A 144,179-nucleotide genomic window follows, 5' to 3' on the forward strand; every position below is an offset into this window, starting at 1 on the left:
CCAGCCTGGGGAAGACAATGGGGAGATTGGGAAATACCAAGAGTAAATGATGTAACCATGGATTAGAATTAGGAGCACGTAGCCCTAGGACCCAGCTGGAGATGAGAAAATGCTTGGGGGACAGGAGCTGGAGGTTCCATTTTTCCATGGTTTCTGATATAACAGACTAATTACTTATCTGTGCCATCTTGGGGTTATGTTGTTAATGTATCCAAATCATCTCAAAGTTGTTGGTAAAGCTTTTAAGTTAGCTTACCCATGGCATCTCAAAGTTATCAGCACCATTTGGTTTTACTGAAGAAGTCGGAACTTATCTGAGACTCGGGTATCATAGGACCAAAAGGTTCTGACAGTGAAGCCTAGATGAAGCACTTATTACCAGGATTCAATTTTTGGTTAATAGATGGTACAGTTTGCAAATTATGCTCCTTTGATCATTAGGACAAATATGTGCATGACTTCTAGATTCCCCTTTACAATCTTACTTTCTATGACTGTTGCTTTATGATGGATATTAATAAACATGCTCACTTTATTGACTACATGGCCAAGTAGATAGAGCACAGGGCCTGGAGACAGGAAGACTCTTCTTCCCAAGTTCAAATCTGGCCTCAGACACTTACTAGCTGTGTGACCCTTGACAAGTCACTTTACCCAGTTTGCTTTAGTTTCCTCATCTATAAAATGAACTGGAGAAGGAAATACCAAAACTATTCCAGTATATTTGCCAAGAATACCCCAAATTGGGTCATAAAGAGTCAGACAGAACTGAAATGATTTAACAATAATACTAACTACAATGTGGTGGATTGTCCGGGAGAACCAAAACAGATACAATTCTAACACAGCAGAAGATCTAAAGAGACCTAAAATCAACAGTTAAATGTTCTCTCAGTCAATCAATCAGCCAACTAGTATTTATTAAGAACTGAAATATGTTCCAGCAACACTCCTCTTGGGTTTCAGTTGCTTCCCCATGGTCCCTCTTTCCTTTTCAGTATGAAGCTCAGTGTCCTTGGAAGAGATTTTTTTCTTCAATTGTTTCATACTCTTCATGACCCCATTTTGGGGTTTTCTTGGAAGAGATACTGGAGTGATTTGCCATTTCTTTCTCCAATTCATTTTAAAGTGAGAAAATGAGGCGAACAGGGTTAAGTGACTTTCTCAGGGTCACACAACTAGTAAATGACTGAGGCCAGATTTGAACTCAGGAATATGGGTCTTTCTGATTCCCAAGCCAGTGCTCTATCTACTGGTGCTCTTAGAAGAGAAGATAGAAATAAAGAAATAGAAGTCTCGCCAATCGACTTTCTCTCAGTTGCCTCTTAACATTACTCAATTAGCCCCAAACAATGAGCATGTTTCTCCTTTCTTCTGACTTCATAAATAGGTTCAGAAAGTCTTTTTCTGTTGTTGTTCTTAAGATTTTTTCTCAAACTCAAGCCTGTTCCAAACTTTAGCCTTACAGACATTATTCTTAAGGACTTCTGCTACTTTTCCTTATTTGCTTATCTTTATTGGCCCACCTTCCATTTTTGCGTATATCTAGGGTTCAATAGAGATCTCCCTGTGTAGCCTATCAGTCTGTTCCTATGTTTCCCAATTTTATTCCTCACCAAGATTATTCATGATTATAGAATCAGAATTGCATTGGTTTGCCTAAAATACCTGACTATTCTCAGTAATATCCTCCTTGGTGATAGACTCTGGGACCAAAGCCAGCCCCTTGGCACCATCCCCTACAGAGAACAAAGCACCCCCACCCCCACCCCAGGACCTGTCCAAACTGTGAGACAAAGCCCCAGGAAAACCTGACAGAACATCAGGACTTTGCTGTCCAGGCTAGACAGATGACCTCCTGCCTCACTGGCCACCAAGCTTGAGAACTTCCCACTCCAGAGACCAAGGTTCTCAACCCCTTTAGGGCCATGCAATCAACTGAACCCAAATAAGCACAGTTTGACCAATAGAGGCAACACAGATTACCTCATCCCAGACCACCACCCTATAAAAGATTGCCCCCTTCTCCATTCATGTAGAGACCTCGAGCCATCCACAGGTTTCAGGCTCCCCCCTCTCTCTCCCTTTCTTCTTCCCCAGCCCCACTCCACTGCCACTTCTACTTCCATCAGTCTCCCATCCCCCTATATCCCCTCTTTTGCTCCAAATAAAGCTTTGCTGTATTACTCAACTCTCTGTCTCATTAGCCTTGGGTCGGACCCCTGCCAACCAGGTTTAACACTTGGTTATTACATACCCTAAGATGTCACGGTCACTTTCTCCCAGTGGGTCCTGTCATTCACAAACCAGTTTTTCCTAGTCACTCAGAATTAGGTTCAGTGAAGTAATTTCCCCCACATCCTCTACTTTCTAGAAAATGAAAGTCTTACAGAATCATAGAATCTCGATGAAGATAAGTCAAGAATTCCTAATTTTCTGCTTTAAATAGCATGAAACTTCCAATAAATATTTAGAGAGGTAAAGCCCCCCATCAATGCTGTATCTTGTTGTTCTTGCTATCTTTTCATTCATCTCTGACACTTCATGACCAAATTTGGATTTTGGGGGGGGGGCAAAGATACTAAAGTAGTTTGCCATTTCTTTCTCTAGCTCATCTTATGGATAAGGAAACTAAGGCAAACAGGATTAAGAGATTTTCCCAGGATCATACAACTAGTAAGTGTCTGAGACCAGATTTGAACTCAGGAAGATGAATATTCTTGACTCCAAGCCTGGCACTCTATCCACTGTGCCACCTACCTGTCTCTATATTAGTTTCCTATCTGGATCAGTGCCACCACTTCCATTTCTCTCTTCTTTTTTCCCTTCTTTCTTCATCTTGGATTGTTTGTAATTCCTTTCTTTTAGGAGGAGGGAAAAAGCAGAAACTTAAGAGAGAAACAGTATGAAGTAAAGCGCTCTTTTATTCATTGCTTATTCTCTTTAAGAGAGCTGTGACCTCATTTGCCAAACTTAAAATAACATTGAGATGTTCTTTTCTTGATGCTATTTTTGAATATGCATCTCATCACTTAAAATGTATGTTTTAATCAAATCAGGCAAAGATTCTTTGGGTGATTAGCCTGAGATTTTCATTCCTTGAAGTCTCTTGGCTGGTAATACTCAACTTTCCACCATTTTACATACTTCAGATACTGCTGATTTTCCACTAATATTCTTTCTGACATTCCTGTTTATTTTAGCTTGTTTGTGCGAAAGCTGACACCATACAATGACGAGAATAACATTGGAGCTTAAATGCTTAACAACTAATAGAGTGGCTAGCAAGAAGTCCTGATGCTGCCAACTTTAATATAATCAGTCATTTAGAAGATGCTTTGCCTTATTTGTTAGCACAAAAAGCCATAGTAAAAGGTCAGGTGAGCTACATGGTCTCTTTTTTAAAACAATGTTTTCAGTAAGTAGTGATCAGAAAAATAGAAGAGAAAAGATGAAAAATCTATCACTAAGGAAATAGAAAACAAATGTGTGTTTTTATCTGCACGTTTTATTGAATTCTTGGGTCAATTACATATTAAATATCACTCCTCAGCTCTAAACAGCATTGAAAGGGATAGAAAGATAGTGTTGATCATGGAGGGTATTAGCTACCCAAACATCTGCTGGAAGTTTCACAATGTTAAAAGCAGAAAAATTCTTAATTTATCCTCACAGAGTTTCTGTGACAACTTCATCTCCCAGAAGGTAGAGAACATAGAAGGAGGGTATTTCCCTGGACCTCATCCTCTCCAAAGAGGAGGAATTGTCTGGTGAGGTTGGGATGAAAGGACCCTTTGGAGAGAGAGTGGCCATGGTATTTTAGAGTTTGTGATATCCAAGGAAAGTTATTGAAGGAATGAAAATTGGAAATAATCTTGTTATTGCTGACAGAGCACCATATAGAGAACCTAACAGCTTTCTGATATTCCCAACAGGTGCAATGTACCTATAGACATAGAAAAGATGTTTTCTGTCAGCTTTCAAATCAAATTATTTTCCCTTCACCTCCAAAAGCTGTTGACTTTGATCTCAAAGCCATTTTGAAACTCTGCGAATGAAGTTTGCAAACAAAAGGCTGTATTCTTATCACTTCCTCATGGAGAGGGAATATTTCCTTTTAGTTTTGTTGTAATGGTACCAAAATACACTCCACAGTGCCATTTGTAGGCCAACATTGCACTTATAAAGTGGTTGTGGTGACTTCACTTTGTGTGAGATTTTCTTACAAAAATTCAAGGAAAGCAATGCTCTAGCCCCCCCCCCCAACACACACACACACTTTTCTTGAGTGTCCAATGACCCCAATGCATTAGACCTTGAGGACACTAAACTGTACCCTTAAAATACAAATCAGGTCTTTTCTGAGCTAACAGTTAATTTGGAAATAAACATCCCAACTTGCCACTTTCTGATTTTCTTTGTAAGTAACCACATATTTTGTTCAATGGGGGGAAGAGAAAGAGAGAGGGAGAGGGAGAGAAAGAAAGGAAATGGGAGAGAGAGAGAAAGGGAAAGGGAGAGAGAGAAGGAAAGGGAGAAGAAGTGAGAGAGAGAGAAAGAGAGAGAGAGAGAGAGAGAGAGAGAGAGAGAGAGAGAGAGAGAGAGAGAGAGAGAGAGAGAGAGAGAGAAGGAAAGAGAGGGAGAGAGAAAGAAGGCAAGTAGGCTATTGTGTGGTAACAGTTATCTCCAAGTGAATGGAAGGAATTGCTTCCAAATACAGTAACAGAATTACTGTAGATTAGTATAGCATTTGGGCTTTAGTGCAGAGGTAAAATTGTTTTCCTCTATTGCACGACCATGATCTTGAAAGTTTTCATTTTATTCCAATAATGGAGGTGCTTGATCACATACTGAGTCAGGTAAATCACAAAGCCAGCTCTTCAGCAGTCCTGGGTGGCCATAGCAAATGGCACAGTCAAAGACTGCATTAACTGAGAGATTGTTTTCAGGCAATTCCACTGAATAAAATCTAACACAAGCTCATTTGATTTGGATACAGTGGAAAAGGGTTTTTTGTTGTTTTTTTGTTAACTGTGATAAAGAATGCAAGAGCAGCAAAAGCACTTATCTTAGGAACCCAAAAAGAAATCCAGTTATTATTTCAGGTCATTGTCTTACATTATCAAAATGTGCTTACAAGTACCTTACATATTTTATATTACCTTACAACACTGAGGACTAAATGCCCAGGCCTTAAATACTGTGTATCAATTAAAGAAATGTGAACTCAAGGAATAAATTGTAATATTAAAGAATCCAGGTTGAAAAAATGAAAGGACAAACTTTGCAGGATCGGTTACAATGACCTGAGATGTGGCTGCTTATAACTTCTAGCATGAAACATGAAAGGGATAGCAATTTGAAATAGTACATTAAAAAAACAAACTTTTGGGTAAGGTTTTGAAATGAATCTCTTTCCCTTTGAAAGTACCCACTAAAATCTGGGAGCACCTTGTTTATGATGTCATCCAATTAGAGTTCAGTTAAGAGATCAGATAGAAGGTTGAATTCATATTATAATTTACCTCTTTAAGTGTTTGAATCAGACAGAGGTTGCCACTTTCATCTCAGGAAATAAGCTTAGAACCTTGGGTCAGGAGGAGTGGAGGCTAAAATTCCACTCCTAGAATACTGTTGGGCAGATGAGATTCAGTAGCCGCCTATAGATTGATTCCAAGTCTGAAATAATGCTAGAGCCAAGAGGAAAAACAGCAGGAATACTCCTGGAAACAATCCATCAGTGGAGAACCACTGCAAGTGGTTTAGATTTAGTTTTGATAAGAAAGTAGGAAGTAGAGATGGAGAGGGATGATCCATAGACTACAGGCCACCCCACCATCTTCTAACAAAGACAAATATAAGCCTTTCAACCCTTTAGTCAAGGGATCTCAAATCAAGGCTATCAGATTTGAAACTGTTTTACGGAGTGATGGTTGGTCTTTAAAATAATGATAGCCAACTTTTATATAGCACTTTTAGGTTTGGATTAGGCAGATAGATGGATGGATAGATAGATAGATAGATAGATAGATAGATAGATAGATAGATAGATAGATAGATGGATGGATGGATAGATGGATGGATAGATAGTTACATAGATACATAGATGGATTGATAGATAAATGGAGTGACAGATAGATAGATAGATAGATAGATAGATAGATAGATAGATAGATAGATAGATAGGCATTTGGATTATATATTTATAGGCATTTGGATAATATATGTAGGCATTTGGATATATATTTATATATAAATCTCATTTGATCTTTACAACAATTTCAGAAGAGGTTGAGAAGTTTAGATAGATATAATTTCTTTAATTTTACACATGAAGAAATAGAGACAAATAAAGATTCAATGACTTGCCCATAATCAAATACCTACTATGAGAGGGGAAAGAGAATAAACATTATTTCTTGCCTACTATGTTTCAGGCCCTGTGCTAAGTACTTTTAATAAATATTATCTCATTTGATCCCCATAATGATCCTATATTTAATAACTAGGGAAAAACTTGGCCTCAGGTCTTCCTGACTCTATGACCATTTCTCTATTTAAGATGCAATGCTAATCATGGTATTGGGACACTCTACTGCTATTCCTTCTCATCAATGGGTATAAGGTTTGAATGGTCTTTTCAAAGGTATAAATATATTTTCCTTCATGTATTCCCACAGTATTGCCCAGTCCCCCCCGCCTTGGAACTCATGGAAATGTGTGAGGTAGCTGATAGAGAGTATTGAGTCTATTTTCTGTGGAACAGAGCAAAGGCAAATGGACCATAAAGAGCTGAAGGCATTCCTACTTGACTTGACACCTAAAGAAACTGAGCTATACAGAATAAACATTTCAAAAAGTCAGCATTCTGTCTTTTTCTTTGACTATCAGGGAAGATTTGCATTACTGAATTTTATCTCCAAATTTCTCATCTGTAAAATGGGGTAGTGAAACGGAATTTTTTTTAAATGAATAATGATTTTTAAAAATGCATTTTCAAAAGATGCTTAGAAAGCTGCAAGGTCTAGTTAAAACAAAGCCTAATCATATCTGTCATCCTTTTTCCTTCCAGTAAGCAAAATAGTATCATTAGAAATTATGGGATTCCAATGGTTTTCATGATGGAGCCATATATATATCATCTAAACATACAAAGAGAAGCACTGTGCCAGAGTAGACAGAAAGTAGTCTTGAAGTCAGAAAAGCCTAAGTTTAAGTCCATTATCTGTCACATCCTGTCTCACATGAGTGTGTTAGTAAATGTTTAATAATCAGCTCTGAAGATGGGAGTGGGGAATATATATGCACAACACACAAGTTTAATCTATATCATGAACAATTTCTCACTTAATTAAGTGTAGACACATCTCACTTTAAGTATAAATAATCAAGAGAATGAAAAATTAAGCCTTGATTTGAAGAGCTCACTGATTTCTGAGCTGTAAATGCCCATGTAAAATAGTTAGAGAAGTACCTCACTAGTAACTCCCCACAACAATAAAATCAATGGTCTGATAAAACAACAGAATCTGTTTACATCTTATATGGATGAATATTTAGATCTAGACAGGGTATGGGACTAGAGTCTTACCCTACTAATGTTGATTTGTCTCAATGAAATTCTAATTCCTTCTTTTGCTATAGTCTGTGATCTCAGAAAGTCAAGCTGATGGTATCTTTGTGGGGTTTTCCAGGGCAAATGAAGGTGTTTCTTTTTGTTTTTGCCTGCATCAGAAGTCTTCCAGAAATAAATTATCTTAAATAATTTCAGTCATTGAAGCTGAAAACAAGGGGGCAATGGACTTCACAAGTAAAGCCAATCTCAACCATTCTGAAATTTTGGAATGACTGGGCTTGATTTAGAAACCATGGGCTTTACTTGTCAGTAGCACACAAGTATCTGCATGGTACAATGGCATTGTTTTTGTGAAAAGATACAGAATGTTAGTAGGCACATGGATAATATATCTGTAATAAAATGTTAATAGGTAACTCAGAGTAATGTGTATGCTTTAAAAGAAACACAGAAAAGACTTTTTTTGGAACCCAAGAATTTCCTAACTGAAAACAAGGGTATTTTAGCAATAGAGCAGTATCCAGCAAAAGCAGACCCCCAAACACATGAAAAATAGACATACAATTCAATTAATTCAAAAATTATTCATTAAATATACACATGATGTGTTAGATGAGAGGAAGTTTGGTGCAAGGAGTTAGAGTAGTGACCTTGGATACAGGAAGATTCGAATTCAAGTTCTATTTCTGACATCTAACATCTCAGTTCCTCAAGTGACCCTGTAAGACTATAAATTATAGAGAACTGCCAATATATATATATATATATATTAATGCAGAGAGCTTCTACACAGGAATTTCCCTAAAATAGCAAAAAGTCACTCATCCAGAGTGTGTGCAAGACACATTATGTTAGGAACGGAGTATACAAATGTGAAAAAAAATCATAAACACAACCCACAAGGGGTCATTTTGCTAGAAGGGATAACAGACCCTACCAAGCATGATAATGGTCCAAGAGTGAGCAGCACAAAGTAGAAATCTGGGGAAAAGTACCCCTAGCAAATTTGAGACGGAAAAGAATATTAAGTCAGTTGGGATGAGCAAAGGCTTCAAAGAGCAGGTGGAATGTGAATTTGATCTTAAAGGAAGAGAAGGAAATGAGAAAATAGAAATGAGGAGAGAATCATTCTGTTTGAATCACAGGATCACACATTTAGAACCAAGAGGGACCTTAGTAGTCATCTAGTCCATCCCTTTCATTTTATGGATCAAGCAGACAAGTGACAAGCATTTCTGAAGTACCAGTATTTGCCAGGCAATTGTTGGTGTTATCATTTGTCCTTTGTTTTCTAAGGGCCAAAGACATCTTAAGGTGATGTCTTGACTTCTGTGTTAATTGGATTTAAGTGAGGCAGAGTTGGGCAAAGTCATTAGTCTCACTTTCACTTCCAGAGTCATTAAAGATCAGTGACAGGACAAAACTCAGGATGAAAGGTGATGGCCCGGGATGCAGAGAATGACCTCAGCATCTTCTAGGTCTGGTCAAGCTCTAAGCACTTCACAGGGTCTGCATTTGCCTTCATGATCCTTAGGACAAGTTGTTCTTATTGCCCATTCCGCAGTGAGAGGATGGGGCAGTCTTATGCCTACAGTAGGCATCCCGTAACTCACCAAGAAGTTTGTGGTCCATTGATTACTGTCAACCTGGTTTAGCTCGTCTGCTCAGATGATTTAATAGGATGTGGCCACTGTACATACAACAGCTTTTTCTAGGCAAAAGAGCCCAGAAGGTTGAATTGTCCTTTCTGAGGCCACATAGGTGAGAAGTTGTAGTGGTAAGACTTGAACATAAGTCTTCTCATTCCAAATCTGGCATTGTGCCATACTGCCTCCCAACTCAATAATTCATAAAACATGTATTAATCATCTACTAAGTATAAGGCATAGTGCAGGACAATGATGCTTAGAGAGATTAAATGATTTATTCACTGTCAAGACAATAATAAATGAAAGAATTGAATCTTTATTTCAAGTCTTCTGCTAGCTTCATGTACTCTTTCCCTTGGCCCACAGTGCTTGTTCTCTTTGGAGGTTTAGGAATGGCTTACTGGAAAGAGTAATGTATTTTTGTTTAATATAACTGACAAGGGGGTAGCTAGGTGGCTCAGTGGATTGAGAACCAGATCTAGAGGCAGGAGATCCTGGGTTCAAATTTGACCTCAGATATTTTCTAGCTGTGTGACCTTGGACAAATCACTTAGCCCCCATTGCCTAGCCCTTTCTGGTTTTCTTCCTTGAAATGAATGTACGGTTTTGATTCTAAAACAAAAGGGTTTCAATAAATTTAAAAAAAAATTTTTTAAGTGGTAAATTTTCAGCCATTCTCAAGGGTCTTTTTTTTCAGCAGGTGAGTATCAGATGAAGCATGGAGTTGAGGTGTAACACTGAAACACACTCAAAAGAGAAACAAACAAATATCAATATTAGTTTCATTAATTACAAGGAAAATCTATTTGTAGGCACTATCATCTAATATTCTGACACAACCAGGGCCTTACCATCTGCCCCCCAGTTACACTCTTAGGATTCCTAGGTCTTTCTCTCAGTCCTGTCACGTAATTCTTATTATTTGTTTTTTCTATCTTTTTTTTAAGCTCTCGCTAGGGTTCATTTAGGGCTTCCTTTCCCATTTTCCTTTCAGGCTGCACACATTTTCATTTTTGTCTTGCTATGCTCTTCTGAACTTGCATTTTGGTCATCTTTCTTTTTGAAATATTTTTCTAGCAACAGGCGTTTTTGGTCTTTGGATCATTTGGGGGTTATTTTTTCCCTTGATTCTGCCTAAATGCTGAGGCTTAGCTCCATTCCTGGGGAGAGGGAATACTGCCTCATGCTTGTACTGTGCCTGGAATTGGCTCAAGCTGGCTTAGAGATTGAGCACTCTGCAGAGGTAGCCTGGATGGTGTGCCATGTGGAGGTTTGCAGCTGTTCAGTTCAGCTGATTCCAGGTGAGTTCTGCCCAATCTTACCAAGTCTGGACTTTGTTGGGCTGGTTCCTCCCACTGCTCCCTGCACTGAGTCATGCTTAGCTTCTCTTCTGATTGGGCTATTCAGGGCTGCTTTCCTCTCACTGCTTCTTGTTCTATATTGCTTTGGCTTTTGCTGAAGTTGGACTGGGCTGGACAGAGCCAGCTGTACTCTTTCCACTTCTGCTTGCACTGTATTATATCTGAGTTCTACTGAGGCTTGTTCAGTGATGTCTCCTCCTATCCCAGTGAAATGTCTTCGTTGTTATCTCTACATTGCTCTGCACAAGATCACTGCCTCACTCCTTCTTCTGGTGATTCTGCCACTCTAGCATGTGTTTTGAGGCACTTTTACTCTTCTGTGGTTGTTTGGAGGGTAGTTGGGAGAATCTGAGCATTTCTTACTTTATCTTGGCCTGAACTGCCACTACTACTGCTACTGCTGTTGCCATCACCACCAATCTGCACTTAATTCTTTGATATGTGTTATTACCCCAAGTTAAAGTATGAACTCCCTGAGATCAGGCCCTCTCTTTTTTTTCCAATTTTTATCCCAGTACACAGTGCAGAGCTAAATAAATGCTTTTGTATTCATTAAGTCATTCATTTAGTGTCACTTTTATAAAGGAAAAGACCATACTTCATTTCTTTAAATGGGAATGTTTCAGGTTTAAATTATCAAGATTTCTATTTAAGTAACAAAATCTTGATTAAATTTTCTATGATTTTTTTATCTTGAACAAATGAGTCTCATATGACTGAGCAAGATTTCTTCTCACGAGACACAACAAAATGGAGAATTGAAAACCTCCAAAGGAATTGGGAATTTAAAGGGAGATTCCAGACTTTGATTGTATGTGAATTCAAGGATGGTGGAGGTATTGGTTAATAGTGAGTGGGATAAATGGGTTGAGAAAGTGGGAGTAGGAGAACAGAACCCATGCCTGGAACATGGCTCAAGAAGTCTAAACATTATACAGAAGAACACAAGAGCTCAAAGGGCTGGTCATGTAACATTGTCTATTTGGGAGAAAGACTCCAGTGAGAATGTCCAAGATAGAAGCATTTCAATGAAAATTAGCACCAAGGGGAATAAGTGATATTTTCATCAAAGTATATGACAGATGATCAAGAGATAAAGAGGAAATAGATGGATGGTAGGACAATGAGAGAGGTCACAGACGTTCCATAGAGCAATAAAAGCCTACTAGCTGCACATCTACTATATCCTCTCTACCAAAAGTAGAATAGCTATAAATATGTATGCTAATGATAAATTCTTCCTTCAAACGATGATAATAGTTGTCCCAGTCATAATTCTCACCCACAAGAAAGGTCCAACTGTTGAAAGATAAAAGATGGGGAGCTGGAGAATTCCTACTCCAACTTCAAATTCATAAGAGAAGGAAGCTGGATATATTCAATGTGCATTTTCAGGATTGGGAGAACAGATTTCAAAGTGTTTAGAGAAAGGAGTTAGGATCCTACGGACTAAAATTCTACTGAGGAGGACAACCTTGGATAGTTAGGAAGCCCTAAAAATTGGGATTCTGAAGATAGGAACATATTGACTCTGAAAAAGACAAAACTAACAACAATATCATTGCATTGATATAGCAATTTAAGATTTATAAAGTGCTCTATAAATATTTTATTTTATGCTCACAACAAAGGAATTAATTGCATAGAGTCATAAAACTAATAAATATCTTAAGTAGGTTTATGAACTCAGGTGTTCTGGACTCCAAGTCCAGAGCTCTACACACTGTACTAACTAGCTACCTATATTGAGATTCATATTGTTCAGAATGTGGGAGACAATAGTCTTTGGCCTGCTCAAACCACACCTGGATAAATCTATTTGATGCACATTTAATAAGAAAATTGAGAACATTCAGAGGAATAATAGAAACATACAAAGGACCATAAGATTAGACCATATGTGAAATGGCTGAATAATCTAGATGTTTTTAACACAGAAAACATTAAGTTTAGGAGTGTAATAGCTATCTAAAAGCAGAGGTGTTCTTGTAAATGTTTAATGACTAGTTCCATGAAAAAATATTCATGCAAAATACATTTGAGTATAATCTGAATTTTTAACATTTTTCTCCATTATGTTCTTAAATCTAAACAACCAACAAAACAATCAATCACACCTTGATTTGTAGTTTTTGACAATTTTTGAGCTGTAAATGCATGCAGGGAAATTTTAACAATCACTTTTCAGGCATGGTTTTGAAGTGGCTCCAGCACACCATTTTTACTTCAAGTTTGAAATATTCTTGCATAGACTAGGGCTTAAACTTGTTTTGTTCATACCTAGAAGATAGACCGAGGAACAATGATTAGAAGCAATGAATAGAAATTGAAGAGACAAAGACTGAGATTTGAAATATGGAAAAGCTTCCTCCTAAATAGAACTAGCAGGCTACAGTCAAGAAGAATCATAATCATGAGTTCAATTCTGACACTAGTCATATGATCCTGGACAAGTCACTTAACACTGTTGGCCTCAGTTTCCTCATCTATAAAATGAGCTGGATAAAGAAATGACAAACCACTACAATACCTTTGCCAAGAAAACTCCAGATGGGGTCAGGAAGAGTTGGACACAACTGAATGACTAAACAACAACAAAAAGTAGATGGGCTTCCTCTCTTGAGTAGGGGCTTCCTCTTTACTGGAAATCCTAAAAACTGAAAAACATTTGTTGTGTAGGCTCTAAAGGAGATTCTATTTCAGGTAGAAGTTTTAAAGGGTTGCCTCTAAACTCACTGCCAGCTCAAATTTTGTGATTAAAAATGGAGACCAGAAACTTCTTGCATCAACTCTGTCTCCATCTCTGCAGAAAAGAAAAAATAATAACATTTGGTTGAAGGAGATTGTGATTATCTTCTTGTTTCAGTTATTTTGAGTTGAATTTGTCACCAAAAAAAAGATGATGACATCTCAACCTTCCCTAAAATACCAGTTTACCTAAAGAAATAACTTGATTTGCAATAATTAAAATTGCTCTGCTGGAAAGCAAGCACTTTAGTTTTTCTTTAATTTAGCACTAATATTTGAAATAGATGTCAACACAGCAATAGCAAAGGAGAAATCACACAGATAACTTATTTTAATAACTTACAGCTATGAAAATATATTTCATGTTCCAGAGAAAAATAAATAGAATTTTCTGAGCCACTGATAAACTTATTTTCCTCCAAGCAGAAAAAAATAAGATAAGTAGATGACTAAACTGTCTCCTGCTTAGAATAAGACAAACACATGAGAATTTTTAGGTGAACAGGTGATAGTTATTATTAGATGTGTTTCTTGTTTACAACTAGGCCACATATGGAGCCTGGGCATGTAGTTCTAGAGCTAACTTCACAAACAAGTTATATTGATGTGGTTAAGGATTTGGTACTCTGGGAAAACTTTTGGAACCTCATTAGAGATGGTCCAGGCAACATGAATTCATCCTCTTTCTCTATCATTAAATATATGCAGCCATTTCTCTGTGGACTACCAGATCCCAGCATGAATTTTTCCTTGCTGGTTGAGGTATTCCATGTAAGCTCAATTCTAAAGTTCATGGGCTTCCACTAGTGTATTTACCTTAAATTCTAATCACCTAGACACAAAGAAGACATAGTCAAAATATTAACTACAAACTTTACTTCCTCTCACCCCATGAACTTGGGCTACCCTCTCCCACATAGACACAGAGACAGTGGGGAAAGAGAGCAGAAATGTAAATCATGTGAGTAGTAAGACATACATGTAGTGAAAATATGTGGTCAAGGCAATCCAAACCTCTGTGATGGCAGAGCTCTCATGGTGTCCTTCAGCTTTTCCCTCTGAGCTCAGAATATCCAGTGCAAACATCACTAAGCTAGGCTCCCTCGATCTACTCCTCTTTGAAACTCTGTTCCCAAATGGGAAGGCTAGTTCTTCCTTAAATCTAAAATGATCTTTCTTCTCTGCAAAGAGGGGTCACACTCTGTAGTAGAGCCATCACTGCTAATTCCTCTTCCACTGTCTCTGCTCCCTATTGAGTGTACTGAATCCAATTCTGTGAGTAGATATTCTGCCCAATCTCATGGCTAGAGGGCAAGGAAAGAGGGAGGAGATTAGACATACTCTTCCTATTGTACCTTTTTTCTTCCCTTGCCCAGTAACATCCTACAAAAGCTACTTTCTTCCTCGGTTTCATGGATGTTGCCAAGGGCTGGGAAGTTTAACTTTTTAAAGGCTTCCAGGGGAATGATTGATCACTCACTTTCCAATCAATAGCAAGTTTCCTTTATGATTTCATGAGGGAAATGTCTTCATACTTTATCAACGGAGAACAGAATTTAGGAATAGACATCATGACACTTATTTAAAAAATCTCGTTAACATCGTGTTTTGTTTAGTTGTTTCAGTCATGTTTGACTTTTGGTGATCCCTTTTGGAGTTTTCTTGGCAAAGATCCTGGAGTGATTTGTCATTTCTTTCTCCAGTTCATTTTATATTTGAGAAAACTGAGGCTTGGGTTCAGACAGCTAATAAGTAGCTGGGACCAAGTTTTAACTCAGTTCTTCCTGATGCAAGGATTGGCTCTCTATCCATTATACCACCTAGCTGCTTTTATACCTTGTTATCTGCCCCCTTATTTTTTGTGATTACATCATTTGAAGGGAGTACTGTAGGGAGAATATGAGTTCTCCTCTCAGGCCTCCAATACATATGATATATATATATATATATATATATATATATATATATATATATATATATATATATATATATACCTTACACACAGGGCTATTTTAGAGCTAAGAGAGCTCTCCAAAACGAGGAAGGATCCTCATCTTCCCTATATGCCCCCAAATAAGTGGTTATCCAGACTCTTCTTGAATACCTCTATCACCACCTGAATCAGTTCAGTTTACTTCTAGAAAGCTTCATTAAAAAGTTTTTTTTTCTGACTGTAAAATTGAAATCAAATCTTAATAGGAAAATTATTACATTTTATGAGGTTTATTAAATGATGTGGTAGAGGCATGGAGAGAGAGAGAGAGAGAGGACTTGTAAGCCAAGATGCAAGAACAAAGGTTGGGGACCTGGCTGTCAATCAAGAAGAAGGTTCCAAACGGAATGTTTCCAGGACTGGCAATTGGGGGTTTCTTGCCACAGAGGAGAAGAAGCAGAAACTGGGCCATTCTCTATTTCAATGATCATTAGAAATCAAGGAATAAAGAGGACACAAAATAAGGACCACATGCTCATGGCTGATTAGCCATTTCAAAACCCCCACGCTTAGTTTACTACCTCCACCATGTTTGCTGCATCATGCCAAAAAGGACTGAGCAGGACTGCCCACTAAATATTTATTCCTTGTCTACAGGAAGTATGTAATGACAGGAAGTCAGTGGGCTCCCAGGAAATGTAGTTCTTTTTTAGGGTAGCAAATTTTCAATTATTCATGACACCAGCCAGGAATCTGTCTCTCTGACATTTCTGCTCATTGCTACAAGTCCTGGTTTCAGAAATCAAGCTAAGCAAGTCTAAACCATTATTCATTCAAATATTTTATTTATTAACTCATCCATTCAACAAACATTTACTAACTTCCTGCTTTGTGCAGTGTCACTATCTATGAACAATCCTTACAAAGGAGCTCACAGGAGGCAATATGAATACAATTTAGTGTACACAAGTATATATGGGATCCACTAGAGATAATCAATAAAGTCAGGGACAGATACTTAGAAGTGGCTAACATATTCCTCTTCTAAGTATTTTTTGAGAAAAATATCCACCATTCCTTCAGCTGATTCTTATAAATTTGATTTGAGATCCCTTTAAAGTCCCAATAACACTCTTCTGTACACACACAAGCTTTTCAAAATATCATGCCTGGGAATGGACACAGTACTCTTCATACAATCTAATCAAGGTATTATATAGTGAAAATAAGACCATTATCATTCTTTTTGCTTTAATTCCATTTTATTTTGCTTCCATTAATTCAATCAACATTCATATTTGCTTTTTTGGCAGCCCTGTCACACTATTCATTTATTCATATTAAGCATAATATGGCCACAATCCCAAGGTCATGTACTCACAAAATTTAGAGCTAAAAGAGAACTAAAAGTTCATAAAATCCAACTACTCTTTCTACAAATTCATGAGTTCCAGAAAGGTAAATGACTTGCCCAAGGTAACATAATAAATGGAAGAAACAGTATTTAGTACTCTTCCCACTACATTATATTTTATATATTATATTTTCACATGTACTGTTGCATGATTCTTCCAAGTTTCACTTGCACAAGTGATTTTTTTTCCAAATCCAGGTAGGACATTTTTCCCTAGTAATTTCATCTTTGGTGCTCCATCCTACTTACTCTTCTGTCCTATTAAGATAATTTGGGTCAATATTCCAACACCCAATATATTAGTTCTTTTTCACAATTTCTAGTCACCCACAGTTTTGAAATACACTTTTATTAGAGACTTTTCCTCAGTTTTTCTGTATGGGGTCAAGGAGGTCTGGATTACAATGCTACCTACCTCTAATACCTAAATGCCATATAACAGTGGATGAAATTTCATCTCTGTATACCTCACATGATTGTTGTCAGGCCCAAATAAGATCATTTGAAATGTTTTGCTAACTTCTAAACACCATATAAATATTTATCATCATTCATTCATTCAACACAGATTTATTAAACACTTTCTGTGTTGGGTACAAAGATACAGAGATAGAGATACAAAGTTTAGATAAAATATGACTGCTTTCCTCACTAAAATTACAATCAAATAAATACAGATATGTACTTTCATGGCAGGTAACTAAGATCTGTGAAAAAGAAATTGGCATATGATGTCAAAAAAGAGTCATTAATGATGGAAAGATCAGGGAAGGCTCCATAGTAAAGTAACATTTGAGTTAGGGATTTTATAGATGGATCAAAAGAGAACAATCTAGGCATAGAATATGCCACTTATATGGGGGCTGGAAAGCACTAGATATATGCAAAGGAAGTTGGAGCAATATCCCTAGAATGATGAAGCTAGAATATAAGGGAGGGTTAGGTAAAATGGTGCCAGATTGTTGTGAAAGTTGTGAATGTCAAGCAAAAAGAAGTTAAACTCAGTAGGCAATGGGAGCCAAGAACATTTTTGAACAGATGAGAGACATGAGCAGATCAATATGTAAGGATGATTATATATCTTCCCTCCCTCCCCCAATGCACCCAAATCTGTCTGATCCTCCTTTCTAATGTCTTTTATACTTATTCCTTCTCTTCCCACTGCCCTACCATCTGAGTCTAAGTCCTTATCACTTTTTATTTCAACTATTATAATACTTTCTAAGCTACCTCAAGTTTTAATCCACAAATGCATCCTATATGCCATTAACAAATTTATTTTCCTGAACTTTCATTATCCGTCTATCATTCCTCATCTAAGAACCTTCAGTAATGTCCCACTGCCTAAACAGAAAGTCTTAGAATCATAGAATCTCATCATTACAAGGAAACTTAGTGATCATCTGTTGTATCTTCTACTTCTCATTATTAATCTTTGCCTGAAGACCTCTGTTATTGGAAAATTCAGTATCTCCCGAGATAGCCCATTCCATTCTAATTGTTTAGAAGTTCTAATCTTAATTTGAAATCTACTTCCAAATAATCTTCCCTCCCCCAATTCTATTCTTTGTTGTCCTCAATATTGCCCTTTGGAGCACAGTAAAACAAGTCTAATCCTCATTATATATCCTAGTCTTTAGACCCAAATGTTACGACTCCTTATAGCACTTATATGCTGAATAAAATAATTTAATATTTTATCATGCTTTCTTATTCTCTTCTTTTTCCTATATGCATCCATCTTTTAATATCCAGAAATAATATAAGCTTTCTGAGGTCAGTCAAAATGCCTGATCTTTAAATTTATATTCTATCTTCCATATCCACTAGCACAGAATTCTGGGCATAAAAATGGCATTCAGTAAATATTTATTGATTTATTCAAAAGCACATTAGACTCAATCAATCAACATGCATACTTATCAAGCATGTGTTTGAACTAGGCATTGATCTAGGCTCTGTGGATCAAAGGATAATCATGAAAAAAGACCCTGCCATCAAAGAACTTACATTCTATGGGAATGGAGTATGAGGGGTGAGAAGTGAAAGGTTAAAGTCTTTCAAAGCTACTTTTCTATATGTCCAAGCTACAATCACTAAAACCTGTCCTGATCTAGCTGTACCACTGTGAGGCGTATACCAAAAGAGTTCCAAGAAGTAGGAAAAGGATCTATACATCGAAGAAATATGCACAGCAGCTTTCTATGATAGAAAAAAAGAAACTGAAGACCAAAAACCAAAATTCCAATCAATTGAGGAATGCATGAACAAATTGTAGTGTGTGAAAGTGACGGGCTACTATTGCTCTATAACAAATGAGGGAAAAGTTGATTTCAGAGCCATGGAAACAGTTGTATGGACTGTTATAGAGTGAGGTGAGCAGAAACAGAAGAACAATTTGTACCCTAATGTCAATGTTATAAATATGAACAGTTTTCAAGATTTTTGTAAGCTGATAAAGAATAAAATGAACTGAACTGGCAGAATGATTTGTAGGACACATACATGTGTAAATATGTATGGTCAGAGATGTGCAAGCACATGTGTGTTCCATGCCTATATATGCACATATTCATATATGTGTTTATGGGTTAACTGAAGGGGTGGTCCATCTAACTACATATCGTTATCTGGCCAGCATCTGCTCTTTATTCACTTGGTTTTTCCGGTTTCAGTTATTAGGCTATGGGGTAAAATTCTGATCCAGTTTGCAAAAATGCAAGAAATCCCACACGTGTAACTTATTGTCAACTTTTCAAGTTCAGAGTTTGTGCCTTTTCTGTGTGCTCCCTCCTCTCTGTTCTACATCACCCTATTCAGGGAAAGCTAAATGCATCCTTGATGGCAGATTAAATAAGAAAGCGATATTTTGTATGATGTCCAATTACACAGACAGACTCAGAATACCAGTCCGCTCCCTTATCTACACACCATCCCAAGGCTCTGCATGAGAAATCTATGAGAAAAGAGGGAGTATGGTTTAATCATTACAAGTTAATTTAGAAATCTGGTTAGGCTTTGAGAGTCATTGTTCATTACGGGATCTATCACCTCATAGGGTCCTCTACTACTCATCAATAACTTATGAGCTTAGAGACTTGCCTTGTTCAGTTAATAATTGTTTTTTTTTTTATTTAAACCCTTGCCTTTCATCTTAGAATCAATACTGTATATTGGTTCCAAGGTAGAAGAGTGGTAAAGGCTAGCCAGTGGGGCTTGTGTGATTTGCCCAGGATTATACATCTAGGTAGGAAGTATCTGAGGCCAGATTTGAACCCAGGACCTTCCATCTCTAAGTCTGGCTCTCAGTCCATTGAGCCACCTAGCTACCCCCTACAGCTAATAATTTTAGAATCAGTATCTCAACTCAGGTCTTTCTGACCCTATCTAACACTCTGTATACATTATGCAGCTTGCCATTAAAAATCACATCGTTATCTTAACTCTGTTTAATTCTTTAGAGAATATTGAACCCCAAGAAGGATTATTTTCTTCATGTCCCTATAGAATTTCTTTTACCCTTAGTTAACATATTTGTTTCATTCTACTTCATATTTGGGAGCAGCTGGGTGGCACAGTGGATAGAGTGCTGGGATTGGCATCAGAAAATCTCTTGTTCATGAGTTCAAATACCACCTACTCACTAGCTATGTGACCTGGGCAAATCAATTAACCCTATTTGCCTTGATTTCTTTATCTATAAAATGAATTGGAGAAGGAAATGGCTAACCACTCTAGGAATTTTACCAAGAAAACCCAAAAGGAGTCATGAAGAGTTGGACAAACTGAAAAAGAATTGAACATAACTTTATATTATAGTCATTTATCGTCTTGTCTTATGCCTTCTACTGGATTGCAAGCTACCTAAGGATAAAAAGCAGAATGATATTTATGTTTCTTTCTTCTTTGTATCATCCTAGCTTGAGGACAGACATTTTGTATCTTAGGGATGAAACTTCCTCCATGCATTATCCTTATTAAATTCTGACCTCCTTAAGAGGACCTGGTTCTTGAGGCAGCTAGGCAGTGCAGTGGAGAGAGTCCTAGACCTTGATTCAGAAAAAAAAAAAAAAAACCTGAGTTCAAATTCAACCTGGTCTAGTCATTGAACTTTTATCACCCAGTTTCCTTATCTGTGAAATGAAGATAATAGCATATACCCCCCAGATTCATTATGATGATAAAGAGATCATTTATAAACACTCACTACTATTATTATTAAAAGCACAAATTATCTCACTTTCCTATTAGTATCCCCATATAATTCTTAATACACACTAAGAGCTTAATAAATGCATTTTCACTCATTCATCCCAGAACCTAACAAAATACCTTGAGCTCAGTAGCCATTTAATGAACATTTTTTGCATTAATAATGGTTAGCATTTCCGAAACCCCTTAAACATTGGTACCAGCTTTAAGTAGAGTTGAGCATTTCTCTTTAGGCTCCTGCTCACCCCAGCCCCTTTTCCTCCCTCTTTTCTTTACTAATATTTAAGTCAAGTGTCTTTTCTTCTTGCCTGGAAGCAGGTGCACTCCCAGTTTTTAATTGGGTAGCAGGACTGCTTAGTATGAGCAGTACAGGCTGCTGGCAGCTTGAGATGTGCTAAATCCAATCAAGCCACCCCTGAGCAGCAGAAGAAGCAGGCATTTCTTCTACCCACTCATTACTTGTGAAACCTGAATTTTTCCCCCAGGTAACAAGTGCTTCAATTTTTAATTCAAAAAAAAAAATTACCAGGTGAAGTTGAAGGAGTTAGGTTGTTTTTAGATACTTTCTTTAGAAAGAAAACCATTATGAAGCTTCCTTCATTGGTTTGTCCCTGCTGTGAAATGCCATGACTCCTTATATGACTGATGTCCCTGGGTGGGGTGCTAGAAGGGATTTCTAGGGAGCTGAAAATTCTCTTCAAAATGACAAGGCGCCTGGTAAAAATATTTGGAATTTCCATTTTTTTCTTTTCAGTTTTCTGTCAACTACATTTATTAAACACCTACTATATGCCAGGTGCTATATTAAGCATGCAATAAACTCAGAACACTCTGATGATGGATTTCTTTTCCAAAAGTAAGAGATAGCCTATTTGAAATTTCAAAGGCTGGACCAGGAGTCTGAAGACATTGTCTTTTCTATTTTCCTCTGTAATTTAGACATCTAGTAATGATAGTTGGCATTTATGTAGCTCTTTAAGGTTTGCAAAATGCTTTAAATATTATCTCATTTGACTCTCATAAAAACCCTAGAAGAAAGGAAATCTTATTATCCTCTTTTTACAGATTATGGAACTGAAACAGAGGTTAATGACTTATCTAGGGTCATCTAAAAAAGGAGAAAACTTCTTTCAACTAAAATTCTACTTTCCACAGGAAGCTTTTCCTGATCTCCCTTAATCCTAGTACCTTTCCACAGCTGATTATTTCCAGTTTATCCTGTCACTAGTTATTTGCATACTATCTTCCACATTAGACTGTGAGGTCCCCTAGGCAAGGATTGTCTTTTACCTTTCTTTGCATCACCCCCTGGCATTTAGCATAATGCCTGGCACATAGTAGGTGCTTAATAAACGTTTCTTGACTAACTGACACATCTGAGCCCCAGGCAAGATTTGAATTTGAGTTTTTCTGACTCCAAGTTCAGCACTCTATTCATGGTAACACTTAGCTGCATTTGATTTAGAAATGTGAGGTCATGGATTTTTTGCTAGCCACCTTCTTCCAGGATAAATAGAAATGAGTTTCCTGTGAACTGCCATCTCAGACAAATATTAAAAAATAGTTCTAGCTCATATTTATATAAAGATTTACCATTTAAAAGTTCTTGTGGGATAAGTATTGCATGGATTTTTGCTTACTAAAAAACATCCCATATAAATTACTCTAATTTTAGGAAATAATACAATATATTGACTTGGAGTCAAGGAAACCTAGGTTTAAATCCCACCTAAGATACTTACTAGCTGCATGACCCTGGGCAAGTCACTTCACATATGTCTGCTTCAGTTTTCTCAGCCGTATAATGGGGGTAATAATACATAATAGCTACCTCTCAGTATTATTATAAAAATCAAAGGAGAGGATAATTGCAAAGTGTCTAGCACAATACCTGGTACATAGTTGGTGCTTATTTAAATGCTTGTTCCCTTCTCTCTTTCACTATCTCTGAAATGCTACCTATCTGATCACAGATCACAATTGCCCACTGACTCTAGGACCACTCTCAAACTGTGGGGACAAATGAATTATTCAGTTGCATCATAGAAGTGATATTTCCCATTGGGAATTCCTTACAATGATGAAATTATGAGTTGAGATGTACCTTTCAAACGGATTATCTTTCTTGAAAACCCCTTATTCAATGTCTATACCTCTGATTTTTCTTTTGAGTTGCAATTGCACATTTTTCACTACTCATTATACATTTCCATTTGAATTTCCTACTGTCACCTCAAAATTAACAAATTTACAACTAAATGTAACTTCTTTCTCAAAAAGGCTGCTTACATTTCCTTACTACTTTTTTCTGCCCTCCTAGTAATGAAGGAGCAAGACATTAAAATCATCTTTGCTTCCCTTGCTATCCATTCTCAATTAGTCACCAGGATTTGCCAATTCTTCCTTCTTAAATTCTCTGGCATATAACCCATCTTGTCCATTTCTCCTTCTATCTCACAAGTTCAAAATTATTATTGATTGTTACAATAGTCTCTGCCCCTAACTACTCCCTTTTCCATTTATCTTATAAAATACCACTTTCAGAATAGCCTTTCTTAAATATCACTTTAATAATGAAATTTCTCGCTACCAACATCCATGTGTATGCTTGCCATTTGTGTACTCAGTGCTTCTATTTCTCTTTCACCCAAGATTACAGAGAAAGGGAAGAAAAAACACATAGAGATATTTGTAACCTGAACTGCAAGGCAGTCAGAAAAAAAAAAGAAAAAGATACCTTTACTCACTCAAAAAATATTACTTGAAACATAAGAAAAACCTATGTAGTATATAGATATCACATATTTTATATCAAATATTTTATATAAAATGTATATATTATAGTATATATATAAATATAGCATATTTTTTATTAAAAATGAGTGCTAAGTCATTTAGTGGGTGATGTTTAACAATCAACTCTCTAGGGGAAAAGGTACATTCAAAACATTTTAAGTTTAATCTTTATTTTGTTATTAATAGTGTTATATATTTACATATAATGAAATTAAGCAAAATACTAAAATAGTATTAATATTTTCTCCATCATTTTCCTTAGTCTAAACAATCAATGAAACAATAAATCAAACCCTGTTTTGAAGCATTTTCTGATTTCCAAGATGTGAATGCTCATAGTCAAAATTTAACAATCAAATCTTGAAAGTCATTATGAACATACTCTAGCATACTATACTCCCTTGTCTACAGGATAATGTTTCAATATTTAGTCTGGCTTTCAAGACTCTAACTTCAACATATAGTCCAAATTTTATTTCCTTTATACCCCACCATGAACCTTCAACTGAGGCTAGGCTAGTCTCTTCAGCCTCCTGAGCTCACCTTGTCTCTAGGATTTATGCAGATGGTTCTTGTCTGGAATACCATCGCTCTCCATCCTACCCATACAAATCCTACTTTTTAATGTACTCAGTATTTAGATAAAATTAGGTGATAATGCTAATAGTAACTTTGAAACAAGAGTTGAAATGATTTTAATGCATCTTTCTAGGATTTTAAGTAAGACTTTAAACATCAGAAGGTCTGACCTTCCAGTTCTCTTAATGACTCATTTGTGGGCTGAAGGGCAAGTTACTAGCTATTTGTATCTCACATTGCAACGTATAGTACTGTTCATCTAGCATATGGCTGCTAAAATGAAATAATCTGAAGATTATGATGGACTTGCCCCAAGGTTCAATACAACTTTATACCTCAGTAAAGTCTGAAATCTCACAATTGGCCCCTTTTATTCCAGTAAAACCATCATTCCTTTATGTTGAGGAATTCTCTCGAACAGAACACTCGGTGTCAAGTCTGGAAGACCAATTTCAGTTCTTCTGCTAATTCTTAGCTGTCACCACAGGCAATTTACTGAGACCCTCTAAGCTTTAGCTTCCTCATTCAAAAAGCTTTTATTTAGACTAGCTGTGTTTAATTCACTGTGCTAAGGGCTGGGACTATAAAGACAAAAATGAAACAATTCTTCCCTTATGGTGTTTATATTCTACAGGGAATGAGGAAGAATCATCTTTATATGCAGAATAAGTAAATAATAAATAGATACAGTTATTTTTGGTGAAGGGTAAACCTGCTAACAATTACATAAATCAGGAAAAGCCTTGTGAGAAAGTGGCCCCTGATCAGAGCCTTGAAGGCAGAAAGGGATTTCAAGAATTAAGGAAGAGTGGGGACATTTCAGATATTAGGGATTTTGCCTAGGCACTTTGGGAAAGTGTGAACTATTAATGTCAGGTACAGAGAATAGCTAAGAGGGCCACATGGCTAAATGGAGAGTACATGAGGGGAATTACTAGGAAATACACCTGGAAAGGTACAGTAGTCCAAAACTAGATTGCCAGACTATAAGTGCCAATCCGAGGAGTTTGTATTTTATCTTATATGCAATTAGGAATCACTGGACCTTCCTAACGAATAAGATGGCCTGATCAGGCCCATACTCTGAATCTGCCTGAGTTATTGGCAATATCCAATGAAATAATATATTAAGTGTTTTGTAAATCATAAAACTCTATAAAGATGATGCCTATTTTTATTACAGAGCTTGAGAATAGATTCTCTCTCAGTGAAAGAAGTTAGAGAAGTTGGGTGGGATTTTTCATCTCTGATAAATCTTAATAATAGAATCAAAGGCTTTATTTCATTTTAAATGGGACATGGGGCTGACCAATGAGGGCCCAGTCTCTGAAACATGTATAAATAGTCTCTGCCTACTACTAGTCCAAATGAAGTTTTGGGAACTGGTTTCTGATCATAATGATTCAGGGTTGGAATTTTATGTTGATCAAAACTCTTCTAATTGATGTTGGAGTCAGAGGAAAAGCTGTGATCTATCCATCTCTATCTTTACCTTAGCTGTTTTTAGCAGAGGGATTATTTTGAGCTTCTGGGTGGGAGCAAACAACTTCTTCATCTCCCCTACCAGTCATGTGCTCCTTCTTAGAGCATCTCTATTTCTTCTTCTATGTTTATTCACTTTTGATCTTGGGTAAATGAATATTCTCAAATAGGAGTGTTCTCTGGCAATTGTGAGTTCTGCAGGTCATAAGATCCCAACAGAAGTCCTATTGTCAACCAGAGAATGGAAGTTTCCAGGGATGAAGGTACACAGGAAGCAGTCTTGTAGACATTGCATGTTCCACAAAGTTTGCATAGGGCAGTCTAGTGGTCAGAGCCAAAGAGGATCCAGTGCCACTGCTAAACAACCTCTTTGATCTAGCTCAGCAAAGGATTGATTCTTCCAGTGGAGATGTAGAAGCATCTAATGATCCAATCTAGCTAAACAAAGCAGCTACACTTCCATTGTCGAGGCATGTCCTGAAGTAGATTTAGAAACCAAGACCTATGAGTTTGTTGCTGTTGTTCAGTCATTTCTGTCATGTCCAAATCTTTATGACCCCATTTAGGGTTTTCTTGGCAAATATACCAAAGTGGTTTGCCATTTCCTTCTTTGACTCATTTCACAGATTAGGAAACTGAAGTGAACAGGATTAAGTTACTCCTTTTTATTATGTATTCTCTACATATATGCATATGTCATTAATTTTGTACTTCATGTTTGAACCTATTATTCCTAGGAAACTTGTGTGGGAAAGGGGAAGTGTGCACTCCAGATTTGGGAAGAATATTTTTTTTTATCAATTGCTCTTATTATATTTGTTCAGTGAATATTTTTTCTAACACCTAATGAAATCCATCTTGTTAATTGTTAAAGGGGAGCATACCAGTAGGAGCTACAACTCTAAAACCCTAGCCCCCTCAGGATTATCTCTGGAACTCTGAAAAGGGAATAGTGGTAATTTTCCTCTGGAATCCCCATCTGGCCAATACAAGTTGTAAGAGTGAACTCAGAAAGTGAGCTCTATATTCTCTTTTAGGATTATCAAAAATATAGATCATATGCTGAATCCAAAACACATTTCTACATCTGAACTAATTAGTAACAAAAATGGTGTTGCTCCTTCTTGAAACATCCTAAATTCCATAGAAAAACACCTTTTGAACTGTCACAGACAAAAGATTTCTCTCTCTAGCTTTCCTAGGGGAAGCCTAGTTAATATAAAGGAAGAAGGAAAATTAAAGTCACAAACCAACCTAGAACCCTTGGGGAAATATCAGTATTTGCCCTAACCACTAATATTATAATTCATTTCAGGGTTGAGACTTTTTATTCCAACTTTTATACAAACAGTCCAATAATAAACCCTTGATTAAGGAAACAGGATTCTAGTGAAAAGGCTGAAACAAGCTTAATTGCAGAGGTGTGATTAGTGCCACAGTGATAGACTCCCAGGTAATGATTTTCAAAATTTTATAGGAAATGTTTAACAAGATGATTGCCTGACTGTAAAATGTCTCTGTATCAGAAAATACTCTTTGAAAGCAGTGTAGGGCCTCGTTGCACTAATACGTCCATGAATGGTAACATTTCCTTTAGAGTTTTGACGAATGCTAAAGCAATAATGTTATTATAATGATTCCAGGACCCAGAACTGTGAAAATAGCTAACAGAATATGAACACTTTGCCAGATCAATCATTTTTTCATTTATAATTTCAACTATTATGTGTGATATCAAACTAAGAAAGGTACCATTTTTAAGCCGATTCCTGCTTTATCCAAATGATATGATTTGGTTTGGTTTTTTGGAAGAGAAAACAGGGAGCACATGAACAATCATAAAATATATGTATAATATACCTAAAGAAACACAGAGTACAAAGTTGTAATTGTCATAATACACACAATATTTTCCCCATAAAATTTTTATGGCTGTTAATTAGATGAATTCTCATAATGCCTCTGTGGGATAGATATTAGAAAATATTGATGATTATATTAAGCAAAACATGGAAAGCCTTGAAAGGCCTGCCCTTGCAGTTAGCCAGCTCCTAAGGAAGAGAATTAACTCCTTCAAACCATGAGGAAACCATTGGACCATCATTTCACAATAATATCGTGTGTTGCTATGACCCTTCTATATTTCAAAGGACTTTCACATCTGTTATCTGTTTTTTATTTCTACCATGTCATGGGTTAGTGTTTGCTTTCCTGGCCTTCAAGAATTAGTTACATGACTCAGATTGAAATGCACTGACCAACCTTGGTCTCAGAGAACACACCATGAAATAAACTTCTCTCCTTTCCATAGAGAACTTTGGTGTCTATGTTTACATCCCTTTGGGTGGGGAATGTGGCACACGCTGTCAGATGTGGTCATTTTGTTAGAAAATTTCACTTAGCTATGTTTCTAGATTACAAGAGAGTTTTCAATAGAGAGAAAGAGTGAGGAAATAGTTGTATTTTTTTTAATTGCTGAAACTTTAGAACAAAACTGAGCTTTTGGGACAACCTGTATGGGATCTGGAGGGGCAAACAAAAAAATAATTAGACATATGATTGGGGGGAAAAAATCCTGGCAAGGTCATTTAGTTCATCACTACTCCCTGTATACAAAACTTTACCTTAATCATTTTAGAAAGAGGAAAAAAAACATATACTCTTTTAATAGAAAGTATGATAATATCTCATGTTTATATTTCACTTTGAAATTTATAGAACATTTTCCTTTCCTGCAATTCAGTAAAACAGGTAGTGAAAGTAGTGTTTTTGGTCCATTTTAGAGATAGAAATATTGAGGTTTTCAGTCCCCTAGTCACATGACTACTACATGTGAAAGCTGGAACTTGGAACGGTGGATTTCACTTATGAAAAAAAGGAAATTTTCCCACTAAATCTTATGGACCATCACATTTGTGATGCATTATCCTTATATTAAGCAAAAATATCTCATGTTGAAATAAACTCATTTTGTCTGCCTTTTCCTCGGGGGGAGTTGGGGAACAGAATTCATGTACAGAGAGTACCCAATGTCTTAGTACAGCCTTACTAGTTTAAAGCCTCAATAGTTTTAAGCTTTTTTAAGACTTTGGAAACACCATCTACTTAAAGATAATTCTAATTATTAGCCACTTTGGCTTTTTCTGATTAAATAACCATCAGGTCATAGATTTGGAGCTTGAAGGGACCTTAGAGATCATCGAATATAATCCCCTCACTTTGTAAATAAGGACATTGAAGGGTAGAAAAATAAAGTCATATTCCCAATGAAGCAAAGAGGGCTTTGAACATACATCCTCTGATTTTATAAACACATCTCTTTTTTGCCATACAGCCTAAAGAAAATCATCTTTGTTTGTCCTCTCTAAAATATCTAAGCTATTTTCCATACCCAGTCCTTTGAAAATAATCAATTAAGATCTGAATTAGCCCTGATTATTTAGGGCCTAAAAGAAATCAGGGAAAACAGCAATAGTCTTATAGCAAACTTTATGATAGAAAGTTTAATAATAATGGAATAGTTGCTGGGCTTTTTGTTTTTTTTTTTAATAGAATTATATTTGTTATATTCCAAGGACTTCTTGGATTCTATCCAAGATGGCTGAAAGAAGGATGTCTCAAAATAGGGCTATTTCATAAAAAGAGCACTGGCCTGGAAATCAGGAGATCACAGTCCCAGTACCAGATATTCTGTCACTGTGAAACCTTGAATAAATCAACTAACTTCTCTGAAGTATACCTTTTTTGCCTGCAAAATGAGAGATCTGGATCAGAAAGTCTTTCCCACCTATGTGATTTTATCTCAATTTAACATAGCTTTTTGCAAAATGTGTTTTTATGGGATAGACTTCAAGAGAGTATTATGGCAAGGATCCAGGAGTACTTCACTTGTCTTCTATTTTTGTTTTGTTTTTTTGTAGTTGTGCAGAGACCCAGTCTTATAAATTCTCCTACCCTTGGGAAATGAAATAGATTTGACAGAGAGTTGGCCTTGGAATCTGAAAAACCTTGGTTTTATTCCTGCTCCTGAAATTTATTAGCAATGTGAACACATGCAATGACTTATCCTTTTTCTCGGCCTCAGTTTCCTCATTTTTAAAATGGGGATAATGATACATATAATCTCTATTCCATAGGGTTCTTGTGATGCTCACAAAAAGTCTTGAATAGACTAGAGATATTCTCACTGAAGACCAGGCATTTTTAATTAAGAAATGTGTTTTCCCTGCTATTCTATTATTGTTCTTTGCAACCAACATGTTTAAATTTAGTTTATATAAGAACCTCCCTATACTACTATATTTGCCTTGGAGAGAAAGAATTTATGAGAAAGAGTTGCCTTATACCTCTTATAAAGCAGTTTAGTTATGAAAGTAGTAAGCAAACTCATCCCATCTCCAAATTGAGTCCTAAACAAAGGGTGGCTTTATGCAATTTATGGGTCTCATCTCCTTTGAATTATTGCACCCTGTCCAATGACAGGTATATTCAATGGATATTTATATACTTTGGCTTTCTGAACTCTATCCATGCTAAAAAACAACAACTGAAACCTCTGAAGTTCATTCAAAGCCTCAATATTTATCCCCGTTTCATCTTCAGATCCTTCCCCTCCTTCCTTTCTAATAAGCCTCCCATTTTTCTAATAAATACAGGCAAGGATCATAAGATCTGAGTTTTGAAGCTAGAAAATCCTTCAAAGGTCATATTAGTCAATTAAAACCCGTCATTTTATCTATGAGAACATTATTATTAATTATTACAGTTTTGGCAGTCCAGTCAGGAGAGTCACTGAGACCAACTGTCATTCCCAGAAGCCCCTCCCCCACCAACTGTCATTCTTGTCAATATCTTCTATCCAACATTCCAACTGCTGTTTGTTCTACCTGAGTGGCAAAAAGTCCAAAACTTGTTTCAGTTTTCCTTTCCACACAGGGGAGGATAAATTGTTTGTCCAGGATCACAAGATGGTAAGAGGCAGATCCAGGATCTGAATCAGGTCCTTTGTTTTTAGAACGAGGTTTTGTTTTTTAGTTTTTGTTTCACTTATTTTTTGCTATCCACGAGTTGAGTGAAGAATCTTTGGTTCCTAGGAGCATGGAAACATCCTAAAGAGAAATAGGAATATGAGAAGAAATGGGAAAGAAAGAAAGAAAGAAAGAAAGAAAGAAAGAAAGAAAGAAAGAAAGAAAGAAAGAAAGAAAGAAAGAAAGAAAGAAAGAAAGAAAGAAAGAAAGAAAGAAAGAAAGAAAGAAAGAAAGAAAGAAAGAAAGAAAGAAAGAAAGAAAGAAAGAAAGAAAGAAAGAAAGAAAGAAAGAAAGAAAGAAAGAAAGAAAGAAAGAAAGAAAGAAAGAAGGAAGGAAGGAAGGAAGGAAGGAAGGAAGGAAGGAAGGAAGGAAGGAAGGAAGGAAGGAAGGAAGGAAGGAAGGAAGGAAGGAAGGAAGGAAGGAAGGAAGGAAGGAAGGAAGGAAGGAAGGAAAGAAGGAAGGAAGGAAGGAGGAAGGAAGGAAGGAAGGAAGGAGGAAGGAAGGAAGGAAGGAAGGAAGGAAGGAAGGAAGGAAGAAAGAAAGAAAGAAAGAAAGAAAGAAAGAAAGAAAGAAAGAAAGAAAGAAAGAAAGAAAGAAAGAAAGAAAGAAAGAAAGAAAGAAAGAAAGAAAGAAAGAAAGAAAGAAAGAAAGAAAGAAAAAAAGTACAATTTGGGGGCTTTATAAGTATTAGATTTATTGAGGGCATGCAAGTGAAAATGTCCCAAAGAAAGGTAGAAAATTGAGGCTGGATATTAGAAAAGAGCTTAAAGGAAGACTGTATATTTTGGAAACAACTCTATAGAGATAATAATTAAATTCATTTGAACTTAGGAGGTCATCAATAGAATTAAATTGATGGGAATAGGCAATATTACCAAAAAGGAAAATCTAGAAAGAGTTGAACTCAAATGCCTGGGAGATTCCAACAGACAGGGAAATCCATAGATTATGATCTTGCAGAAAAGACTGAGAAAAATTCGTATGATAGGAAGGAGGAAAACTGGGAGGGAGCATTGTCTCAATCACTGGGAAAGGAGGGACCAAAGAAAAAGCTAGAATTGTCAACATTGTAAAACATGATAGAGAGATCAAAAAGAATGACAATCACCTTTGCATATAGCAGCAAAGAAATTACTTGTAACCTTGGAGAAAGCTTCAGCACAGCAATGTAGATAAAAATGAGAATGCTGAGGGTAGAGTGGTAAGAGGAAGAGAAGAAATTAGAGGCAACAAGCATAGATCCTTTTTTCCAGATTGACTGTGACAAGGAAGCAATAGATTGAAGGGATGAAGGAGATTTGGAAATGTTTGTAGTCATTAGATAGGGAGAGGAGGAAAGGTTATGATGAAAGAGTCAAGTTCCTGAGGGAGACATGATGGGATGGGATCAAGGGCACAAATAGGTTGTCTTAGTTCTTTCTATATTTGTTTCCTTAATAATATTGATTTGTATACTTCTAAAGATGGAAAAGGATCTTAGAAATAACATAGTCCAACATTTCCATATTAAAGGAATAGAAATAGAGTCGAGGCACTGAAATGTTAAAATGTTATTTGTCCGAAGTCACAAAGGTAGTGGGTAGAAGAGCAGGAACTAGAACCCAGGTCTTTTCTCTCCAAGTCTAATTAGTGCTCTTTCCACTACCTCAAGTAATCACATTATTCAAATTAAAATATCAACTAATCTATTTGGACCTCGTCCTGTCATCTGTAAAATGAAGGAATTCTAGGTTTCAAATGTGCTTATTTCTAGGTGATCTTCAATTTTGACCCAAGTATAGTTTGCACCCAGTTTTCCCTCTACATGCTTCCTAAAAGATTATAGGAAGTCACTTAAACTTTCAATGTTTTAGTTAATAGTCTAAGATGCTAAGTTATAGAAGAGCTGTCTATCTCTATTGGTGAAGTAAACTTCCATAATGGACATTACTTCCACTGATAATATCATAGATCTAATTCATTGTTCTTCCTTGTGTTCTATGGGCACAGAAGCTATTATGTCTCTGAAAAATACTCCTGGTGAGAGTTCAATGAGTGAATGTATTCTTTTACCCACAACCACTTGAGATTAGGCATGAAAACATTCCTAATGGCCATGAAACCCCAGAAAGCACATGAACAAAAACATTTGATTTTACACTATATCCTGTCTCTGCTAGGATTCATTTTAAATATTGCATTCTTTTTAGAGTGCCACAACATAAGGACACTGATCAACTGGAAAGTATCCAGTGAAATACATCTAGGATGGAAAAGGACAATGAATCCATATCAAATAAGGATCAGTGGAAGAAGTATTTTAGCTGGGGAAAAGAATCAAATGGATGGGATATGTTGGTGGTCTCCAATTATTTGTTCTATGTAAGAGATACTGGACATGATCCATTTGGCCCCAAAGGGCAGATCCAAGAATAATGTGCAGGAGTTGCAAAAAGATCAATTTAGACTCAAATGTCAGAAGGTTCTTAATGATTAGAGTTAATCAAAAGTGGGATAGAGTTTATCAGATGGGAACAGCTAAGTAGTTCAGTAGATAACCAGGGCCAGAGAGGGGAGGTCCTGGGTTCAAATTTAGCTTCAGACACTTCCTAGCTATGTGACCATGAGTAAGTCACTTTATCCCCATTGCTCTTCTGCCTTGGAACCAATACACAGTATTGATTCTAAAACAGAAGGTAAGTTTTATTTTTTTAGTGGAATAGCATGCTTAAGAAGTGTTAAATTCCTACTTTGGAGTTCTAAAAACAAAATATGGAAAACCCCTTGTTGGATAATTAATAGTGGAGATTCCTTTGGTATATAGATAGTTGGGCTGGCCCCTGAGGCTCCTTTCAACTCTTTAATTGTGTTGTTCAATGATTCTATGATTCTTGGCTACCTAAACTTAAGCCCATCTGTTAAAATGGCAGGAGTCCCTCATCACAGGTTGATAGAACTTGACAAGGGAATTAATGGTCATTCTGAATGCCTCCAAAGGTCACATTTCTCCCAGGAGGAATTTCCTCTTCAATAACAAGCACTGACTTTTATAGTTCTTAATATTTTTAAAGCAGCTATTGACAGAATGCACAATAGATTCAATTAAGTTGAAAACTATAGGAAAGCAAGGGATCCACCTGTGTGGATCAACTCACAGGATAGGACTCTGGATGCAACTTTGAAAACAACAACAGAAAACGAAAGAGAGAAACTGACCACTCATTGGTCTGAAATGGGCCTCCAAAGCAATACTCATTTAAACTTTAGATGATTATTTAAGAAGATCGCATGAATCCATTGAAAATTGATTTTTACTAATAGCTAGCTCTTAAAAAGCAATGTAAAATTTATGAAACACTAAAATTATTAACTGATTTGATCATTACATCAATCTTAGGAAGTAGGGGCTATCATTTTTCAGATGAGGAAACCGAATCTCAAGGAGGTGAAGTGATTTTCCCAGGGTCATACAACTAGGAAGTGTTTGGAGCATAATTTGAATTCAGGCTTTCATAACTCCAAGTCCAGCACTCTATTCGGTACACCACTTTACTGTCTGTTGCAGAGATTAAATGGAGCAATTATGTGGTCAGAATTATTTTTGCCCAAATTAAGTATGGATGGGCAATTCTGGCCTGTTTCTGGTTCAACAAACATCTTGAACTGTTTTCAAACATTTGAGGTTTGGCAAAAAAAAAAAAAAGATTTTGCCTAGCAGTTTTCTGCTTAATTTTTAAATCCCTTGTGTATATTAAAGGAAATTTAATCTGTATGTTTGTGATTTATTTACAATAAACTCATTAAGCTGTTATTTTGTTAGTTATTTGATGTCTAATGAGTCTTTTAGGGAGCTCTTAGTCTGTCCTTTTTCTAAAAAAAATTAAAAGGAACCTCCATGCTTTCCAATGCAAAAAAATAAGAAGGAATCTAAGAAGAAGAATCTTGTTCTAGAGTGAACATTATATTATATAGCTTGGCTCCAGAATAAGGAAGGTGTTTATCTTACAATTTTAACTTGAAGGATGAAAGATTTTATGGACTCATCAAAGCCTAGGCATGAAGTGTTTATTCTCTTGAGCATACACATGTAGAGGAAACATCCTCAGCATGTTTTTTGGTTCAATTCCCTTTTTCATAAAGCATTCGTTTCTTGGCTCCCTGGTGCTTTCAAGCAAGAACATACGGGTCATGGAGAAAAGAGGGAGGAATAAATGCCAAAGAACGGATGATTCCAGTATGTGTCCACCTTGGTAAGAGAGCAGTTTTGATTCAGAGAAAGAGAAAGTAGAGAAAACAAATGGTTGAAGGAGAAGCACAGAAGAGGAAAGAAAAGAAAGACAGACCAAAAATCGTAAATATCACATGCCCTATTCCTTTTTCCCCCTCTATAGAAGATACATCATTTCTTACATTGTGCTCACAAAGTACTATCACACATTGCTACTAAAACCCATTTTTGAACTGAAACAAAATCTTCATGTGGAAAGCTAATATTCAATGTGTAGATTTGTCCTGAATCACCATTAGATTATATTTTCCCCAGTACTGATCCTGATATATATGATGTATGTCAAGCATATGTAGAGATACATGGATATGTAGGATGTCCCCAAAGTGCCACTTCAAGTTTTGATGGCCTAAAATTGCACTAAAACTTTTGGGACAACTTCTATATGAGATAACATACATAAAAGTACAATTTATAAATATATAATTTTTAAAATAACATATCAATGCTATCAACTACTGTAACTACTACTACTGATACTGCTACTACTGCTGCTGCTGCTACTACCACGACCACTACTGCTACTACTGCTACTACTACCACCATCACCACCACCACCACCACCACCACCACCACCACCACCACCACCACCACCACCACTACTACTACTACTACTACTACTACTACTACTACTACTACTACTACTACATGTCCTAAACCAAGAATAACCTTGTATTCTGCAATAGTAAACTTGCAATGCCAAGACAACTCAAAAAAGAGTCCCCAGTATGATACAAGAATTCCCCATGATTGGCTTATGGGAGGATGTGGGCTTGAGTAACATGGGATATACCGACATGGATGAGGTTGTCATATACTTTGTTGGGAAGAGTCCCCAAGGGGATGAGGTCACAGATCCCTTTTAGCCATGGAATGGACCACTTCCTTTTCCAATCACACATTTCCTCCCTCATATCCCTTACAATACTGCTTAAGCGTAGACCATATTGGAAATACATTGTGGCTTATAGAGTCTTCCACCTATCTACATTCTTATTGCTCTTTGGGTCATGGGAAACTTATTCTTTGCTGACTGTGATGATCCAAGATCACCACCATACAAGCATAGCTAAGAGAATTTATGCTGAAAAAGATAAATCTTTATGACAAGAAGCAACTTGGAATAATTAAAAGTACTTTACTATTTCCCAAATACAATCCAAGCAATTGTCTTTCTTTTATTTCTAGGCCAATCTGTAGTGCTTCTTTTAGACAGATTTATCTATAACTTTAGCTATAGCGGTCTATCTTTCTTTCTCCAATGATATACCAAAGCATGAGCTTATTGAAGTACTAAAATGTAAATATGTGGAAATTCACATAATATATACTTATGTGTATATCTGAATATAGCAACATTTGTGGGAAATACATACTATGCATTTTAAATCTTTTTCTACTTTTTAAGGGTTCAAATTCTCATTTTCTCATGCCACTTATATTTCTTTCCAATACCAAAAAATAATTGGAGAGAGATGATAGAGGAATAAAATTTCTTAGTTTGAATATTCATTATTTAATAATATACTCATTATATAACAATACTAGATATCTTTATATTTCTCTTTTGCTTCTACAACTACAATGATGGACTAATAATAATAATAACAATTACTTTGCTTCCTCAGAAGGTACCATATGAGAGCAATTATATAGTGTTTAAGGTTTGCAAAGCATTTTGAAAAAAAATTATTTCATTTTATCTTCACAACAACTCTGAGTTGTTAAGATTATTCCTATTTTGTGAGTAACGAATCAGCTGTACAGAGAAATTTATTAACTTTCCCAAAGGCACATGGTTTCTTAGAAGCTGGATTTCCACTCAGGTCTTCTTGACTCTAGATCTAGCCCTTTTCCCACTCCACTACCTTTTCTAGAGAAGAGGAAAGAAAAGGGAAAAAAAAAAATGTTCAATTAGAGCTCAAAGACAAAATCTGAAGATTTACTTGAAGAGGGGAATCTAGATACTCAGGGGAAGAAGGGGCTACTGTTTCTCCAAAGACTAGAATAATAGAGCTACAGAAGCCTTCAGGTAAGAGATCACTCAGGAAAAAGGTCAGAGGAAAAAGCAAAGCGTTGTGGTGATTAGTGATTTTCTGTTCAGACATATTGCAACAACTGTTTGTCATTCTAATGACAACAGAGAAGTTTGTTGTCTTTCTGAGAGTATCAATCTAAGATACAAAAAACTTCTATGGCTTAGTAAAATGGATGTTAATTACCCAAGTCTGAGAATTCATGTAGTCATAAAGTATAGCACTAGAAGAAATCTAAGAAGTTAAACCAAAGATTATGAAATCTTGGACAAGAAGGGAAAACGGTATCGGAACAGCCTATGCTTTTTCCTAGTTGCCTGTTGAAGGCAAGAGATGTATAAGAGTAAAAATAATTTGGGAAGTGAATATCTGGTTAAGTAGGAGATCTAAGAATCTAAGAAGAGGATTTGGACTTCTGAAACATAATAAAAATATAGAGATGACATTTCAAATCAAAGGTGAAGCATACCTAATAAACGAGGATAAGAATATATTTTATGGATATCTCCAGATCTAATCTGAATGGCTTTAAAGTAAAAGGATAAGGGAGCAAGAAGATTTATGTATATTCCCTAAGTTATAAATCATGGCTATAAAGAAGGAAGAATAATAACATTAATACCCAGAAGACAAAACACTATCAAAGCAGCCAGGAATATAACATGTAGCCTCAATTGTACATATGCAAATAGAAAAAAATGTAGGCAACAAGATAAGAAATAACAAATGTCCTAGTAAATAAAAAAGAAATTTAACTTTATAGTGATCACTGAGACAATGAGAAATCCATGACTGAATGATGGCCCTGAATATCCATATCTTATTCAAAAGAAACAGGATGAAGAAGTGGAATGAAAATAGCATAATATAGCCGAGTATACTACCAAAGTATAGAAAGTAAGGAAATCAAGGAACAAGAGGGAGGAAGCATGATGGAGTGTGTTTAGATAAATGTCAACTGAGGAAAAACAAGTTGTTTGTCATTAGAACTACAGACTATGTGCCCATTCTCTCAGAAAGAACTAGTCTGGGAAATGGATCAGTGCCTAGCACAGAGGCATTATTCATTTTCCAGATATCAGTTATAGATTTCTCTGCCAAAAGCAGAGTAGCTATTAACTTCTTAAACTGACCTGGGGATAGTTTTGTCCTTTGGTGGAAGAAGCAACAAAAGGTAAGACCTGATACAATGGGGTTGCTGTTCAATCACTATCAAGAGACATTGGAAAGATTAGGAAAAGTACTAGGGTGTTATAGAAGGGGAAATGTCCTAACTTTTGACAAAAGAAGAAAACAAAAACTGCAAATAATAGCCTTTTTTGCAAGAAAAAGAAAGGGAAAAGAATAGGTTTCATTCTTCACTCAGAATTCATTAGTCCTCTCTCTCTGAAAGTGGATTAACTTTTTCATCATGGGTCCTTTGAAATTGTCTTGTAATATTTTCTTGACTTGGGGAACTTTTCGCAGTTGATCATCCTTACACTAGTGATGTTACTTGATACAGTGTTCTCCTGGTTCTGCTCATTTCATATTGCATAAATTCATATGTGTCTTCCCTTTCTTAAACCATACTGCTCTTCATTTCTTATATAGTATGCTATTGCAGTCAACTACTACAACACATTTGGCCATTTATCAATTGACAGATATCCCCTCAATTTCCAATTCTTTGCCACCACCAAAAGAGTTGCTATGAATATTTTGGTCTAAATAGGTCCTCTCCCCTTTTCCTTGATCTCTTTTGGACACAGACCTAGCAGTGAAATGCTGGGTCAAAAAGGTATGCACAGTCTTATAGCCCTTTGGGCATAGTCGCAAATTGTTCTCCAGAAGGGTTGGACCACAAACTACAGCTGTGTTGGTGAAGCTATGGCAAGTGTGGTGGAACATGCCACAGAGGGCTGCTCCCTTCCCCCTCTCCATGCACAACTGAAGATATTTTTTCTTGTGACCCACCCCTCTGCCCAGCAGCCCAGTGGGAGCTCATCCTCCCTTCCCTATCTATGGTAAGGTTGGGGGCTCACATGTTGCATGAGGGTTGCAGTTTGGGCACATCATCTCTAAAAGGTTTGCCATCACTGAACTATAGACTTGGACCATATTGCTAAAATAGTAGTTGAAGAGAATACTGTGGATATAGTTCAGCTTGATTTATAGCAAAGTTTTTGATAAATTCTCATTATGCTATTCTTAAAGAAAAGATGGGAAAATGTGCACAAGATGATAACAAGTATATAGATTCAGAACTATTTGCATGATTGAATTCAAAGAGTGCTTGTTAATGGTGCCACATCAAAATATCAAGAGCCCTAATGTGTAATTCATAGAAATCTATGCTTCACTGCGGACTGCTTAACATTTTTAACAATGATTTGGATAAAGGCATAGGTAGCTTGCTCATCAAATTTATAGATGACATAAAGCTGAGTGAAATAGTCAACACACTGAACAATAGAATCAGGATCCAAAAATACCACTAGAGATAGCACTAGCCTTAATTTATTAAGGTGAAATCCAATAGGGATAAATATAAAGCCATGTACTTGGATAAATGAATGAATGAATGTATGAATAAATAAATGAACAAATAAACAGACAGACAAATAAATAAATACCAACACAAGTTTGAAGAAACATGGTTATAGTAGTTGTACTTAAAAAGTTCAATATTAATCAGTAGTGTGATGTGGCAAGCTGAAAAAAGTAATGCAATCTTATTCTTCATTAAGAGAGCCATGGTCTTCCAGAAAAATAAAAGTGATTACATTCTATCCTCATCAAACTTCAGATCTGGGCATCAGAGTTAGGAAGGTCATTGTTAAGTAGGAGGAGCACAATCAGGATGGTGAAGGTCCATGAATCTTTTGTTATATGAGGACCAGAGAAGTGGGGAGGCAAAGCATTGTCTTCAAGTATTTAAAGGACTGTCTTATTAAAAAGGAAGAAGACTTCTTTTGTTTAGCCCTGGTGTTCACAACAAAGACCTCTAGCACAGAACTTGCAAAGAAAAATTTTGGCTGGATTTAAGGAAGTATTTCCTAATAATTTTAGCTATTTCAAAGTAAGATGTGTTGCCTTATGAAATGTTGGGCTCTTCTTACTTGGAGATCTTCAACAGAGGTCAGGTGTGATGAACTTTAAGAAGAGACTTCATGGTCATACACATGTTGATTATGTTATAGGAGGGATTATTTTAATATATAGTTTGGAATTGAAAACCAATGAAGTCTCTTCAAAATTCTCAGATATACCAGTGGAAGTTAGGGATTCCCTTGGTCATGATACTGGATGTACATAGTGGCTCTACATAGCTATGAAAAATAGGACTGGCAGCTGGACTGTGATTCTGCACTAGCCTAAATTTTCACAGCTTTGTGAAGACCAGAGAACCCCAAAGTATTTCCATAACTGAAAATCACTAAATAATCTTCACCAGATACAAAAAAAAGTACCCAGATTATCTTTCACTTGAACCCATCCTTCTTTGATTAATATGAATTATAGATTCAAAAGCATATATGATTCAAAGATGTAATGCATGATTTGGGGCATCTAGGGGATGCAGTGGATAGCCTTGACATCCCGAAGACATCTTCCTAAGTTCAAATCTAGCCTTAGACACTTGCTGTGCGACCCTGGAAAAATTATAAAACCTTGTTTGCCTCATTTTCCTCATCTGTAAAATGAGTTGATAAAGGAAATTTCAAATCACTCCAGTATATCTTTGCCAACACAACCCTAAATGGGGTCACAATGAGTGGGAAATGACTGAAAACAACTGAAAAACAATAATACATGATTTACTTCCCCTACAGAACATTCCCTTTTACTTCTAAGTAACTCTACATGGATATGTCTACTATTTTAAAGGATTTTCTAAAGAGGGAGATCCTTCATCTTTAAATTCTTCTATCACTTTGAGAAAGCATGTTCTAATATCCCAAATTACATGACATAGAGTTTTCATGATTAATAGAAAATCTCTCATTTTGAAAAGACTCATCATGAAATTGACAAGTGTCCCTAATGGATTTAAAATATTAGTAATTTCACAAATCTTTTATTTTTAGCTAACTTATAAGGATCATATCTGTTTGTAAAGTGAAATAAATCTTTTTAGAGAATTTTATACTATTTTTGGAACAATCTTAGACATATATTTCCTGTTATATTTGAACTCTTGTGGAGAACAGGAATAGAATCCTTTCTCTCAATCACTGGTATGTTACAGAAAAGGTGAGAAACACTGATGAAAGAAAACCATGATCAGTCTTCCATCTCCTTAGGTGGCTGTTTCATGATGGAAAGTGGAGCCTTGAAAGTACAGTTGAAACATTTAATACTATCTGCACTCTTTTCTTTCTGAATTATTCTGGACATTTTTTGTGGAAGGGAAACATGTAAATTTTTTTTCAAGGGATAGTGACTGCACTGGTAAAAATTTCAGTTTTATTGGTTACATTAAGTGCTGTGAAATATGATTTGATTCATTTCAATCTGGGAGTGATGAATAAGAAGGAGTGGCTATATGTTCTGTTATGTGTTTTTGGGCTATACCAGGAAACATCTGGTTCTTCTAGCTTTTCCTTAAAGGCAAATGCTTCAGAAACTAAGAAATCTTCATTTTCTCTCCCCCAAGTTGTCAAGAACTATATTTGTTACAACTTTAGTAATCAATTGGGATTATAGAGTTAAACCTAAAAGAGACTTCAATGGTTATTTAGTCTAACCTCCTCATTTTGATGAGGAAATTGAGGCCCAGAGAGTTTAATGAAAGATTCAAGTTTCCTCAAGTAATAGAAAAGGGTTTCACACCCAAGTTTTCTGACTCCACAGACAATGCATTTTTTCACTGATTTGGAAAACACTGTACTTTTAATAATATTGTGTGAGTCTAGACTATTAAGAGATTTCCTAGGCCATCTATTTCTAGTCAAAGGTAGCTTTGGAACTCTGGTCCTCTGACTAGAGAATTAAGGCTCTTTCCACTGCACTGACTTGACATTCATAAGCATCCTTTTGTCCTCTTTGGTACATGATGACTGAATCAAAGTGCCTCCAATGAAACCCCATTTTATTATATAGAGAGACTGAAATGATTGGAGGGGTTTTTGCTTCTATCCCTTTCTCTAGCTTATTGGCCACTTAATGATTTGATCTAAACTTGTGTCTCTTCAATAGGGGGGAATTCTGCCATTTTGGTGTGTGGCTTACCTAGGGTATATGAGAAAAACAATTATCAGGTATAAAGAGGGAGCAACTTTCAAGCAGATCAAGCAGGTAAGATGTTTTATAGACTGTCAGGCCATACTGCTGGTTTAGATTTGAGGAATTACTCTGAAAGAACAAGGCAGGTTCTATTTTTGACAGTTCAGCAATGAGACCACTTGTACATTATGACCCGATTTGATTTACTGTAAGAAAATAAGAGTGCTGTAATTTGTAAAAGACATTTATTACATGAGTCCAAGAGGAAAAAAAATGCTTAGCGTCTCTGTCCATCCCCATCTGGTTTTATTTTAATCTCACTCTAGTCACATATGAAATTTTGCTTAGCTGTCTTCATTTTCTTAGTCAATCTTGATTAATGGCCTTCAAAGTAAAAATAATTGGCCTGCATCAGGCTTGTTTTATAACTCTTGTTCACAAAGAATGTGAAAGGCTGGAAAATGAGCCGAAACAGAAGGAATGCATTACGTTAGCCTTTGAGAAAGAGCAGTCCTCCAGTTGTGTTTCTCTGTGTATTTTTATAACAGGCGCCTCCTTGACCGTCAATGATATTGCAGCTATATGGTGCCAAAAGCTTATGTATACTTCATCAAACTGGCCATGTCACAGCCATGGCTCCAAGTGGCCGCACATGTGAGGGCAGCTCTCACCCGGGCAAACATATAGGCCAGAGAGCTTCAAAAGTAAATTATCGGGGAGGCTGAGGATATGAAACCAAGAACTTAAAATGGGGAAAAAGAGGAAGAAAATTGTCTCAGAAGTACAAAGCATTTGTTTATAAGAAGGTGCTTCAGTATTGCATTTTCCCCTTCTTTTAAAATCCTTTGCAACCAAAAAGGAGTCGGGGAGGCATTTGGGAAAATGTGGGCCCCATCTGATCATAGCAATTTTGAAACTATGCTTCCTCTCAGAATATCTACTTCTGGGACAGTCAGGCAGTTAAGAAGGGTCAAAACATGAATTTTTAAAAATTTCTTTCCATAAGAAGGTATTTACTTAAGTGATGATTTTATAGATGTAGTTTCTTCATCGACAGGTCTTTTAGTGCATTAAATAACATTTTAATGTCAAAAACTTTACAAAAAATATAGGATCTCAACATTATCTCCTAATGGCTTTCCCCCCAGTATTATTAGATGTTCTGATGTCAGATTTTTTTAAACCTTTAAAATGCTATATGAATATCAAATTCAAAACACATTATTTTGCTATTGAGGGCTAGGAAGGTTAAGTAACTTTAAAAAGGTTATATAGTTAACAAGTAAGAGAGTTTCGCTTAGACTCAGATTCTCCACCTTCAGTAAATTTTCCACTATACCTTGCTGTCTTCTGGGAGAAACAAACTGAATTTCAAGATACTTTGGCTATCGTATTGGGGATAAGTCCTTAAAGTTCAGGTCTGAAATTGTGGTCTGTGGTGACAGACTAGGCAACAGAGGTCCCCACACCTGCCGCTCGGCCCCTTTCAAGCTGTCATAACTGAATGAATGAAATAAAGGATTTACTAACCCCTTATATTCCAAGCACTGTGTTAAGGGCTAAGAAATAAAAATAGGATACACATAGTCATGCAAAATACATTTTCCCATGGAAACAAAGTTAAGAGCAACAATCCAATTCAATTCAAAAAGTATTAAGTACTTCCTATTTTTTAGAAACTCTGACATATATGTTTATATATATATATATATATATATATATATATATATATAAAGAGAGGGAGGGAGGGAGAGAGAGAGAAAGAGAAAGAGAGAGAGAGAGAGAGAGAGAGAGAGAGAGAGAGAGAGAGAGAGAGAGAGAGAGAGAGAGAGAGAGAGAGAGAGAGAGAGAGAGAGAGAGAGAGAGTCTTTTGGAATCCTTAGATCAATGCTTGGAACAGAAGAGACCCTTAATAAATATTTATTGACTGATAAGAAATTTTGAGGAGAAAGGGAAATTAAGGCATAGACAAATGGAGGCAGGAAGAATTCAGGATAAGATCAAGACCTAGTGAATAGTTCAATTTGGTTGGAATATATCATAAAGCAAAGAAGGAGAATAAATAGAGTGAAATGACCCAGGAAAAATAGGTTCGAGTACAATTTTAGAGAGCCTTGAACACCAGATTCACAAATCTATAGATGTTTTTGTTTCCATAGAAGAATCAGTGGAGAGGGAGATAAAAGTTATATATCTCAATGTTTGATTATGCCTTTTATTTCCCTTTACTTTTGAAAACACAGGTCTTTTTCAACTCAGGATTTTGTTTCTTTTCTCCCCCAATATATGCTTTTAGGCTGAATGTAAGCATGTATTGATAATTAAATGATTTCTGAAATGTTTATTCACTTAACTTTGCCTAAGTAAACCTTGTGTCATAGTAATATTTTTTAAATATTGAAAGTTAGGTTGTAAACAATACAACACCATGGAAATGTCTTCTATTCTCATGAAACATCTTATACACATATTATATAAGTACCTGTATCAAAGGTTCTTATTCCCAAGAACACGAAAGGTTCCCTGACTACCTCAGGATTCTAATAGCTAGAGCTTATAAATAAGCAAATGAATATGATTCAATTCATTGTACAAATTTTAAGCCTCTGGCATATTTAAGACTGTTAGGTACTAGGTATTTAAAAAAATCCCCCCAAAACCCAACAACAAACAATAAATAGTCCCTGCCTTCAAGGACATTACATTCTACTCTGATAATAAAATGTAAAAACAGAATAATAAATGTAAACTATTTACAAGGTTATTTCAATAGGCAAAAAAACCCAATACTATCAAAAAACAATACTATCAGGAGACTACATCTCAGAAAAGGACTAATTTTCAAGGTGAAGTGAAGCTATGAATTCTACCAGGCAAAAGAGAGGACATGGTGTATCAGCAGCATAGTGTAGTTTGAAAAAGTATAATTCATCTGGAATCCTAGGTCGTATGTTCAAATCCCAGCTATGGTCATTACCTCTCTGACCTTGGGTAAGTAACTTAAACTCAGTGGGCTTCAATTTCCTAATCTGGAAACCAAGTGATTTGGACTAGCAGGCCTCTGAGAAAGTTGTTTTCAACTCTAGATCTCTGCAAAGGTATAGAAAGGAAAAATGGAATGCCATTTACGGGGAATAAGTAATCATTTATGCAAATTTTGTAATATTTTCAAATAAAATCTGCAGTTCCCGTAAAACACAGAAATAACACTCTATTTTTGTTAGTATTAGAGCATTAATCTCATCTAGTTTAAAATGTATCATTTCATTTTATAACATTGTCAACATAAAACATCATCTTGTGGCACTCAAATGAAGTCACAAGATGGCTATTCATCTCAAAGGCTGTTCACTGCTGGGTTGGAATCGTACAATGTGAAACCATATTAGTCTGTTTGTTTAGAAGACTTAGCTTTGCACATCACATGCATAGGTAGTAAACATTGTATTATATACAGTTGACTAATTCTTCTTGATCTGAAATGTTTATACAGCCTCAGTGGTATAATGTGAATTATACCTTAAATTGCATCATATATTCCGAAAGGAAAAATGGGCTTTGCAAAGAACAATATCATCTTAGTATAATGATAACACACCTATTTACATAATGATAATGTACATATTTATTGCCAAGTATGTTTGTATTGCATTAGTGTATGGAGCAGGGCAGACAGAATTAAAGAATTACAAAAGGGAGTTTTCATGTTCGATATGGCTTTGGTAGAGTGTTTATTGGCAGTGAAACAAGAAATGGGGGTGGTGGTGTATATTTTAACTAGCAAAAAAAATGAGTAATGTTACTCATTAAGTCCAGGTTGTTTATAAGTACAAACATGCACATGCCCAAGTACTTAGCTTTCTCCCTAATGTGGAGACACTGGTTCCCTCAAAGCAAGTGAAAATCCTTCTTGAGTTTCCTGGCAGAGGGCAGACCAAACTCCAAGAACTCCAAGTCTCTGTGAGTTGCATGCATTCTTCACAGACACATTTTTTAAGGGACGCCACTGTTAGACTCATTTAATCCACGAGATGAAAACTTACATTTTTGGTTTTGCTTCAAAAACTAGAAATCTTTTTTATACTTCTAAGGAAGCCTGAAACCTTGTACTTAAGGAAAAAAAAAGTCAGGAGATGCTATTTTGTGAGCTGTCATATGTTTTCTGAACTTTTTGTAATGGAAAGAAGTCACTAAAGAGCCCTTTTCCTCACGCCTCTAACAAAGGCATGTCCCAGTTTATTAAAAAATCATACACAACAATACTGCTTGCCAGGTTTTATAGTCCTAATGAAAATTTGGTCCAGAGCACAGAAATTATCTGGAAAAATGCCTGAAATTTCCCTGTCGCAGATGTTTCAACAGAAGGTGCTTGCATGCCATTCGTTAATACAACGCCATACGGGGCTCAGTATGACCACTGCAATAACCAGTAAGTAACACACGCAGCGTGCGCATCACTGCGCCAAATTTCCCGTCTGTTGTGTGGGATTCATATCCCATGGATTGAGACGTACCTTGATGAAACTGCATTGTCATGGAATGATAATATTTGTGGATCACTGTGCATGGAAAACATCCTTTCGAGAATGTGGGAGGTCCGTTTAAAGATTCCGTGCATGTCTTGGCATTGTGGTTAGAATAGATGTGAATATAAGCATTTAGTGCCTTCTTTGGGGTTCACTTTCACATGCCAACTTATAGAAATGCCTCTGGGAATAGCAAAGTCATCCTCAGGGGGGCAAAAGCTATTGTATTTTTACTTGGACCATGGTGATATATTGCTGAAAAATGAATGAACAATGGGATTTGGGTTGGTTTTTGTTTTAAAATGTGTATGAGAGAAAGGAGGGAAAACCTGAGAGAAGCAATGTGATATAGTGGATAGAGATTTGGCATTGGAATAAGGAAAATATGGGTTTAAGGCCTGCCTCTGACACATACTGGCTACAATGTCCTAGGGCAAATCAAAGAATCACAGCATCTCAGTTGAGATGCTAAATAATTTGACCTGATTGTCAGTTAAGAAAAAAGGGGAAGGAGTTCCTTCTCACCAATGAAATCAATGAAAAAGGAAGGAAAGAAGGAAGGAAGGAAGGAAGGAAGGAAGGAAGGAAGGAAGGAAGGAAGGAAGGAAGGAAGGAAGGAAGGAACGAACGAACGAAAGGAGGGAGGGAGGAAGGAAAGAAGGAAAGAAAGAAGGAAGGAAGAAGAAAAGGAAGGAAGAAAGGAAGCAAAGAAGGAAGAATGGAAGCAAGGAAGGAAAAGGGAGGGAGAAGGAATGAAGGAGAAAAGGAATGAAAAAGGGAGGGAGAGAGGGGAAAAGGAAGCTAGGAAGTAAGGAAGCAAGAAAGGAAGGAAGAAAATCAAAGTAATCTATGAATTAAAGGAGATGATTTTATAAATGTGATGCTTCCTACATGACTTGGCATAAAGGGCAGCCTATATGGCCAAATGAATACATATTTGTCTACTTGCCCTAAGTTAATTTCCTTCGGTCAGGGTCATCCAAGAAATACCCTTTTGAAAGCAAGGAAAATTGTAGTATTCTAGGACATATTCCATGATCACTTTAAAAAAAAACTGGTATATAATAAAAACCAAAAGATGCTCTTTATCTTCCAAATGCTATGACTCACATTCTCCTTTTTAGGATGATGGAATCTGTGGACAAATGGAAAGAGATATTGATTTGGCATCAGAGGACCTGGCCCTAAATCCCAGGTCCACCATTTACTTCCTGTGTAATTTTGGTCAAGCTTTTCTTAACTTTTCATTGTTTTAGTTTCCTCATATAAAAATGGTCGTTGGATTCCTTGCCTTACTTCACAGGGCTCTTTGAAGGAAAATGCCTTGTAACTTTTTAAAACATTGTAAAAATCTAAGTGTTCATTAATATTACTCTCTCTAAATAGGTAGTTTCTGTTGAATTTTTTTTCTTTGTGGAAGAGCAATCTAAAGGATAGTATCATAGACACATATGACTGGAAAAAAAGAAAAAGATAAAAGGGTCAGTTTCATTGAGAATGAGGAATAACCAGTGTAAAACCTGATTATTCCATTGTTATCTTTCGTTAGGAGAACTCAAAATGCTGCCTTGGATGGCCCCTGTGTAGAATTGATAACCCCCCCCCAAAAAAAGTGTGTTTATGGGGCTAGAGGGGGCTTATTTGCACCATTGGAAGGAATATGTATATTCATATTTTATCATAAATAAAATCTCAGCTCCATTGAAATATGCATAGTGAGGGGTAAGGCCTAGAAGGTAATTTTAAAATACCACATTCTGCTGATAACATTATAGTATCCAAATATAAGGCATTAGCTTATTGCAAATTCAAGCTAACATCTTGAACGACATGTTGGGGTTGTATCTTAGCTATAATTAATTGAAAATGTGCCTCTAGTTCCTTCTTTCTGTTTTGAAAGGTTTTGTCATAGATTTCAGGCACCTTTGCAATTGAGTGGGAGGAAATAAGTTTTTTGACCATTCCCTTTGCTCAAATTACATTAGCACCTGAAATAGTCATTTTACTGGATTACTGACGGCCCATAGACGTCCTTCATGCAATCTAACCTAATAACAATCATGACACTTTCCATTTTGGAGAGAACAAAATAGTTTTCAAAGCATTCTCATTTACAATATCTCATTTGATGTCTGTGATAATCCATTGAGATAGGCAGGTCTGGCAATATAAATTGCATGTCCTATTTAGGGGAAACCAAGGCTCTCTGTAGTTATATGAGTAATCTAAAGTCATAGGATCATAGATCTATACCTGGAAGGAATCAAAAGGGCCATCAAATCCAATCTGTCTAACTTTAGGAATGAAAAAATTGACCCAGAGAAGTTGTGATTTTCCTAATGGCACTAAGAAGAAGAGAAAGAATATGAACTTTGATCCAATGACTCTACAATTATCAGGAAAGTCTGGCATTCGTTCCATTGTGTCATGTCAGCCAGTCAGACAATCGACAGTGTCTTTAGAGGAGTGGTCAATGAGGGTCCAGTCCCAAGAATGCGTACAATATGGTTTACCTGTTGCCAATCCAAGTGGAGGCTTGGTGAGCCCAATTCCATAAATACGTGATGGAGAGGCCATTTACTCCCTGATTCGGAGCAGGTGCGAGTACCCTGCATTTCCTGTTGGCTCACCACATAGTGACAGAAAGCCTTTTATTAGGATGCTTGGCAAAACTGCATTGCATACAAAAGGCTCAGGCAGACAAGATTTCTCTCCTTCCCTGTTGGCAAGCAAGATAATCCATGGCTCCAGGTGGGAGACAAGTGGTCATGAACACATGGCTGTCTCTGTGTCTTATGGCTCAGTTGTGTTTATTCTTCCCTGATATGAGGTGAATGAATATCAGACAGAGTGGCGGAATAGACAAGATTACAACCTTGTGAGCCTCAGAAGATTGGAAAAACCATCAAAGGATTTTTGTTGTTGTTGTTGTTGCCCTCAGCAACAAGAACCAGTGAGGAGACTACCCTTAGGAGTGTGACCTACTTAACCCAGTCCAACAGTGACTTGGCCTACACATGATGCATGAATTAGGGACTTATTGGCTAGTTTTCTCCCTTCCTCCTTCCTATCTGTCACAAGCCCAAACCCTACTAAACTGTGATCAGGGAAAAGAAAAGATTTTAGGCAAAGTGTTATGTATGAACTATGTTAAATCTATTTCGGCTGGTGAATTCAAGCATGGGGGAGGGGAGAGGGCACAAATATTTATTAAATACCTGCTATTTGGCATGCACTATGCTAGGCATTTTTCAGATGATCTCATTTGAACCTTCTAGCAACCCTGGGATGTAGGTGCTTTTATTATCTCCCTTTTACAGTTGAGGAAACTGAGGCAAACAGAGGTTAAGTGGTTTTCCAAGATCACACAGCTAGTAAATACCTAATGTAAGATTTGAACTCAAGTTTTCTTGATTCCAGTCCCAGGGTTCTATCTACTGCACCCACCAGCTGCTTAGGTACACAGACGGATGGAAGAATGAAAGATGAGATTGTTGAACAACCCATGATATATAAGTGGAAGAACTAGGTCATCAAACTAGGTCTACTAGTTTCCAGTCTGTATACCTTCATTGTGTTAGGTAATCAGTTTTGGTGGGATGATCTCATGGAGCATTACAATTTGTAACCTTAAAACATCCATAGCAATACAACAGAAATCCATTCAAGCAGAAGACACATGCTCATTCATGTCTCATCAAAGCAGTTCTTCATTGCAACCCAAGAAGACCATCTATCCCAGGATGAAGGTGCTGCTTTGTAGGGAAAAGTACTCAATGAAAATAGGAACCTAGGAAGTAGTAAAGTAAGGGATGTCTCATCAAAAGTTCTACTACTTTCCAATTATTCCAGTGGAAATTTTTGCCGATACAGACAGACAGACAGAGAAACTGTGCAGCCTTTTCCCGCATGGAAGTGGTTCAAAGACCCAAATAATCTAATCATTTTGTCTGAATGCCAGTGATAACACATGATCCAATGAGGTTTCTATTTTTTTTTTGTCAAATCCTTACCTTCTGTCTTAGAATTGATATAAAATATCAACTGATATAAATTGAAAGAACTGATATGAAGTTCCAAGGCAGAACAGTATTAAAGGCTAGGCAATTGGGATTTAGTGACTTGCCAGGGATCATACAGCAAGGAAGTGTCTGAGACCAAATTTTAATCCGGGACCTCCCATGTCCAGGCCTGGTTCTCTATGCAATGAAACACGTAGCTGCTCCTTCAATGAGGTTTCTCATGGGTATGCATGAAGAAGTATCCATATATGAACCTGAATTATCTGCATTTTAAGAGGAATAGTAAATAAAATGAAAAAAATTAAGTCCACTTATATTAGGAAAAAAATGCCACTTTGGATCAGAAACGCAAATGCTTAACTTAACAGCAGAGCTGGACATGCATCATTTTTTAGTATTTCAGGAAAGTCAAGCACTCGGAGGAACCCTTCACTCAATGAAATTCAAATGAATATATCACTTTATTAGTTGCCTGTTATGTGTCGAGCACTGTGCTGGATATTGGGAATCCTAAGATAAAAAATAGAGTCCCTGACCTTGGAGAACTTACATTTCTACTGAGAAGAAACAGCATGTATATAAATGATGAATACAAAATACATGCAAAGTAATTTGTGGGTGCGGGGAGGAACACCCAGAAAGAATTCAATTCCATCTTGTTCAATCACATTCCTTTGAAAATGGTATGTAGACATGTCTTGAGAGTGCTGTCCTCTCTCACAATATGCTTTTGATTTCATAACATTATGAGGGCTCATGGTCGGGATTAGCAAATCAGTCTTTGCAGATCCTCACTGGGACCAACTTGAAAATTCCTCATTCCAGATCCACATTGTACATCCATGCTAATTAGCACAGTGGCTTCCTGAGAATGAGGGATGGGGGACTTCTCAGCTTGCAAGTGAACCCAAACTAAGCAGTTGCTACACCGTTAGATTGCCTTCCAGACACTGATCATGTTAATTTTTCATCATCCAATATGGTGCATTCCTTTGAAGTTATGCCTCTGATTACTTGATATTATTCTAATATGCATTTATAAACCTGAAACATTCAGCTCATTTTGTTTTGGTGGGCTTCTTATCTTTAAGGGATTAAATAGCTCCTAGATGACATCTCCTTGGAAGATGACTTAAGTATACTAAGCCTTCCTGGAAGCTCCTGGTCACTGTTAAACAATGCTGGATGACTACAATAAGCTGTCCCTGGAAGGTGTATTGAAATAAGCTCTACAGTGAGAGATGCTGCTAGTTGTGTTGATAGTCTGAGAGGTACTCCATGCTTTAATTCCTAAGCAGAAGTTCATCACTATTTTAGAAAATGCTTTTGTGCCCTACCTCTTGAAGAGAACAGTTTTTCTATCTCCCTTTCTTTCTCCTTCTCTCCCTTGCCCTCTTCTTCATTTCTTCCCTCTCTCTTGCCCTCTTCCTTTCCTTTCCTTCCTCCTCCTTTCTTCTGTCACTTCTCTCCCATCTCTTCCTCTCCTTTGTTCTTCTCTCTCATCTCTACCCTTTCTCTTACCATTTCTCCTCTCCTTTTCTTTCTCCTCTTTCCTTTCACCCTCCTCTCTTCTTCTTCTTCTTCTTCTTCTTCTTCTTCTTCTTCTTCTTCTTCTTCTTCTTCTTCTTCTTCTTCTTCTTCTTCTTCTTCTTCTTCTTCTTCTTCTTCTTCTTCTTCTTCTTCTTCTTCTTCTTCTTCTTCTTCTTCTTCTTCTTCTTCTTCTTCTTCTTCTTCTTCTTCTTCTTCTTCTTCTTCTTCTTCTTCCCTTTTTCTTCTTCTGCCAAGTCTCCTACCTATTGAACTGTTTATCTAGGCAAGGCACTCTTCTATTCCATCTATATTACTAAGAAAGAAAGGCAGCATAGTTTGTTCTTTTTGTTTGACCAATTTCAAAGCATCATCTACTTTTCAAAGCATGTCTTTAACTACCAGGGAACTACTCCATTAGCGCCTTCTTTTACTGGATGGAAGTGAGATTTAAAGACCTTGATGTTGGTCATTATAAACCAATGTCTAATACAAAATGGAATTAGAATAGAAATAGGAAAGTGTCATCAGACCAAAGATATGACTTGAAAAATTTTGTCCCAAACTTAAATAAAACAGGCTAATCATGTTTGTCTTTCAAAGCTCTTAACAACTTGGTCCTTAGGATGGTCCTGTTTTTTCCCACTTCTCATCTGGTTCTACTGTAGGACTTCACTGTCTTGTCTACCATGTTCCAGGAAGCTTATAACTGGGAAAACCTCATCATCCCCCAAGATACTATCAGCCTTGGGATTTCACTTCATTATCACTCTCTTTTTGGAGGATAAAGCCATGAACTTCAAAACCTGTATTTGAAGAGGGAACCAAGCTCAGAACATTTCATTTCTCAATTGGCTGTACTACTTTAGGACTTCTCTGACCTTCCTTAGATTCCTCCCTTTTCCCTTCTCCCACCCCAGCCCATGATGACTTCCAGAGTGTCTTTTTTACATCATTCCACATCATTTGATATGTTTATATCACACCATTCAGATTTTTGTTTCTGTTAATGCTGTTAAATGTCATTACCTTTCAGGTAACTCCATTTTCAATCAGCAGACTTGTTTGAATTCAACTCCAAGGAAAACTATGCCCTCAGGTAGGGTAACCCCTCACTCTTTTTGTGTATTACCTGTCCCCACTCCAGATTTTAAACTCTTTAAGGGAAGGAATATATATATATATATATATGTATATATATATATATATATATATATATATATATATATATATATATATATATATATAAAATCCCCATGGCTTAGCACAGTGCCTGGCATATTTTACTGACAGATTTCTTACACTTTATTGCTTTCTACAAATTTCACAATTCAGTGACACTTTTTCTTTCTGTTTCTTGCCCAAGGCACTCCATCTCCAAACTGTGCTCCTTATCACTGGATCTCCCCAATTCTTGAAATGTTCTATCTTCTTGTCACTACTTCCTGACTCCCTTGACTTTCTTCAGGTCACAGCTGATATAACTTTCTACAGAAGGTCTTTCTCTGTCCCTCTCAAGGCTGATGCTTTCCCTTTAAAATTTCCTTACATCTAATCTATGTAGATAGATAGGAGAGAGAGAGAGAGGGAGAGAGAGAAGAGAGAGAGAGAGAGAGAGAGAGAGAGAGAGAGAGAGAGAGAGAGAGAGAGAGAGAGAGAGAGAGAGAGAGAGAGAGAGAGAGAGATGTTATACAAGCATAGTTTTTTGCATGCTGTATCCCCCATTAGAATGTGAACTTTTTGAGGTCAGGGACTTTTTTGTATTTCTTTGGATCTCCAATGTCTAGAACAGCTCTTGGTCTATGTAAGTGCCTAATAAATTCTTTACTTCATGTCTGCCTACAACACATGGGATGATATAAGCAATAATACCTTTTTAACCAGGACTATTTCCATGTAATCATGTAAAGGAATAGCCTCATAGGATTTCAGAATGGAAAGTAACCTAGGCAGCCATCCAGTTCACACCCAAAACAATCTCCTTATAACATTCCAGACAAATGATCATTGAAGGAGGTCTTTTCGTGACTTTTTTGAACTCTCAAAAAAGAATAATTTGAACTCCTTTTTTGCAGACTCCTGATTTGGAATATATCATGAAATCAATCAAATAATTAAGGTTCCAGTGAGTCAGTTTCTCCTTCAGCAAATGAGGGATAAGAATACTGCACAATCACTTGAGTCTGTAAAAGTTAATTTAAGTCACTGATGAACTATTCTACTAGTCTCTTTGGAAATGTGTGCTGAAGTCTAAGATTCTATCAGACATGATATAAGTATGTTTTTTATACTGACTTAGAATTGAATTTCTAAGTCTTTAATATTTCTCTGTGATCTCCTCCCCAAATATAAACACATCACTGTAAAATTGTCTATCAAAAAAACACATGTGGTTTGGGTACTTTTTTTAAAAAGTAGAATAATTTCTTCATTCATTAATTCTGCTTTCAGTCATATCAGCATTGAGTTGAAATTAGTTGTACAAATAAATGGTTGCAGACACATAGTCTTGGTGGAGGTCTAGGAACCTGCTGATTCCAAAGAACTACAAAGTCATATCAGGTAGTCACTGAAATTGGCTAAGTTCTGGTCTTTCCATCTTATTCAAAAGGTGAATCAGTAAATTGTCTACTCTAATACTCTAGGGTCCTGCAGGCTCTCACAAAAACATGTCTCCAGTTTGTTTCCCTCTCTCAGAAATAGGTCCTGATGATATTAATCCAATAGCATTCATTCTCCATCAATGCTTGCCGGATAAATTCATGAAAGGGAAGAAGACTTAGGTACAGAGACAGAGAGACCGAGAAAGACAGAGAAATGGAGACAGGGATAGAGACAGAGACTGAGAAAAAAGGAGAGACTGAGAGAGATAATACAACCAGCAAAGAATTGTACAAAGAATAATTTACTTGATTCATACAGCTAGTTACTACTTACTGCTAATTATAGCTAGCATATATACAGAACTCTAAAGTTTACAAATCACTTAAAAATTTTAATTCATTTGATCCTCATAACATCCCTCTGAGGTAATTGCTATCATTATTCCCATTTTACAGATAAGGAAATAGAGGTCAAGACATGTTAAGTGGCTTTCCCAGAGTTACACAATTAGTATGTAATGATGAAGGATTCAAACTCATGTTTTTCTGACTCTAAGTTCAGTGCTCTTGTTATTTGAAGATCTGTATCATGGCTTTCTGAAGCCCTTGGAATTTTTCCATAAATCTTTTCATAACCCCTATCACAAATTCAAGAAACCATTCCTGGTTTGACCATAAAAACTAAGAGCTTCCTTCCACTTTGCATGAGGATGAAGACATGTTGAGGGTGGGGGATGGTATAGTATGTTACTAAATCCCTCTAATATTTAGATCTTATATCAAATATTTTATTTTTATAAAATATTTTATATATTAATATTGTATAGTCTATTGTGTAATATTCTTATAACTTCTTGCATCTAGGGTATTTGATAACAAAGTTATTTTTATTCAATGAAACCTTTTACAATATTGTTCAGATCTTACAGCCATAGGAATTTCTTATTGTTCTCCTCACAGGTGGCCAATTGCACACCTTGCTGTAGCAAAACGTCTGATGTTATTCTTGGAAAACAACATTAAAGCTTAAGTCTTCGAACTGCCTGCTAGGTAGAACTGTCGAGTCCAAATTAAATTGTTCCTGCCTTGTGAATGCATCACATACAACCTGGATCCCTCCTGACCACTGCTTTCAGCATTAGCAAAGGATGTAGGGCCAAAACAATGCCATCAACATCAATATGTGTGAAGTGGCAAGAGGGGTAGCCTCCACCAGAGCTTTTTGAATGGTCAGAAATGCCATGGCGAATGTGCTTCCAAGAGAGGAGGTAACGGAGGGTGGCCTTTTCTTTTTATTGTGCTTAAACATTTTCTACTCTCTGTGAGCCATGAGTTGCTTCACTTCAGGCAGAAATCTTTGAAGGGTTCAGAAATATCTTCTTTTAGCCACATCATTGAGCCATTCCTCGGATGCAAAATGAAACTTCAAGAAATTCACTTGGTGTCAAAGCATCACAGAACACAAGTCACAGGCAGTAAGAATCAAAGGCAGCATTTGAAACACATCCGTCCACTTTTAAAAACCACCTTAGTCCACCACCTTTAATGTTGTTTCCATCAAAAAGCATAACTATACTAAATTTATCATCTTTTTTGCAAAAGAGACTATTTTAGACAAAAATACTACTTAACTATAGCTTTGATTTGATTAAATGATCTTGAAAATATTCTTCTTAGTAGGCACTCTGGTTTTGAGGCAACTAGTTGACAAAGAATAAAGCATAGGACTTTTGACTGGAACACATGAGTTTGAATTTTGTATCTGATTTTTACTATGTGACCCTGGACAAGTCAACTAAGCTATTAAAAGTTCAGTTTCTTCATCTGTAAAATGAAGCTGATAGCAGCCCTTACCTCACAGTATGATTATTAAGGATCAAGTAAGTTAAAATATGGGAAGCACTTTGTAAACTTTACAGCATTGGGTAGAGAGAGATGCTGGATATTATCAGCTACTATTATTTTTACTAGTTATGGTCATAATTTAATATTACAATAATATCATTTAATACTACCCTTTTGAGTTCTTGTGGCTATCAAGAATTGAGTTTTTGGTAATGACATTTATATTACCATGCTCCTTAAAGTGCCATAATAATTTCTAAAAGGAAATTAAATTGGAGATGTCTGCAGCAGTATTATATTATATCTTACATACATGATACAAGAGTTACTGTTTTTTTTTTCTCACTGAACAGATTCCATCCACCAGTTCAACTATATCATTGGTTTCTTGACTAAAGGCAAGATTTTAAATGGCAGAAAATTTTAGGAACAATATTACAGTTGTTGGTATCTTTCCAATCATCCTTGTGATATCTTAAAATTTATATATGCTTATTAACCACTCACTTAAGCCCATGGAATGTTTGAGCTAGAAACAACCTTAGATATTATCTTATATCAAGACTCTTATTCTATAGATTAGGAAACTCAGCTACAGAGCTATGACCTGATTTGCTCCAAATCACACAGGTAAAAGGTACAGGAGATAGGACTGTAACAGGTCTTCTATCTTAATCTTAATTTCAAAAACTTTCTTTCTCAAATGAGTTTCTTTTGCTCTTAAGCTAAACATAAATTCTTCAGGCTAATATATAAACTCTTTCTCCACTATCTTCTCCCTTTTGCCAGGGGTGGGGGGATTTTTTTTTTCAATTATCAAGCATTTATTTTTTTCCTCTCATGTGTTCCCACACACCCACTGAAATGGAAGGAAAGAAGGAAGGAAGGAAGGAAGGAAGGAAGGAAGGAAGGAAGGAAGGAAGGAAGGAAGGAAGGAAGGAAGGAAGGAAGGAAGGAAGGAAGGAAGGAAGGAAGGAAGGAAGGAAGGAAAGACATATTCCTGTATCATATAAATATAGTCCAGCAAAACAAATTTCCACATCAGCCATGTCCAAAAATATTCTTTCTGAGTTATGTTCCCAACTTTTCAGAACTTGTTTCCTAATACTTCTTTTTATCTATTCTATATTCATACCAAGTTGGGCTATAAACTCAACATTGAGAAACCGAATACCTTTTAATAGGCTCCTCCCGCCTGTGCCCATGACATCCCTCCATCCTGGCTGTGCCTTGAATGTACTTTCTCTTCACTTCTGCTCCTTAAAAACAGATACAAAACCTTAGCCTCCACAGATTCAGCTCATCTCAGTTCAGATATCATACCACCTCAGCTGTTGCTATTTATATATCTTCCTCCTTTCATTATCCTGCAATTTACTTCTCTCTATGCATGTATTTCACAATAGAATATCAACTTCTTGAGGGCAGGAACTGTTTTAATTTTATCTTTGTTACTCCAATACCTGGCATAGCATCTTATACATATTATGGGCTTAATAAATGTTTGTGGAATTGAAATATAACTATAAGGAATTGTCTTTCTGGGGTAGGGTCTTTTAACCTGGCATTATGCAGAAAAAATTTAGAGGCTGTGTGACTTTGGACAGGGGGAAAATACAGCTTCATATTCACTAACCTGTTTTTCAAATTTAGCATTTCCTTCTATTATTTAAAAATATAATTCTAGGAGGCAGCTGGGTCGCTCAGTGGATTGAGATCCAGGCCCAGAGATGGGAGTTCTTGGGCTCAAATCTGGCCTTAGATGTGTGACCCTGGGCAAGTCACTTAACACCCATTGCCTAACCCTTATCACTCTTCTGGCTTGGAACCAATACCCAGTATTGTTTTCAAGACAGAAGGTAAGGGTTTTAAATAAACAAATAAATAAACAAGCAAACAAATAAATGAATGAATAAATAAATAAATAAATAAATGCATGAATGAATAAATGAATAAATAATTAAATAAATAAGTGGAAATGTAATTCTAGGGGGTAGTTAGGTGGCTCAGTGGATTGAGAGCTAGGCCTAGAGATATCCAAACAGGTTCGAAAGTCAATAATGGTTTGGACACCAACATAGTACACTGTATTTATTACACTTAGGAAATGTATGCTGTCAAACTGAGTTATCTGAGTTATTGTGGAAGGAAGGATAAATGCCTACACCCTAACCAATGTCTTTACGGAAAATGAAGGAGCTATATAAAAGCTAATCATAAATATTAGGTATGATCACTATACCACATTGTACTTTTTTTTTGGTATCTTATTTTTGGTATCATGACAGGGTAGAAGTGTTGAGAAAACAATAGAAGGAAATAGTAAATTTCAAGAAAAGGAATTTACTGGCAGTGATCGCTCTTACTTGTGAAAAATCATCTTTCATGGGATGTGGTAAAAGCTAAATGACTTCAAACCACTTAAAAATAGCCTAGATTAAACACTTAAGAATATGCTATAGGAAATTATCTGTACTAGCACGAAGCAAAAGGTCAATCATTGTACTGATGTCTCTATCACTAATTTCTATAAAGAGCTGGCCCTATACCCACTAGATACATCAAAGGCATTTACTGTTATCTGTCTCAACCATTTTCTAGTACAAAAGGCTGCTTTTCCCCCCCTTTGTGCTATTCACTGATGTACCTCTCTGATTCCATATTGATGTCTGAAGGTGTCCCTGATTTCTCAAAGGCTTTGCTATCATTTTCAGGTGTGGTTGTTGAAAAAAAATATATATATACATATATATTTTATAGCTTTCCTCACTGCAATAAGTAATTTATTCCCCAGCCCTTCTACCTGTTATTCTCATATTTCTGCCCTACCTCTGGAGATCTAGCTAATAACCCTTCCCAGATATTCTTCTCTTTATAAAATATTTTAGACATAACTCAGAATCTTGTTGTTGTTGTTGTGACATTTTTCAGACATGCCCAACTATCTGTGACTTCATTTGGAGTTTTCTTGGCAAAGATACTAGAGTGGCTTAACATTTTCTTCTCCATCTCATTTTATAGATAAGGAAACTAAGACAAACAAGGTTAAGTGACTTGCCTAGGGTCACAGAGCTAGCAAGTATCTGTGATCAGATTTGAACTCAAGAAGATGACTTGAAGTCCAGAGCTTTATCCATTGTGCCACCTAGCTGCCCTGCTCAGAATTGTAGAGTTACTTAAAAGTGACCAACTCCTTGGTCCCAGGTAAGTAACAAAGGAAAAGGACTGGTTCTCCTATTTGGAGGGATCACAAATATCTATTAGTAAGTTTTTTGGTGGTTAATCATTCTGAGAATCAAAATATTGGTTCTTATATCTGATGTATTGGTCTCAGACTAGGAATAGTAACAGACTCTTTGATTTCACTGGTAGAGGTCATTCCCAGGGAAGGAAATCCCCACTAGTAATACAGGTTGACAACTTTACTAACTGCATGACCCTGGGCGAGTCTTTGAACCACTATATACTTTAGTTGATTCATCTATTAAATGGAAATAATAACAGCAGAAGTTTCAAGAATTAAATGAAATAGCATTTGTAAAGTATTTAGTACAATACCTGGAAAATGATAGTTTCTTAATAAGTTTTTGCTTCCTCATTTTCTTATTTCCTTCCTTAATTCCTTCCTTCCACTCCTCTTCTTCCCTCACTTCCTCCCTTTCACATTCTCTTCTTTATTTCTCTCTTTCTTTTCTTCCTTCCTTCTTTCTTTCCTTTCTTCCTGCGTTCTTGGCAACATACAACTTTAAACAGTTGCCTAAAGCACTGAGAAGTTACATCACCTCCTAAGAGACACATTTACTATATGTGTCAAAGATAGCACTAGAACCAAGGTCTTCCTGGCTTTGGCCCTTACTCTCTATTCACTTTGCCACACTGATGCTTAATAATATTTTGTTATAATTTTAAAATCAGTTTCTCCTTATTTAGTCCCATTTTGAGATATGGACACATAAAACAACTAGACAACATCTGGCTGACAAAATTACCTTACTTCTGTTACCATAAAAAAAATCTCTGAATTCAAGCTTTTAGGATCTTATGTACCCAGAGAATGCCCATCACTAATGCAATGTTACTGTCAATGTCATGCTGTCTAAACTGCAATGAGAGCTGAAAGTTTGGGCTCCTGAATCTACACAGGCAAAACACAAGACTTCAAATATCTCTTCTGCCTTGAGCAGGGACAAACCTCTTTACAGATAAATAGTGCAGAAACTTTTCTTCTGAGAACAGATAATCACTCTGATGTTCTGAAAAAAAAGAACCAAAAACCAAACCTATTTTGAGTTCTATGAAGACTGGCAATCTATTAAATGCAAGGTAAAGGGCAGGATCCTGATATGTAACCAGGTTGCTTGCAAATATGAAGACTTTTGTATTTGGTTACTCTGGTCCCTAGATTATTATCCCTGAACTAATCACTTGTTCTCCAAGCTTGAAAGCTACATAAAGGCCACTTTGAACTTTATTAAATGACACCCTCAGGCAGCAAGGACAGAGATCTACTGAAATTGAAAAAAAAAAACCCTTAATAGTTAAAGAAGGAGGAGGCAGAAAATGACTTAAAAAACAACAACAACGTTTTCTGATTTAAATTGTTCCTCATAGTTGTTCTTGATTCTGTTGCTGTTTAACACTTTTATCAGTAACTTAGGTAATGGGAAAAAAGGCTTGCTAATTGTTTTCAAATGGCATTAAACTGTAAAGGCAAAGTTTCCAGTCTCCTTTGGTGTCTCCAGCACACGCATGCACACATGCACACACACACACACACACACACACACACACACACACACACACACACACACACACAGAGTCTGCTATTGGCAGATATATTCTCACTGAGTATGTCAGCCAAGCAGAGATGAGAATGAGACTGCAATGTCCTTTTCTGGGTTCCTAACCACTCCAGGTAATGGTTGGAAGTCAGTTATTCAAAGTTCAGAGACAATGGACTGAAATTCCACCAGTCTCAGGTCCTCTTTTTAAAGATGAGGACGAAAAATCAAAATATATAATAGGAATAAAACAAGTAGATCAAACATTGTGCAATGTGTCACAGTGGGCTATAAAAATGGAATACAAGAGTTTGATAGAATTTCCGCTGAGAAAAATTGGTTTATGTCAGGAATAATCTTTACATTTGTGCCATAAGAGATATTCAGGAGAGAATAACATTGATTTCTGAGTTCAAATATTACTCAGGATATAAAAAATTTGGAAAGGTTTCAAAGTAAAGTGATAGATCATGATGAGGAACTAAGATTATTTAGTTAACATATCAAGGATGATTCAGTGGCCAATGAGCAGATTTTCATCTCCATATTTTAAAGCCAAAGGGGGTCTCAGTAGCTATCTCTTCTAATGCATACAGTCAAAAGAATCTCCTCTACCCATATTTATCCTTTTGGAGGCAATATCCACGTCGTTCAGAGGCAGTCAATTCTCTTTTTGGATATCTCATCATTACACCTTTTCCTGCACATTTAACCAAAATATACCATTCTATAATCTTTGCCTGGTTCTGACCTTGGCATCCAAGAAGAAAAATTTGAATCAGCCTCCCATATAACACTCTTGGAATTTTTTTCTTCTCTATGATAAGCCTTGCCAGTACCTTCAAATGATCTTCAAATGGTATTCCTTTAAGGGAAGTCACCATCTTATGCACTTACTTTGGATATAAATAAGGTTGATAGTGCCTTCCTAAAATGTGTTATCAGAAAATTAATACAGTATTCTAGACATAATCTGACCAGAGCAGAGTACAAGAGGTCTACCTCCACTGATGTTTTGGATTAGTATTCCTTAATTTATATATTAGCTGTCTTGCCTTCCATGTTAAAACACATTGAACTTGTATCTTACTAAAACTCCCAGATCATTTTTGCCAAATTGTACTTAGTAAGTAGATTCTTTTATCCTAAGTATAGTCTTATAATTATATCATAGATCATGGGATCACATAGCAGAAATCTAGAGTTGGATGGAATTTCAGAGCTTGGCTAGTCCAAATCCCTCATTTTATAGAAGAAATTGAGACAATTAATGTTAAATGACTCAATCTCTTCTAAAAAAAAAACACAACAAAATCACTGATGGATCTTGTTTTCCTTGATAATTTCTCTCCTCTTCCCACTAAGGAAACATGGTCTTTCCCCAAAATTCTGCCCTTATCTGCCTTTTAATTCCCATATTTACTCTCTTCCTTAAATATCATTGATACAACTCTGAGTTCTATATAGTGAATCCCATGTCTATAGATCAAGCCCCTGAACTATAGAACCAAATGTTCAGCTGCCTGTGGGTCATCTACAATTGGAAAGATCAAGTACTGCAGGAACTTCAAATATGATACATTAAGAATGAATTCAATGTCTTCAAATTTATCTTAACGTTTATTAAGCACTTATTAGGTGCAAATGTTGTGATCTGACCAAAAAATTCATCCTATCTTCTAACTTCACAGTTTCTCTTAAGGGTACCACCATTCTCCCAATTGCCCAGCCTGAAATCTTAAACTTTCTCTCTCTTACCCCTCCATTCAATCCTTTACTAAGTCTACCTAGCATATTATACTTTTGCAGTAGCTTACTTAAGAGTCTGCTCCTTCCAATTAACTTATTTAAGCTTTTCCTAGTTTCTATGCCCAAGATAATTGTAATAGCCTCCTAATTCCTTCAGTTTTCCTTTAAATCTTCCTTCACAAGACTTCTAAGGAAGTCATTCTAATAAACAGCTATAATCAGGTTGTTCTTTTGCTCAGTAACCTTCAATAACTTCCCATTAACTATTGGATAGAGTTTGAAAATGTTAACCTGGTATCCTGTGCTCTCTATAAGTTTATTTGACTTTAATACCTTTCACAAATTCACCACCTCCTGACTTTCCAGTCTTCTTACACCTGAATCTCCTCTACATGTTATATGATTCAGCATCACAGCTCTTCCTTGCTTACCATACCTCATCTTCTGAATCTGTGCAATTCTACTGGCTCTCATGTGTCTCAAATGTTCTCCTTTTTCACCTCCTCCTGGCTTTCCTCAAGATTCAAATTAAATTCAAACTTCTGCAAGAAACCTTTCCTGGTCCTTCCCACTGTTAGTGCCTTCCTTCTGAAATTACCTATAATTTGCCCACTATACATCTTCTATGTACATAAATATTGGTCATCCTCTCTACCTCCTTGAAGCCAAAGATCCATGTTTTTATCATTCTTTGTATCCCTAGTACTAAGCAACATGCTTGACACATAGTAAACACAACATTAATGCTTATTGAACATATTTCTAGCTTTCTCTCAAATTGTACTCATTTCTAAGGCACTTCCACCAAATTCCCCAGTCCTTTCCTAACTCTCTGATTTTTCTCCTAATACCCCAAAAGAAGGATGTCCATCTCTGTTTTTTAAACTCTTTACATTCTTTCAAACCAAGTTCAAGTAGTGCCTCTTTCATGAAGTCTTTACGAATGTCCCTAAGTGCAAGTAATCTCTCTAACCTGGCATTTCTCATAATGCTTTGTACTATTCTTATGGACTCTATTGTGTATGATAGTTATACCTTCTTCTAATTCTGGATTATAATAACGAATATGATAAAATACAAATAATAAATTCCCTTGAAAATAGGGAATGGTTCCTTATATAGACATCCATAATGCCCAGCTTAGTGCTTTGCCATAATTATTATTCTTTTAATTGAATCTTTTGAAATAAAGGTATTCTATAGTATTTTGATTAGAAACAAAAAATACTTTCTTACCACTTAATTTTTTAAAATGTTTATTGAAGGAATGATGAAATCCCATTCTAAATCTGGGGTGTTTGAAGTCAGAGCCTAAAATAAAACAAAGGAATGAGTAAGTTGGCCTCTGAAATTACTTTCTATAAAATTGTATAGTTTTAGTTCTTGGCAGTTAATAGAAAAATGGTATTCCCTTGTGCTTCCATTCAAAGCAATCCTTCCAAGCTACTTTGGATGGAAAATGACCTGGCCTCTTTGGAGACTTAACACCCAGGCCTTGTGAACATGAGGATGATAATTCACCCCAAGAAGCCTTTTTCACATGTGATAAGCTTGGCAAGCTGCCTTGGGTAAGTGTCAAGCCCCGAATGTTTTTGTTTTTGCCCTGGTGGTCCTGAAGAGTTACTGGAATCCTTCTCTAGGCCTGGTTTGTATCAGAGTGTGAGTTGATAGTGACATTGAAAAGAAGCAGGTAGAAAAAGAGAAGGGGGTTCTGGACTCTATCGCCTTTAATTCTGATAGCAGACTCCCTGTCTGCCCAGGCGGCCTTAAAGCTTCCCTCGGTCTGCCTTTGGCTCCTTTTCTTTGTGCTTTGCAGTATTACAGGGTAATCTTTTCATGTGTTATTTTCCCCCTTTGCTCCCCAGGGAAGCTTGTCAAAACTCCTTATCTGTTGATGAATGAAAGGAATTTCTGTCTGTTCAGGCCAGGCCTGGCTAATGCAGCTCTGGACAATACTGGTGGGTCACCAAGTCAAGTGAACACAAAAAGTTAAAACATATATGAAAAAGATCAGAATCTAGCCAGTGCCAGTTGTAGTGTCATAAGAAGGTATTTTCTGACAGACAGAGGGAGTGAGGAGGGGGAGTGGAATTGCAGTCATCCAGGAATGTAAAAATATCTTTGGGATAAACTCACTGTTCAATGTGAGAAAGATACCTATGGTACCAATTAGGACTGCCTTTGCCTTTTGTACCAATGTGCATCATTTCTTATCAGAAATGGATATTTAGATGAACTGACTTGACATTAGATTTCAACTGAGATTTATCCCTACTTTTTATTTATGATTTCTAGCTCATTTACTCATTCTACATAAATCTCATTCCCCCATCCTCTTTGTTTCCTAAACTATATCTGCATGTACATGTGAACACATAGAGGCCAGACTGGCCTTGTGCTGAGGTACCACCTCATTTTGTGTGCCCCATAGCACTCAGCCTTGTATCTAACACAAAGCTGACTCTTAGGAAATATGTATTGGGAGAGAGAGAGAGAGAGAGAGAGAGAGAGAGAGAGAGAGAGAGAGAGAGAGAGAGAGAGAGAGAGAGAGAGAGAGAAGATGAAAGAAAGAAAGGACAAAAGAAAGGATGAAAGGATGAAAGAAAGAAAGAAAGAAAGAAAGAAAGAAAGAAAGAAAGAAAGAAAGAAAGAAAGAAGGAAGAAAGAAAGGAAGGAAGGAAGGAAGAAAGAAAGGAAGAAAGAAAGGACGAAAGAAAGAAAGAAAGAAAGAAAGAAAGAAAGAAAGAAAGAAAGAAAGAAAGAAAGAAAGAAAGAAAGAAAGAAAGAAAGAAAGAAAGAAAGAAAGAAAGAAAGAAAGAAAGAAAGAAAGAAAGAAAGAAAGAAAGAAAGAAAGAAAGAAAGAAAGAAAGAAAGAAAGAAAGAAAGAAAGAAAGAAAGAAAGAAAGAAAGAAAGAAAGAAAGAAAGAAAGAAAGAAAGAGAGAGAGAGAGAGGAAGGAAGGAAGGAAGGAAGGAAGGAAGGAAGGAAGGAAGGAAGGAAGGAAGGAAGGAAGGAAGGAAGGAAGGGAAAGGAAAAAAAATATTTCTCCTTAAAGAAAACTGCAATATTTCTGACATATCACAATGTAAACCCTAGACAGCAAATTGCAAAGTTAAAGGAGATTGCAGAGCATGACCGTAATAGTGTAACAGAGAGCAGATTTTTTCTATTCTCTAATTCCACTATATTCTTTCTGGAAAGATTCTAAATTCATATTAAAAATATATGGAAGGAATCTCTTCTGAATACTACCTGCTCTGACTTGGGAAATATGTATAATATATTCTTTAGTCATGACAGGCATAACCTTGGATGTATAGAAGGACTATGGCAGAGATACAAAGGAAAACTCATCTCCTCTCATGAGTAGAAGCATATGATATTTGCACACTTGAGTTCAAAGAAAAGAACTGAGTCCCTTCTTTGTAACTCAAGAAGTCTGCCTAATAAATCAGAAGCCTGGGAGAGTATGGATGGATATGGAGCTATTCTCCTTGCAAAGAATAAGGCCATTCTGCTGTGTGTATTTATTTTTTCAGAAAAAAAAGTGTTCTTGTTAGAGCAAGCAATTTTGATCACTTGGTGCAGTATCTAGCAATCAAAATAGAGGTCAAATGATTTAATCTATCTTTACCAAATGAAATAGCATTCTCTACATACAATTAGAAATTGGGGAAGAAGAAAGTTATGCTTTTTGGAATTAAACAACTTTAATAAATATATCTGTCCATTGTGTTCAGAAATGATGCTTTTCTGTGATGTAACTTTAAAACACACATACAATATGCACCCAGAAGTTTCTTTTCTAAAAATGACTTTTAAAACTGTGTGATGGTACAAATTTAGCTAGGTTTGCCACATATGTTATTACAGATAATATATATATAATGTCATTAACTTTACCTATATAGCACATTTAATGTAGTAAGAATATTATTTCCAAAATAAAACTTTACTATTACATCGTAACCTCAAAACACATGAGATTTTGAACTAACTCAACAGAGAATTCAACAAAATTGGCTATTTTCATTGAAGGAAATACCAAAAAAAAAAAAGACTCCTGAAGTGTTGCCAACTTTAACATTGTTTAAGCCTCAGATCCTCATAACACAGAACTTTTTATTGAGCACAAAATTTGAAAAGAAAAGGAAATAGGGGAAAGGGAAGAACTATTTACTAAGCAGCTACTACATATCATGCTTTGTGCTAAGCTCTTTATAAATATTATTACATTTAAGAACCATTATCTACATGGACCATTGCAGTCAGTTCCTTTATTTACTCTTTATAGATGATGCTCTTGTTTGTATAAATCTGCATCCTGAGAATTCTAGACTCAGTCTGTCAGAATCTCTACCTCTGAACGCTGAGGGCTAGACTTTCTTTGAGACTACTTCTACCTTCAAGACTTCAGGTCACCTGCTATATTCATAAAATCATTTCTTCTAATCTCATTGTCTACTGTCATTCCACTTCAGTTTCTTGTACACAATTTCATGGATACTCTGCTGTCAATCATTTACCAGATACATCCCCAACCAAACAAGCTATAGTGTAACCACACAATTTTAATAATAACAGAGGAAATACAAACCCCTTGTTTGTGATCTTGTTTGCCATTTAAGATCACATGTACAATATTTAAGAGATATTATTTATATAGTCCCTACTCTGTATCAGGCACTGTACCAAGAACTTTATAAACATTATCTCATTTGATCCTTACAACTACCCTGATAGCTAGGTGCTGTTATTATCCTGATTTTATAGGCAAAGAAAGTGAGGCAAACAGAGGTTATGTGTCTTGTCCAAGGTCACACAACTATTTAGTGTTTGAGGCTGGATTTGTATTTATTGAAGGAATTTTGTACAATTGATAGAGCAGAAGATTTAGGGATAAATTATCTCTCTGAAATTTACTATAGGATGGCCATAAGTAATTCATTTAACTACTGTGAGTCTATAATCTCTAGGATTATAGGATCATAGATTTAGGACTATAAAAACACTCAGAAACCATGTAGTCTAACCTTCTCTTTTTTGTAGTTCTTACACCTTATGTTCCCTACACTGACAGAATTGAAAGACCTGGGTTTGTGTGTCATATTCATGACCATAAAAACAATGATTAAGCTATACAGGGAAGCATCTCTGGTCCAGCTTTCACTTTATTATGTGTCCATTTCTTCTTTAAATCACAGAAATTTAGAAAACAATTCTATCTTAAAGATCACTTCCTCTAATCCCTCTATAGTCTAAGAAAGTCAGACTCTAAAACAATACATGACTTGCTCTAACTGGAGGAGATTTTTTAAAGTGAAAATGTCAATACTCAGATCTATAATGATGGTATCATCAGTTAAGATGAACAGAAGTAAAAAGAGAAAGAGGAATAGAAGAATACAAGTTATTGATCCAAAGGCTCAGATGTAAAAGAAATATACAAGAATTATGTTTTCTAGGAACAGTTTAAAAGGTGAGGAAAAAATAAGAAACTATAGGGTTTTTTGAGTTAATTATAAGAGTGTAGAAAAAGAAACTATCTTGAGAAGTGATCTTAGCTGAACACCTGAAAAAATCTAAAAGATCTTTTTTGGGGGACAATGGGAACATGTCATCTAATTTCTTGTCCTGAACCTGTTAATATGTCTTATTTCCCCAAGGACAAGTGCTCGGAGAAATAAGTAGTCATTTGGGCTTTAAAAAATCCAAACAAAATATAGATATGTCTTCAGCTGAAAAATGTTATCTTTATTGTATCCATTCAATATGCATCTAATTTGCTGACACACCTCTCCATGTGATTTGTATATGCCTCCACTGTAATGAACTAGTTCACACACTAAGAATTTGACTGAGAGTGATGGCTCACTGTAGAGTGGTCTTGCTGAGAACTTCACAGCAGAGATTGGTCCCCAAAACTACCGTTTAAAATAGAAGTCCACTTCTAACTCCATGGGTGGGCAGAGAATATGATCAGTGTCAAAGGTAGGGAGAATCCTGTTAGCCTTTCTCTTTTTAAACCGTACCTTCTGTCTTAGAATCAATATCAACTATCAGTTCCAAGGCAGAAGGGCAGTAAGGAATAAGCAATTAGGGTTGAGTGACTTGCACAAGGTAACAACTAGGAAATGTCTGAATCCAGATTTGAACGCAGGTCCTCTCCAAGCTCTCTATTCACTGAGCCACCTAAATACTCCTTATTTGCTTTTCAACACACTACCAAATTATCTAATTACTTATACTAATACTTACACTAAAACTTCTCCACCAATCTTAAATTTGATACTGGATACCATACTGTCAGATATCTAAAAACTCTTTTGGGTTTCTTAATCTAATATTTCACTTTGGCTAGGCAGTGCAATGTCTATGTGAATGAAGGTCAAATCTCTTTTAACTTTTTTAGTCATTAGTATTGCTTTTCATTCTGCATTGAGAAAATTGAAACTGGTCCTCATACAAGAAACTAGAGAAATAAAGATTAGTGCCAAGTATTACATAATTAAAGAAAACAGCACTTGTTTTAGTAATGGACCTCCATAGCTCACCCTTTTGTAGCAATATAGTAAGCAATGAATTAAGACAATACGGATATTAAAGAAAAGGGGGTGTCAATTATTTACATTGTCCATAGCATCTGCCATATGCTCTGAATATGGTAGATGATCAGGAAATATTTCATAGAATCAGAACCCAAGAGTTGGAAGGGACCTCAATGGCTCTCTACTCTTTTACACATACAAGGTATCTTCACTGAAAATAATCAACAAGTCATCATCATCATCATCCATTCTCCTCCACTTAAAGACCTTAAATGAGGGAGATTTACTGCCTGCATAAACCTGCTTCCATAACTGAAATTAAAAAAAGATACTTGAAATTAAGTCATGTGTCCTTCAGACCAGTCATCTAATTTCAGTTCCCTTTCCAAAGGGTCTCAAATCCCTTCTCTACAAAATGAGTGGAGCCATCAGCAATGTAGAATGGTACCATGGAAAAGATACTTTTGATGGGGTCAGAAGGCTTGGATTTATAATTCCCTCTGAAGTTACCTGTGTGCTTTTACTCAAATCATTTAAACTTGGAGTCCTCAGTTTCCTCATTTGTAAAATTAGAAGAATTGATTAATTACCTTCTGAAATACCTTCCAATTTAAGATCTGTGAAGTCGGTATTAGTTATGGTCAACTGCAGCTTTATAGTTCTGTAATTTTAATTGGACGGCAGACCATAAGGTAATTTAATATTCTTTGTTTCTCTTCTCAGTTCCTTTACTCTTGGTTGTCTGGAAATCTAAGTAGGTGGGGGACTAAATTTGTACTCTTAGCATAGTGAACCAGTATAACATAAGCTTCTGGAAGGCTTGAACTGTTCTAGTTTTGTCTTTATAGACAGTCAATAAACATTTATTAAACACTTATTATGTGCTGGGCAGTATAGTATGTTAAGCATTTTTCAGTCCCCGTATGCAGTACAACTCCTAGGACAAATTAGGTATTTAGTAATGTTTCTCACATTGATCTAAAGTCCTACAAGGAGGAAAGTGTGACACTGCAAAATCAATGAGACAAAAGTATTAAAATGAATATTTTAAGATTAATGATTTTTTAAAATTACTTTCCATTATCTGTACTCATCAAATGGAAATGTGTTTATTCATTCATTACTCAAACCATCTATTAAGTACAGAACTTGATGATGAATATCAGGAAGGGTAGATATGGGAGCTAGGTAGTCCAACTCATATTGGGCCAAAAACTGCTGGACTTAGGACAAATATAATTCCTATCTCCGTTAAGGGATGACTGTATTGTTTTAATGTTAGAATTATTGCTAAGTATTCTATTTTTATTGCAAGGGATTTATTTTGATCAATTTCTATGGTTTTCTAAAGTAAAAACTTTTCTTAATTATATTTATATAGTATTTTAAATTCCACAAAATACTTTATATATAAAAATATTTTATCTTCACAACAGCTCTGTAAACTACATTTTTGTTATTATCCTCATTTTACAGACAAGGAAATGGAGGTTGAAATAAATGAAGTAATTTGCCCAGAATCACATAGCTATTAAGTGTTTAAATCAGGATTTGAATTTAGTTCTTCTTGACACTAAATACAGAGCGACTAGACTGGAGTCCACTGCACTGCCAGGATGCTAAAACCACATGCTTCCATCTGCTCTAACTTTGCTGAATTTATATATTCACAATTGAAATACAAATTTTCCTTATAGTTCATGTAAGTTATTGATCCAATGAAATATATAATTCTATCAAGAAAAATTATTTTCTGCTGGTTTTGATTTTTAAGCTTTTTCATGGCCAGTCCATGGAAGATTCTGATTTTACTGACTCTCAAAAGATTAGGTTAAAAAGAAGAAGAAGAAAAAGAGGCTTGGTAAAAACCTTCCCTACTTTATGCCATCTTTATCCTTCATATGAATTTTCAGAATCAATATTTTAATGAACTATAATATTACTGTTCTCCTCACACTCTCCCTGAGCCTCTCAAAAATTAAATTACTTCTACAAATTTAATCAATGATTTATGCTCTTTAGTCCAATCATCTAAAAACCAGGGCCTACTGTTGAGTATCAACACATTCATAGTTAGACCCCCTGACAAAAGCCATGCATGACAAGCCTCCCTGGTGCTTTGCAAGATAAAAAAGAGTTCAGATTAACACGCAAAAAGAGAAATTAAGACAATTAGAACTTATTTTTTTCCTCAAAAAGTCCTCAACAAAATCATGCAAATGTCATCAGCTACAGTTCTTTTTTGCCACAGTATTGCTATGAGAAAAAAATGGCTTGGGAAAATGTTTCTTTATGCTAGGAATTTAGAATCCTCTTAGTACAAATGTAACTCTTTCCATGACAACATGGCAGCAATAAATTTATTTTCATGAAATGTCTTAAGTCCTTTCTCTCTCATTTCTATTGATGATACCACTATCCTTCAAGCACTCGGGTATACAAGATTGAAGTGGTGCTCAATTCTTTTCCTTCAGGGTACAGATCCAATCAATTGTCAAGACTTGTCTATACTGATAAATGTTTAATAACTGGCTCTCTGGGGTGTGGGGAATGGATACATAAATTATTTTTTATTTAATTTTTTCAGATTACATATTGATACAATTTTTAGTAATCATTTTCTGACATTTGACAATCCATGTTCTCTCTGTCTTTCCCATCCATCCTCCTTCCCCAAAATGGCAGCTAATATGATGTAGGTTGTACATGTGTTATCATATGATACATATTTACATGTTTGTCATACTGTGAAAAAAGACATATCAATTATGTTAGAGAAAAACTCATGGAGGAAATAAAGAGAATAATGATATGCTTCAATTTGTATCCAAAATCCAACATTTCTTTCTATGGCAGTTGGTAGTCCTTTTCATCATGAGTTCCCTGGCATTGTTCTGGATCCTTGTATTTCTGATTATAGTTAATTCATTCACAGTTGATCATCATACTTTATTGCTATTTCTGTGTACAACATTCTGTTGGTTATGTTCACTTCACTTTGCATCATTTGATATGTCTTTTCAGATTTTTGTGATCATCTTGTTCATCATTTAATGAGGCACAATAGTTTTCCATTACAAGCATATACCAAAACTTGTTCAGCTACTTCCCGATTGATGGAAATCCCTTTGGACTCCAGTTTTTTGCCATCACAAAAAGAACTGCTATAAATATTTTTGTACAAGTAGGTCCTTTTCCCCTATCTTTGATGTCTTTGGGATATAGACCTAGTAGTGGTTTTGCTAAGTCAAAGTGTAGCCACAATTTCCTAACCCTTTGGGCATGGTTACAAATTGCTCTCCAGAATGGTATATCAGTTCATACCTCCACCAGTGGGGTATTAATGTCCCAGTTTTTCACATCCCCTACAACATTTATCAGATAGTATCTCAGAGATGTTTATTTCCCTAATTAATAGTAATTTGGAACATTTTTCATATGACTAAAGATAGTTTTAGTTTCTTCATCTCAGAATTGCCTCAAATAGCTTTTGACCATTTGACAGTTGAGGAATCCTTTGTATTCTTATAAATTTGACTCAGTTCTCTATATATTTAAGAAATGACGTCTTTGTCAGAGACTCTTTCAATTAAAAAAAAATCCTGGTCTACTGTTGCCTTTTTAATCTTGACCACATTGGTTTTGTTTATGCAATAACTTTGTGATTTAATAGTCAGTCATCTGTGTTCATGTGCAGTCATAATGTTCTGTGCATCTTGTTTGCATATAACATACGTTTAAGTTTCATCTTCATTACTAACATTTTCTCTATTACTTCTTTTAAAAAATATTTTATTTTCCCCAATTATGAGAAAAAACAATTTTTAACATTCTCTTTTAAAATTTTGAGTTCTAAATTCTTTTCTTCTCTCCTCTCACCACTTCTTGAGATAGTAAGCAATCTGATATAGATTTTACGTATGTAGTCATGTAAAGCATTTTTCCAAATTGGTCATTTTGTCTCTATCACTTAGGTCTGGACAATTCACAAAACAATAAATAAAAACCTGATTTGTAGCATTTGCCGGTTTCCAATGGATGAACTCATACTGAAATTTTAAAAGAGCCAGTGTAAGCTTCCTCTAACACATTGCTAAAAGAAGAGACAAGTATAGTTATAAAACAAATGACCTTTTAAAGTATTTTAATAATTTGTTTTGAATAAGTTTGTTACTAAATATCCATAATGAAATTGTTAATTGAAATAATACTTCAAATATGATAGTAGCATAACCATATAATGCTTGGCACATAGTAAGCACTTAAATATTTTTCATCATTCATAGCAAAAATACATTCTGGGATTCATCATAAATCAATGGACACTTGCATCTGTTGGTTATGGTTCAAGAAGTGATAATGATAAAGGAATGAAATGAAGAAAACAGGAAAGGAAAAAATAGTCGCTGTAAATTTCCTGAGAGTTAATACAATCCAGGCTATAACAGACTTCAAAAGTTATAGCTGTCTAAGCTCACCAGGCTCAGCCAAGATTGTCAGCATGGAACAGTGAATTAATTACATTCTGATTAGAATGGTAGTGTCTAGGAATAGACTTTAAATTAAGTCATGCACTTCCACTTGGGTTTGTCTTCAGGAAGTTACTCAAATTTATGTGAATGGCACATATTGTCCATAAACACGTGTGAAATGCACATCTCATTGTAATTTTGAAATTATTCCTTTCTTATACCTTCATGCAAAAAGTAAAGTTTCAAAGATAAGATTTCTGGCTGTCAGTTGAGTAGCTAAAGCTGAAATAAGAGGCATGGAGCATTTAGCTTTGGGACCTTTAAATACAAGACTAGGCTGATCATAGGATCATAAACTTAATCAAAAGGTACATTTGAGGTGATCTAGTTTAGTCTTCTTATTTTGCATTTGAAAAAAATATTCTCAGAGAATTAAAGTGACTTACCAAAACCTATACACGCAGTGGCAAAGCCACAATTTTAACCCTGCTCCTCTTACTCCAAACCTTGAAACACAACCCTTTCCATTGAACCATGGCATCAGTAAAAAAATTGTTTTCATGGAATGCCTGAGCATTCCAAGATTTTCTCCTCCATTTATATTGATGGTGCTTACCATCTTTATGAGCAACCAGATTTGCAACATTGAAATCATCCATGTTCCTTTTCTTGCCTTCAAATATTATATCCAATCAGTTTCCAATGGGTATCTATTTTACATCCATAATGTCTCTTGCATCCATTTCTTTTTCTCCACTCACCAGGCCCACATCACCTCTCATTTAGACCATTCAAATAGCTTCCATATTAATGTTCTTTTATGAGTCTTCTTCAATCTGGTAACTTGTTTTGCTTGATTATTCATATTTGTTAAAGGCGTTTTGTTTTTCTTTCTTGTCAGTCAAGTTTGGGGTACAATTAGGGTAGAGGGGGAGAAAGAGAAAGGAAGTGGGGAGGTAGAGAGTGTGTGTGTGAAAGAGAGTGAAAGAGGGAGAGATGGTATATTTATATTCATTGAAAAATCAAAATTTTAAAAAGACAATACAGAAGTGAGTATTTGACACAAAAACTGAATGAAACAAAAAAGTTACTTTCAAATAATAATGAAAGATCAACAAATAGTTTTATATGACTTGATAGAGACATAAAAATGGGAGTAGAGAATTATTTTGTTGTCTGGTTTTTTAAAAAGAATATATATTGAGACATAATGGGAAGATAAAAAGCATCAATGGACTAAAAAACCAAATGAGTAAAAGAAATTATGAGGAAAATCAAAAGGTGGAAGACTTTAGAGAAAAAATATTTTTTCTTGGTAAAGCAATATTACATACAGATTGTATGATATTACAAATGCTTCTCAAATGGAGAGAAGAATTTGAAAAAAAGTTATCCCAGGAAATGACTGATAAAAACTTAAAGGGGACATCAGTGAGAGACATTAAATTTCTCTCTCCTTCGAATGAATGAGGAGAATAAAGACATAATATTATTTGTAGGAGAAGCATATTACACTGGGACAAGGGGAAATTGGCTTCAGTCAGAAGAGGTATACCAACATTGTGAAGTGATCCCACAGAGAAAGGAGTGCTGTTGAAGCATGGCATTTTACAAAACACTTAGGTTTGGTGGTTCAAACATTTTAGATTACCTCCTATAAGAACCAATAATTTTCCTTGGTACTAAATATTATTAGTTGGAAGAAAAGACTTGGGAGACTGGGAAAGCATAATTTAGAGAAGGCTGAAGAGGACTTATAGGTTCAAAGTTAGATGGTATGACATCAAAATTAATAATAAAGTAGAAAAACAAGGTTCCTAAACTTTACACACACACACACACACACACACACACACACTCGCGCACGCGCGAATTTCAGAATATTACACATTGTATAACACTGTATCCATCAAGAGTTAACATTCCTATAAACAGATTTTAGAGAATTCCAAAAGGGCAGATGAGTAAGAAACAGGATGGAATGAAAACAATACTTCTCAGTTAGGAAAATTGCAAACTCATGTCACTGAAATTGAAAATGAATGGTTGATCACTCCTGGGGATGGAGCCAAGAGGGCAATGTAGAGAAAGCACTCAGCTGACCTCTCCCAACAATCCTCTCTAAACAATTTTAAAATAATACTTCAAACCAAATTCTGGATTATCAGAGCCAAAAAAAGGTCAGAGTGAGGCATTCTTCCAAAGCAAGGCAATTTAGGAGGTTAGAAAGACCTGTTAAATTGGAATGGAGGCTGGCCTGGTGCCCACATGGATGAAATACCAATGGTGGAACTAGGTAATGGCAACAAAAGCAGCAGCTGCTTCAGAAACTCAAGGTAAGGATGGTAAAGGGACCTAGCAACTAACCAGTCAGAAAGAGATTATAGGGGACACCTGTTATAACATTGGATGCAGGACTAGATGCTGTTTGGTAATTCCATTGCCTATACCCGCTTCTGGGTCATAGTCCAAGAACAGAGAGGAACACTTTTGTTCAATGAGCAGCCACAGCCTTGAGGGGCAACTCTTTGGCAATTCCATTGCTTACACTAATTATAATACTATATATATATATATATATATAATTTGATAAAATGGCCAAAGAAGGAGTTCTACAAAATTCCTTTTATGACACAAATATGGTGCTTCTGCCTTAACTAGAAAGAACAAATACAGAGAAATAAAACTATAGGCCCATTTTCCTAATGAATATTGACCAATTTCCATAATGAATATTGATGCAGGAATTTTAAATAAAATACTCGCAAGAAAATTACAGTAATATATCACAAAGATCATATATTATGTCAAGGTAGGATTAATGCCAAGATTGCTGGGTTGGCTCAATATTTGGAAAACTATTGATATAATTAATCATATCAATAACAAAACAACAAAAATCATGGGATTATGTAAATAAACATAGGAAAAGACTGACAAAATACAATATCATTCCAATGAAAAACACTAAAAAGCATAGGAATAAATGGAGTCTTTTAAAACATAAATAGTATTTATCTAAAACCAAGAGCAAGCATTATCTATAAGGGGGATGAAGTTGAAACCTTCTCAGCAAGATCATGGATGAAGCAAAGATGTCAATTATTACCACAATTATTAAATATTGTATGAGAGATGCTAGCTATAACAATAAAATAAGAAAAAGAAATTGAAGGAATTAAAAATAGGCAATAAGGAATCAAAACTATCACTTCACAGATAATATGGTTATATACTTAAGGATCTCTAGAGAATCAACTAAAAGTTTAACAAGTTCAAACAATTAGCAACTTTAGCACAGTTTCAGGATAGAAAATAAATCCACATAAATCATCACAATTTCTATATGCTACCAACAAAACTCAACAGGAAGATAATAGAGAGAGAAATTCCATTCAAAATGGCAGCAGACATAAATATAAAATACTTGGGAATTTACTGCTAAGATATCTAAGGATCATATGAATACAATCACAAAAAACTTTTCACACAAATAGAAGTAGATCTAAATAATTGGAGAAATGTTAATTGCTCATGGGTAAATTAAGCCAATATAAAAATGACAATTCTACCTAAGTTAACTTACTTATCCTGTGTCATTACAATCAAACTACAAAATAATGATTTTACAGAGCTAGAAAAAAATAATAACAAAAATTTATCTGGAAGGACAAAAGGTGAAAAAAATCAAGGGAATATTTTTTTTTTAATGTTAAGGGAGGAAATCTAACAGTAAGTAGTAGATTTCAAACTTTCAAACTATATTACAAAGTGGTAATTGTCCAAATAATCTTATGCTGCCTAAGAAAGAGTGGTGGATCAGTCAAATAGATTATGTACACAAAACACAGTAGTAAATAGCCATAGTAATCTAGTGTTTATCAAACACTAGTTACAAGATGCAAGATTTTTGGATAAGAATTCAACATTTGACAAAAATTTCTGCTAAAGATAGAAAGCAATTTGGAAGAAACTAGGCACAGATCAACTTTCATGCCATTTACCAAGATAAGATTAATATGAGGACATGATTTAGACAATAAGACTGATGTGAATGAATTAGAGTAGGATGGGAAAGGTTGCTTGTCAGATTTAAAGATAAGGGAAGAATTTATGACCAAGAAAGAGATGCAGATCATGGAAAGTAAAATAGGCAATTTTGATAACGAAAATTAAAAAGTGGTCGCAACAATCTAAAACCATCAACAAGCATCATTTGTAAAGAGGATAAACTAGAGGCCTTCCCAATAAGATCAGGAGTGAAACAAAGATGCCCATTATCAAGAATATTATTCAATATTGCATTAAAAATGCTAGCAATAGCAATGAGAGGAAAAAAGAAATTGAAGGAATCAGAATGGGCAAAGAGTATTAAAACTATATTTTTTCAGAGAATATAATGATATATGTGGGAAATCCTAGAGATCAACTTAAAGCTTAGTTAAAAAACTAGCAGGATATAAACTAAAACTCACATAAATCATCAGCTAACAAAGTCCTAAAAGATGAGACAATAAGAAGTTCACCATCTAAAATAACCATGAAGGGAATAAAATACCTCAAAATATACCTGACAAAATAAACCCAGGTACTACATGAAAATAATTATAAAACATTTCATACAAATAAAATAATATTTAAATAATTAGAGAAATATTCATTGTTCCTAGGTAGTTAGAGACAAAATAATTAAAATGATGATCCTACCTAATCTACTTATTCAATGCCATCCCAATTAAATTACCAAAAAATGATTTTATTGAGCCAGAAAAAAATGACAAATTTCATTTGGAAGAGCAAAAGGTCAAGAATATCAAAGGAATGGATGAAAAAATATAAAGGAAAGAGGTCTAGCATTACCAGATTTTAGATTGTTTTATAAAACACCAATTATCAAACTATGTGGCACTGGATAAAAAATAAAAAGATTGTTCTGTAAAACAGAACAGACATGCAACAATCAGCAATAAAAGATTGCACTCACCTTATATTTGACAAAAGTAAAGATCCAAATTCTGGGTATAATAATTCATTATTTGGTAAATTATTGAGAAAATTTGGAAGTAATCTGGCAAAAAAAAATCAACTAAGTATAGACCAATATTTTACATCATTTACCAAGACAAAATTGAAATGGATATATGCCCTAGACATAAAGAGAGATATAAGCAAATTAGAACATGGAACATATTAGCTCTCAGATTTATAAATAAAAGAATTTATGGCCTAGAAAGAGATATAGAGCTTTACAAAATGCAAATGTATGATTTTGATTACACTAAAGTTTAAAAGTTTTTACAAATAAATCCAATATAGCCAAGATTAGAATGAAAACAAAAATGGAGGAAAGGCAGATTTTACAGAGTTTCTCAAAGGTTTCATATCTCAAATATATTAAGAACAAATTTCCTAGAATTATGAACCATTATCAAATTGATAAATGGTCAAATACATGAATAGACAGTTTTTAGACTTTGTGTTATGGCTAGGCAATATATTTCTGGTAAGACTATAGTCTTGTAGATTTATGTGTTCCTATTCTATTTAATGTAGAGTCATGCTACTGAGGGGAGAATAAGAATGTCAAGGCCCTACCCATAAGGTCTGATTCCACTCTCCCAGGCTACCTTCTTTCTTAATTCTTCCCTTGATCACTTGTAAATTGGTCATTTTTGTAATATTGTGTTGTAAAGATATCCCACTGTGGTTTCTCCATAGTTTTTAAACTATTTCTTGATTTGGTACAAATCATTGTTGGAGTAATTCTGGAGTAACTGGGATATAATGTTTTTTTTTTACCTATTCTACCATCTTGAGAGGTTTGCTCAATGACTGAGCCTTTAAAAAAAGTAGGCAAATTGGGAAAATGTCTTTAATAGTAATACTACCATAAGAAAAAAACTTTAGTATTCTTCTACTAGTGCTACATTAATTCAATGGAAATATAAGTAGGAAAATATAAGGCCAAATTAGTTATATCAAAAGCTGACCTTTAGCTTTTGGGGCAACTTCTCAAGGGGACCACCTTGTGTCTAAGGTGACTTCTGAAAGGGTCTATTAAAGACTATACATATTTTCAACATCCAATGATACCTTCACAAAAACTGACCTTCAACTAGAACATAAAGACAGAAGACAAAAGAGTATAACAATAAAAAAGTGAACAGTAAAGAAAATAAGAGAAAAAAGCACTTAAGTAGAAATTAAGTAATAGCTTACTGAATGGTAATTGGTACAAAGAATACATGAGACAATAATTATGCTAAAATGATAGTAATGTCATAATTTATAGGATGCAACAAAAGCAATCATCATAAAAAAATTTACATCTCTAAATATGGAACAGAATATTGGAAGAGTGGGTAAATAAACTTGGTATGAAATTAAAAACTAAAATTAGCAACACTAAAACAAGTACAAAAAATAAATCTTAAAAATTCAGAGATTAATATAAAAATTTGAACATAAAATATTTTTATCTAATTAAAATTTTTAGTTTAATTTTAAGAGTAGTCAAAATAGCTAACTTTATCAAGAAAAAGAAAGATAAAAACAACATAAGACTTCTTGGTCATGTAATCAACAAAATGGAGGACTAGATATATTCTGCAGTACTCTCTAACTCTCAAATCTCCCCTCAAAGGGAATTATTTATGATGTAAAACAATTACACATACATTCATAGTCCAAGAGCCAAAGAAGGCTAACAAGGTAACAAACTTAGAAATTAATTTTAAACACTCATCTTTAATTCACTAAGCCAGTATCCCTTTCTCTAGAAATTCCAAGTTCTTAAATGATTTACAACCTGACCCATTGCTTTGTGCGATTTGATGTTCCTGTCTGTTTTCATCTTTGTTGCACCTGAATCTGCCCTTATTTCAGAGGAAGAGGAAATTTAGGAAGATAGAAGGGCAGGCCTCTGTCTATATCATCAGCATAATTATAGCCATGCTCAGCTATAAAAATAAAGAACAGAGGAAGGTGGGGCAGATGCCTGCCTATGGATGCAGTATATACCAGACCTGAAGAAAAGGGGACCAGCTTCCAGACGGGATTTGACCTGGATCTCTAGCAAAATAAAACTGAGGAGTTCTGAATTCCCCAAAAGTGGAAGGAGACTGAGATAGCTTTGAGGTCCATCACCTGGGAATCCCTGAAGAAGGAAGTGAGCAATTATGGAATATAAGGGGGGGGGGAATTAAAATTACCTAAGATATCAGAATGGAAAAAATACTTTAAAATCAAGAACACAAACAGTTAATTCAATAAGGAATCTATTAAGACAACTAAGTAGCACAGTAGATAGGGCACTGGACTCAGTTCAAATCCAGGCTCAGACATTTGTAGCTGTGTGTGTAGTGTTTGTAGCTCTTGTCTAAGTCACTTAGCTTCAATTTCCTCAAGTAGAAAATAGATATAATAATAACAGTTACTTCTATAGAACTTTTGTGAGGTTGAAATGAGATATTTTAAATCACTTAGCACAATGCCTAGCATATAATAATAATAAAAACAATAATAATAGTATCTAGTTATTATTATTAAGATGAAGAGATGGCCACCAAAACATCAAAATAAATACAATCATCACTAAATAAATATTGTAGGACAAAGGAAATTCAACTAAAGCCTGACAAGAGAAAGGACCATAGAGGTTTTTAAGAGAGTACTTTAAGAATTAAGGTTTTCATGAATGGTGCAAAAGAAAAATCAAAGTCACAAAAGAAGCTAAACAGAAACAAACAGCAGAAGTTATAGCCATCATAGAACATATAATTAGCCAAACAGAAAAATGTGAATCTATTATAGTGAATCTCTCCAAAGAAACAAAAGAGACAGTGGTTGAATAAGAATATATATATACCAAGGAGAAGAAAAAATCTGAAGCAAAAAATAACTACTACCAAAAGAACACACAAATCTCTACATAAATGAAACCCATTGATCTTAAATATAGGATGCATAAAGATAACTTAAGGATCATAGACTTCCCAGAAGAGCATGACAATCTAAAATTTCTGAGCTTCCTAATACAAGAAATAACACAAGAAAACGTCCAAGAATTTCTGAATACAGAAAACAAACAACTAATTGGAAGAATCTACAAATTAGGTTCAGAAAACCATATACTCCAAATATCAAGACACATGTGATTAAATTTAATAATTTCCTGGCAACTAACACATTCTCAAGTGACTCGGAGAAAATTTTCAAATATAAGGGAAAGGAATTTTGAATAACACCCTCCAAAAACTATAGAAGAAAAATGATATTTTGGAATAATATATTCAAAGAAACAAAAGAATTCAAGATGCAACCCAGTATGACATACCATGAAAACCAGTTTAAAGATAAATGGAAAAGGAGAGGCATTCAATTAAAACAGAGGTATGTGATTCATTCTTACCAAAAATGATCATTCAAATCATAATCTCTTCCAAACAAAATACAAGAAAGGCAAATAAATGCAAGTATCAAGGAAAGCCCACATAACAAAATTACCCCACCTCTAGAGACTATTAAAAGGATATATACATATAACATATATATATATATATGAAAGTGCTTATAGGACTTTAAAAACAAAGGGAAATAATAGATGGATTGCCAAGAGATTTCTTTCTAAAAAAACACAAAGGAATAAAAATGAAAGTGGAAATTAAATAGAGGTAATGACAGTATGTCCATTGACTTAACATCACAACTCCTCTCCCATTAGTAACTCAGCATATTTGCTGGACTAAACTGCAGATTTTAGAAAGTACACAACAAAGGTTAAGGGAGGTAGGAGATAGAAAGTACATTATATCATGAGATGTACTTTAATCAAATCAATTATAAATGATAAGAACTTAATTCTTTAGTCTCTCAGAAAAAAAACTATTCACCTCCAGAAGAATAGCTGAAGGAGGAAAGAGAAGAATTCAAACAGAAAGAAAAGTAGGTAATGATTTCAATTCAGTGACAGAAGTGTGATTTAAGAACATTACCTTGTGTGGGTGAGGAGAGGTATTTTGTAATGGAAGATGGAGATCATGCGATGAATATAATTTGCAAGGATTTAATGCTCAGAGACACTAAATTGGAGAGAGCATTGTGTCTCCACATATAACATTTCACCTTAGGAGAAAGGGGAAATCAAGCATCAGGGGCTACCAACATCCAGAAGGGTGAAAGGACATGGATCCAGAGAGGAGATTCCATGGCAAATGGAAACAAAAATTATCATTGGCAGTTGATAAAACATGAGAATAAAAGTAATGTTGTATTTTTATGGTTGCTATGGATTAGAATAATTATTTTGAAAAGTAATTTTGAGTCAGATTTTTATAAAGTGGCTAAAATATCCATACTCTTTGACCTAGAGATTCCACTATTGAGCATATATCCTAAGGAAGTTATTTATAAGAAGAAAAATCCCATATATAACAAAAATTTATAGTAGCACTTTAGGCAGCATAGCTGTCCATCATTTGAAGAAAGGTAAAACAAATTCTAGTCCATAAATATAGTGGAATATTAATGTGCTAAAAGAAATTAATAATATAATGAATAGAGGGAAGCATGCTAAAACTCACATAGATGCAAAGTGAAGTAAACAGAACCAAGAAGACAGTATATACAACCACACAATGTAATGGAAAACTGCAATAAAACTAAAGTATTTTTGTGTGTAACAACATGTAACATAGAAATAATATAATACATATGACTTGTTATTTGTCATGAATTATCATGAGTATGCTCATCCAAGAAAATCATTCTAAACATTAGCTATGTCCAAAAATCTATCCCATTCTTTTCCCCCACTCCCTCCCCAACAAGGCAGGTAAAATTATATAGGTTGTACTTATATTATCATATAATACATATAGCACTGTTTGTCATGTGAAACAAGACAAGCATTGCTTACATTATAGAAAAATTCATAAAATCAATTTTGCAAACTACAAAGAAGAAATATACCCCCAAAGAAGAGATATGAGAAGTTTTTCCCATTGTTTCATTTGTGGAGATGAAAATCCCAAATGCTGTGCTATGGAAAATGGCATATATTTTCAGATTTTTCTGATATATTGATCAGTTTTGCTCATTCTTTTTTCTTTAAAAACAATTTTTGTTATAAAAAGTGTTCTCTGTGAGAAGGAAGTATACAGATCTAAAAACAAAAGATAATTTAAAATCAACATTAAAGTAATTATCAGATATTATACCTACTTTTATACCAATCCTTTTGCATCTAAAAAACTACACAAATTAATAAGAGAAGAACCATAACTAGAACAGAAACTAAGCAAGTCATAAATAAAATATCAAAGGTAGAAACAATTCTGTGCCCAGTGGGTTTTGTTATAAGTAAGAAAGCAGATGAGGTGCGTCTGCAGGGAGATGCAGATGCAGAGAAAAATTCTAGAATGGGGGGTGGGGGGTGAAGTGTGAGACAGTTAACTGAGGTTGGAGCTGGGGTTCTTCTCTGATTTGACCTAGAGGGACTGGCTGCTTTCTCTTAGTGGCTGTTTCTACCTTGTCTTTCCTATCTTACCTGCTTACCTGCTAGTTTGTTATCATCTACTGAGCTTCCTGGTGTAATCCTGAACCAATCTGGGCTATCTGTCTGTAAGATTTGGTTTGGGGTCCTTCTGGATCCAGGACTTCTCCCTGGGCCCTGTCCGGCCATACTGCCAAAACCCACTACCTCTATTACCATCAAAAGGGGGGTTGGGTTAGTATAGGTTTATCTATATTAGGGATCTATATAGGGATGTCTGTCTTTAGACAGACAGGTAAGGATTAGGTTAGCTCAAATCTGTGAAGACTCTCTTGACGAGACATATAGATCTGGGGGAGGAGGGGTTAGGGTTAGGTAGTTGTTATTAATTTAGTTTTATCAAATCCCCTTTTCACCTTCCTTGTCATATTAAATCCAGCATCCATCCCTATCATATAGTGGTCTGTGTTTGTTACCTCAGGACAGGCTCTGCCTGGACTGGATCTATTAACCTGTCAGGCCACAGTCAACCTGCCTTCCCAAATCTGTTACATCTTCTAATACTAGCCTTATGTGAACTATCTAATCCCATCCCCAAACCACACTCCATTACAGTTTAAAAATTAATTCTATAATAGTGATATGTCTCTTACAAAAATTTATTCTTAAAAATAGAGAAGGTACACTATTAAACTCCAATTATAAGACAAATACTGTACTATTACCCAAACCATGGAGAGACAAAGCAGAAAAAGAAAACACTGGAATAGTCTTGCTAATAAAAAAAAATTAAGTACAGTTTTTTCAACGTGACTACAAAATATATTTTTAAAAAATCAATATGAACAAGTTAAAATTGAACTACATGTATTGGGTTTTAACTGGACCTTTTGTGATCCCAGATTAACTAACAACTAGGCAGTTGGTCAACAAGCATTTATTAATATGCCAGGCATTGTGTTAAGCACTGGGAATATAAATAAATGTAAAAATACAGTCCTTGCCCACAAGGAGATAAAATATGTTAATGAGAAAATACCTAAAGGTGGAGTAGTATAAGATTTTTACTAGATGTTTTAGAAAAAACAAAATTTAAGTGGAAGAGATTTTTTTTTTAAAAAGGCAATCCACTAAGATAGACAAAGGAGATGGAGGACAAGGGGAGTCCAGAGACAAGCTACTGTATCAAAGGCTTTGTTTTAACCATAAACAAAAAAAAACTTAGATTAGCATGGTATCTAGCATTTGGAGATAAAAATAATTGTCTCCCTTTATTTCTATAAGACAGTTTTGTTGTATTTATAAAAATTTGCTTGTGTCTTGATAGCATAACTGACATTTTGCACATTTTGTAGCTATTTTCATAATATTTGTTTTATTATCTTTCTACTCACCTCTATGAAAGACCTAATATATTCAACCTTTACTTGAAAATATTTCTGTAAAGAAAAACTCTCCATTTCCAAGTGAGCTCATTTTATTTTTCCATAGAACTTAATTGTTAGGAAGTTTTTTCCTTGTGTGCCAAGCCTGAATTTGCTTTTTTGAAGTTTCAAGCCATTTCTACTAGAGCTGCCTCCAGTAGGTAAATTGATCAAATCAAAATCTTCTTTGACATGATAGCCCTTCAAATATTTGAAGAAAGCTTTCATGTCTGCACCAAAGTCTTCTCTAAGCCAAATATCCCCTAGTTCCTTCAACAGCTCCCCATGAGGCATGAACCTAAGACCTTTCACAGCCCAAGTTTGCCCTCCTCTGTATGCTTTCCAGCTTATCAACATTCTTCTGAAACGGCCGCCTAGAACTGACAATAATATTTCAGATGTGATCAGCCCAGAGAATAGCATATTACAACGGAACAATCACCTCCACATTGCTAGAAGCTATAACTCTCAAGATGCTCTAAGAGCAATCTCTCTGTTTCTGTCTGTCTGTCTCTTTCTCTCCCTCTCTCTTTTCATCTCTCCCTCTCACTATTGTATCTCACTGTTGCTAAATATTCAGATGAATTGCTATCTAACTATGCCCCTACTATCTTGTAAACTTAAAGAAAAAAAACACACACAGACCAGAATAAAACTTTAGAATTCTCTAATTAAATTAAATGACATTCAGTTCAGACCAGGGATATAATTTGTTAAAATCCATTCTAATACTTTGCATTTATTCATCCTGTACCTTGATGTGCTAGCAATGTCGAGAAATAGTCAGAGATGCCGAGGTCATGGACAGATAATAAAGATGGGGAATTACAAACTTTCATGCACTGCAGTTCCACCAAATTCTGAATGGAGCCCAAATCCCAAGTCCATCCAGATCCCAAGTCCATCTCCCATACCACAATGTCCAGTTTCACTGTTCCTCCAATTTCTTCCTTTTGATCTAGGAAAGCTTCACATAGGTTCTCTTTTCTTTGATTTGAAGGGAAGAAATAATTCAAGGAAAGCAACAAATTTAAACTATATATTTTTTTAGAACTACTGGGTCCATTCCAATTCTCTGTCTGGGGGTCTTTGGGGATTGAAAAAAAGAAACTTACAGCTACTTGATAGATATTTTAATGTTTTCAGGTTATGATGAGCCTTTTTTTTTTGGCTTTTTGATTCTAAGAATAATTCCCATATGCCAGAGGCTTTTAACCTGGAATCAAGAGACCTGAAGTATTTCCTGGATAAATTTAAGGGGATCTATGAACTTGGATTGGAAAACAATTGCACCTTTTTTCATTTAACTCTAAGTGAAATTAAATATTTCCTTCATTTATGATTTAAACAAAACATTATTATGAGATGGGATCTATAGTCAGTTAACAAACGCACTAAATACCTACCATGTACTACCCACTATGCTTCAATAGACTGCCAAAGAGGTTCATGATACAAAAAAAAAAAGTATTGCTTTATGTGGTTTCTAATGATTTGTGTCTACTTTTTCAGAGAAACAATATCATTGTGCCAAGGTCATATGAGTAGCACTCAATGAAATATAGCCTCATAGGATCTGGTAGCATTTCACCAAAAGGTAATGATAAGGTAGGGCTAATTTTGCATGAATAGATCCACAAATCCAAACACTTTTTATAAATAAAAGATTATCTAGCATTTATATAGTACCTCTAAAACCTTGTTTTATGGCAGTGACTACCCTAGGAAGTAGATGCTATTTTTATCCCCTTTACATGGAGGAAACTGAGGCAAGCAGCGGTTGTAACTGTTCTCCTGACACACTTAGTAAGTCCTAAAGTCACATTTAATTCAGATCTTCCTAACTCTAGTATCAGTGGTTTGTCCACAAGGTATACCACCTAGCTACCTCATTCCTTGACAGTGAGTCAATCCCACTGCATAGAGAGAAGCAGAACTAAGGGGAAGAATATCACTGACTTACTCTTTAACTATAAGGACCTCAGCCCTTGCTCCCCAGTGGGGCAGGTATAAACCATGAGAGAGACAGTAGAAATCCCCACTGAATATCTAGCAGCTCCCGTTGCTGAAATACTCCTATTATTGCTATGCTCTGTGGAGAAATAATGTCAGAATTGGGCCACTTGAGGTTTCTTACCATCCATAGTCAAGAGAATTATTTAATGAATAAAAAATCCCTATAATATTTAATGAGTTCTGACATTAAAGGGTATCGGTGACAACTTTATGAAGTAAGCATGAGCACAATTGTCAGTTCAACTATGTTTTTGAAAAACCATAAAAGAATCAAAGTTAGTGCTGCATACTCAGTCTTTTCCTTCCTTGAGGTACAACTTTTACTCAGGTACTCTCTTTTATAATGAAGTTCCTCTTTCCCCAATCAAAACCATGTTTTGAAGCAGAAAGTAAACTATGGCTAGAATAGACTTTTTCCCACCTTCATTACAGGAATTTTCCTAAACGAGTTTCCTTAATTTTTTTGTTCCTTCCTTCCAGCAGTCCAGAAAATATTTCTTCCTAACTTTTGGCATCTGGTGATCCTTCCTATTTATTTTAGAGTTCTCATAGGAACATTTCTCAGTCTCCCAAAAATCTAGTAAATATACATTGAGATGCTAATAATAATATGGCTTATTGTATCATCTTTAACTTCCTTTCAATTGTGGAAAATTTCCTAAAACAAAAGAATGAATCTTGGCAGTAAAACTTAAGATAGAACCTATAGCAGTCTGATGAGGGAAATATCCAACATTTTGAAGCAAGTCTCTTTGTATCAGCACTAGGTACAGGTAAATAGACAGAAAGCCAGACAAACATGGATATTTACATACCTACATACAGACCTAGAGAGACAGAGAGAGAAAGAGGCAGGAAAGAGTGAGAGACAAGCAGGCTGACAGATAACTAGATAGATAGCTGCACAGAGAGGAATAATTATTTAGAAATATGTCTTGATGTTGTTTTTGATGTTTCACTAAACTATACTCCTTTACTTACTAGAAGAATGAATACTGATCATTTTTCTAAAATTCATCAAAATATATTTATTTCTATCTATCTGTCTGTCTTTCTCTCTATTCCCAGGAGGTTTTCATCAGCTATAAAACTTTAATAGCCATAACAATAGCCACAACATTGCCTATTCATGTAAGTCTACTGAATTCATATCATTATGCCCATTCTATGGATGGGAGATGTAAGGCACAAAGGAATGAATCAATTTTTCCAATATGACTCAAGGTAAGGAAATATTACCAGAGCTCTGTTGGAGCTGTGGGAGTGGGGATATGGGGGTAGGCAAGACAACAATGACCAAAAATGAGTCTTCCAACATCTTGGAAGACTTTTTTTTTTTGACTGCCCTGCTCCTACCAGTGAGAAATAATGGCTACCAGGAGGAACTCTTATTGTCTTTGACTTCTCAAGAAAGAATAATTTATGCAATATAGGCAGATCTGTGTGGGTTCTTTGGGATCCCATTCATTGTGTGGCCCAAATGGTTAAGGTATGTTAATAATGAAAGACAATTCACACTCAGGGAATTTTTAAATTGTAAAGTTCTTTGAATAGTATCTCTGCCTTCATCTGTTAAAACACCCATAATCAATGGCACCAAAAAAGCAAGAGGTTTCAATTATTTCCATATATTTTTATTTCCCTCCAAATATCGATGCCACATCAACTGTTAATCTGAAAAACCTCATTTAATGTCAGCTTGCTCACAGTTATGAAAATTCAGGTAATGTATTCCTGTTACTAATTGTATTTGAGAAAGTGTTATTAATTTCATATATCAAGTTCGTAGTGGCCATCTGTTCCCTCCGAACTGCTGCGTCTCCCTCCATCTGCCCTGTTTTTCTTCTGCTAATCGGGTGGCAAGGGCTCAGATGATCGGGAAGTTTCACTCTGACTTTTGATTTGTCACTCATCATCAAGCCAGCTGTGCATTTTTAACAGACTCTTCCGACGGGTGGTGTTGAATTTAAATCTGTCTGATTTTTTTTAAATAAAACTTTTGTCAAAAAAAAAAGAGGGGGGGAAGCCAGATTGTATTTTCTACACTGTAAAATGTGCTTTGCTGCCACTAATTTGGCTGCATCTGCACTCTCATGAATATAGATGAAGGTACATGTCCAGGATATTATTAGGGACTGTAGAGAGCAAAGAAGAATTTTAAGTGTGGCAAGATAGCATTGGTTTAGAATTCTGAAAACAGTAGGACAGGATGATATGAAACTCTTGGCATTTAGAAAACATTAAATTGGCAATACATTGTTGAAATCCTAACAACAAAGATACATTTGTTAATACAAGTGGGGAAATGCTTAGGGAATAATCATTACATTCATAAATAGCTTCCCTTTTCAAAATTCTTGACCTTCACTCCTTTAAATCATGGATTATAATCATTGTAAAAAGTGATTTGTAGGAGTTAATTTATCATAGCTGTGAAATGTGCAAATGTTCATCTCAGGTGGAATCCAGTCAGGAATTGGATGTTATAAGGATCTTAGACTAGCTTTCTGGAATAATATGTTAGGGTATACAAGCAGATTTCTCATTTTGATGATGAAATTATTTGATCTAACCTTTCAGGGTTCTTCATGAATCCAGAGCAATAAAAAGTTGAAAGAAATGTCATGTGTTTTTCTTGTACGCTCTTTTTCAAAGTTGTGTATATCTTGTTAAATTCACAATGTAACAGAATCATAGAGTCACTTCAATTGGCTTTATTTTAAACTAATGTAAAATGTTGCTAAATTCCATAATTATAATCCCCAACTCATGCACCAATGTGATACTTCAAGGTGAAATAAAGGTGAAACTGTATTATTCCAGTAGACTGTAAATTTTTATAGGTCCTACCAACCTGCAAAGGCTTCAGGGATATTGGTCCAGCAAGACTGTGCGTGTTTATCATTCATAGAACAGTGGAGCTAACTTTAAAGAAGCAGTGGACAGTATGACCTATACGGTCTTTTACAGCACTAAAGCCATCTGATGATGCTATGACCTTATTAATCTATAAAGGGATCATGATCTTTATCAGTAGAGGGAACACTTACCTGACGAAATTACAGACCATTTAATTCTACTTTAAACTAATTTATGTTAGATAATACTAAGTGAGAGGACAAAAACTGGGGGCTGGAAGTATTTCAGAGCTTTTCAAAGCCTAAAATTTTGAATTTCTTCAGCTACAAGGGCACACGATAGTATAGTTCAACTATGTAATTGTCCATCCATTTGTCTTCAGATTTTTAAAGAAAAAAATTCAATACAAACACTTTTTTAATCACTAAAAATTCCACTTTATATAAGAATTATTTCTATCAAATATTATTCTTGCTTTACAATAGAAAATGAGGGAGTTCCAAAATAGTTTTTTAAGCCTCTAGAATTTACATAATAATTTTTCATTTCTTCACTTGACAACATTTCATGGTGCAAGGAGTCAATGTCATTTGTTCATATTTCCACAAAGAATATGAGAAACGAAAAATAAGTTTGATCGAATTCTTTTTATTTCCAAAGGCCAATTCAACATGGGGAGTCAAAGGGCTCGGTATCTCTTAACAGCCAGCAGGAGCACACCCATCAGCATCTTGAGTTTCTCTGAAATATTTAATGCTTTATTCCTTCTTATTTCTTAAAGGAGTACTACATGAAAGCAAAAACATTGTATCTGTCTCAACTTCTCTTTACCTGTCAAATTTTAATGGCACCAAAACAAATTACTAATAACAACAGGAAAAAATGAGAAAAACATCATGTAATAGAAAAACAAATATTGAAAATAGTAAGGAAAAACTCCAAATCAGCACCAATATCATTTCCTCATCTATCCTTTCCTATAAGACCCAGCAATCATAGGATGCTAGCTAGGGTTATAAAATCATAGATTCTGAGGTCATCTACTCCAAACCCTTCCTTTTAGACACAGAGCCTGAAACCCAGATAACATTAAAGCAACTTGCTTGTTCAAACGCAAGTAGTAAAAGGCAAAGCTAGGACTTCAGCTCAGGACCTCTGATTCCAAGTCAGGTATTCTTTATGTCTCCTTCAGATCACCAAATGTTATCTATCCTGCTGATGTGTGTTATTAAAACTATAGATAATAGTAAAGAATTAGCAGAAGCACTTAAGTCCTACTCTCATGCCTCACTGGCACAGAGGTAACTCTCAGTTAGCTAAGGACCAATCTACCAATGTTTCCATATTAACTACAAAAAAGTTGAATTGATCACAACTCTCAAAGATAGTCTGCTAAGTACAGTCTGCACTTACATTCTATAGCAGGGGAGTCCCCACACTGACAAAATATACATAGTGCTTGTTCATAAAATATTTTTCCCACAACAATCCTGTGAGGTGTATGGCTTGAGTATTATTAGCACTGGTTTATAGTTGAGAAAAACTGAGGTTAGATTGAAATAGTTTTCTAATTGGTCTCTGTGACTCAAGTTTCTGCCTCATCCCAATCTATCTTCTATTCAATTGCAAAACTAAATAGGTCAGGGCACACACACACACACACACACACACACACACACACACACACCTCTTTAGACAGATGATCCAGGGGATTTTCAAGACAAGATCAAATCAAGTCTCAGAAATTCTAGGCAGTTCATTTAACTGCTGTCTGCCTCAGTTGCTCTAATTGCAAAGTTGGGAAAATAATAGCATCTATCCTCTAAGGTTGTTGTGAAGAAAACATAATATTTGTGGGGCACAGTCCCTAGCACATAGTAGGTCTCACTAAATGCTTGTTTCCTTCCTTTCTTCTCTCAGAAATCTGTGGCATCTTCCTATTACCTCTAGTATCAAATATAATATCCTGTCATTTAATCTCTCACCTTGGCCCTTCCTGCCTTTCCAGTCTTTACCCTTTATTCCTTCCTCACACTACAGTCCAGCTACACTGACTTTATCTCTGCTTCTTACACATAACACACCTGACTTCCTCTGACTCTGTAACTCAGTTTTGGCCATCTCCCATGCCTAAAACCCTTCCCAGTTCTCACCTCTCTTTCCTAGCTTCACTGACTTCCTTCAGGACTCAACTGAAATCCCATCTTATGCCTGACAAGTTCAACCATTTATCTACTCCCAAACCAGTGTTTTCCTTCTGAGATTACCTCTCATTTATACTATATACATACTCCATTTGTAGATAGTTTTTGCATGTTGTCTCTCCCATCTGAATGTAAACACTAAGAGGGTAGGGACTGTTTTTGCTTTCATATCCCCAAAGCTTAGTATGAGTACTGAAGTATCAAAAAGGTTTAATAAATACTTCCTAACTCTTTAAATGTCTCAATAATGGTCCTATTCCTATATCTAATCTCTATAATCTATGCCTATATCTACATATGTATTTTTATACATGTATATATAGTGCCACGGAGGAAGAGAACTTTATGGGATTTAGATTTTAAAACCCTTAAAACATAATTATTGCAATTTGCTTGGTGTACCTTTGAGACAAGTGAGACCCAAAGAGTGGAAGGGACTTTCCCACAAGTATAGAGTAGAAGACCTAAATTTTGAACCCAGATTCTCAAGACCTCAAAGCCAACAGAGCCTGGGTCTATTCTACGCAAAGAAGATTGGTCCATGTTCCCCGTAAGGAATTCTGAAAGCAAGTGTCCAAGTATTATCTAGCATCTAAGAAAGGGAGAGTCCTCTTTAGTGTATATCCATCCTGAGCCTGTGCTCTTTATGATATCTGTGCCTGCTCCCTTCCATTCCCCACATTCATGCTAATGAAAGCCCTTTGACATTAATGAGATTTGCCTGTGTACAAAGTGAGTGGAAGGAGACCCCAGAGCATAGACGTGGTCCAGGAAGAATGCTGGCTGCTGCCTGCCTTTCTTTGGGAGCATAATGAACCGTGTTCACTTATTCTATGACCTTGGAATAATGTTAATGATATTAACATGAATGGAATATACATGCATACATTAAAAGGAGCATAAACCCTCGAACCCAGCCCCGGTTTGAAGGGACATTACTGTTTCCTTCCCCTAGGTGGGTAATGAAGTAGATTCACTTCTCCCATGACACTGGGGCTGCCTGATATGTTGTTGTGTTACATGACGTGCTCTGGCATGACTAATGCATCCCAGCTGGTCTCAACAGCAGGAAAGTGTGTGTGTGTGTGTGTGTGTGTGTGTGTGTGTGTGTGTGTGTGTGTGTGTGTAGACATGGTCTGGGAGGTACGCATGCGCCCAGGGAGGAAACAGGACCTCAGTGTGGTAGCGCTAGGATTTGTGGGTTAAAAACCCACCACCACCACATTATTTGAAAAGCCTAAGGAAATCCCAGGAGCTCCCTAAGATTTGAACATTATCAAGCTGTCAGTCTCTTCCTTTACCTTTTGCAAAACTGTAGTTGGTGACTGCCTGTTTACAGGCTGTGGGTTTGTAAACAACACATGGGCAAAGCGTTAGCTATTGTTTAGAAAATGACAGTGGGGCCAATAATTTCTATTTCAGTGTTTAAGCCAAACCAGATGATGCTATGTTTTATTTAAAGCCAGGCATGTACCGAGGAGGTTGGAAACTTGTACCTTCTGAGCACTCTCGTATTGTAGGGTGTTGCCATATGTTGCCTGCTTTCATGTTTTTAAAGAGATTGCCTACTGCCTAAAGGTAGCTTGTCTCAAGTTGATAAACCACATCTTGCTCGAGGGCAGAAATGAAACCATTCATTTAAAGGGACAGCAGTGGGGCTGGTATAAAGGTGTTAATTCTGTTCAGTGTTCCTTAAGGATTTTTAAAGCTGCCACGTATTTCAGCAAGAGGAAAAAGGAAGGGGGAGGAGGGGAGGATGAAATGAAAACTGTGGAGCTCTACAATAGGCCTGGTAATTGTATTTTGATATTAAGTAGGGGGAAAAAAGAAACCAACTGATTACCCAGACAAAGGCCCATCTACCTTAAGGGCCCTCAGAGGCTCTTGAAATGAAGAACCTGAATTATAAATCAAACCTTTTCTATTTTAGAGCATCCATCTAAATGGGAGAGCTTTCCGGCTCTTCTATTTACCCCCTGATAAAGACAAAGACCTTGTGCTAACATTTGCTCAGAATTAGCCTTTGTGTATTTTCAAGAAAGTTCTCTTTTATTTCTAGCCTGCCTTTCCATTTACCTGGGTAGGATTGGGGGGCTGGGCTGTGGTCAGGGAAGAGAAAACATTTCTGCCCCAAGTTTCGCTTTCAGGGAGGGAAATGTGTTTGTGGGATGTTCAGCTTAATGTAACTGGCACCTGGCTCTGAAACGACTTCCAATAGCTAAATGCAATTAGATAGTGGAGTTCTTGACCCTGCTGGAATGTGAAACTTAGCTCAGTATAATGGAGACATTGGGGAAAGGAACAGAATGGGAGTGGGGCTGGGGAAAGAGGCCCATTGATAGAAAGACACTATGCAGGAAGATTTGATACAGGCGATGGCCATATGCTTATCTGTATCTAGCTATCAAACCTGCCCATAAATAGATAACATATAAAATATAATATATTAGAATATTTTGTATATATGTATATATTCAGAACCTGATACTGATCTCCTTTTTCAAATCCTGGTTAACACATATTCAAGAGAAGCAGAAAGCCAGCTGCAAAAAATAAGGCATGTGTGTAAATGAAATGTGCAACATATAAACACATATATGCACGCATGTGTAGCATTTATTTCTACATGTATATGCTTATTGTTTTGTATGTGTATACGTATTCATCCAATATGTACATGCTCATAGATTAGATCAGGGGTTCTTAACTTTTGGGGTCATGGGCCATTGTGGTAGTCTGGGGAAGTTCATGAACCCTTTCTCCAAATTATGTTTTTCAGTGATACATAAAACAAAATATACAGATATTGGTACATAGTTATCAAATAGCAAATAAAACAAAATATTCAGGATAATAAAAGAAAGCAACTATATTGAAACATTGTCAAATATAAATATACATGTTTATTTGATAACTGCACATGTATGTAAAGATATTTGCAAATAAAATACAAATATATAAATTTGTAAATAAAATATAGATGTAAATATATATGCATATTTGGTAACTGCATATACATGAAGGTATTTGTAAATAAAATACAGACATAAATTTGTAAACAAAAATAGATGTAAATATATATGTATATTTGGTGAATGCATATACATGAAGGTATTTGTAAATAAAATACAGACATAAATTTGTAAATAAAATATAGATGTAAATAGATATATGCATATTTGGTAAATGCATATACATGAAGGTATTTGTAAATAAAATACAGATGTAAATATATATGCATATTTGGTAAATGTATATACATGAAGGTATTTGTAAATAAACTATAATACATATTTGTATATCTGGTCATTCCATATATAAAAATGACTTTGTAAATAAAATATAAATATAACTTTGTAGAAATATCAATGTAAGTATACATGTATATTTAATAACTAAATATATAAAGGTATTTGTATGTAAAATATAAATGTAAATGTAAATATACATGTATATTTAGTAACTGCATATATAAAATGAATTTGTAAATAAAATGTAAGTATATATATGTATTTGGTAACTGCATGTCTCTATGAATGTTTTTATAATCTGACTTATTTTGTTTTGTGCATCACTTAAAAATCTTATTCTGAAAAGGTGTCCATAGATCTCAGCAGACCGCCACAAGGACCTATATGTTGATATGAATATATTTTACGCATACAGATATATGTGTATATTTGCTAAGTGCATGTATGTATGTGGCACAGATAGATATAGATACTAGCTCCTGGACTCCAACATTAAGTTTAAGAACATCTGCATTTGATTCCAGACCTCATAACATATCTTTCATCTCCTTTTTATAACTGTGCCAATTAGACAACCAACCAGCCAGTTATTGATAAGGAAAAGCCCAAGCCTGCACCTAGCACTTTTCTGGATTCCAAAGTATTTCACAACAATTTCCAGTTCTATCTCCTTTGGCTGTGGTTAAAGCAATCTTCTTTGCAGTACGATTGCACACAGCTAAGTCGCCACCCCAAATACCATTACAGCTTAATTTGCTTAATATTAGTATCCATGTTAAGCTAATAACCTTCCTTTAAAGGAAAAAAAAATTGGCGGTTTATAACAGGATTTCTTATCAGGTAATAACTATCTAGGTTGATTTTAAAAGCCCTTTCTTATTGGCATGAGAAATAAAGCCCAGCAATGACAGCAGATTAGGGTCCCCCTGAGGCCTGGTTCAGACAGTTTGTGTCTTTGTGTTTGACTTTCTTCTTTTGTAAGATGTGATCAGTGGCCTGTATTTGGAAGCCTGTAGGGAAGAGATTAAGTTCTCTTCAGCTGGCTGTCCGAGGGTGTGGCTTTTTAACATTTTGGAGAGCAGATGGGGACAAACCAACAGGTGCACCCAGATCACTGCACCAAGCTTTCTACATCTGCTAGGCACACAAATAGTATGCACTCCGCCACTTCCCCCACACCAGCTGGGTCCTTGACTATTACCAAGTATGGCAGCAGACAAGGTGGTGAGAGATGAGGACGGGTGACCTTCAACTATTAACCTCCTTATATTATATTCTGAAAAGGATAAGCAGGCCAAGAATGCTTTGATCAGAATATTACACGATGAAAAAAGGAATAAAGAGGACAAGGTGATTACCTCTCAGAGGAAGTGGCAGGCAGTTTTGCTTACAAATAAGTTTTATAGCATGTGACAGGTTCTCTCAACAGGCAAAGATATTTCCACTTTTAGCAGGGACTTTGTTCTGCCTCCATGGCGGAATGAGGCACAACTGAAGCCAGGATGAAAGGAAATCCTATGGCAGGAGAGAACCTTGAGATGTCACTGGGTCTCCAGGACTGCCATCTATTAGAAAGGTATTTAAGCCTCGCCAATTAGAAATGGTGCTATTTTGAGACCTCGGTCTTCAGGGTGTAGAAAATTAGATGCTCGACGTATAGGAGAAAGTTCATTTTTTCCTAATTCATCTCAAAATAGTTCTTGGATGGAGGTGGTGATTGTTTTAGATTTAAATGGGTTTTGAACTTCTTTTTTTAGGTAATGGAACAGAAAATAGTATTTCTCTGTTCTTCATCACTAATCATACTCTTCACCCTCCCACCATTCACCCTTCTTCCCAGTCAAGATGGCGTAGACGTGTAGTCCTTGTTATGGGAAGCTGAGGCTTCTGGTTCTGAGCTCCAGCACAGCTCAAGTCAGCTGGGTGTCTAGACTCTTTTGGCATCAGTATGGTGAAGGGAGATGTGGACCACCAGTTGACTTCTTAAAAGAAATGCAGTTATCATAAGTTAATTCTTTCATTTTTTTTTAAACTCTTACCTTCCATCTTGGAATCAATACTGTGTATTGGTTCCAAGGCAGAAGAGTGGTAAGGGCTAGGCAATGGGGGTTAAGTGACTTGCTCAGGATCACATAGCTGGGAAGTGTCTGAGGACAGATTCTTTCATTTAAAAAAAATCAGAATAATAGCTAGCATTTACAGAATGCTTTGAGGATAGCAAAGTACTTCGTGTATATTCTCTTTTATGTATTTAAATCTTCACAACAACAACCTGGTGAATGAGATGCTGTTATTATTAACATTTTACAGATGAGGACATTGAGGCCAAAAAAAGGTTAGTTAAATAACATGCTCACATTCACACTCCCAGTATGTGAGGCAAGATTCAAATTCAGATCTGTTCAAGATGCATTCTCTTTATAGTACTGCTTAGCTGTCTATTCAATTAACACTTATTGAACATTTCCCATGTGTAAGACATTGTGTTCAGTATTAAGGGAGCTTCAGAAGTGAATAATATAGTCCCAAACTTAAAGGAGCTTACATAAAACCCCCGAATTTAAAGTTAGAAAATCTAGTCCAACTCTCGTTTTACAGATGAGAAAACATAGTTAGAGAAATGACAAAGGCATTAAGTAGTAAAGATCACACAGGGAAGAGGTGACACAGTTAAGACTTTGAGTTCAGATACTCTGACATCAAATCCAGGCATCTGTCCACTATACTAGTTTCAGGCCAAGAGAAAATGGCTTTAATCATCCAAAGCATATTTAATATAACATAGTCCTTCATATTTGGATGTAAAAGGGGAAAGCAAAGTTGAGTCTCTATAATAAATAAATTGTAAGAGACTTGAGACAGCAGACATATTGCTGAGGATATGGATTCAAATTCAAATTCTCCCATTAACTAAAAATATGATCTTGGGCAGTCCCTTTATGTCTCTAGTCCCCATTTCCATGCCGCAGATAGCCTGTGGACTGTGAGTGCTGCCTTGAGACTGGAGAATCAGGTCCATGTCATTCAACAAGTTGATGACATCCCTGACTGTGACACTGGAGACCCAAGAAAGATGAAGCCTGAATACATCACCATTTGAGGAAAACTTGGGACCTCTTGTGAGATATACCAGTAGGATGGTGATAAGTGAAACTGATAGAATCCCTTTCCCAAACTCACCTTTTATTCCTAGCTGATTAGAAAAGGAAGAGACAGACAAAGATTAGAATCTGGGCTTCAGCCAAAATGCCTTGTTTTTGCTTATTACCTTTCAGAGTCTACCACTGTTCCCTACTTCTCACTCGATATGCTATCTGTCCAATTATCAACAAAACAAAACAAAACAAAACCATGGCTAAAAAAATTCTTGTCTGGTGTGGATTAATGCTGATGTGGACAGAGGTCTGGGTAGAGGTTTGCATGCCTAAGCAGACATGGGAGTCCCATCCCTGTTTTCTGTGCAAGCTTAAGTACTGAGGAGAGAAGCAGAAACCGATCCCAGTTGGAAGTCCCATATACAAGCGAGATATATTAAATCACACTGTTAGATAAGCACAAGTTTACATAATCAGGAGAACCTATAAGGAGAAAGACATCATTTAATATAAATAATACACCTAGACCTCATATAAATATGCTGAGACAAATGGGAGCCAGGTTCCGCTTCCCTGAAGCGATTTTATTTCCCAAATCAGGGCTGCCTCCTCTCCTTCTACAGCTAGCAGAACCCCTGCTTTTGTATCCACTGAGGGCACTGAACAGCTTGATGTCTTTAATGACTCTATCTGAGGCATCAAAAAACGAGGCCAAAATAAAATGCGATTGGGAAATATTTAACAAAATGTACATAAATACAGTAGAACATAAATAATGTGAATTGATGGTTTTCTAAGTCAGTAAGTGGCCTTTAGGATTTTTTTTTACAGTCGAATGGCCCTACTTCTCTTTGGGTTTGCCCCAGGGGCTAGATGACATAAGACAGTTTCTAACTCCAAGATTGTGGTGCTGTAGTGTGGGGTTTGCCCTTGCAGGATGTACCTTTACTTTTACTCCAAAGTTTAGCAAACCCTCGGTGGTGCTTTTGTATGTGCATGCACACAGTATAAAGCACATGGTAGGGGCTTACCAAATGGGTGCCGATCTGCTAGCGGACCTCTTAAAGGCACAAGGCTTCTGAGAAGCAAGTAGATCCGTTACTCCTCCAGGCCAAGTCTTTGGCTTCTGAGCTGCCAGTGATGGAGGCTGAATTTGTTATTGCCTCGCTGGTGGCTGATCTTGCTGCCTGATTGTTTTTTCAAGTGTAGTGGAATGGAAAACTCAGACGCTCTTGACTAAAACTAAATAGTTCTCTCTCAAACTGTGCGTCCCTCTCTGCGCTGTGGGTGCATTTAAAATTAGGAAGCGCTCAGCAGCCACTTGTCTTAGCAAGCACAGTGAGCTTTGCCTTGGGCCACACAAGAGCATCCAGGCACGTTGCCAGCACTAGCAGTGGTGGTGGGTACGAGGGGCTTAGACTCAGGGAGCCTTATTTAGAGTGTTAGATGGATCTCTGAGCAGTATATGTCTCTACGAACTGCGAAAAGATCCCCATTCCTGTATTAACCCTGCAGCTAGGATTAGCAGAGAGTGTTTTTCCATCTTCACAGTCATAATCTGTTCCTTAAGTGAGAACTGAGCACTAAATGCCAATATGCTCTGAGAACAGGTGTACCAGCTTTTACATAAAATCCAGGGGTGTGAAGAAAAGAAGTGAGGACAGCCAAGTCAGGACTTCCTAGGTAACTGAGCTCTTAAACAAGCGTAGATGGTCTATTGTAGCTATGCAGGAGAATTAACTAATATTCTTACCCTTGGGTTAAGCCTACAATGACCCAAGTCTGTGATTTGATTCAATTCAAAAATTAAAAAAAATTTTAAGGAAAACCTTTTATGCACTAGGCATGGAGCACCTCCTAAGCTTTATACACAGGGGTATCATGGAAGGACAATTACGGCACATGGAGGTTTCCTGAGTAAAACCAACTTGAAATATCCATGAAGCTTTTCAAAAGAATACGGGATAAGGGATAAGAATCTTGGGCATTTTCCCAGCCATGGAAACTTGAGTCATTGCACCTGCAATGGAAATCTTGTTTCCCTTCCCTTTTGAACCTAGGTTGTAGGTATGGTAGCCATTTGTATACCCTTAGGTGAAAAGACCCAGACAAGTGCCTGGAGGAGTTCTCTAATTAGGCACCAGAAACCATTACAAAATTTCAGTGTATTCTCCCATCTCTATTGTTGACCTTCCTCATACCCACTGACAATGCAACAGACTATGGGTAGAGGAAACATGGTAGCTGTTGGGTTCCTTTCTACCAAAAAATAAAAAATGGATATGGCGTTTCAAATGCTTATTAGTACTATTGGACTCAAAGTGTGCCAGTAAAAGCATGGACAAGGATAAGCCGACCTCCTAGATGGGACACCATACTTTGTACATATGTCCCATTTGGCAGCCATTTTGCAGAACTGACACTGTGCTTCCATCTGTTGGATTATAATATAACTTCAGGAATTAGGTCAGGACTTTTAAGCGTTTCCACAAGATATTTTTTTTCTCCTGAATGCTGGTAGCTGATGACTGATTGGGAAGATAAAAACAAAGAGATATCAAGATTGATACTATTAAATACAAGGAATTCTTAGAACAGCGTTCTCAACCTCTCAATTTGTAGCAATGAGAATACATAATGCATATCAGGTATTTACATTCTGAATCATAACTGTAGCAAAATTACAGTTTTGAAGTAGCCACCAAAATAATTTTTTGGTTTGAGGTCACTGCAACATGAGGAACTGTATTGTGGGGTCATGGCATTAGAAAGGTTGAGAACCACTGTCTTAGAAGGATTGAAACCTCTAGGTAGAATCTTGCGTAGCTTTTTTCTGAAGGCTTGAGAAAGAAGTAGATAAAAGAGAGAATAAGAAAGTTAGGAGAAAATAACCTTTTCATCTAGAGATTATACTTTTTTCTGAGCAACAACTCATTTTGATAGATTATTAGAAAACTCATATTTGCTTCTAAATGTGAAAAAATGTAGCAAATGTAAATTTTGCAAATTTATTCCTAAATGTAGTTAAATTCATAAATATTTAGACATTTTCTGCAAAGCTTCTAATTTATAACCTTTACATGAATCTATAATTTGGTATAAAAGCTTCTAAATGCAGTAGTAATGTCACAAATGTCTATAAATATTCACATCTCATTTACAAATGTTCTACAAACCATGAGAAGAAGAAATTGTAAATGCAAAATATTTTCAGGTTAATTTTTTTGAGAGACTGAGGGCAGTGGACAAATCAAACTTTCTAATTCTGTTTATAGGTGATTTTGACATTGCTTTTAGCCACAGACATGATAAATCTGAAGTTTCTATTTGGAGGATATTTAGGAGGTTTCCATATATAACCAAGAAATAAGAAACTTTCATGTAAATTAGAAACTGAAATCCCAAATTTTTGGAAAGTTGGGCAACAATTTCAGAGTGCTAGTCAAATACACAGGGTAACTGAATAACAGAGGAGAATATAAGATTTGGTGCCTTTCTTCGCAATTCCCTCTGCCCAAAATGCCTTCCTTCTCTCTCTTCTCTTGCTGTTGTACTCTGTGAGTAGAGAATTTGACTCAAGCCAGTTCACAGTTAATTCACATTCAATGCTGGAATAGAATGAGGCCCTCATAGATCATGAAGAAGCCTCCTTTTATCTCCATATGGGAATATATCTATCTGGTCAGTAGAAAAAGGTACAATGATTCTTGTGGCCTTGAGACATCTACCAAGGTGGAAGAACTCCCAACTCCAGTGGGCATTTAGGTGACCAGGAAACTATTTCAATGCTTAAAGTTTATCGGAAGTAGAATCAAGGGAGGCCCAACGTGAGTTTTAGCTCTCTAGAACAATCAAGTCTCAGTGAGTGCTTTGTCACATTTTGGGGGGAGTAAGAACTTATCTAACTTTTTTGGTGAAAAAGTCAATATACTACTGATCCTGCATTGGCAGAAGATGTGGCACTGGAGCAGAGCCAGCACTTGGTGAGCTGCTCTGTAGTTCCCCCTCTTCTCAGAGACCAAGGGCATTTTTGTCATGCTCCATCCCTCTGTCCAGCAGCTCAAAGCAAGCCCTTTCTCCCTCAGCTCTGTTGGGTAATCTCAGGGCTCATTGACAGTTTAAATTTGCCCTTTGGGCACTCAAACTCAGTAAAGGTTCCCCAAGTCTGATTTTTTTTAATTCCCCAACCCTTAACAAAATGACTGGCAAATAGTAAGAGCCTAATAAATTCTACTTAACTTGCCACAATCTGAGTCACTACTCAAATGTTAGCTCCTCTCAGAAGCTTCCCATGATTTTGCCACCAACATCCCCTCACCTGGGCCCATCATGCCCCCTCACTCAAGATTCTGCTTGTATTCTAGTTAAAGCTCAATCTTTCCTTTTGGCTATGCTTCCAAGGCTTATCCTCCTTGGACCTTACATTGCATTTTGCTTTGGACTTCTCTAATGCATTAGTCTTATGATTTGCATATTGCCATTTTTATGTTAGTGTCCCCCCAAAAAAATAGTCTTCTCAATGACAGAACATCATGTAAATGTCAAAATTGGAAAGGGAATACACTGCAGCCTATACCTGAACAAAATTTCCCTTCTCTGACATACTTGATAAGGGAGCATCTACACTTTGCTTGAAGGTTTCCAGCAAGGGAGAATCCACTAAATCCTCAGGCCTTCTCTTGTACTTTTAAACATTCCTAATTATTTAAGAAGTTTTTTGTTTCTATCAAACCTAAATATGTTTCTTTATCTCTTCCACTCATTTCCCTTAGTTCTGCCCTCTGGAGCCAAACAGAGCAAGTCTAATCTATCTTCCACCTGACAGACTAAAAATAATTGAAGATAGGTATTGTGTTTATCTACTCCTCCCCAGCAAAAAGAAAAAAAAGTCTTTCAGGCTAAACATCTTCATTTCCTTCCATGAATACTTACATTGTATGCTCTCAAGACCTTTTACCATTCCAGTTGTTAATCAATGTTCCTATTAAAATGTGGTGCTCACAACTGAACATAATATTCTTGAAGTGGTCTGATTAGGACAAAATATGGTTAGATAAATTCTGGGCACTATTTCTACCTTAATGGAGCCTAATGCTGCATTTCCCCTTCTAGAAGCCAAGTCACACTATTAACTCAAATTGAACTTGCAACCTACTAAAACCACTAGTTCTTTTTCAGACACATTTCTTACTAGATAAGCACCTGCTACTTTGAATTTACTTTTATATTTGTTTTAAAATTTTAATCTTATTAGCTACTACCCAACATTCTAGACTTGCTAATATTTTTGAATCTCAAGTCTATTTTTCAACAACTTAGTTGTTCCTATTCATTTTGTGTTATCTGCCAATTTTCTTAGTAATTTGTATCTATCTCTATATGTATCACTGATAAGAAATTTCAACATTAGAGAGCTAAGTACAGATTCCTGGATCAGTCCACTATGGATTTCCTAACTTGATATTAAATGACTATTGGGAGATTTGGCTATTCAAGTTATTCCAAGTCTGCCTTGCTTTTGTAGTCTAACCCATATCCTTTTATCTTAGCAACAAGAATACCTGATGAGACTTTGTCAAAGGGTGTGCTAAAATATAAGTAAGGTATATATTGATGCCATTCCTGTGATCTACCAGTCTAGTTGGCATCATTAAGAAAGGAAATGTTATTATTCTGGTCTAACCCTGATGAAATTATGGTTGAAATTTCCTTTTTCAGATGCAACCATCCTTTTAATAATATTTTATATTAATATTAATAATATTTTCTAGAATTTGCAAGGTCACTGGCCTATAGTTTACAAATCTCCCTCTACCTAAAGGTTCAGATTCTAAGTAAGAATAGCAATAGATATGCATTTACATGCATGCTTCTTTTATTATAGCATTTTAAGGTTGTGTTCCCTGTGTTCTTGACCTTTTTGTTTTGCATTCCTGACCCAAATTAGCAGAGCATTAAATTTTAAATAAAATTTAACATTTACTGAAAATAAAATCTCCCACTATTTCCTTCTTTGGAATTTTAGACAACATTCATCCTTCTCCACTATTTTAATACCTCTCCTACTTTCCTTGAAAAAAATCTGACTTGTCAGAAGATCAGTCTTCACATCTATCAATTCTTTTACTACTCAGGGATATAACCCCTTTAGGCTGGTTCATATAACTTTAACAAAGGCAATTAAGAGCTCTCATTATAATCATACTTCTCTTGGATTTCAATTCTGTATTGTCATCTCTGTTCTGTCCTTTCCAGACTAAAATTCATTCTCCTTGCCAGAGAAAATACAAACAAAATATGAATTGAGCACTACATCTTCTTTCCACCTAGTAGCCATGGTTCTTAAATGTTTGTGTTTAAGGAAACTGCCTTATATTACATAGGGAGTAAATCTCAATGCTGGGATTTGAACACAGTTTTTATGATTCCAAATCTCATAATCTATAAATATTAATTCTGAAGTTACTTAGATTCAGATAACAAAGTAAATAGAACACTGGACCGGAGGTCAAGAAGAACTGGGTTCAAAAACAACCTCAGCCACTTATTAGCTATGAAAGGCTGGGCAAGTCATTGAACTTCTGTTTGATTCTGTTTCCTCTTTTTTAAAATGGGAATAATGAGAATACCTGCTTCACAGGATTGTTTTAAGAAGCAAATGAGATAATATTTATAAGGCATTTGGCACAGAGCCTAATCTGGAGTAGATGCTCAATAAATGTTTATTTCCTTTCTCTTCACACTGAGGTAGGTAGGTGAGGAGTTGTAATCTCCATCTGTCACCATTGACCGTGGAGTTCAAATGGTCTTCTTTCTACTGTCACATTTTAGCTTACTGATTTCTTCACCCCACTTCCAATTCCAGAAGAGATTGGTTTTCCCTCTTTCAGACAGAGCAAAGTAGCATTCATTTTCTATTTTCTCCCTCTATAGACTCAAAAACCATTTTCCAAGAGCAATGCCTGATCTTTGGCTGGATTCAGTTAGTCTTTTTTTTTAGTTATTATTAATAAAACTTTATAACATATTATATTATATAAATTATATATAATAAATAAAGAAAATATACTTAGTTATTGAATATTAATTTTAAAACTCACACTACCTATAGTGAGAATATTTAGAAAATTAGACAAATAAATAGTATCTTTCAGAAATTCAAGAATAAAAGAGACCTCAGAAGTAATCTACTCCAATATATACCAAAAAGGGAATCCTTGGCAAGACATCATCTAGTGCTTACAGACCTTCTCGGATATGACTTTTAATCCTAACTCTGCTACTTACTACACATGTGAGCTGTGACAAGCCACTTAACATTGGTGGACCTCACCTTCCTCAACTGTGAAATGCAAAAATAAGATGTTTTATCATCCAAGTCCCTTCCAGCTCTAAATAGATCAGCTTATGAAGTTATGACAGAAAACTCATCTGCTCCCAAGGCAGTCCATTGTACTTTATGACAACTCTATTAGGAAGATTTCCCTTACATTTGAAGATCTTCATTAAGTTTTTCTGGGAATTTTGCAAAAATTTTCTTGATTTTCAAGTGTGCTATGCAACAATAATAGGGAGTGTTACACTTTAAAAGGGTAAATTGAGAAACCTAAATATGTAATAAGCACCTCTTCTAGGCCAATAAGTGGAGATTGAACCATGTAGGCCATGCACACTGGCTTTAGGATTTAAATGCTCATCTTTACTTAAAAGTTAATTTTTTTAAATCTTGCTGTAGTGTATTTGGTGGTATTCCTCACTTATGAGAGCAATGCCTAGATTCTGCAAATTACAGTATATCACTGATGTCATAAGAAAGCTGGGCAGGGAAAAGGAGGGACACTTGTGATTCAAGTTGAAATATGGAATGTTGAGCTTTTAAAGGTAGTAAAAAATTTTAAATTTGTCCAATGATGAGTTCCTAATTTCATACATTTCTGTATGTCATTTGAATGAGCAGCTTTTGAATTATTTGTGAGCCTACTACTGATTGTATCATTCCAACCTGTTTAATGTGAGTTGAAAAAATTCCTCTTGTGTAAGTACCATTGCATAATCCCCATATCCTGAGCTATTAAGATATATTTAGTAATTCCATTAGAACTACACCATCAAGCCGGGCAGAGCATATGGGGAGAAGTTGGTGAAAACCTGATTAAACATTTATATCAAGTACATTTTGATTTAACTCACATAAATAATTCATTTTTATGTTTTCTTTCTTTCAAAATAAACCTTTTTGACACCTGCTGTGCTAAAAATACTGCAAATATGGCTCTAATAAAAAAAGCCTTAGAGCTAGAGGCAATATGCCATCACCCCACTACCTATATAGGTGTGAAGTGATAAGGTTAAAAGTGAAGTAAACCTATACTTGGATTAGTTTGTCTATTTCATTAATTAGCAATTCACTTATAGACAGTTACTTAATGACATGTAAGGCATCTGACAGAAGATAAGCAAAAACCTATCTGTAAAGGGCTTATATTCTATAATGTATAATAAGTAAAGATATTCATAATGGAAATAATGAGTTCTATTTTCTTCCTGGACAAAAGAAAATTGACCTGAATTAACTAAAAATGTTATTTATTCCTTTTAAGGCAGATGTGGTTCAGCTGAAAAGAGGTCTGGTTCTGAAATCAGAAAAAGAAAAATAGCTTCAGTTCCAAGTTTTGTGATTTACTAGCTGGGTAACTTTGCTGAAATGACTTTCTCATCTGTAAAATTAGGATGGTAATATTTAATCTGACAAACCTACTCAGCACCTACTATGCACTAAGACTATAAAGACAACAATGAGAAAAAAATCTCTGTTCTCAAGGAGTTTATGTGCTACTGGAGGAGTTTACATTCTACAGTGTTAATACTAAAAAGATTTATTTAACAGGAGGATTATGAATATAAGATAGGATGATACTTTTCTTTGTGAACTATAATGTACTATGTATTACAATGGGGAGGTGGAAAGTTTTAGTCTTCTACTTACAGTTTTATTTTATTCTTTTTACAGTTGCATTGAACCCAATATATCACCTTACCCTGCAGCTTCAAAGAAGGCCATGTCCAGAGGTGGACCAAGTCTGAGTTATGTCAACTTCCCTAAGGCAATCCTGTCATATGGCAGTAACTGATGCTGGCTCATCCTGCTAAGAGAGAAGCTTTAAGGGGGGGTATAGGCACCCCTCCGTTTCACCATCAGTGTGAACTAACAATATACAGACTGCTTTTACAGGTGTCCTTGGGTCCTGTCCTCAAGCCAAGACTTCCCCCAGACATCATATGGACACAGTTATTTGTAGTGTTGTTTATAAGTGCTGTAAAAAACCCCTAAACTATTGTTATTTGAAGAAATTAATTTATTATGGAGAGAAAATACATAATCAAGCTATATGCTTAGGAAACAAAGAGAATATCTCCTATATACAACTTTGAAGACTGATGACATCTATTTAATCAGATTTTTATATAGGTTAATTTTGTTGTCTGCTTAGTGGATTAAAAGATAATTTTCCATTTTTTATTTGTTCCATTTTAATGGATGCTAAATTGAATCTTTTATTACTTATATGGAAACATTATTTGGATAAAATACATTCTTCTCGTGCTTTATAATTTAAAGGGATTAAAATAATATTTTAAGTGATTTGCAAAACTAGATAAGAAAAGACTCAAAGCTGATGTAAATATTTCTCTTCTATTCTTGAGTGAATGAAATTAAATAAGAGTGCATGAAAGTCTTTAATTACTCATCACCATGAAAACACAGTTGTTTCCAGGGCAGGAAAGGCTAACATCAGAAATGTGCTGTCTATAACTAAGCTTCATGAAGAATATCAAAGAAAAAAGGAGCCTTAAATTGCTTAAGATCGAAATAGTATTGACAAGCTCACTATTCTGAGTCCAATACAGACACATACCTTTTGGCAGAACTTTAATCTGGTCCCTTGGACTCTTAGGTCATGCTTCCATATTTTTCTTTGAATCCAAAGATTTCCATATTGCTTGGTCATATTTCTAAACTCATGGCAATCTTCTTTTCTCTTTTCCCTACCTGTTCATTACCATGTAGCAACTCATCCTTCTGTCTTTGTAGAAATCTGGACTGTAGCCAAGAGAAATATTTGTAGAGTTTAGACTCAGTTACTCAGACCATGTGATACGGCAATATTTCAGCCTGATCCATGGAGGTGTCTCAGCTGAAGCCCCTAGCTTCACCTCATAGGAAACATTACCAAAGGAAACTTGGAGGTCATATATTTCAATAATCTCATTTACATATGAGAAACTGAGTCTTATAAAGGCTAAGTGACTTGCTCAACTGACACAGATAAATATAGACTCCTTGGGGTAATGCTGTGAATATGATTGTTGGAGTGGTAATGATCTTGAGAAATGGAAATGCGAGGTTACATTTCAAACAAAATATTTTCTCTGTGTTAAATATTCACATTCTAGTGATAATGCTTCAAGTGCCATCTATAAAATGGCCTTAAAGGACCTTAATAATATGCATTAATTAATTCTCACACAAGCACATGATTAGAGCCGGTAAAATTACATGTGTAATATTCATTTTTTAAATGTATTACTTCCATTCCATTACACATGTTTGTTTAGACAGTGATTTCTTCTTCTGGGTTAGGAAGTTAAAGGTGCTAGAATAGAGCTCCATTTCCTGACATGTACATACTATAATCTCTATGAAGACAGGTTCATCATTGTGTTCCCAATAGCATCTAACACACTCATTTGTACATATTTAGTATTTATTGAAAGAATGAAAAATTATTGTTGAACATTTGGGAAAAGAGCTTAAAACCCAGAGATAGAGTCTTTCAAAGACTACAGTTTTCTAAGGGCTGTCAATACTGAGCTTACCGCAATCTATGTTTTCAGAGTACCTCCATACATCTAGCATAGCAAAACCATTATATCCTGATTTTAAAAATATGTAGGAGAGGTTGCTTTTAAAGGCTGAAGACTCTAATGCTGGTGAGGGAAATAAATACCCTCATCTCTCAGAGCATAGTTTATAGGCTGCAAGCAAATGAAAATTATAGAAGTTAGCATTTACATAGTGCCTACTATGTGCCAGGTGCTTTATGAATATTATTTCACGTGATCCTCACAACAATCCTGCAAGGTGGTTTCTATAATTATCCCTCTTTTACAAATAAGGAAACTGATGCATGTAGCATTCAGTTGACTTGCCCAAGTGTCTAAGTAAGTAAGTTACAAGTTTTTAAGAGAAGATTCAGATCTTACTGACATCAAGTCCACTGCTCCATCCACTTTGCTACCTGGCTATCTATGAATTGAAGAAAGAAATTCTAAAGGTCATAGCAAAGATTTCTCCCCTGATTATATTTGATATAATGCTTTCATAGGAACAGAAAGTACCAGATAGCATTAAGAACTGTTTGATTGAGGGGTCTTGGGAAATACCATTATCTTCAGTTTATCAATAATGAGGGATTTACTATTATAGAGAAAGATCATCCCAGAGTGACTAATTTTAGAAGCGAGAGGGAGTGCAACTTCTGGAATGATAGATTGTCTACATGGTAACCATTCCTCTGACCTCACAGGCATGAAGTCTTAGAGAAGTCAGAAAGAAGGTAGTTTTGTCCTCGTCTCTGCTGTTGGAATAAAGTTTTCTGCAAATGGCTGTTTCAGCACTGAGACAGTGGACAGCAAGAAAGCACTCCCTGATGAATGGTCATACAACAGGTGTTTCTCTGGGGTTATTAAAAAAAAAAAGAAAGAAAAATCAATAATTGGGATCAGTTGACTTAATTACACTGAACCATTTTTGTGACCTTCCATAGTCTTTATTGTTTACTTAACACAAGAAAGATCCAAGTGAGTTTTTGGATGAATGAGGAGTGCCCTTTCATTGTGTGGACTTCCTGAGAAAAAAATTTCTTCCTGCATATCTTTGTGTTTTTCTCCCACTTGTCCCGTGTTATGTGGTAATGTGACAGCTTTGCTATTTTTGAGTGGCAAAGATCATTGGGTTGGTAAAGTTTGAATCTACGATAAATATTCTTTAGGACATAGGTTCAGCTGTTTTATGATGTGGCAAAGATTCTAAAATAAATCTAAAGATTCTAAAACTGGGGAATGGAAGGAATCTATATTATAGGACAGAAGTGTCAAATAGGCAGTCCATGAGTCACATGCTACCCATAACACTTCTAAGTGTGACTGAGTCAGATTAAATTGTAACTGAGAAATATTTTTAAATAAATAAAAATGTGATTAAATATAGATAACATTCCATTTTATAACTAATTCAATATATGGATATAGTCCCCAAGGATCCTTATATATGGATTAATATCACTATTTCTTTTTTAAAACCACTGTATTGACTCCAAGGCAGAAGAGTGGTAAGGGCTAGGCAATGGGGGTTCAGTGACTTGCCCAGGGTCACACAGCTGGGAAGTGTCTGAGGCCAGATTTGAACCTAGGACATCCCATCTGTAGGTATGACTCTTAATCCACTGAGCTACCCAGCTACCCCCTAATGTCACTATTTCTACTTGATTTTGATATCAGTGATTTAGGGAACATGCAGTGAGAAAACTACTACTAATGCAGTTTAATGGTCACTTTGCAATTTGTATTCTTAGAGAATTTCCTAATCTAAGAGATTAGATGATTTGCCCTGTATCACATTACCAGTATGTTTGAGAGTCAGACAGGGCTTAGTCTCAGAACCTCCTGACTTTCATTTCATCTCACTATGAGCTATTCCAGGCTACCTCTCAATTCTGAGATGATACCTATCAATTTAAGGCTATTCCTTGAGAACCTATGGATAGCAGTAGGAAAGAACCAGAATCAATCAAGCCTATATTTCCCTTCCAAGTAATAACCTCCATTTCATAGCAACTGAAGGATTATCTCTTGAAAGACTAGAAGTTCACCCAAGGGAAAACCAAGAAGAAAAGAATTCTAGTATGTGCAATAGGGTTGGACATTAAAAGATTATAGCACAAAGAAATGAAAAGGACTTATGAACTATTTGGATGATATAATAGATATAAAACTTTTCACCTAGAGAGTGGAGCTGCATAATCTAAGGAAGAAGTCATTTCTATAAAGAGTAATGATGCAGAAACGCAGGTGCTAGCAAAAGAAGCCATACAGTTGTGATCAGAGGGGAAAAGGGTGAGTAATAGTGTTTTTTAACTTCTTACTAAAGAATACTGAATTTGGACCTAATACAAAATATAAATGAGCATTCTAGAATATGTACATAAGACCTGATGGAGAGTCTACCAAAACTTTTCAACCCAATAGTCAGTTCTGATGATTTTATCTGTAGTCAAAAGATGCCACTAGAAGAAATTCAGATGCAAAGGGTGGGGTGGGAGGGAGAGAGGGACACAGAGAGAAAATGGAAAGAAGGGAAGAACTTGAGGAAGGAAGGGAAGGCAGGATATAGAGAAAATGGGAAAAAATGAGTGAACAAATATAGAAATGAACAAAGAGTGGGAGAGAGGAAGGTAGGGAAGGAAACAGTGAGGAAGAAAGGAAAGTTGAATGAGGAAAGGAAGGAATAAAGGAAAATGGGAGAGAAGAAAGAAAAGGAGGGGGAGGGAAAGAGGAAAGGAGGATCAAAAGAATGAAAGATAGAGGAAGATGGAGAAAAGAGGAAAGGAAGAAAGAAGAAAAGAAGAAAATGAAAGAAAGGAAGAAATGAGGGAGGGACTCTTCACAACACAGTAAGTTACAACGTCTACATGTTTTTGTCATCTCCAATCCAATGCAACTATCATTCTCATTGGCAGAGGAAACAGAAATAAAATAAGAGTGAAGCGACTTTCCTTCTCTCAGTCATTGATCAACACTATCCCATCCACCCCAAATAACTTTATCTTCCTCTTTCCCTCATATATAAAACACCTTCCTTTTGTCCTTAGCTTTCCTCACTAGTCTTATCTCATTTTGAGATTCAGTGAGCCCAGCATTATTCTTACGGTTCTGTGGCATATTTGTAATTCTCTTCTCTTACTTGGCTTCACTTTCAGCTTCTGTATGTGTCGATTTAAAATTTTAACTCAGTTAATGACTAAGTGTCCTATGTATCTATATGTGTTACTTTAGATAATTCCTTTTTTCACTCTCACTGATGTAATTTCTCTGAGTGTCTTTGAAGTTTCATTCTTGAGAGCTTTGAATTCTCTAGAGATGACTACTTTCATATAATTTTAGTCCATAATATCCTGTCTACCCTTACTCTTATCCCCTTGAAATCTATTCTCCCCAAATCTAATATGCATATCAGCATATGCCTGATATTCTTTTCCTAACCCTATCACAAATTCTAAAATTGAACCATCACTTTAGTCCATAATTCCCATGAATTTCACCACAGCAGTCAGTTCCCATTTGTGGATTAACATGAGATCCAGAAAGAAGTTTCCCAAAATTATTCTTCTAACTTATAAAGAATAAAATTGTCATTAAGGCTAAATAAGACATCATTAGCAGCTACATTTTTGGCAAAGTGCTTCAGAGAGATTTGGAAAACTGGAGTTGGACTATTACCATTATATTATGCCTCTATTCTAGGCTTGTGATCAGTTTACCAAACAATTCATTTATTTATTATTTCTGGTCAAATAATCCATAGAATATTTCAAAGGAAAATTTTGATTAAGTGTCTGTCTCTGGTGAATATTTGAAAACCATAACCTCTGAGGAATCAAAGTTTTAGGCGACCCAAAAAGGAATGAAGAGACGCACAAGTAAGATGCAACAAGTTTGTAATGATAATTTATGCTTAGTAAGTGGTATAAATAACATCATCAAAGAAATATGATGGGAAAACTAGATGAATCATTAATGAAGTAAGAGAGAGGGGAAACTTATTTGTGAGCCAGTGTGTTTCTGTGAAGCCCATGTAATATACAGAGGCTTAGAAGAAGACCTCCAGTGTATAAGGTGACTCTTCTGTGGAAAATGTATGGAAGAATATGGGCAAGAATAGTACAAGATGGAAAGGTTGGGGTAGGTTGCAATCTGTGCCCTAGGAGAGATTGTTTCTTTCTGCCTCAATGAGAACAAAAATCCAATAAGCATTGATGTATAAAGTGTTTAAATTAAGACTGGTGATATTCTCACTCTCCTATTGTCAAATGACATCTAGAGTATTATGTTTATTTCTGGATACTACTTTTAAAGGAGAATGTTGATCCCCTGGAAAGCATTCAGAAAAAGGCTAGCAGGAGGGGGAAAGAATTACAGAATGTGCTACCTTAGGACTGGTTAAAGCAACAGGGTGTGTCTTAACCTGGAGAAGATATAATGATGAAAGCATATGATAATTCTCTTCAAGCATCGAAGGTTGGTACATGGTAGATGTGTTATCTTGGCTTACTTGATGAACAAGCAACACCTTAAAAACACTAGGTGGAAGTTACAAAGCAGCAGATATTGGCTTGACATAACATGGGAGGAACTTTAAAAAATTAGAACTATCTATCTAAAAATCAATTGGAAATGTTTTCAACATCTACTTTCAACATATGCAGAATAGATTCTTGTTCAAGCATTAGTTTTACTAGGTAAAGTATAAGGTCTCTTCCAATTTTGAGAGTTTGTGGGCAAAGGATTGGAAACATTTTGGGATTTTCTCTTTGATCAGAGTTGGAAAAGGCTAGCTTGGGAGATAATAGGTATCCACAGCACTTGAAGTCTTTAAGTAGAGGCTGGATAACCATGGTTGGAACTGTAATGGGGCTCCTTATTTGAAATAATCTTTACTAAATGATTTCTAAGTTTTTCAGATCTCATATGGTTCAGACATGCTACTGTAATTCTGGGATCTTCTTTATGGCAATAACCACACTGGAATAATTGGGAGAATTGCCCTATTAAAGTAATCCTGGGTCCTCAGTAGGGTCCACATTTAACATTCTAACTCTATTCTTTTTTTCTACCAGTCATATAAGCTAGTGAAAAAGGGATAGATAAGAAGGAAATGAGCATTTCTTAAGTACCTACTCTGCTAAATACTTTACAAATACTTTTTCATTTTGTCCTCACAACAACCTTGAAAGGTAAAAACCTTTATTATCATCCTCATTTTGCAGTTATGAAAGCAAATAGAATGTTGAAGCAAATGGAGCATAGGTGACTTGCCCAGGGCCATATAACTAGCAAGTGTCTGAATCTAGAATTGAATATAGGTTTTTTTTTTTCTTATTCTTGGCCCAATGCACAATCCACTGCACTTCCAGGCAGGGAGAACTAGAACTTTTCCAGAATAATCAAGTAATCCTTTGTTCCCTGTCACTGGATGTCTGAGCCATCAATCAGTACCCATTAAGTCAGCTAGTGACAGCATAACAACCAATTAAAATCATCACTGGCTGGTCTTTTGGTGATTGATGGTGTGGGTCTCCAGGGACATGGGTAAAAAGAGAGGTAGGTAATGGTCTCCTTTGCCTTACAATAAATTCTGCATTTGTTTGTTTCCCATAGTATAGAGTAAAGAGACCTACATTTGGAATCAAAAGACCTGGCTTTAAATTCCAGCTTTGATACTTTCTAGCTGTATGATTTTGGAAATATCAACAAACTCCCTGGACCTCAATTTCTTATAAAATGAGACAGTGATATTTGTTCTATGTATCACATTGGGTAAGGAAAACACTTTGCAAGCCATAAAATGATGCTATTCCTCCAAAATTTTAGTGGTTCCGTTATATAACCAATATGGGCTTTCTCTCCCTCGATTGCAACCCATCTATGGATTCTCATCCTGTGTAATTTTTGTCTTTATTTTCCTAATAAATCCTCCATAGAAGACATGTCTAACATGTCAAAAGCCTCCAAGGCTTAACATTCTATAGGTACCAGTTTCACAGGCATGCTGTTTGTCTGTTATCCCTTATCTATTTATATGACTATTCTACTTTCTTTTTCTATCATATATTTATTTTTCAGATGATCCTTTATCCATTCTATGTTCAAAAGTCATTACTTACATTCTGTTACCAAATAACTTCTATACTGTAGCCTAATTATATCCATTGCAATATGATATTGATAAAATGTCCACGTGCATCCTTGGTCTGCTAGAACCTCACTGTTTTTCCATTGGATATTTCTGGGCATAATAGAGCTCCAGAACTATATTAGTGTCTCCCCAATCATGTCTATATTTTTGGTCATTATCATAAAACATAGAACTGACCCAACCATTTTGGAGAGCAATTTGGAATTATACCCAGAGAATTATAAAACTATATTCCCTTAGACCCAGCAATACCATTGTTGGATCTGTTTTCCAAGGAGATCAAGAAAAGAGGAAAAGAACCCATAAGTTCCACAATATTTATTTACACATCTCTTTATGGTGGCAAAGAATTGGAAACTTAGGGGATGTCCATCAATTGGGGAATGGTTGAACAATTTGTGAAATATGATTATGAAAGAATACTACTATGCTATAAGAACAATTGAAGGACAATTTTTTAATTGTCCTTGAATTTTTTAATTGTCCTTGAATAGTTAAATGAGGAGAGCAGGAAGACATTAAATATGGTCACAAATTAACTTTGGAAAAATACACTGTGATTGTTACCTGCAGAAAGTGAACAAAAAGGTGAAACATGAAAGACAACTTATATGTACATGTTGAACACCTTGAAGTTATTTTTTGTGATGTGATGAGGGTGGGGAGGGGTTGGGACAACTAGAAGAAATACTTTATTATGTATATATTAAGAAAAATAAACTAAACATATAAGAAATTTGTGATTTCATTTGTGTACTTCTTTTTCTTTGTATATGGATATGCTTGTTTCATTTGGTTCTATGAATTTGGAATTAAATAAATAAATGAAACATTATAAGAAAAAATAAATAAAGGGAAATTTCTACATAGATCCCCAGTCCTCTCAATATTACCCACTGGAGATTTCCAGGCAGAATAGAATTCTAGAACTGTACTGGTATCTCCACAAAAGTGTCTATAATTTTTGTCAGTTAAAGTAGAGCAGAAGTCACAAAAACAACTACTTGCTTAAATTTCTAAAACATTTTGTTTCATTCAAAATAACCTCCCTTCTTAATCTTCATTTTTATAACCTTGCTATAAGACAGTTATATACTTTGATCTAGAAACAAATTCTTACAAGTAATGTAATTCATTGAGAGAGAAATAGTTATTATTTAGGGACCATCATGACTGTGTTATAAAAATATGCCAATCTTTATTCAGTTTTTTATATTATATTTTAGCCTATTGTGAGGTTTCTTAAAATAAAGAAATCATATTTACATTCAAATGCACTCTTGACCTGCAACCTTCCATATATTTGTTTTATTTTGAGTTTTCTTTAGTGGAAAACTAGTGGAGAATTTTCCAAGGAGAGAATGTAAATTTTTTATAAAGTTTGACTATTGTGAAAAAAAAATGCAAGATTCAAGAAGTAGGGTCGAAGAAGTGAGAGATGAATGAAAAAAGAAAGAAAGGTGAGAGGTAGACAGAGAGAAACAGGGATGGAAGGAAGCAGAGACAGAGAGAATGTATTATGTGCCATTGGGCTAAGCTCTGGATATATAAATAAAAACAAAAAAATAGCCTCTACCCAAAAAGAATTTCCATCCTAATGAGAAAGATAGCTGGAAATCTGCAGAGGACACAAAGCTTCTGGTGGGGAGATGGGAAGGTCAGAAGAGTGTGGAGTGGAACTAAAGAAAATTGAGCATGATTTGATTGCCCTGTTATTATGGTCCTTGCCAAGAACTATCGAATAAGAACAGAGGACAACAGATCCAGAATGAGAAAGCAGCTGGTGAGGTGAAGTCCAGAGATAAAAAAAAATTTGTCCAGATTTTGGAATTCTTGAAACCCCTGATTAATCTTCTCTATAGCATTCTTCACAAGTGTTCTTCTAGGTTTATTTCACTATTGCAGTGGTAGAGAATATATTCATAAGGCAATCCATTTCATTTTAGATTACCCTGTCAAAAAGCCTTCTTTGCCTTGAGTTCAAATCTGTCCATTGAAACTTTCATTCACTAGTTTTTATTCTTTGCTTTGTAACAACAAAGACCAAACTTAATTACTCTTCCATGTGATAATTCTTTACCATATGAAAAGGAAGATGATAATCACATTCTCATTTGTAGGTCTTTGGATTCAGAATCTAATAATAACCTAATGACAGTTTGATTCCTTTTTCAAACTGAAAACTTCACTGATTATCAAAAATTTTATTTACATGTTTCAGTATGTTTCTCTTTGGTTGGATTATGGAATACTCTATTTGTCTCTTGCCTTTTTGAAATGAGATCGCTTGATTCAAGACCTGTAAGGGTGATTGCATAGCCTGAAAAAGAAAAGACTTGTTAGGGCATGGTAATTATCTCCAAGAATGTAGATGGTTGTCATATTAAAAAAGGTCTTCAATTTTTTCTGCTTGATTCCAGAGTTGAACTAGAAGCAATGAATAAAAACTATTAAGATGCAGATGAAGATTTTAGGTAGATAAAAGAGCAGAAAGGAGAGTGGAGCTTCTTAAAAATTAGAGCTCCCAGGCAGCTACATGGCATAGTGGATAGAATTCCAGGCTTGGAGTCAAGAAGACTCATCTTCCTGAGTTCAAATCTGGCCTCAGACAACTACTAGCCAGGTGTGTTTGGGTAAGTCAAATAACCCTGTTTGCCTCTGTTTACTCATTGAATGCATCCGTGTTGATGAACATGGATTTAGAGCTTAAAAGGGACTTAAAATCATCTAATCTAATCATGTCATTTTACATGTAAGGAAACAGCGGGTCAGCAAAGGTGAAGTCACTTCCCCAAGTTTACATACATAGAAACAAACAAGCTTTAAGGTAGATCCTCTGATTCGAAAATCTATTGCCTTTTTTTCCCTCATTGGACCACTCAACCTTGAAAATCCCAGTATTTGAAGATGGCACAAGCAAGAGGCATAAGTAGCTGTGGTCAAATATGATGCTCCCTTAGCCTTCTGTATATCAGCATCATTGAAGAGAGAGAGGACTTTGTACCAATAAGAAGATCTTAATCAAAAAATAGAAAGAAGAATATTACAAAGGACTTCACAAATCTCCTCAAGATGGCCTTTCTTGTAGAAAGAGAATAACTGATCCCTAGTCCTGTCCTGTTCCAAAATAATGTTTAAAAAACAATTCTGGGCCAGTCTACCTCAAGCCAGGCCAATGATTCAGACTTGGAATTGGAACACAGTAAACAATTCTTGGAGCATAAAAATCAAGACAATTTATTTAGAAAAGGATTTAAAGAACATAATTACTAAAAACAAATGCTGCTCCCCTTGCCTCTCCATTTGCTAGGTCACCAAAGCTGACACAGAAAGTTGCCCATGGGATAATGGAAACTGCCAAATCTCTGCTGTAAATGAGTATTTATTAAGCATTTGCTATGTCCCATCACTGTGCTAAGTGCTAGAAGTAGAAAGAAAGTGAAACATGGTCCTTTTTCTAAAGGAGTTCATGATATTATGGAAAAGAGCAACATGCAAATAACCATGTTTACAAATACCATACACAGATATAATAAAGTGAAAGCAATTTCAGAATGAAGGCAGGAGTGAGAGGGGGGAAAAAGGAAGATGATTACGCCATGAAAGTCCTCTTGTAGAAACTGGTTTTTGAGTCTGGAAGAAAGTTGGGGAAGCCAGGAAGCAGAGATCAGGAGAAAGAACATTCCAGGCATGGACATAGAATGTTATTTTCAAGAAACAATAAAGCCAGTTTTACTGGATTGTAGAGTACATGGAGGAGAGTACCGTATAAAAAAAATGAAGAAGGGAAAAGAGTCTAGTATGCCAAAGGCTTTGAAAGCCAAATAGAATTTTCTGTTTGATCTTGGAGGTAATACAGAGCCACTAGATTTTAGTGGGTAGAAGAGTGATATAATCAACTCTGCATTAAGATCACTTTGGCAGTCTAGTAGAGAATAGGAAGACACCTGAGGCAAGGAGACTGACCAGAACATGATTGCAATAGTCCCTGTATGAGGAGATGATGGCCTGTACTATAGTTCTGACTGTGACAACTTTGAGAGATGTATCAAAGGTAGAAATCTCAAGTATCCCAGCCCTTCATAGTTTGGGTTTTTTTAAATCCCTAGTACTGAAGACAAACTAAATCTAAAGGGTGATCTCCTTAAAGGGAACCATCATAGTCTACATAAAAAGAAAAAGAGTACTAAATGGTAGGAAAAGGAAAAAAATCTATTCCTTCCACAAAATTGACTTCTAAATGATCCATCATCCAGCTGCCTTCCTTATCCATTAATGTCGAATTTTTTTCCAGAGATCTATATTTAATCCTTGCCTTCAGGTGAAACAATCTAAGACACAAAATATAGCCTATTCTTGCTTAACTCATGCTTAGATTTATTGAAGTGTCTTCTGTTATTTGCCTGCTAAGTCTTCCCATATTCTTTAAAGCCCAAATCAACCCCCTCCTTCAAGAACACCTCTCTGATTCTCCACAAGTGAATTGATGTTGCTTGCCCCTCTGTAAGCACTATCCCTTTACTTTTCATTAGCAGACATATCATATGATGTTTTGGGTTTTTAGTTATCTGTGGATACCATATCCTCTCATTAGATTGTAAACTCCATGAGGGCAGGGGCTATGATTACCTAAAATCTGCGTATCCTCAACCATCTATCCCAGTGTAGCCTGCACACAGTAGGTACTAAATAGAATTTTGTTCAATTGAATTAAGGGGATCCAGCTGTAGCCAAAGCTGAAGAATGGCATAAGGCTGTCAGAGAGCCAGGACACCAGAAGGAAAGTGGGAACCAAAGAAAGAAAAACAGCCACCCACTAACAGTCCTTCCATTTAGTACTCTTTTCATCTTCCAACTGCTTAAGAAACACTAATTAACCTTCAGCCTTATGAGATAGACTCGCCTATGGCAATATTCTCGCCATAAATAGTCAGAGCTCATGTAACAAGCATGATTGTTCTCACTGATATCAAGAAGAATCTGGGGGTAGAAATGCACAGTATGATACCCTGGTGTCTGCCTATTGAACCGGGCACCCACAGTCTCCCATTTACCCAGCGGTGTATCTGGGATTTAGTTCAGATGCAGAGATCAGATGATAGTTTCCTCTAGACTAGCAAATAGGTCCCTCACATGGGGATGGTATGTGTGGAATTGACTCTGCTCAATCTAAGCAATACTTACTGAGTTCCTGGTGTCACCATCTCAAATGCCTCCCAATGAAAGTATCTGGCACTCCCCAAAAAGGCTTTTTAACAAATCATCTACAGCATGGGTATATACATAGGATGCATACATATTTCCATATTCATAAATCCTTCCTCCTTGCTTCTGATTTCTAGCTCTGTCCCTTGTCATTATTGTATATACTTTTGTATAGTTTTTGTTTTTGCTGATCTGTTTATATGCTTTATCACTTCACCCATACCCATCCCCACCCCAGTTACTGTTAGCTCTGCAATAATAAGGATTATTTTGTTTTTGTCTTTGTATATTAGGTACTTACTAATATGGTGACTTGAAAAGAGTATCTCCAGGTGTTTATGGGTTAATGAATTTGCATACAGATGCTTTAGTTTCAAAATCTATTAGTTGTTGTTATTCTTCCATTACTCAATTATTCAACAAAGTATTCAATATAATTCAATTATTATTCAATTTAATGTTGTAATTATTTAATCAATTCTAATTCTCTATGACCCCATTTTGAGTTTTTTTTTAACCCTTACCTTCCATATTGATTCCAAGGCAGAAGAGTAGTAAGGGCTAGGCAATGGGAGTTAAGTGACTCGTCCACCTTCACAGCTGGGAAGTGTCTGAGGCCAGATTTGAACCTAGGACTTCCCATCTCTAGGCCTAAATCTCAATCCACTGAGCTACCCAGCTGCCCCCATTTGGGTTTTTCTTGGCAAAGATAATAAAGTGGTTCGTGATTTCCTTTACCAGTTCATTTTACAGTTGAGAAAACTGAGGTAAAGAGGGTTAAGTGATTTGCACAGGGTCACACAAACTAGTGTTTGAGACCAGATTTTATGAGTCTTCCCGGAGGAGAGGTACTCTATTCACTACACCATCTAGCTGTCCATATTTCATTAAAGATATCCTTTATAACTTCTTTACACCTCAGTTTCCTTATCTTAAAACAATGAGATGATTCTAAAAGCATTATTAACTATAAATCTATGATTCTATGACCCTATATGGAAATTCATTCTACATGCTAATGATTAGCTATGTAATATCTTTGGACTATAGCTTGTTCCTGGAGCATTATTGCAAATGGGCTTAGGAAAGGGTACTTGGTGATCTCCCTTTATTCTCTTTCTTATGGTCCTTGGAAATTGTCCCCTGTCATGTTTTTGGGAAGTATCTAAAAATACTTAGCTATCCATGGCTAGGGAACAGAGCTTTACTCAGGCAGTGTTTTTGCTATTCTGAAATAGCTATTTCTAAGTGGAACAGACTCAAAGCAGACCAAAGATATTTTCTTCTAAGTGGATATTGTTGCTATTTTGCTTCCTAGATCAATTAGTGATTTTCTTGCCAGCACTGCTTTATTTGCATGCATTATGTAAAGACTTCATAACATTTTTCAGAAATGCAATTCTAGGGGAGGGCCAAGCCAAGATGGCAGAGAAGGAACATGAACCCATATGATCTCCTCCAAATTACCCTCCAAAAATATGAATTAACACCCCAGAATGAATTCTGGAGCATCATAACCCACAAAAAGATCAGGTGAAGTAATTTTTCATCCCAAAACAACTTAGAAGCCATCAAGAGGGTTCTTCTACTCTGGGGTGGAGATGGAACACAGAGCAGCATACCAGGGTAAGGCCCATCACAGCAATAGGCCCCAGGGCACAGCTGGAGCAGCAAAAAAGACTTTAGGAGCTCTCAGCCACAGATAGTAAAGAGAGGGTCAGACAATTGCTCAGAAAAATTACGGAGTTCCTTTTGTTGCCTCTGGGTACAAGGTTTTGTTGTGCTCCCTATGTAAAGATCTAGGAAACAGTTCTGGGTCACAGTATCAGGGAGAAGAGGGAGCACTAGCATCAGCATCAATTATAAAAAGTGCTTATGGAGCAGAGGGGAACTTTGTCCTAGTTCCATGATAGAAAAGGATGCTTATGGTTACTCACATACAGGATGGGATCATATGAAACATAACCTTCTTTATATCATATCACCTTAGAATAACTAAAAGCAAATAGATACCCAGTGCCAGCTCTAAAGACACAAAGTATCTGAAGCTTGGAAAAGTACTTCCTTCAACTCAATTATAGACCCTGACTTTAAGAATTTTTTTAAATTTAAAGAAAAGAAAAAGACTGGAAAATTAGCAAATGACAAAAAAGAAAATTCAATTTAGAAAGCTAATTTGGTGAGAGGGAAGACTAAAACACAAACTCAGAAGAAAACAAAGTCAATATTGCTACATCCAAAGCCTGCAAGAAAGATATTAATTAATCTCAAGACCACAAAAAATGAATAGAGGAGTTCAAAAAGTATCTTAAAAATCAAATAAGAGAGGTAGAAGAAAAATTGGTAAAGGACATAAGAGTGATACTAGAAAATTGTGAAAAAAAGAGTCAACAGTTTGGTAAAGGAAGCACAAAAAATATTGAAGAAATTAATATCTAAAAAATCTAAAAATCTAAAAAATTAATATCTAAAAAAATAGAGTAGGCCACTTGATATAAGTGGTACAAAAAACAATGAAGAGAATAACGTCTTCTTAAAAAGGAAAAAAATGGTTATATGGAAAAAGAGGTACACAAATTCACTGAGGAAAAGAACTCATTACAAAGTGGAATTGGCCAAATGGAAAAGAAACTACAAAAGCTCACTCAAGAAAATCATATGTATAAAAATTAAAACTGGGTAAGTGGAAGCTAATGGCTGCATGAGACATCAAGAAACAATCAAAATCAGAAAAATGAAAAAAAAATATTTATTTTAAAAAGTGAAATATCTCATTGTAAAAACAACTGACCTGGAAAATAAAAAGAGAGATAACTTAAGAATTATTGAACTATCTGAAAAATATGATAAAAAAAGAGCTTAAACATCATCTTTCAAAAAATTATAAAGGAAATTTGCACTAAAATTCTAGAACCATAGGGCAAAATAAAAAATGAAAAGGTCTTCCAATTACCTCCTGAAAGAGATCTCAAAAAGATCACTCAAATTCCAGAACTTCCGGGTCAAGGAAAAAAATTTGCAAGCAGCCAAAAAGAAATAATTCAAATATTGTGGATCCAAGGTTATACAAGATTTAGCAGTTCCTACATTAAAGCTTCAGAGGGAATATGATATCCTAGAGGGCAAAAGAGGTAGGACTTCAACCAAGTATCACAACCAACAAAACTAAGCATAATCCTTCAGAGAAAAAAATGGGTGTTAAGTGAAATATAAGACTTTCAAACATTCTTGATGAAAAAATCAGAGCTTAATGGGGAATCTGACCCTCAAATACAAGGCTTAAGAGAAACATAAAAAAACCAGGGAGGAGACATCAAAAGACATTCATTATGAATAAATACTCCCTACATGGGAAGATGATTTTTGTAACTTCAAATGTCTTTATCATTATTAGGCCAGTTAGAAGGAGTATACATGGACCAAGACAAGGGTATGAGTTGAATATTTTGGGATGTTATAAAAAAATAAAATTAAAGCATAAGAAAGAAGAATGCATTGGAAGGAGGGTAAAAAAATAGAATGGGGCAAATTATCTCATATAAAAAGATGCTTGAAAGAGCTTTTACAGTGGGTGGGGATTATAGGAGAGGTTGGAACTGATTCAGTGAGGAAAGAATATACACAATCAATGAGGAATAGAAATCTATCTTACCCTACAGAAAAGCAGAAGGGGAAGAGGATAAGAGAATGGTGGAAAGGGGCGAATAGAAAAGAGGGCAAATTGGGGGAAGTGGTGATCAGAAACTAAACAGGAAGAAATAGGATGGAGTGCAGTATATAGTAATCACAATTGTGCAAAATTTCTTTACCAATATCTAATAAAGGCCTCATTTCTCAAATACAAAGAGAAATGGGCTGAATATATAAGAATTCAAGTCATTCCCCAATTGATAAATTGTCAAAGGATAGAAAAATTGGCAGTCCTCAAACAAAGTAATTAAAGCTATCTATAGTCATGCAAAAATGCTCTAAACCTCTATTATTTAGAGAAATGTAAATTAAAACAATTTTGAGGGACCACCTCACATCTATCAGATTGTCTCTTATGAAAGAAAAGGAAAATGACAAAACTTGGAGGGAAAGTGGGAAAAATGAGATTTTCTTACACTATTGGGGGGGACAGTGGTAAGAAATGATTCAATCATTCTGGAGAAAAATGTGGGCCTATGCCCAAAGGGTATACCATATTCTTTGACCAAGTCATACTACTACTACTAGATTTTCATCCCAAAGAGATTCTAAAAAAAGAAAGATGTATAATTAAAAAAAAATTAAAGCAACTCTTTTTGTGGGGGCAGGAAAGTGAGGTAATATCCATTAATTGGGGAAAGGCTGAGTAAATTACAGTCTATGAATGTAATGGAATACTATTGTGCTGTAAGAATTTACAAGCAGGAGGAGCTCAAAAAAACTTGGGAAGATTTACATGAACTGAAGCAGAGTGAAATAAGCAAAACCAGGAGAACACTGTACACAGTGACAGGAATGTTGCACAATGAATAACTGTAAGTAAACTAGCAATTCTCAGCAATACAGTGGTCCAAATCTATCCCAAAGGATTCATGATTTAAAAAAAAAAATGCCATCTGCTTCAAGAGAAAAAATTTAAAAGTCTGAATGCAAGCCAAAGAAAACTTTTTTTTCACTTTCTTAAGTTTTTTATTAGAGTTTCCTTCAACAAAAGTATTAATTTGGGAAAATGTTTTATGTGATTATACATCTAAAATATACATGAGATCTTCCCAGGAAGGGGCAAGAGTTGGGAAGGTCAGAAAGGAAGGAGGGAGAGAACTTTCAACTCAATATTCTTTGAAAAACGTTGGAAACTGTTTTTACATGTAATTGGGTAAAGTTAAATTAAATTAAATATGTAAACATTTTAATTAATTTTTAAAAAATAAATGCAGTTTTATGAGGTTCTGTGATTTAGAACTTTTAGCAGAGTATACTCAGAATGCACGGAAGAAAGCAACCTGGCACCAGCTTTATGTTGCAGGTGGAGCAACAGCAGTGTATCAGACAGCCAGCTGTGTCTATCTGGCAGGAACCTAGAATTGCTCGGCTGTGTCCAAGACCCCAAAATAGACATTTCCCTCCCCCCTTTCTGTGCCTTTCATGACTCATCTCAACTCTAAGAAACTTTAGAAAAAGACATTCCATTTAGAAAAACTGTTTTCTTTTCAGGCCAATAAATCTACCTAATAACTTTGGAACAAATTAGATTCATCCTGAGAGAGCAGTTTCTTATTAACTAACACTCATGTTTCCTTTGTATACCTGTTCTCTTTGTGAATTTTTTAAAAAATCCTCCTCTTTAATGCAATTCCTTAGCGACTTTTATAAATATAGGAAAAATATTTCTAAAATTATTTTCTGAAGTAAAGAAATATATTTTACCCCTAGAGCTAATTGCTGGTGTGAACTGCAGATAATCAAACTACTTTGGTCCTCTGATGAATTTATCCAGGTGAAATCATGGCCAAAATCATGGGCTGAAAGAAAAATAAGCTAATGGGAAGGATCTGTCCTTACAGAGCCATTTCCAGTCTCAGTACTGTATATATGGAAGGGGAAAAGCTCATCACCTTTGGGCTTACAGACTTAGGGTTTTTGTTTTGGTTTGTCTTTGGTTTTGACAAGGGAGTTGGGGAAAGAACATGACTATAGGCATATGATACGATTGCCATGCTCATTCATTCGTTCCTTTAGTCCCTACCTAATTAGCCTTGTCCCCAAGAGCAGGGACCTCCTAAAGCATGAGAGCCAAGGTGATTGTTCTGATTTCCTCTACCTTTGCTTGGAAAGTCCTATTTATCCCTCTCTTCCTTCTTCCTTCATTGGGAAGTTTTTTTTTTTCATTGTTAGCAAGATTGTCCTTTTCATGTCTGTAATATTAGGCATCTTCCTTCTGATGGGGGTGGTGGGTGAAAGAGGCCAGATAGTAAAGAAACAGTACATTTCTAATGTGTTACTATATTATGCTATTTTAAAGTAATCTACTAGTATTTCTTCATATGTTTCAGCCTTAAAAAAGTCTTCTTTGCAGTTCTTTCCTACTGAGTTCTAGAGCTTAGAAATAAGCTCCAAGTTTTCTCCTTCTCTAGAGACCATTCAGCAGGATTGAAAGGTTCTCAGGTTTCTCACAGGTCTTTCTTCTATTCTAGGGCAAACCTAGAGTCCACCTTGGCTTGTTTTCCTGGAATCCCTTCTCACCTGAAGTCCCACAAAAGAGAAATGGAAAAATTCATTTGGATAGATGAATGAATAGTGATAGATATACAGAAAAGAACAACAAAATATTTAGGATATTTGCTGAAGAAAATGAAAAATAAATTCAAAAATGAATACAGATATATCCTTTTGCCTACTTTATAAATTAAATATATCATATATAAATATACATAATGGTGATTCACAAATATATACATTTGTTTAAATGTACATAGCAAAAGTTCAAAAGTTTTTATTCCATATTTTTATACTGTATTTTTTCTATGTTTATATATTTTTCTTTGTATATTGACAGGTCTGTTATTGGTAATTGTTGAATTCATAATAAAAATTAAATTAAGCAAAAGATTAGGCTATGAGTTGAAATTGTTGTCAATTCACTTTATTGGTTGATTCTTAGGGACATATTTACATAACACAAGAGCTAATTGAGATTTGGTTGTTGTTCATTTAATCACTTAATTTGGTCAATGTACACAATCAGACACAATCAAAATAGATCCTTCAAGCCTTGTATTCTCTTTGGTGCTGGTTAACTCTCTTTGGCTCATTTTAGAAAAGGCACCAACCTGAAGGCTGTCAAACTTTGGAGAGAAACACATTTCTTGGGAAGTTCAGGTATAGATGAAATGCCCATGGCTCAAGTTCAAGCTAAAATAACCCTTCCTTAGTCCAAGCTTTCATTTGGTCACACTCCGGAAAGGCAGCAGCCATTTTCCCTCTGGGGTAAGACTGCTGCAACTCCTCTCATGAAAGGGAAAATTTCAGTTGCTTTCTAGCTGGGATAGAAACCACCCTAAAAACTTCCAAGCACATCAGAGGTAACTGAGGTTTCCTTGAGCACCAGAAGAGATGGTGGTGGTAGTTCTCTCTCACAAATGATAATTCATTTTATTCTAATTTCCTCAAACACTTTCAAGAGACCTATAGAATGGGGTTGGTGGAGGAGTTGGGTTAATTAGTGCCCAAAGTTCAAGGCAGCATGGAAGGAAAGGTGGAAATTTAAAGTGCCTTCTGTTTTCACATCTGCCCCGTTAATATTGCTAAGTGTAAATGGCTCCCTTTCTTTCAGCAACATCTGCCTTACTACATACCCAGGGTGCAGGCTGTTGCTTCAGTAAAACACATCCTGATGTGGGATTATCTTTGCCTATGGCCCCCAACCCCACTCCTCCTTCCATAACTGAGTCTAAATTCTAAATAGAATTGTTGAAGATACAGAAATAGAATGGGGTCCCTTCCAGAAAGCTGTAATAAAGGGACTAAGAAAATATGGGTCTAGAGTCTCATTTTCTACGTTACTTCAAACCCTCACCAATCTCATTTTGAATCAAAATAAATCAACCCATCTGAGAAAGATCAGAGATGAGCTCCAGGCTGGGACAAACACTAATGCAGAGGGGGCACTGAGGGTCTTACTTTTAATAGCCAAGAAAGTGCCTTCCTATGAATGTGGAAGACTGTGTCCTGCCATATGTCTGCAGCAATCTGTGTATTTACGGCTCAAGAATTCTCTCAGCTCAAAGGCACTGTGAGTTACGAAGACCAAAATAAACAGGAGCAAGGGGTAAAAGGCACATACTACGTTTAAAGGGCAAAGAAAATGTTTGCAGTAACAAAAGCATTAGTAAATTAATAATGTCTTTAAATGGCTTGATTGGCTAATGGATAGAATGGAATGGATCTCTTGAGTGAATTAATAACCAGATTCCTATGGGAGGAACAACAATAAAGTAATGAGACTGTTTTTGTAATAAGCATATTCTGATATTTCTGCTCCAAAAAAGTCTCAAGCCTTCAGTGATGTCACTGTGGGAGGCTATACACATTCCAAAGATGCTGCCATTATTGAAACATCTTTGGAACATCTCTTCTAAAACCATTCTCTGAGCCAGGGGAACAATTTGAAAAAAATATCTTCATTGGCAAATCTTTATCCTTTGAAGATAAATTATGTTGTTGAAACTGTTCAAAACTGGTATGCAAGTTAATGATAGTGAGGTCAACCTGGGAAATACCACTTTCAATTAAAAATAAGGTATGACTAAGATATTTCTTTATGTAATTCATAAATTGACCACAAAGACATGATTATTATAATAATACAACATGCCAAAGATAATACTCTTTAAATGACAGATAACATCCATTTTAATGCATTCCAGCTTAAAAAATATTTTATTCATTTCATTAAGTATTTCCTAATTACATTTTTAGAAATTAATGTTCTTTTTTAAAAATGATTTAAAAATTATCTACCTCTCTCAACCCTTGAAAAGGCAAATAATATGATATTAATTGCATATATGAAGTCATGAAATCATCTTTTCATATTAGCTATGTTGCAAAAGAAAACACATGCAAAAATCCCAATAAAAATAATGAAAGTGAAAAAAGTATGCTTCAATCTGTGCTCGGAGTCCATCAGCTCTCTCTTTGGAGGTGGGCAGCATTTTCCATCAAAGGTCCTTTGGATTGTCTTAGATCTTTGTTCTAAGTAGCTAAGTCTATCATAGTTGGCCATTGTTACAATATTGTTGTTACTGTCTACAATATTCTCCTGGTTTTGCTCACTTCACTTTGCATCAGTTTACACAAGAGTTCCTGTTTTTTCTGAAAATATCTTGCTTGTCATTTCTTACAGTATAATACTATTCTATCATAATCATATGCCACAGCTTGTTCAATCATTTCCCAAATAGTGGGCATTCCCTGAATTTCCAATTCTTTGCCAACACACAAAAAAGGTGTTCCAAATCTTTTGTATAAATAGGTCCCTTTTCTCTTTTCTTTGATGTCTTTCAGATACAGACCTAAAGTTGCATTTCTAACATATTTATTAAAGAAGTAGATTAATTACTTTAAGAAATACTTAAAGACAATATTGAGAGGAATAACTTTGGGCATAAAAATACCTACTAGAACTTTATGGTAAAAAATTATTCTGAGTGTAACTATGACATAAATTGAGAAATCCCAAAATATTATCTTTTGCTTCCCTCATTTAAACAGAATATTTCTCAGCTTTAGAGAATCACTGATTTCTACTGGATACCAAAACCATGCCCATATGTATGATGGGAGTAAAGAGAGTTCAGGAAAAGGAGCTGGGAATTAATATCCCCCATTAAAATGAAAGTGATATGAATTTAGACCTTTAAAAAATTGAGAGCCCAAATTTTGGCAGAACACGAAGCATAGTATCTCTAGGAGCAAGTAGAATAACTTTCTTGTGGAGTTACAAAGTGTCTTATGTTCATGGCTTTGCTTTGACAGTGAAATTATGATGTATCCATCAAAGTGCAGTTCAAATCTTATCTATAATGGCAGGAAACCTTCCCAGAATGTTTTAAGACATAGTGATCTGTCTGTTCTCTGACAGCTGATTTTGCTTATTGTCTGTATCACTCACCTAATAGATTTTGAGCTAATTAAGTCCTTAGAGATTCCTTTTGAAATAAAGAAACTGAGGCTAGAGAAGTTAAAATGATTTGTCCATTATCACACAAATACTTAGCAAAAGATTCTGGATTCAACCCAGGTGTTCTGATTGCTATTTCATAATGATCTTCAATAATCACTTCTTCAGGCACCTCTTGATTTGTTGTCCTCATTTTACTAAATTCGTATCATGTGAAGGAACAACATTTTTAATTCTTCTTGATGCTCAGATTACTAATAATGGGAATAGCTTTTCTCTTCAACTAGATTATATCCCCTTTTGAGGAGAGATCTAGACCTAATTCAACTGTACCCTAAATATCAAACCATTCCAGGCATTCTTAAACTGGAGTCCATAAATTTTTAAAGATATTTTGAAAACTGTTACTGGTCCCCTTGTAACCTTATGTGTTTTATTTTATATATTTAAAAATATTTTTTTTCTTAGAAGACGTCCATAGACTGCTGTCAAAAGAGACAATGACCCCTCCCAAAACCTTCAAAACCCTTTCTATAGCTTGAAAGCCTTTATTTATTAGTTTTTTTTTAATTATTAAATTCCTACTGTCCACAACATATTGCTAGGTTTAGGAGATATTAAAAGCCTAAAACTTTTCTTTTTGTTTCACAGTCATTTCATTGATGGAGGAAGCAAGTCAATAATATTTTTGTAGTTTAAAGGCTTAGAATTGCTTTGAGCCCTGAGAATTTATGACTTGCACTTAATTTCACAACTAGTATTTATCAGAGACAGAATTTCAACCCATGTCTTTCTGGATCCATGGCCACCCCTTTATCCACCAATCCACATGGCCATTTAGATCAGAAAACCTCAAACAGAACAGACATTACATGAGAAGTACATTAGTGAATTGGAAAAAAAAGTACCAATGAAATGGAGCAGTATTCTCTATATACAACTTGCTTAATAAATGTGTTGATTGGTTGACTTATATCCCGTTATGATACTTAGTGCCCTGTACATAGTAGAAGCTCAATAAATATTCACTCATTTGTTTGTTGGATTGGCATAGCATTACTAAATATGGTGACATGAATCTTTGCTTAAGCCATAAGTTTCTTAAGACTCCGATGAAAATATGCTAAATATTTTAAGTTTCTCTGGCCCAACTATTTTACATATTTTGCAAAAATTAATTTCTATTATGCCTGATTATACCTCTCACTCTTATGATCTGTCAATTAGCAATCAATCGTCAGTCGATGAGCACTTATTAAATATCTAGTATGTGCCAGATCCTATACTATGCTTCTGAATTATAGTGAAAAAAGAGGGGGGAGTCTGGTTTTTAAAAAAGAGATGTTCAAAGAGTCTGTGCTCTGGCCCTTGGAGAGTTAATGTTGTGCGTAATTGATTTCCTTCCACTTCAACCCCAAGATTTGATCAAGAGCAGTGTAAAAGCCACAAATCCCCTCTGTGACCTACAGTGCCTCAGTCACTATCATTTGTCTGCTCTTGGCTCCCCACCTGTCATATACATCAGGTTGCTAGTTAGAACATCCGGGAAGGCCATGGAACATTTAGAATGAATGGGAAATAGAATGGCTCATTTTTGTCGACCGAGTTAAAGATACAACACCATTTTGTGTAATTGCCACAGAACATTCCAGAATGACTTTCTATTCTGAAAATGATAATGAAGAAACATCCTATACAAGAGAAGGAGAAAGGGCACTTTTATAGGAGAACTGGATGGTTTCTTGAATATTAAATATGCTGAAGAAATCTTACACTATTCATGTGTGCATAAAAATCTTGCTTCCATAGGAGAGACTCAGCTTTCTCCCCTAGAGAGATTAATCTCCTCATAGATGACTCATCCGAGCATGAAGAGCTATTCTTTGGACATAGTGCTCTAAATGGAAGCCCATACATCAAACAATGATGGCATATTACATTGAGACATTTATAGGACTGGGGTATACCAGCTGGGATACTGAGCTTTAAGGGAGTCAAGATGGCCAGATCTTAAGGTGGATCTGTATTTAAAACCAAACAAATTGTGATAGTTACCTTCATTCTAAATGAAACAGAGAGATTGATGACTCTCTTATTTTGAAATATTTTCACACAAGTAGGAAAGTAAACTGTCAGCTAAAAAATATTGTGGCATAATTACCAACATTTAAATGACCGATGCCTTTAGAGTAACTTTTTTTAATCCCATGATGTTCATGACAGAATGACCCTCAAAGACATTAAGTGTCCTCAGACAGCTGACATCAAATTTCTATTCTTTGTTTCGCTCCTCCTCAAAATATGTATAGGAATATGGGAGATATTGTGATAAAGGTAGAAGACTAAGGTTCACGTGACAGCTAGGATACTTACCAGTTATGTGACCTTGGACAAAACGTCACTGCTCTGAAACTGAGTTCCTTCATCTGTGAAACAAGGTCAATAATGCTTGCATTACCTACCTGCCTGGTAGTTATTAGAATTAAATGAAATTATGTGGCTATAGCACTACAGAAGTCATAAACCGCCATAAAATGTTCAGCTATTTTGGTTATATTTATATATGTGCTTATATATAATTATATGAGTATTATATATTATACATAAATTTTTATATTAGTGAATATAATACATAGGTTTATCTTCCACATTGCAGGGGTTAGAGGTGCATGCCAGTGATCTGGAAAATCCACAGAAAAAAGGCACTTGACATCCCCAAACCAGTGAGAAACACCTCAGTTCTTTTAGTACAAATTTAATTTTAAGAAAATAAATGCAGTTTTTTTATTTATGTTTTTAACAGTAAAATAGATATTCTGTACAGGAAATATATATATAATTATATATACATGTTATAATATCTATGAATTATTAAACTGTTAAAGATAGCTATAATTTTTTAACCTTTGTCATCTGCTGGCTTTCATATTCTTTTCACAAACTAACTTTTTACATATTTTAGTTTTTAAAAAGATATTGTGGATATTTATGGTATTAAAAGATAAAATATACAGATATTATATAATATTATACATATAGTTTAGATTCTAAACTCTTTCTATGTGGTCCACTGGCCATTTCATGTTATCTGTGGCTTCTGCAAAACTCCCAAATATTCCCACTTAATTTCTTATACCAACCTGTGATATATCAAAACTGCAATGGGGAAAGTTATAATGTAGAAAGGATACCTGTATAAATATATATATATACATATATAGTTATTGAACTTCCTTCTAATTGGCATGGAGATTATTCCATGTTTTCGTGGTTATATGATCTCAGTAATGATGGTAGTGTCTCTGATGGTTCCAATTACAAGCCATTCATGACTTCTCATCCTATGTGACTTTGGTTCTTTTGATTTTTACTTTTTGATATGGGGTTACAAGGTTATAGGAGTTCTAAGGGTAGAACATCACTTTGCCAATACAACGCTTCAACTTCTTTGTAACTATAGCCCTAGAGATTACCCAGACCATGGAGAGATAAGCAACATGGCGCTGGTCATTTTACTACTATATATCAAAGGCATAATTTGAACCCAGATCATGGATCAAGAACAGCTCTCTAAGAATCAAATTCTACAGAGATAGTAGAGTGTTTGTAACCTTGTTCCTAGAGTTCAAATTCAGTGTTAGACACAGATTGTCCATTTAACTTAGGGTATGTCACTTAACTTCTGTTTGTCTCAATTTTATTAACTGAAAAATAGAGAAAATTATAGCATCCAGTTTAACAGATTATTGTGAGGATTAAATGAGATAAGTATTTGTGAATTGCTTAGTGCATGCCCAGCTCATTGCTATTGTTCAAACATTTCAGTTGCATCTGATTCTTCATGATCCCATTTGGGGTTTTCTTGGCAAAGATACTGGAGTGATATGCTATTTCCTTCTCCAGCTCAATTTACAGAGGAGTAAACTGAAGCAAATATTGTTAAATGACTTGCCATGGGTCACACAACTAGTGTCGGGGGTAGGATTTGAACTCAGTTCTTCCTGACTCCAGACCCAGGATTCTATTCATTGCACTTTCTAGCTGCCTAGAGTAGGTACTTCATAAATACTTGTTTTCTCATTTCCTTCTCTATCCATTATTGAACACTACCTCTTGACTCTTTTTAATATGTCCCCATAAATCCTCAAGATGTGGTTACTGATTAGGAACTTTTATATTAGGCAAGTAGTTAGAAATATCTGTTTCTGAGACACTAGCTGACAAATTCCTATACCATCATAAATCATAATGATACCCCATCATGACATTGAAGTTACCTTGGGTTCCTAATAACTGAAATCAGTGGAAGACCAACAGATTCTACCAATTTGAAAAAAAAATCTTCAAACATGACACAGAGGAAAATAGTCTATTACTGTCACTAATATTTGTTAAATAACCCCAGGAGGCATTGCATTAACTATATGCATTATGTAATTCTTTCTCCTTGGAACTTGCAGTACCAACTGGCATGATGCCCAGATCAAACATAAAAGCCCATATGTAGGTTCCCCCACAAATTCATAATGAAGATATTTAAAGTTTTTTAGGTGAGAGACTTGAAGCAAAAACTGGGACGGGGGGTAGAGGTAGAGGGAATTATTAGATTTTTTAAATTCTCAAGAGAAACATTTACTTGTATATTGAGTCTGACTTTTATTGATGATTTGTTATCACATACTAAATTGGTCCATAATTTTGTGGTTCTACTGATTTCTTCTTGAAACAAAGATACTATTTTTCATACTCATATTCTTCCAGTGATGTTAAATGACTAAAAATCATGTAATCCTATAGACTCTGAAGAATGGAAATTGATCACCATAAAGAGAAAGAAGGTGATTGGTGGGCATGAGCAGGTTGTAACACACTGTAAACAAGATTTTTGCAGAAGTGGTATAAAAGAACTAATGGAGAAACACAAGATAGAAAAAGAGGATTGGCCAGTCACATAATGATAGGAAAGGATAATCAATAGATAGCTCCCATACTCCAAAAACATTCTCTCAATATCAGGAGAGATCCAGGAAGGTTCCTGATATTTCCTGTGGACTCGTCAAGAAGAAATGATGGGAATACATGGATGAGGGTCCCATAGAATGCCCAGACATTGATAGGTTGTGAATGGCATCATTATAGAGTGAAATTGCTTTCAAGAGATAACAGATCCATTTTATTGTGTGCAGAGAATAGCTGAACATTGGAAGAGAGACAAAGATGAAGATGGAACAGTATCTCTTTCTAAGTTGTTTCAAATGCAAGAGACTAGGTTTGGGAGAAGACATATATAAATAACAATAATATCAAGTAAAATATAACATGCATATAAGAAAGGTACAAAGTAATATGTGAGATCTGTGGAAAGATTATTAGTCTACCACTTGGTGCAATTATATCGGTACATTTGCAAACAGTTTGGCCGCTCCCTGAGACAGAGGAGAAAAAAATAAAGCCAGCTGCATTGCTAGTTATTATGCAGACAATGTTGTTAATCTGAATATATTCAAAAATATTTCAAAATAGTTTTCTTCTCTGTATTTCTATGAGATTTGCCAAAGTACACTGGCTTATATATAGCATTAGGATAAGTTTTCTTACTGGGAAACATTTCTGGAGCTTCCAAGATAAACTGATACAATATTTAAAGCACTAAACTTAAAATTAATTTCTGATAGTAATGACTTCAAAAGACACTCTGATGAAATTATACTGAATTTGCTATGTGTGACTCTGGAGTCACTTCTTTTCCCTTTTGTTCCTCATTACTTGGGCAAATGAGAATAATGAAAGTAATGATCACTCAAATTTATCTAGCACTTTACAGTTTACAAAGCAAAAGAATAAAGTCAGATAAACATTATTGTTCTCAGTTTATAACCTCAGACATCAAAGACATCAAGGTCATCCAATGCATCCTAGATATCTTGACTTTTGTCCTGATATTGAATTTCAATGACTCTGGAAGAGGGACAACATAGTACAAAGCTGCCTCACTTAAATCCAATTCACTCACTCTCAAGTTAGGACATTACCCCATGGTGTCATTGGTCCTCTTTGAGAATGAAGGACAAACAACAAACAGGAAACCAAAAAGCAAAGGCACTTTCCCATTCTTAGGCAGTAAATTCTGGAGGTGCCAATGATGAAGGATGGGAGAGCAAGGTCAGTAACTAGTCAGGGCTCTCCACATTGCTCAGATTCTGTTCTGCCCTGAAATTCTGCCTTTGACTGGACAGTCTCTTCTCCACTCAGGTATCAAATTAATTTTCCTAAATTACTAGTCTGAGCAGGTCATTCTTCCTACCCATCCCCCCACAACCCCATTTCAGTGAACTCCAGTGGTACCCTATTGTCTCTAGGATAAATGTAAAATTCTCTATTTGTTCATCAGAATCCCTTAATCTGATCCCCCTCTACACTTCCAGTCTTGTTACACCTTACATCTCTAGCTCTACTTCCACCCCTCCAACTAATCTGATCCAGTGGCACTGGTCTCCTTGCACTTCTTCACATAAGACACTCCATTTCTCAACTCTGGGCATTTCCCATGGTTGTTTCCCTTGTCTGGGAAATCTCTTCTTTTTCTCTTCAACTCCTAACTTCCCTGGCTTCCTTTAATTTTCAGTTAAAGTCTTCCCTTGTGCAAGAAACCTTCCCTGGTTTTCCTCTATGCCAGCACCCTCTCTCTGGTGAGTCTCTCCAATTTATGCTGTGTATAACTTGTTTGTACATAACTGTTTGCATGCTGTCTCTCTCATTAAACTCTGAGCTTCCTGAAACTGAGAACTGATTGAAAATTGTGTTTTTGCCTTTGTGTCCCCAGTGCTTAGCACAGCAATAGTGACATTTAATAAATGCCTGTCGTTTTACTGACTGAAACAGAAGGAAACAACTCAATCGGAACTTAAAGAAACCTAATTCAAGGAAAAATTCCTTTGTGATTATGATGATGATAACTGACCATAGAATTTTTTATCAAGAAGTGAACTTTGAGATCATATCATCCGGCCTCCTGATTTGGGAGTTAAAAGAATTTCAGAGCTGGAAGGGAGTTCAGAATCTCTATTAGTCCAATTTGAACCTGATCCAGAATTCCCCCAGTAAAAATGATCACCCAGACTTCATGGGAGAACATCTAGCAAGGGACAACCAACTCCAGAATGCTTTAAACCAAAGGCTGGATGACATCTGAGATACTTTAGAGGGGATTCTAATTCAGATATAGGTGGATGGAAAAACTGAATCGTCAAGAAAGGAAGTGACTTGTCCCTTGCCAAATACGTAATGAATTACAAAACTAAGTTCAAATCCAGATTCTTTGATTCCATTTCCAGGCTTTTATAATCCTAACATGACTGAAATAATAGCAATTAACCATTCCAAAAATAGAAGCAGTTTGTACAATTGGTTGAGTTTCTTAGAGTCAAACAAAACCTGGATTCTACTCACACATTTTCATGTAATAGTTGGGAGACCATGGGCAAGCCCCTTAATTTCTTTTTAGAAATCCTTACCTTCTGGCTTAGTATCACTTCTAAGACAGAAGAACATCAAGGGCTAGGCCATCAGGGTTGAATGACTTGCCCAGGGTCACACAGCTAGTTCCTCCAAATCCCTTAATTTCTCCAAGTCTCAATTTCTTCATATGCATGGTAGAAATAATAATATTACCTCATAAGGCTGTCATGAGAATCAAATGAAGTAATGTTTGTAAAGTGCTTTGCCAATAGTTAGGCACTAAATAACTTTTCTATTCTTTTGATTATGAAGATTAATAATGTTGGTAATAATAATAGCTCACAATTCTATAATGTTTTATAGTTATGAGGCAATTTACATATATTACCTCATTTGAAATAAAGTACTACAATAGGGGTGAGTGGGAACTTATTATACAAACATACTCCCAGATCACTTGCATTATGCCTTAAAATACTTCTTTAAACCTGCCTCACAAAATATACTGCATATAAACAAACTCAGATAAGGAATGTAACCCTTTAGATGTGAACAAGGAGCAAAGAATGACAAGCACCACATTGTAAAATTATCTAATGGCTCTGAAGTCTCTTAATTTCAGCACTATCTAAACCCCCTTTTCCAACAGAAAGGCCATATATATCATATAGGGAAGAAACCAAATAGCACACCAAGTAAATATCACCTCAGATCTCTGCAATAAAGGTAAAGAAATCTATTACAATCTTTTCAAGCTGCATAGTTCTTTAGTTTTGTTTCTCATGTTTGGAAATAGCCAAGGAAATGATGAGAAAAATAGTTCTTGACAATCTCAGGGGTTTTAATGATAAACATTTTTGCTTGGAGTTGAATTATAAACATTGTATTGTACATATTTCAAAGGTGTGTATACTCTAGAAAATATACAAAGTATACTCTTTGTAAAAATGGAAATACAGCATTGAAGTACAATTGAGTCTGCTGAGAGCAAAAGTCTTTATTATGTTGGAGAGATTTTCTTCAGTCACAGGAAGACAAGATTTGTAATTGTATTCAAAGTGTGGCTTCCATCAAGAATCATTATGTTCCTTATTTAATGTTGCTTAGTTGTTAACATTTACCTACTGACTTTCTGTTGACATATAGATTTTTCCAATAATAGTATTCTTTATTCTTTTATACTAAGTTACCTAAAAAGTCAATAAAGAGATGTATAATGGGTGTAAGCAGGCTACAGAGCATCACAAATCTCGTTGATCCAGCAATATGACTACTAAGTATATAACACAAAGAGATCAAAGCAAGGGGAAAAGGACCTGCTTGTACAAGCTCTTTGTGTGGTGGCAAAATACTGGAAACTGACGGGTTGTCCATCAATGGGGAATGGTTAAACAATTATGGTATATGATTGAAATGTAATACTATTGTGCCATAAAAAATGATGAGCAGGATGATCACCAAAAACCTAGGAAGACATGAAACAATGCCAAGTGAAATGAGCGGAACCAGGAGAACATTTTATAAAGTAATAGCAATAGTGTAAGATGATCTAGACTAAACTATCGCACTTTGCAAATGATATGATGGTCTACCTAAAAAATACTAGATAATCAACTAAAAAACTGGAAAATCAACTAAAAATAATTAACAACTTTAGCAAAGTTGCAGGACACAAAATAAATCCACATAAATCATGAGCATTTCTATATGTTTCTAACACATCTCAGCAGCAAGAGTTAGAAAAAGAAATTCCATTTAAAAGCATCCTAGAGGGAGTAGCTGGAGGGCTCGGGGGATTGAGAGGCAGGCATAGAGACGGGAGGTTATAGGTTCAAATCTGACCTCAGACACTTCCCAGGTGTGTGACCCTGGACAAGTCACTTGACCCCCATTGCCTAGCCCTTACCACTCTTCTGCCTTGGAGCCAATACATCATATTGTATACATTGTATTGGCTCCAAGACAGAAGGTAAGGGTTAAAAAAAAAAAGCACCATAGGCAATATAAAGTATTTAGGAATCTATTTTCCAAGACAAACACAGGAATTATATGCATACAACTACAAAACACTTTCCAAAGGAGGGCAGCTGGGTAGCTCAGTGGATTAAGAGACAGGCCTAGACATGGGAAGTCCTAGGTTCAAATCTGACCTCAGACACTTCCCAGCTGTGTGATTCTGGGCAAGTCACTTAACCTCCATTGCCTAGCCAACACACAGCATTGACTCCAAGAAAGAAGGTAAAGGTTGGAAAAAAAACCCTAAAAGAAGAACACTTTCTGCATAAATAAAACTAGATCTAAACAATTGGAAAAAACATTAATTGCCCATGTGTAGGATGAGTTAACTTAATAAAAATGACAATCCTATCTAAATTAATTTACTTATTCAGTACCATACCTGTCAAACCACCAAGAAACTTTTTTACTGAATTAGAAAAAAATTATATCAAAGTTCATTTGGAAGAACAAAAGATCAAGAATATCAAGGGAAATAATGAAAAAAAAAGTGAAGGATGGGGGCCAGTACCAGATCTTAAACTGTACTAGCAGTGGTCATCAAAACAATATTGTACTGGCTAAAAGACAGAAGGGAGGATCAGTGGAATAGACTTGGGGTAAATGACCTCAGCAAGATAGTGTATGATAAACTCAAAGATCCCAGATTTGGGGACAAAACCCCACTATTTGACAAAAACTGCTGGGAAAATTAGAAAACAGTATGGGAGAGATTAGGTTTGGATCAATAGTTCATACCCTACACCAAGATAAATTCAGAAAGGGTGAATGACTTAAATAGAAAGAAGGAAAGTATAAGTAAATTAGGTGAACATAGAATAGTATTCCTGTCAGATATATGGGAAAGGAAATATTTTAAGTCCAAGCAAGAAATAGAGAATATTACAAAATCTAAAAATTAATAATTTTGAATACATTAAATTTAAAAGTTTTTATAACAAAAAAAAATCAATGCAACCAGAATTAGAAGGGAAGCCACAAATTGGGGGAAAATCTTTATAACAAAAATTTCTGACAAAGGTCTAATTACTCAAATTTATAAGGAGCTAAATTAATTGTACAAAAATATCAAGTCATTCCCCAATTGATAAATGGGCAAGAGATATGAATAGGCAATTTTCAGATAAAGAAATCAAAACTATCACTAGCACATGAAAAAGTGTTCTAAATCCCCTATAATCAGAGAGATGCAAATCAAAACAACTCTGAGATACCACCTCACACCTAGCAGATTGGCTAACATGACAGCAATGAAAAGTAATGAATGTTGGAGATGTGGCAAAATTGGGACACTAATGCATTGCTGGTGGAATTGTGAGTTGATACAACCATTCTGGAAGGCGATTTGGAAATATGCCCAAAGGGCTTTAAAAATTTGCCTGCCCTTTTATCTAGCCATATTACTGCTGGGTTTGTACCTCAAAGAAATAATAAGGAAAAAAGACTTGTACAAAAATATTTATAGCCATGCTCTTTGTGATGGCAAAAAATTAGAAAATGAGGGGATGCCCTTCAATTGGTGAATAGCTGAATAAATTTTAGTATCTGATGGCAATGGAATACTATTGTGCTAAAAGGAATAATGAACTGGAGGAATTCTTTGTGAACTGGAACGAACTCCAAAATTTGATGCAGAGTGAAAGGAACAGAAACAGGAGAACATTGTACACAGAGACAGATACAATGTGGCATAATCGAATGTAATGGACTTTTCTACTAGCAGCAATGCAAGGATCCAGGACAATTCTGAGGGATTTATGAGAAAGAACACTATCCACATCCAGAGAAAGAACTGTGGGAGTAGAAACACAGAAGAAAAACGACTGCTTGATCACATGGTTCAATGGAGATATGATTGGAGATGTAGACTCTAAATGATCACCCTAGTGCAAATACAAATAATATGGAAATGCTACAATAATATGATCAATGACACATGTAAACTCCAGTGGAATTTCTAATTGGCTATGGGAGGGGTTTTGGGTGGAGGGTATAGAAAGAACATGAATCATATAACCATGAAAAATATTTTAAATTAATTAAATTTTTTTTTGAAAAATAGTGTAAGATGATCAACTGTGAGTGATTTCACTATTACCAGCAATGGAAGGATCCATAACAACTCCAAGGGACTCATGATGAAAAAGATTATTCACTGCCATAAAAGGGACTGACAAAGAATAGAGATTATAGCATAACATTCTTCACTTTATTTCCTCCATTAATTTTTCTCTAGTGTAAGTGATATGTTTCTTTTACAACATGATGAACATGGAAATATATATTGTATGTTAACACAGGTACAACTTATACCATATTATCTATTATCTTGGGAATGAGCAGGAGGGATAGAGGGAGAGAACATGGATCACAAAATATCAGAAATCATTATTTTAAATTGTATCAATATGTTAAAAATAAGATTAAAAAATGAAGTATTAACTGCCCTGGCCATGTGACAATTACTTTTGTAGACAATAGATTTGAAGTTGTGGCAAATGTATAACACTGACTTCTATCCCTGGTCAGTATTCTACTCATTTCCCAGAAGAGAGATTTCCAGATAATGGAAAATAGGATGAACATATACTTTAATCTTTTCAAAACTTTCTTTGATGCCACTTCACAATTAATGGAAAATTTCATTGTTGATATATTTTTTTCTATTTTAAAATGTTACAAAAATGGATCCTCTCCCCCCAAAAATATGGGTGCTTAATGGTAGAACTTTAGATCAACTTCATTTAAATGAATTCAATAGCAAGAACAATATCTTTGCCTTCTGAGATACTCTCCAACTTTGGGATTCTGAGTGCAAAGATTGGATTTAGCTATTTCCTGATTTTAAAAATGAAAATACTTAGCTTTTCCTTTATTGTGAAGATTAAATTGTACTCCCCTGATTGTAACAATGAAGGTATTTAGCTCTTCTTTTATTGGGAAAATTAAATTGTAATCCACAATCTATTTTTAGATTTTAATCCCCAAAAGGTGATAACTCAGTATTTTAAGTAGATCTACCCATTTTAACTACAAAAAGGTGTTAAGTAACTACAAAAGGTGAACTAACAAAAAAAAAAAAGCTGTTAAGTAACTACAAAAGGTGAACTAA

Source organism: Monodelphis domestica, chromosome 3 (genome assembly GCF_027887165.1).
Source record: "Monodelphis domestica isolate mMonDom1 chromosome 3, mMonDom1.pri, whole genome shotgun sequence".
NCBI classification, from domain to species: domain Eukaryota; kingdom Metazoa; phylum Chordata; class Mammalia; order Didelphimorphia; family Didelphidae; genus Monodelphis; species Monodelphis domestica.